The sequence below is a fragment of the Rhinoderma darwinii genome, chromosome 5 (genome assembly GCF_050947455.1).
Source record: "Rhinoderma darwinii isolate aRhiDar2 chromosome 5, aRhiDar2.hap1, whole genome shotgun sequence".
Lineage (NCBI taxonomy): Eukaryota > Metazoa > Chordata > Amphibia > Anura > Rhinodermatidae > Rhinoderma > Rhinoderma darwinii.
The window spans coordinates 43,245,363-43,389,541 of record NC_134691.1 but is presented as its reverse complement, the minus strand read 5'-3'; the positions used below and the strand labels follow the sequence as shown (position 1 = coordinate 43,389,541).

The following is a 144,179-nucleotide window of genomic DNA, read 5'->3' as shown; positions in this document are numbered from 1 at the left end:
TATAGCTGGGTTATCGTCGACTGATCCCAAAAATGTTGGGGTCATCCGCAGTCGATATAAAGTCTATATGCGCAGTCTGATTGTACCCCAATTTCTCCACAAACGAGAGGCACAGCCACTTTAAGGCTGGGTTCACACGACCTATTTTCAGGCGTAAACGAGGCGTATTATGCCTCGATTTACGCCTGAAAATAGGGCTACAATACGTCGGCAAACATCTGCCCATTCATTTGAATGGGTTTGCCGACGTACTGTGCCGACGACCTGTAATTTACGCGTCGTCATTTGACAGCTGTCAAACGACGACGCGTAAAATAACAGCCTCGTCAAAGAAGTGCAGGACACTTCTTTGGACGTAATTTGAGCCGTTTTTCATTGATTCCAATGAAGAACAGCTCAAGATTACGGGCGTCAATGACGCCTCGCAAAATGCGAGTACATGCAATTACTTCTGAAATGAGGGGGGGGGGGGGGGAGAAAAATTGTTAGCCACATAAATCAGTGAATTTACGGTAGCATATTTTTAAGTAGAACTGCTCCACAGCCATAAATGCTGATATATTCTGCCAAAGGCAACAGGATCCATTAACAGAAATCTCATTAATCCTAGTGTTCTGCATCATATATTTCTGCCTGCAAAATACTCCGTGTGAGCAGTGCCTAACAAATGTGATCATCGGCTGAAAATCTCCAGTAAACTACCAATGTAAAATGCTTTCACGTGGGCCAAGTATTCAGATCTCCATGCAACACCCCAGTGTTTTTTTCTCTTTTCTGTCCCCTCTACCCCAGAAACAGCGCTACTCTTGTCCATAGGTTGTGTCTGGTATTGCAGCTTAGTCTCATTTACTTGAATGGGGTTGAGTTGCCATACCAGACAAAACCCAAGGACAGGAGTGGTGCTGTTTCTGTAAAAAAAAAAAAAAAAAGACTGATGTGAAGGAACCAGGGTTTGAGCACCACAGGTGTCTCTTCAATAGTATTTCATGGCGAAACATTTGTATATACCTACAGCAGCCAAACTAATGCGAGCCATGTACGCTGACATGAATTGGAATTTGCTAATGCTCCATATTGAGTGAAACGGTTCTCTTGGAAAGATTGGGAAGGATTTGATTCTCCCCTGTGCTGAGATACAATCCTGTGCCACCGGTAGGGTGCCGCTGTATTGCACCATATTATTGTCCATGCATCGATTCCAAGTGAGAATACTTCTGTAATACGGTATTCAATGGAGCATTCCACTATTTTATTCTGTTGGATTTCATATGAAATTGGGGGCATAAACACTTACTGCCATGTTCATAAGACCTAACCTGCATTTTTTTAGATTGAGGATTCAACATACCACAACATTGGAGCATGTTCTTTTTTAAATGTGTGTGTGTGTGTATGTATACACCGCATTCCAAATTATTATGCAAATATTATTTTTCGCTGATTTTCCTAAATAGTCGATGCAAATGACAGTCAGTATAATCTTCAAGCCGTCAACCTTTGGAGTATAATGCAAATTTTATTGAACAAATCTCCTAATGATAACAGATTTTTATTAGAAGTAAAAAACTCAAAATCGACTGTTTCAAATTATTATGCACAACAGAGATCAAAACATTTTAAAGGTTGTAAAGAGAACTAAAATGGTCGTTTGTTGAATTTGCAGCATCAGGAGGTCATATTTACCGAAATCAAAAGCTCTTTCAATCAAAAAAAAAGGCCAAGTTACATGTTAACATAGGACCCCTTCTTTGATATCACCTTCACAATTCTTGCATCCATTGAATTTGTGAGTATTTGGACAGTTTCTGCTTGAATATCTTTGCAGGATGTCAGAATAACCTCCCAGAGCTTCTGTTTTGATGTGAACTGCCTCCCACCCTCATAGATATTTTGCTTGAGGATTCTCCAAAGATCCTCAATAGGGTTGAGATCAGGGGGACATGGGGGCCACACCATGAGTTTCTCTCCTTTTTTGCCCATAGCAGCCAATGACACAGAGGTATTCATTGCAGCATGAGATGGTGCATTGTCATGCATGAAGATAATTTTGCTACGGAAGGCACGGTTCTTCTTTTTGTACCACGGAAGAAAGTGGTCCGTCATAAAGTCTACGTACTTTGCAGAGGTCATTTTCACACCGTCACCTCCTTGCTGACATCGCAGCCTTGTTGGGACATGGTGGCCATTCACCAATCATCCACTCCTCCATCCATCTGGACCATCCAGGGTTGCACGGCACTCATCAGTAAACAACACGGTTTGAAAATTAGTCTTCATGTATTTCTGAGCCCACTGCAACCGTTTCTGCTTGTGAGCATTGCTTAGGGGTGGCCGAATAATAGCTTTATGCACACTTGCAAACCTCTGGAGGATCCTACACGTTGAGGTTCGCGGGACTCCAGAGGCTTCAAATACCTGTTTACTGCTTTGCAATGGCATTTGAGCAGTTGCTTTCCTAATCCTATTAATTTGTCTGGCAGAAACCTTCCTCATTATGCCTTTATCTGAACGAACCCGTCTGTGCTCTGAATCAGCCACAAATCTTTTCACAGTACGATGATCACGCTTAAGTTTTCTTGAAATATCCAATGTTTTCATACCCTGTCCAAGGCATTGCACTATTTCACACTTTTCGGCAGCAGAGAGATCCTTTTTCTTTCCCATAATGCTTGAAACCTGTGGCCTGCTTAATAATGTGGAACGTCCTTCTTAAGTAGTTGTCCTTTGATTGGGCACACCTGGAAAACTAATTATCACAGGTGTCTGAGAGTGATTACAATGATCCAGAGAGCCCGAAGACACAATACCATCCATGAGTTTCATTGAAAAACTAATAATTAAATGTTTATGACACTACCACAAGTCAATGTTCCCGAATTCTTACTCTAGCCCATAAAACATCAATTAGCTCACGGTAGCAGGAGGCTAGCTTTAAGTTGCTCTCACGATGGTATAGGACCCCGGTCCGCTTTCATCGCATCTTCCCGACTGTCTCACCTCTTTGTTGGAGATGCGGTTTGGACAATGGTACCCTTCTCCACACTTTCTGGTCATGCCCACTACTAACAGGATTTTGGGACGGAGTCAAGAGGGTGATCCTCAAAGTAACTGATACTACCTGTAACATGGACGCGGCCTTCTTCCTCCTCCATCACTGTGACATTCCGACTAACACATACAAACGCTCTCTGCTTCACTTTTTAGTGATGGCTGCACGGCATTGTATCCCCTTACGTTGGAAAAAATCTTCTCCGCCGACATTGTCCCTCTGGGTCTCGAAGGTCAATGACCTTATGCATATGGAGGACCTGACCTCCTCCATTCATGACGCACACGCTAGGTTCTGCCGCACGTGGGCCCCGTGGATCGTGTTTCAGGACTCTGACTTCTACACTGACATTCTTGGAAGTGTGGACACTGATGGATAACTCGTGGTGCCCTGTTCGGGGGTGGCGGGGGTCTCCTCGGTGGGAGTGCCTATTCCTTCCTCCCCTTCTTGCTCTTTTACTTCCTTCTGTACTTTTGCCTAAATATGTCTTTCTTATGCATAGTGGGGAAGTTCATGTTTATACTTTAAAGATGACATATAATGCTACCTCGTGGAAGGTTTACAGTGTAAAGTTCAAATTCATACATCTTTATTTCTGTAAGTTGTTACACCTTCCCATATGTACTTGATGTATCGTGTATTCTGTAAATATGTGGCTGTTGCCACGAAAATAAAGAATTAAAAAAAAATACAAAATGTTTATGACACTTAAATCCAATATGCATAATAATTTGGAACACGGTGTGTGTATGTATATATATATGGTAAAAACCTGACCTCTAGTGGGCAAAATAGGGTAATGCATATACAAAAATGTTGAAATGAATATTGTAAAATATAAAATGGTTAACACAACAAGTGATTACCTGCATTATGTACTTAGTTTGGTACCTTAGTATAGTTTGCTCAGTGCATACCTATATGTATGATCACATAACGCAAATGAGCCTTGTGGTTTGATGAATGTTAAAACTGGAACATCTGAAGAAGCTCTCTATAAACCATGCCAGCAGGCTTCCACCTATACACTATAGTTCCACAGCGTTGCCTGTGAGTTGCGGTAAAAATATGCTATTATCGCTATTCGTGACCCAATTTTAATATTTCCCTATAAAAAAAAGTTGCAAGCTACCTTGTTACCAGCTCAAAGAAACCCTACTACGTGACACGAGGTTGCTTGTGAACATTGAAGTTGCGGCAAGAGTCACGGTAATGTCATAGATTCTAGTATAATCTGCGGTGGTCTTGGGCGGTGAATGGTTTATAGCACATTCCCGGTGATCTAGGATGGTGCAGTAGTTAGTGTCACTGTCATTTTCTGTTATTAAAAATTCTGTGCTGATTCATTTTCTAATATTCTTTTAGGGGTCAGAGCTTTTTCCTTCACACAGACAGGGTAACATGTAGGCGTTACCTACAGGGGGGCTGTATAGCATTACCTACAGGGGGGCTGTATGGCGTTACCTACAGGGGGTGCTGTATAGCGTTACCTACAGAGGGGGCTGTATGGCGTTATCTACAGGGGGGCTGTATGAAGTTATCTACAGGGGGACTGTATAGCGTTATCTATAGGGGGGCTGTATGGCGTTATCTAGAGGGGGTCTGTATGGCGTTATCTACAGGGGGCTGTATGGCGTTATCTACAGGGGGGCTGTGTGGCGTTATCTACAGGGGGGCTGTAAAAAAGACACTATCTACAAGGGGGGGGGGGTTGTGTGACACCCAGGGGTGGGGGGGCCCCAGTCAAAAGTTTGCTATGGGGCCCAGTCTTTCCTAGTTACGCCCCTGTGCACAGATAATATCACAACGGAAGTAACAGACACAACTTTGATGCTCTATTCACATTATGCGTCTATGCTGCGTTTTTGAAATGCTGGAAAGAAAAACACAGATGAAAACGCATGCATTTTTTTAAAATACCCTTTTACAAAGACTTTCAGCTGTAATCTAGTTTTCAAATTACTAGTCATAGGCTTATAGCTGAAACAGTCTGTAAAACGCATGGGTAATAAAAAAAGCACTTGCGTTTTTCAGATGCATTTTTCTTTCCAAATATTTAAAAAACACAAGAAAATCACACAATGTGAACCCAGCCTTATTATGAAATTGAGAGTTGCAGGAGAAAAAATGGATCTTTCTAGGGGCGCTGCTGTGTGGTGGAAATGATAGGAACGAAATCCAGAGATATTGATAATAAGTTCAATTTATTTGAGTGAGTGGCTACGCGTTTCAACGATGAACAATCGTCTTCCTCAGGCCTGAGGAAGACGATTGTTCATCGTTGAAACGCGTAGCCACTCACTCAAATAAATTGAACTTATTATCAATATCTCTGGATTTTGTTCCTATCATTTCCACCACACAGCAGCGCCCCTGGAAAGATCCATTTTTTTCTCCTGCAACTCTCTGTACCTAAGCGGTCCCATCTGGTTACCGACTCGGATCTGGCAGCAGCACTGTGGTTTCTACTATACATGCCCTAAAAACTTTGTATCCAGGTGAGCACATTTCTTGCTCTATTGTCTCACCTGTACCAACTGATCTGCACAAGGTGGCGCCGTGTTTTTTCTTTTATGATTTCTTATTATGAAATTGGACTATACGTGAAATCCCCGTAACTTTGTAGACAATTTTGATACAGGCACAAAATTATTCTGTAAGTGTAAGCAAATTTATTCTGTCTTTGTTATCTATGTAGAGACTCCGCTACAAATTAATACAGGACAAAGGCCTCCAACTGGGATGTTGACGACATTTGGTGACAATACAGTTAGGAAGCAAGAAAAGAAAATGTACAATGTAAACACTGACGATCCATTATTGAGTGAAGGGACATGTTGTATGACAACGCCGTGTATTCTTTCAAATTGCTGCTAACCAGAATATGTAAACTGATATTGATGGTGAAGTCTGCCCTCTGCTGTCAGGTTTAAAAATTACATTTTAAATCGTTTTTAAAAACTCCTCACAGTTCTTTTTAAAGGGAACCTGTCACTTTACTGTAGGTAGCATAAAGTAGTGACAGACATTCTGATTTCAGCGGTCTGTCACTTATGTGCTATGTGAAGCTGGCTTTACGCTGCTAGAGAGGAGTCCAGCATTTTCGTGAGTTGCCACTTCCTCCGCCCAGCCCCCCCTGATTTACAGAATTCTCGCTATGCACAGTAGTAGGGCAAAATCTGCCAATCCGCAGCAGCTGGGCGGGGGGAGCAGCAGCAGCAGCTCATGAATACGCCGGACTCCTCTCTAGCAGCGTAAGCCGGCTTCACATTAGCACATAAGTGACAGACCGCTGTAATCAGATTGTCTGTCACTATTTTATGCTGCGATCAGTGAGCGGACAGGTCTCCTTTTAAAGGGTTATTTTTATTTTTCTGAAATAAAGAAATTATCTAATATACTTACTTTTTCAAACCTGCACGAATCACAGGTTTTCAGTCCCCGTCACCTTGGACCCAGAAGTTTGGAGCTGCCGTTCTGGCGGTGACGCGTCAACACACTACCCGGGGGTAGGAGCTCGTCCCGCCTCTCTGTGTAACGTTGACGCGGATAAAGGGGCTGGCTGCCTGGCTCAATTCATCAGCTAAGCCAGCCCGTCATAGCTGATTCGGAGACAGAGAAGGGGGCTGGCTTAGCTGATGAATTGAGCCAGGCAGTCAGCCCCTTCAGCCGCGTCAACGTTCCACAGAGAGGCGGGACGAGCTCCTTCCCCCGGGTCCTGTGTTGACGCATTACCGCCAGAACGATCGCTCCAAACTTCCGGGTCCCCGTAACGAGATCTGAAAACCTGCGATCCGTGCCGGTGTGAAAAGGAAAGTATTAGAAAAGTTCTTAATTTCAGAAAAGAAAAATAAATAGTTTTTCTTTTCATCAGACAACCCCTTTAAAGAGGAACTCTCACTTGGAATATGTCATAAAGTGATGAGACCAAAATATAAAAAAAACAAAACTATCAGGAAAATTAAAAAAATATCCTCTAATTTAGTGTTTTTTTTTTATTTTTAAGGAAGGCAGACAGCAGTGAGTATTCAAAGTCTCACCAGATTTTGGCTTTTCTGTGACACTCCCTGCTTCTGAGCTGGGAAAGTCCAATGTGCAGGGGGAAACTGAGTGTGCAGCATGTGTACAGAGAAGATCTCCACTGCTGTCCAACGCCCTGTTCACATCCCATTTTTCATGTACGTTTAGAGTGGCGTAGCTATAGGGGTCGCAGCGGTCGTAATTGCGACCGGGCCCCGAAGCCAGGGGGGCCCACGCCCCCCGCACCACACAAATAAAAAGTTACTATAGTAACTCGGGCCGCGGGCCCCTGTTACTATAGTAACTGACAGTGCTTACCTTCCTGGTTCCGGAGCGCAGCGGAGGTCCTGACGTCACAACACTATGCGCCACGCACAACATCGTGATCCTGGATAGAGACAGGACAGAACTTCTGCCGCGGCTGCAGAGGAGGGTAAGATTAATATCCCTGTCTGCTGAAGCTGATTGGCGGGGTCCGACTCCCGGGAGCCGGCCAATCAGCTGTTTTGAAGGACGTGCTTCCGGGAGTCGGACCCTGACACATCAGCTATTGATCACCTATCCTGAGGATAGGCCATCAATGTTTAGGGACTGGACAACCCCTTTAAGCCTATGATGTAGCAAGCTTAGAGGGCTCATGAGACAAGATCACAGCTTGTGTGATGCTGTCTGCTGGGCCCTGTATCTAAGCCAATCACATGGTAGGCTTAGATACATGGTCCATGTGTTATCCTGTCTGATGTTCCCTGTATATAAGCCTACCACACGGTAGCCTACCACACGGTACACTTATACTGTATAAGATTACTGTCTGCTGGACCCTGTATCTAAGCCTACCTTGTGGTAGGCTTAGATACAGGGTCCCACAGACAGTATCACACATGGGCCCTTTATCTAAGCCTAACACATGTGTTATTAATCATTTTTTGTGTGCTTTCTTACAGGTTCGGTCGTTGGACTACGTCGGATTCCAGGACTACTTCGATTACGGCTTTTTTTTATTATCAATAAAATGATTAATGAGGGTTGTGTGTTTTTTTTTTTATTTATTTCAATAAACGTGTGAAACTGTCTGCTGGGCCTTATATCTAATCCTATCATGTGTGATACTGTCTGCTGGGCCACTGTATCTAATCCTATCATGTGTGATACTGTCTGCTGAGCCAATGGATCTAATCCTATCCATAGCTATAGGGTCGTAGTGCTATAGATATGCTATGCTGTCTCCTATACACACACACATAATTTTTTTGGGGGCGGACACATATGTATTGGGGCTATTTCCCCTGACATTTTAAGTCCTTAGTGACGCCCCCGGCTGCTAGTGCTGCATTGTTGGGTCACTTAGGAGACTCAGCGATGCAGCTGAAAGCTGCGGACCGTCGGCCATGAGAAGTTTGCGGGGGGGGGGCAATAAGAACTTTTGCATTGGGGCCCATGAGCCTTTAGCTACGCCCCTGGTGTGCAGTGGCGGATCATCATTAGGGCGGTTCGGGCGGCCGCTCGGGGTCCATGGCTCCCAGGGGGCCCATGACCGCCCGAACCCCCTCATGCCCAGTGACGTCACTAGCACCGGAGGGAGCCCCCTTGCCAGGACCGCACCTGTCATGAGGCGAGGGGAGCTTCGCTCCTACTTAGCATCCGTGGTCTGTGCTGCTTTAGAAGCTCCCCCTCCAGCCCCCCTTCCCTGCTCTAAACATCTCTCCTGCTGCTGCTAGCTGTCGGGACATGGGGGAGGGGAGACTGTCGGCGGGCTCTGTGTCGGGCTGTGAGCAGGAGAAGAGCTGCAGTGAAGACTCACAAATATCCTACATAAAAGGTAAGTGCATGTGTGTTTACAATGTGTTTAATGTGCATATTCATGTGTGTTTAATGTGCATATTCATGTGTGTTTACAAGGTGTACTTTATGTGTATAATGTGCATACTCGTGTGTACTTTGTGTATAATGTGCATACTCTGTGTACTTTGTGTATAATGTGCATACTTTGTGTATAATGTGCATACTTTGGGTACTTTGTGTATAATGTGCGTACTTTGTGCATAATGTGCGTACTTTGTGCATAATGTGCGTACTTTGTGTATAATGTGCGTACTTTGTGTATAATGTGTGTACTTTGTGTATAATGTGCGTACTTTGTGCATAATGTGCGTACTTTGTGCATAATGTGCCTAATTTGTGAATAATGTGCCTACTTTGTGCATAATGTGCGTACTTTGTGTATAATGTGCGTACTTTGTGTACTGTGCGTACTTTGTGTACTGTGTGTACTGTGCGTACTTTGTGCATAATGTGCATACTTTGTGCATAATGTGCGTACCTTGTGTACTTTGTGTATAATGTGTGTACTTTGTGTATAATGTGCGTACTTTGTGCATAATGTGCGTACTTTGTGCATAATGTGTGTACTTTGTGCATAATGTGCGTACTTTGTGAATAATGTGCCTACTTTGTGCATAATGTGAGTACTTTGTGAATAATGTGCCTACTTTGTGGATAATGGGCGTACTTTATGTATTATGTGCGTACTTTGTGTACTGTGCGTACTGTGCGTACTTTGTGTACTGTGCGTACTGTGCGTACTTTGTGCATAATGTGCGTACTTTGTGCATAATGTGCGTACTTTGTGTGTCTGTGATAGAGATAGAGTGTATATATACATACATATGTATAGTGTGTGTATGTGTGTATGTATATATATATATATATATATATATATATGTATATATATATATATTTCAGTAGAAATTCCGCTACAGAAAAAAAGCACCATTTCATGTGGTTTTTACTGCAGTAAGTGGTGCGTATTTTGCTGCGTTTTTCTCACTGCTGGGAGATGGTGACGTCTCCTCTCAAAAAACGACGCAGCAATTCAGTCACTTTCCGCAGCAGGAATTGACATGATGCGACACGAGAAATACACACCGCAGGACAAAATGTCTGGTTGGAAATTTTACGCAGCGCCTGGATGAGATTTGGTAAATCTCACTCACTTTGCCACTACTGTATTCTGTGTATTTTCCGGGTGGAAAATATGCAGCAATTCCGTTAAGTGTGTACAAGCCCTAATACAGTAGCAGCAGAGTAGATTAGATGTGAACAATTCTCATCACACGCTGCGTAAATGATAAGCGGGAAATAAAAAGCACAGAAATTGACCTGCGGTGCGGTTTTTTATTCCGCAGCATGTCAATTGTATTTGCGTAAACGCTGCTCATTTGTTTCGGGTTTTCCCCATTTAACTCAATGGGGAGGTAAAACCCGCAACAAATAACAGATGTTATGTAACGCAATTTAGAAAAAATAAAAATCTTATACTTGCCCAGAATTCTGTTTCTTCATCCGGGCCGGCCTCCTCGGATGACGTTTCACCCCATGTGACCGCTGCAGCCAATCACAGGCCAATCACAGGCTGCAGCAGTCATATGGGATAAAATGTCATCCCAGGGCTGCAGCGACGCTGTGTAGCACTATATACAAGGAAGGGAGTGCTGTGTGGCACTATATACAAGGAAGGGAGTGCTGTGTGGCACTATATACAAGGGGGGAGCGCTGTGTGGCACTATATACAAGGGGGGAGCGCTGGGTGGCACTATATACAAGGGGGAGCGCTGAGTGGCACTATATACAAGGGGGGAGCGCTGTGTGGCACTATATACAAGGGGGGAGCGCTGTGTGGCACTATATACAAGGGGGAGCGCTGGGTGGCACTATATACAAGGGGGAGCGCTGTGTGGCACTATATACAAGGGGGAGCACTGTGTGGCACTATATACAAGGGGGAGCGCTGTGTGGCTCTATCTATAGGGGGCTGTGTGATGCTATCTATAGGGGGCTGTGTGACGCTCTCTACAGGGGGTTGTGTGTGTGGCGCTATCTACAGGGGTGTGTGGCTCTATCTACAGGGGGGTGTGTGTGGCTCTATCTACAGGGGTGTGTGTGTGTGTGTGTGTGTGTGTGTGTGTGTGTGTCTCTTTCTACAGGGGTGTGTGTGTGTGTGTGTGTGGCTCTATCTACAGGGGTGTGCGTGTGGCTCTTTCTACAGGTGTGTGTGTGTGTGGCTTTATCTACAGGGGGGTGTGTGTGGCTCTATCTACAGGGGTGTGTGTGTGTGTGTGTGTGTGTGGCTCTATCTACAGGTGTGTGTTTGTGTGTGTGTGTGTGTGTGTGTGTGTGTGTGTGTGTGTGTGGCTCTTTCTACAGGGGTGTGTGTGTGTGTGTGGCTTTATCTACAGGGGGGTGTGTGTGTGGCTTTATCTACAGGGGTGTGTGTGTGGCTCTATCTACAGGGGGGTGTGTGTGTGTGGCTTTATCTACAGGGGTGTGTGTGTGTGTGGCGCTGTCTACATGGGGGGTTGGCGCTGTGTCCCTGCACAGTGTGATACTGTCAGTAGGTAGGAACACATCCCTGTGAAATTGGAATCGTAACACCCATTTGTTAATGCTTGTGCAAAAAGGTAGTGTTAGCAATAGTTACAGCGCGGCAGGGTGGCGGTGGAGAAGAGGGGCCCAAGTTTGGGTAACAGCCCAGGGCCCATAGTCTTCTTAATCCGCCACTGCTGGTGTGTACGCCAGGAAGGCACCCAGCTTTTGGTTTAAGTCGGGCTGGTATACTTCGGTATATACTAGTCCTTCTCAATGAACTAGAATATCATCAAAAAGTTAATATATGTCAGGAATTCAATTCAAAAAGTGAAACTCATATATTCTATAGATTCATTACACACAGATTTGATCTATTTCCAGCATTTTTTTCTTTTAATGTTGATGATTATGGTAACAGTTAATGAAAACCCAAAATTTAGTGTCTCAGAAAATTAGAATATTAAATAAGCTCAATTTCAAAAATTATTTTTAATACCGAAATGTTGGCCTACTGAAAAGTATGTCCAGTATCTTCCCTCAATACTTGGTCGGGGCTCCTTTTGCATGAATTACTGCCTCAAATTCGGCGTGGCATGGAGGCGATCAGCCTGTGGCACTGCTGAGGTGTTATCAATGCGGCGTGGCATGGAGGCGATCAGCCTGTGGCACTGCTGAGGTGTTATGGAAGCCCAGGTTGCTTTGATAGTGGCCTTCAGCTCGTCCGCATTGTTGGGTCTGGTGTCTCTCATCTTCCTCTTGACAATACCCCATAGATTCTCTATGGGGTTTAGGTCAGGCCAGTTTGCTGGCCAATCAAGCGCAGTGATACTGTGGTTATTAAACCAGGTATTGGTACTTTTGGCAGTGTGGGCAGGTGCCACGTCCTGCTGGAAAATGAAATCAGCATCTCCATAAAGCTTGTCAGCAGAGGGAAGCATGAAGTGCTCGAAAATTTCCTGGTAGACGGCTACGTTGACTCTGGACTTTATATAACACAGTGGACCAACACTGCTGCTCAATGGTCCAAAGTCCAGTTTATAGATGAAAGTAAATTTTGCATTTAATTTGGAAATCCAGGTCCCAGAGTCTGGAGGAAGGATGGAGAGGCATCAATCTAAGTTGCTTGCGGTCCAGTGTGAAGTTTCCGCAGTCAGTGATGGTTTGGGGGCCGTGTCATCTGCTGGTCTTGGTCCACTGTGTTATATCAAGTCCAGAGTCAGCGCAGCCGTCCACCAGGAAATTTTCGAGCACTTCCTTCTTCCCTCTGCTGACAAGCTCTATGGAGATGCGGATTTCATTTTCCAGCAGGACTTGGCACCTGCCCACACTGCCAATAGTACCAATACCTGGTGTAATAACCACAGTATCACTGTGCTTCATTGGCCAGCAAACTGACCTAAACCCCATAGAGAATCTATGGGTTATTGTCAAGAGGAAGATGAGAGACACCGGACCCAACAATGCAGACGAGCTGAATGCCGCTATCAAAGCAAACTGGGCTTCCATAACACCTCAGCAGTGCCACAGGCTGATCACCTCCATGCCACGCCACACTGATAACACCTCAGCAGTGCCACAGGCTGATCACCTCCATGCCACGCCGCATTGATAACACCTCAGCAGTGCCACCGGCTGATCGCCTCCATGCCACGCATTGATGACACCTCAGCAGTGCCACAGGCTGATCGCCTCCATGCCACGCCGCATTGATGCAGTAATTCATGCAAAAGGATCTCTCACAAGTATTGAGGGCATATACTGTACATACTTTTCAGTAGACCAACATTTCAGTATTAAAAATAATTTTTGAAATTGGGCTTATATAATATTCTAATTCTCTGAGACTAAATTTGGGTTTTCATTAACTGTTATCCATATTCTTCAACATTAAAAGAAAAAATGCTGGAAATAGATCACTCTGTGTGTAATGAATCTATATAATATGAGTTTCACTTTTTGAATTTAATTACTAAAATAAATTAACTTTTTGATGATATTCTAATTCATTGAGAAGGACTAGTATATATTTTTTAGTTATGGATTAGCTTAGAAGACTATGTTCCATCCAAAAGGAAGCAGCAAAGAAAAACTATACTTCGCGGTATACTTTTTTTTAACATGTGAGCCTATGGGTGATGGATGCCACTGTATGGCATCAGTCACAGGCATACGTTAACAGTATACGTCACAAGCCTTTCAATCAGGGGCGTAACTAGGAAAGACTGGGCCCCATAGCAAACTTTTGACTGGGGCCCCCACCCCCTCTGCTGGGTATCACACAACCCCCCCCCCCCCATGTAGATAGTGCCTCCCTATAGATTCCACCACACAGCGCCCCCCTATAGATAGCACCATACACAGCCCCCTGTAGATAACGCCATACAGCCCCCCTGTAGATAACGCCATACAGCCCCCCTGTAGATAACGCCATACAGCCCCCTCTGTAGATAACGCCATACAGACCCCCTCTGTAGATAACGCCATACAGCCCCCTCTGTAGATTACGCCATACAGACCCCCCCCCCCCAAAAAAAAAACGGCCTATAGTTTGTCCTACAAAAGACATGCATTCCCTATCCACAGGATAGGGGATACATGTGTGATCGCTGGCAGCGATAAGGAGAACGGGGGACCGAAAGTCCCCCCAAGTTCTCCATGACTAACCTCGGACTTCCGGCGTCTGCGCGTCCCCCGTTCTCCTCATCGCTGGGCGTCCCAGCGATCCCACATGTATCCCCTATCCTGTGGTTAGGGGATGCATGTCTTTTGTAGGAACAACCCCTTCAGTGGCGTCGCGCTGTAGCAGCCATAGCGGCTGCTAGCGGAGCCTGCGGCCATGGGAGGGGCCGTGCCGGCGGGTGGCACTGGCCCCCTCATGCTGCAGGCCCCGTAGAAGTCGCAACGGCTGCTATAGCGGTAGTTACGCCACTGCGCATAGGTTTGTACGGTGTAAAACTACAGCTCCCAGCATGGCCGAAACAATGATAAGGATATGCTGGGAGATGCGGTTTCACAAAAAAAAATCATACCACCATCATCTCGCTGCAGATCATACAGTGACTACAATACTGATTAGAGGCAGAATAAACATTTACATTAAGTGACTCACCGGTGACGTCTCAGATTCTAGTTCTTTTCTTCTCCCTCCGGTTCAGACATCTATGATGGATTTCTCCCGGCCATGACCCATTTCTGCAGTTTTCCGTTTAGATGTCTTCAGCTTCTCACTTTTAAAACATTTCTGCACCTATAAACAAAGTTAAAATTCTCAACACCTCTAAATATAACTGTCACACACACACACACACACACACACACACGCACACACACCGTGCCCCCTGTAGATAGTGACCTACATAGAAGCCCCTGTAGATAGTGCCCACATATGGACTCCAGAGCTGCAAGGCAATAGTGCTAACCACTGAGCCACCGTGCTGCCCTACATATAGCTTCCCCTACAGTTAGTGCTCCACGTATAGCCCACCTCTGTAGATATTGTCCCACATATAGCCCACCCCTGTAGACTGTGCACTACATATAGCCACCCTGTTGCTAGTGCCCCACAGGTAACCCATCCCTGTATATAGTGTCCCACACATAGCCCACCCCTATAGAAAGTACCCTAAAAAATAGCTCCCCTATAGATAGTGCTCTACATATAGCCCACCCCTGTATAGTGTCTCACATATACTGCCCCACATATAGACCCCCCTGTAGATAGTGGCCCACATCCCCACATACAGACCTCCCCTGTAGCTAGTGCCCCACATATAGACCCCCCCTGTATATAGTGGCCCACATATAGACCCCCCTGTATATAGTGGCCCACACCCCCACATATAGACCCCCCTGTAGCTACTGCCCCACATATAGACCCCCCTGTAGCTACTGCCCCACATATAGACCCCCCTATATATAATAGCCCACATAAAGACGACCCCCCCTGTAGATAGACCCCCCCACTATAGATAATGCCATTCACATTTTTATGAGGAAAAAAATATATGAAGTTGACATACTCACATTCTCCGGTTCCCACGCTGTTCACTGGCGATGCAGACATGCTCTCTTCTGAGCATGTCTGCAGGAGCTGAATGAGCGTCCTTCAATGACGCTGATTGGCGGGGCAGAATGACTTGCCCCGCCAATCAGCACCTTCCAAGCATGAAAGCGGCGCGATGATGTCATCGCGCCGCTAGCCAATCAGTGTCATTGTAAGGCACTGGATGGTCAGGCACGGAACATGCCCGGCCATTCAGTGCTAATACATGTATTTGGCTGCCGCTAGCACCGGGGCCCCCTCCGGTGCTAGCGACACCTACAGGCATGAGAGTGCCTGTGTAAGGCTCGGTGGCGCGGGCCCTACAGTAGCGGTGCTACCCCTGTAGCAGCCATAACGGCTGCTAGCGGCGCCACCGGGCATTTGGGAGGGCGTGTCGGCTGGCGGCACGGGCCCCCTCAAGCCCCGGGCCCCGTAGCAGCCGCTACTGCTGCTACCGCGGTAGTTACGCCACTGCTTTCAATAGCTGTTCATGACTCATCCATTAAATGGGTGCCATAATAGCCTATTAAGTGCCGGCTAGTTGTTTTTGACTCTTGGCGACCGTATGGATATTGTTTCTACTTAACATCCTGTCTTTTGTTTCAGTTTTCAGTCTTTTCAGGGACATGTTCAGAATTTTTGTGACTATCAAACACCTTGTTGCTGCTCATCTTCTTCTGCTTTTCCCTTCAACTTTGCCAAGTAAAATTGTCTTTTCTAGTGAAGTTGGTATTCTCATGATGTGTCCAAAATAAGACCGCTTAACCCTTTAACCCCTTCCCTCTTTAGCCACTTTTGACCTTCCTGACCGAGCCTCATTTTTCAAATCTGACATGTGTCACTTTATGTGGTAATAACTCCGGAATGCTTTCACCTATCCAAGCGATTCTGAGATTGTTTTCTCGTGACACATTGGACTTTAAGTTACTGGCAAAATTTGCTCGATATGTTCAGTATTTAATTGTGAAAAACACCAAAATTTAGCGAAAAATTGCAAAAATTAACATTTTTCTCAATTTAAATGTATCTGCTTGTAAGACAGGCAGATATACCACACAAAATTGTTGCTAATTAACATCCCCCATATGTCTACTTTAGATTGGCATCGTTTTTTGAACATCCTTTTATTTTTCTATGACCTCACAAGGCTTAGAACTTTAGAAGCAATTTCTCACATTTTCAAGAAAATTTCAAAAGGCTATTTTTACAGGGGCCAGTTCAGTTGTGAAGTGCCTTTGAGGGCCTTATATATTAGAAACCCCCAAAAAGTCACGCCATTTTAAAAACTTCACCCCTCAAAGTATTCAAAACAACATTTAGAAAATGTCTTAACCCTTTACACATGTCACAGGAATTAAAGCAAAGTAGAGGTGAAATTTACAAATTTCATATTTTTTTGCAGAAATAAATATTTAGTACAATTTTTTTTATAACACAGAAGGTTTTACCAGAGAAATGCAACTCAATATTTGTTGCCCAGTTTCTGAAGTTTTAGGAAATATCCCACATGTGGCCGTAGCATGCTACTGGACTGAAGCACCGGCCTCACAAGCAAAGGAGCACCTAGAGGATTTTGGGGTCTTATTTTTGTTAGAATATATTTTAGGCACCATGTCAGGTTTGAAGGGCTCTTGCGGTGCCAAAACAGTCAAAATCCCCCAAAAATGACCCCATTTGGGAAACGACACACTTCAAGGAAATTATCTAGGGGTATAGTGAGCATTTTGACCGCACAGGTTTTTTACAGAAATTATTGGAAGTAGGCCGTGAAAATTGAAATCAACATTTCTTCAAAGAAAATGTAGGTTTAGCGATTTTTTTTCTCATTTCCACAAGGACTAAAGGAGAAAAAGCACCGTAAAATTTGTAAAGCAATTTCTCCCGAGTAAAACAATACCCCACATGTGGTAATAAACGGTTGTTTGGAGACACGGCAGGGCTGAGAAGGGAAAGAGCGCCATTTGGCTTTTGGAGCTCAAGTTTAGCAGGAATGGTTTGCGGAGGCCATGTCACATTTACGAAGTCCCTGAGGGGACAAAACAGTGGAAACCCCCCACAAGTGACCGCATTTTGGAAACTACACCCATTGAGGAAATTATCTAGGGGTATAGTGAGCGTTTTGACCCAACAGGTTTTTTGCATAAATTATTGGAAATAGGCCCTGAAAATGACAATCTAAATTTTTTCAAAGAAAATGTAGGTTTAGCTAATTTTTTCTCATTTCCACAAGGACTGAAGGAGAAAAAGCACCGTAAAATTTGTAAACCAATCTCTCCCGAGTAAAACAATACCCCACATGTGGTAATAAATGGCTGTTTGGACACACGGCAGGGCTTAGAAGGGAAAGAGCGCTATTTGGCTTTTGGAGCTCAAGTTTAGCAGGAATGGTTTGCGGAGGCCATGTCACATTTACGAAGTCCCTGAGGAGACAAAACAGTGGAAACCCCCCACAAGTGACCCCATTTTGGAGACTACACCCATTGAGGAAATTATCTAGGGGTATAGTGAGCGATTTGACCCCACAGGTTTTTTGCAGAAATTATTGGAAGTAGGCCCTGAAAATAAAAATCAACATTTTTTCAAAGAAAATGTAGGTTTAGCTTATTTTTACTCATTTCCACAAGGACTGAAGGAGAAAAAGCACCAAAAAATTTGTAAAGCAATTTCTCCCGAGTAAAACAATGCCCCACATGTGGTAATAAACGGCTGTTTGGAGACACGGCTTGGCTTAGAAGGGAAAGAGCGCTATTTGGCTTTTGGAGATCACATTGAGCAGGAATGGTTTGCGGCGGCCATATCATATGGTTTACAAAGCCGCTGAGGGGAAAAAACAATGAAAACGCCCAAAAAGTGACACCATTTAGGAAACTACACCTCTTGAGGAATTCATCTAGGGGCGTAGTGAGCATTTTGACCCCACAGATGTTTCATAGAATTTATTAGAATTGGGCAGTGAAAATAAAAACAATCCTTTTTCTTCAATAAGACGTAGCTTTAGCGCAAATTTTTTCATTTTCGCAACAAGTAAAGGAAAAAAAAGAACCCAACATTTGTAAAGCTATTTCTAACGAGTACGGCAATACCCCATATGTGGTCATAAACTGCTGTTTGGGCACACGGCAGGGCTCAAAAGGGAAGGACCGCCATTTGGAGTGCAGATGTTGCTGGATTGGTTTCTGGGCGCCTGTGGGCCCAAAACTGTGGAAACCCCCCAGAAGTGAACCAATTTTGGAAACTACACCTCTCAATGCATTTACCTAGGGGTGTAGTGAGCATGTTAACCCTGCAGGTGTTTTGTAGAAATTAGTGTGAACTCGATGTTGCAGAGTGAAAATGGGATTTTTTTCCATAGATATGCCAATATGTGGTGCCCAGCTTGTGCCACCATAACAAGACAGCCCTCTAATTATTATGCTGGGTTTCCTGGTTTTAGAAACACCCTACATGTGGCCCTAATCTCTTGCCTGGACAGTCGACCAGGCTCAGGAGTGAAAGCGTACCATGTAAAATTGAGGCCTAATTTGGCGATTTACAAAGTATTGGTTCACAACTGCAGAGGCTCAGATGTGAAATAATAAAAATAAACCCCTGGGAAGTGACCCCATTATGGAAACTGCACCCCTCAAGGCATTTATTAAGGGGTGTAGTGAGCATTTTCACCCCACAGGTCTTTTCCATAAATGAATGCGCTGTGGATGGTGCAAATTAAAAATTTATATTTTTCCCTAGATATGCCATTCAGTGGCAAATATGTCGTGCCCAGCTTATGCCACTGGAGACACACACCCCAAAAATTGCTAAAAGGGTTCTCCCGGGTATGACGGTGCCATATATGTGGAAGGAAACTGCTGTTTGGGGACGCTGAAGGGTTCAGATGGGAGGAAATGCCATTTGGCTTTTGGAGCGTGGATTTTGCTTGGTAGTAGTTTTGTTTGGAGTCTTACTGGTGTTTCCGTTTATAATGTAGGGCATATGTAAGCCGGGCGGAGTATATAAGGGGCATAGTCAGGTGGTATAATAATGGGGTAAAAAAAAACAATAAAATAATCCATAGATGTGTGTTACGCTGTGAAGCAATCCTTTCTGCACAGGCCGGTGTCGCACTGATATATGGCGTCCTTTATTATCCCCCTTTTGGTCCACACTACGCACCTTTGTAGTTTGGGGAATTTTGCTAGGAAGTGTTGTCCTGGTATAATACGGGCACCGTCGCTTCCAGCGGATATGTTTGGGCCCTCCCTTTCCTGGTTCCCTAATTTTAGGTCCTTGATAAATCGCCTCTTCAAACAGAAGAAATGTTCCCCTCGGGCACAACTGCATATTTTTTTATTTCCTGACTTATTAGAGCCATAACTAATTTTATTTTTCATAGACGTAGCGGTATGAGGGCTGGTTTGTTGCGGGACGAGCTGTAGTTATTATTGGTACCATTTTGGGGTACATGTGACTTTTTGATCACCTTTTATCCTATTTTTTGGGATGCCAGGTAAACAAAAAAACGCAATTCTGGCACAGCTTTTTTCGTTTTTTTTATACAGCGTTCACCATGCGTTATAAATTACATGTTAACTTTATTCTGCGGGTCAGTACGATTCCGGCGATACCTATTTTATAGGACTTTTTTATGTTTTACAACTTTTTGCACAATAAAATTACTTTTGTAAAAAGAATGTATTTTTTCTGTCGCCAAGTTGTGAGAACCATAACTTTTTAATTTTTTTGTCGACGGAGTTGTATGAGGGCTTGTTTTTTGCGGGACGAGCTATAGTTTTTATAGGTACCATTTTTGGATACGTGCGACTTTTTGATCACTTTTTATTCTAATATTTGTAGGGCAAAGTGACCAAAAAACAGAAACTCTGGTAACGTTTTTTACGTTTTTTTTTTACGCTGTTGACCGCGTGCAATAAATAATATAATATTTTGATACCTCCGGTCGTTACGGTCGTGGCGATACCAAATACATATGGTTTATTATTATTTTTCAATAATAAAGGACTTGATAAGAGTGAAAGGGGGATTGTGTTTTATTTGATTACTTGAAACTTTTACTGTTTTCAAACTTTTATTTTTTGCACTTTTTTTTACACTTTTTTATACCTTTTTTACACTTTTCTTCAAGTCCCACTAGGGGACTTGAAGGTCCAACGGTCAGATATTTTTTTTTCTAATACATTGCACTACCTATGTAGTGTAATGTATTAGATCTGTCAGTCATTCACTGACAGCAAGCCGATTAGGCTTCGCCTCCCGGCGGGGCCTAAATCGGCTTCCGTAATGGCAGAGCAGGAGACCATTGTGTCTCCTGTTGCCATAACAGCAGTCGCCAGTCCCGATTGCCTGTCAGGGCTGGCGATCTGCTAGTAACCGCTACGATGCAGCAATCGCTTTCGATTGCTGCATCGAAGGGGTTAATGGCAGGGATCGGAGCTAGCTCCGGTTCCTGCCGTTACAGGTGGATGTCAGCTGTACAGTACAGCTGACTTCCACCGCTGATGACGCCGGATCAGCTCCTGACCCGGCGCCATCTTGCCGGCAGCTACGGAAGCCGATCAGGCTCCGCCGCCGGGCGGATCTTGACCGGCTTCGGTGCTAGGCAGACCGGGAGGCCAGTATTAGGCCTCCGGTTGCCATTGCAGCCACCGGAACCCCGGCAATTTCATTACTGGGGTTCCGATGAGCTGCAAACACCTTAAGTGCAGCGATCGCGTTTGAGCGCTGCACTTAAGGGGTTAATGGCGGGGATCGAAGCTAATTTCGGTCCCCGCCGTTACAGCCGGATGTCAGCTGTAAGATACAGCTGAGATCCGGTAATGATGGCACCGGCTCAGCTTCTGAGCCGGTCCCAAACATTCGGCGTACATGTACGGCAAGATGCGGGAAGTCAATGCTTTCCATGACGTACATGTACGGCAAATGTCGGGAAGGGGTTAAAGAGGCTCTGTCACCAGATTATAAGTGCCCTATCTCCTACATAATGTGATCGGCGCTGTAATGTAGATAACAACAGTGTTTTTTATTTTGAAAAACTATCAATTTTTGGCAAGTTATGAGCAATTTTAGATTTATGCTAATTAGTTTCTTAATCAGCGTCATGCACTTCTGTTTACAACGCCCAGTTGGTCAAAAGGTAAAAACACGCCCAGTTGTCTATTAAGAAACTAATTAGCATAAATCTAAAATTGATCATAACTTGCCCAAAATTGATAGTTTTTCAAAATAAAAACCACTGTTATCTACATTACAGCGCGGATCACATTATGTAGGAGATAGGGCACTTATAATCTGGTGACAGAGCCTCTTGGACTAATTGACACGTTCAGGATGAAGCCCCATTTTTTAAATCTGACGTGTCTCTTTATGTGGTAATGACTCTGAAATGCTTTTACCTATTCAATCGCTTCTGAGATTGTTTTTTCTCGTTACACATTGGACTTTATGTTACTGGTAAAATTTGGTCGATACATTCAGTATTTAATTGTGAAAAACACAAAAATTTTGCAAAACAATTGCAAAAATTAGCACTTTTCTACATTTAAATGTAATACCAAACAATATAGTTACTAGTTTACATATCCCATATGTCTACTTTATGCTTGCATAATTTTTTGAATATCCTTTTATTTTTCTAGGATGTTACAAGGCTTAGAACTTTAGCAGCAATTTCTCACATTTTCATGAAAATTTCAAAAGGCTATTTTTATAGGGACCAGTCCTGTTGTGAAGTGGCTTTGAGGACCTTATATATCAGGGTATGTGCACATGACTTGTTTTCAGACGTAATGGAGGCGTTTTACGCCTTGAATTACACCTGAAAAGACGGCTCCAATACGTCGCCAAACATCTGCACACTGCTTGCAATGGGTCTTACGATGTTCTGTGCAAACGAGCTGTCATTTTATACGTCACTGTCAAAATACAGCGCATAAAATGACGGCTCGTCAAAAGAAGTGCAGGACACTTCTTGGGACGTTCTTGGAGCCGTTTTCTCATAGGCTCTATTGTAAACAGCTCCAAAAACGGCCGTAAAAAACGCCGCGAAAAACGCGAGTTGCTCAAAAAACTTCTGAAAATCAGGAGCTGTTTTCCCTTGAAAACAGCTCCGTATTTTGAGACGCTTTTGACTCAGCGTGTGAACATACCCTTAGAAAGTACCCATAAATCACCCCATTTTAAAAGCTGCACCACCCAAAGTATTTAAAACAGCATTCAGAAAGTTTCTTAACCTTTTAGGCGTTTCACAACAATGAAAGAAATGTAGAGGTGAAATTTACAAGTTACATTTATTTTGCAGAAATTTTTAATCCTTTTTTTTTCTGTAACACAGAAGGTTTTACCAGAGAAACACAACTCAATATTTATTGCCCAGATTCTACAGTTTTTATAAATATCCCACACGTGGCCCTAGAGTGGTAATGGACTGAAACACAGGCCTCAGAAGCAAAGGAGCATCTAGAGGATTTTGGGGCCTCCGTTTAATTACAATAAACACCTCCAAAAAGACACCATTTGGCAAACCTCACCCCTCAAGGAAATTATCTAGGGGTATAGTGGGCATTTTGACTCCACAGGTTGTTTTGCTGAACTTAGTGGAATGTGGCCGTGAAAATGAAAATCTAAATTTTTTCCAATACAAGTACAAATTTTCAATGGAGAAAAAACACACCAACATTTGAAAATCAATTTCTCCTGATTACGACAATACCCCATATGTGGTAATAAACGGCTGTTTGGACACACGGCAGGGCTCAGAAGGGAAGGAGCGTCATTTGGCTTTTGGAGCTCAAGTTTTGCTAAAATGGTTTTCGGGTGCCATATTGCATTTGCAAAGCCCCTGAGAGACCAAAACATTGGAAAACCACCAAAAGTGACCCCATTTAGGAAACTACACCGCTGAAGGAATTTATCGAGGGGTATAGAGATCCTTTTGTCCCACAGGATTTTTGCTGAATATCGTGGAATTAGGCAATTTATCATTTGCCTGGACATATGACAGGGCTCAGAAGTGAACAGCAACATGCGCATTTGAGGTCTATTTTGGTGATTTTCACAGCACTGACCCACAATTGCAGGGCTCTGAGGTCAAATAGTAAAACAAACCCCTTACGATAGTAAAAATCGTCCATAATTGCAGATCCATTTACTTCTATTGTCCACGGACTCCTCGTTTCTTTACAGGAAGCTATCCGGGCTGTAGAAGTGTACCGCAAAAGATAGGACTTGTCCTATCTTTTGCGTTTTACGAGCCGTGCTCCCATACTTTGTTTCCGATCAAGGGCCAAGAATGCGGGCGACTGTCCACGGCCATCCGTGTCCGCAATCGCAGCCCGTTATTACGGGTACAGCCATGTGCATGGGGCCTGAGAAACTACACCCCTGAAGACATTTTAAGGGATGTAGTGAGCATTTCGCCCCCACCGGTATTTTTTCATTAGTAATTAATGCGCAGCGGATGGTGCAAAGTTAAAATGGCAATTTTCCACTGATATGCCATTTTAGTTCACAATATGTTGTGCACAGTTTGTGCCACCGAAGACACACACCTCGTAAAACTGCTAAGCGGGTTCTCCCGGGTATGGCGATGCAATATATATATATGGATGTAAACTGCTGTTTGGGCACGCTGTAGGGTTCAGAAGGGAGGGAGCGCCATTTGGAGCATAGATTTTGCTTGGTAATAGTTCTGTTTGGGGTTTTACTGGTATTTCAGTTTATAATGTGGGGGCATACAGTATGTAATCTGTGCAGAGTACATCAGGGCATAATAAGAGGGTATAATAATTGGATAAATAAATAAGTGGCCGGTGTCACACTGATAAATGGCGCCCGATCTTATCCACTTTTGGAACGCCCTGCACATTTTGCATTGCCTTATGCTGAGAGCCATAACTTTTTGATTTTTTCGCCAACAGAGCTGTGTGGGGGCTTATTTGTTGCAGGTCAATCTGTAGTTTTCATTGGTACCATTTTGGGGTACATGTGATTTTTTTGATCACTTTTTATTCCATTTTATTCCATTTTTTGGCAAGCAAGGTGACCAAAAACCATCAATTCTAACAATGTTTTTATTCTTTTTTTTTTACAGTATTCAACGTGGACTATATATGACAATTTTACTTTAATTTGCGAGTCTATACGATTACGGCGATGCCATATGTATAAAGTTTTTTTATGCTTTGCAGCGTTTGCACAATAAAATCACTTTTTTTTTTGTTTCACCATATTCTGAGAGCCATAAAGGTGTACTTTTCGATCACTTTTTTTGTGTTTTGGAAGGGATGGTGACCAAAAAATAGTGATTCTGGCGTTGTTGTTTTTTTAATTGTTTTTGCGGTATTCACCGTGCTGGAAAAATAACATTATAGTTTTACAGTTTGGGTCATTACGGACGCGGTGATACCAAATATGTGTACTTTTTTTTTAATGTTTTAATTTTTTTCCTATAATAAAATACTTATAGGAAAAGAGACAGTTTTTGTTTTTTCAACTTAGAACTTTTATTTTTAGTTTCAAAGTAATTTATTGAATTACAGCACAATTCGGATATACAAAAGACAGTTTACTAATAATAAGTCAGGACTTCGCACGAGAAGTCAAATAAATGATATCCAGCAGAGAATATTATTTAAAGGAACTAAATAAAAGCAAACATTATGAACATGGTGTCCGTGGAGTAAGAAGCATGTAGGAAAAAAAAGAAAAACAATACATATGTCTGAAAACTCAGCGAGTCACATGGGCGGGTATAGAAACAGCCTTGGTGTAGACCAAAACTACAAATTCCGGATAATAGGTAAGGCAAAGACTAAGGATAGGGACCCGAGCACTCCTCCACCACACACAGAACCCATCACATTGCTAAATAATAAGAAAGGTTTGGGACTGCCATAGTTCGCAGCCATGGGGACCATGTCTTATCAAATTGTGCTACAGTATCTTGTCTAACGGCATTAAGTTTTTCGTAAAGCAAAATTCTATTCATGCGATTTTTTTACTGCTGTAATTGAAAGTGACGACTTTCTCCAATTTTGAGCAATATGTATACGAGCTGACATCATTAGGAGTTGAAGCAATTTAAAGGTAGGGTAAGAAAGACCGTCTGGTTTCACCCCTAGTAAGCAAACCTCAGGGGTTAGCTCTATGTGACTGTTCATCACTGAATTAGCAAGTGTCATAATCGATCTCCAAAAGCATTTGACTTTTTGACAAGTCCACCACGTGTGCAGATGTGTGCCGGGGTCCACACACCCTCTAAAGCAGGGGTCTCAAGCACGCGGCCCGCGACAATCCCTAAATAAGTAATGTAATTCGCACGGTGTTGAAATCCAAATTTCAGATTCACTAGTTTTTGGGTTGCATCAGATATATTGCTAAACATTATTTCCGACTTAGTGCGATTTATTTTAAGCCCTGATATGTGAACAAACTGATCTAAAAGGCTAGTTAAATTAGGTAATGAGAGTAAGTGTTTAGTAAGAGTCAGCAATAGGTCGTCAGCGAAAAGATTTAACTTATATTGTTTCCCGCCAATTTCCATTCCCGAAATATTAACATTGTTCCGTATAGCTAACGGCTCCATTGCTAACGCAAACACGGCAGGAGAGAGGGGGCACCCCTGCCGTGTTCCCCTAAATATTTTAACAGGTCTAGGATGGCGAGAACACATTTTTAGAGTAGCGGTAGGAGAAGAATAGAGGGCAGTGACCGCGGAAAGGAAGAAACCCCTGATGCCTATGGTATTCAAAGTGTGCAGGAGATAAGGCGAAGTTAGACTATCAAACGCTTTTTCTATATCAAGGGCGAGTGCTATGATGGGAGTAGTGGTTCTACTCGCGTAATGGATCACATTCAAGATTATTCGAACATTATACGCTGCCTGTCTACCTGGTATAAAACCAACTTGATCCCTATCCACTAAGCTAGGGAGCAATTTATTTAGTCGGGACGCTAAAATAGAAGTAAAAAGTTTAAAGTCTAAATTGAGCAAGGAAATGGGACGATAAGTAGCTGGATTAGTAGGGTCTTTATGAGGCTTTGGGATTGTTGTAATCTGTGCCAAAAGAAATTCTGGGCCCGGGCATTTACCAGACATGATGGTATTGAGGAATGGCAATAGATGTGGTAGCAGTTGCGGGGCAATTTTCTTATAGTATTTAGCCGAAAATCGTTCTGGTCTTGGAGCTTTCCCCAATTTAAGACATTTGATGGCATCCGACAATTCATCCTCCGTGATATCTGCATTCAGTCCCTCTCTATCTAAAACAGTTATACTAGGAAGTTGTAACTCACTGAAAAATGACACGTATTCCGATTCTGGTACAGGATCAGGAGAGGAGTACGGATTGGAGTAAAATTCCACCATTTTATCATAGATCTGCTCCGGGTTAGAAGTTTTGATTCCTGGCCTCATCTGTAAGGTGTGAATATGATTAATAGTTTGTTTTTCCCGCAATCGTTGGGCAAGCATTTTGTCAGGTTTGTTGGCCAATTTATAATACGTGGCTTGTGTCCATGATAGGGTCTTTTCTGACGTGTGTGTTAGTACCGAGTCCAACGCGGTTTTGGTATCATTCAGGGCTTCATACAAATATCAGGAAGGGTTCCTGGAATATGCAATATCCAGTTTCGCCAGTTTATATTAAAGATCTTTTTGTGCTTTGGTACGATCTTTTTTTAATCTAGAGGCCAGAGAAATAAACGAACCTTGAATTACAGGTTTGTAAGCTAACCAAACAATGTCGGATGAGATTTCCGAAGTGAAATTATCTTGAAAATAATCCTCAAGGGATTTAGTAATAGTAGTGACTATTTCCGGTCTAGTGAGAAATTATTCATTTAAACGCCATGTATTCTGCGGAGGTGACTTATTAGTATCATCAAAAACTGTTAATACCGTGTCATGGTCCGACCAAACACAAAGTATATGTCTCAAATATAACATGTCCCGTGAAGAAACAGCATTTGTAAGTATCCAATCCAGTCTATAATGATCTCTGTGAGAAGGTGAGTAATATGTGTATCCCCGAACCATGGGATTATGTTCCCTCCAGGTATCTACCAATGTAAGCGTGTTAACAATATCATGTAATGCCTGTGTTTGTGCGCGTGTGCGATTGTCCGCTGCCACTGAGGTGGAATCAATAGAAGGCATTAATGTGAAATTGAAGTCGCCACACCAGATGAGTTTAGTGTAGTCCAATAACAGGAGCCGTTCACATATGGAGAGGAAAAACGGAATAGGAGAATCATTAGGAGCATAAGAATTAACTACACATACGGTTACCCCATTAATTGTGCCCAACAATATAATGAATCGACCTTGAGGATTTATAACTGAATTTGTAACATTGATGGGGAATGGGTTCCTAAATAAAATAGATACACCCCTACACTTGGACTGGAATGTAGAGTGATAAACCCTTTGATATTTGGAATTGAAATACTTGGGGTGCGACATAGAGGTGAAATGCGTCTCTTGGAGGCATAGGATATCTGGTTTATGTGTTTCATAGTTAAGAAATGCCTTACGTCTTTTAGTAGGTGAATTAAATCCCCTGACATTATTAGTTATGTCCCTACACATGAATGCTTTGAGAGGTAAGCAGTAACATTACTTCCGCACCAAGGACACCAAAAAAAACACAAAGTGTGAACAAAACAGTATGAGTACTTATGTACATTAGTACAACAAAATCAAATTGGAAAAAAAACCAAGTTATTATGCATAGTAGCATAACGTTAGACTTTGCAACCAGGAAAGTCGGTTCGACCTCAAAGGTTTACAAAATCAGGTGGAGTAGCATTGGATCCACTCCAGGGAACAAACTATGTGTAAAAAAAAACAAAAAAAAAACGAAGAAATAAAGTGGAAATACTTGGGTTATACACATCACCTATCAAGCATAAAAAGCAAGTATCTAAGCATTAATGAAAACATTCGTATCTATTCAAATCCCTGAGTAAAGGGTACTATATGAATCAGAACGTATTGCAAGTACCTGAGATAAGGAGGGTCATACTCATAAAAGAACAATATATTACATCAGAAGACCAATATAATATAAAACAAGAAGTCAACAAATTCAGAGTATATGACATTCCAAGCAATACTTAGCCATTCCGAAAAACTTAGACGACTACGGGACTGCCAGAGTCTTAGCGTGTTGGCCGATTTGTAGTGGTTCTGCCCTCCGGCGGACCCTTCCGAGTCCATGTTCTGATCGGCCGCTGTGGAAGTGATGACGGCCCGCCCTCATCCACTGGAGGGATCCCTTCAGCACGTAGAATGGCCTCGCCTTCAGCATATGTTTTCATCAGGAAGTCCTTTGCATTGATCTGGAACGCCAAGGAGAAGGGGAATCCCCATCTATATTTTATCTGGAATTTTTGGAGTGCAAGCGTGAGAGGCCTGAACTGACGCTCCTTATCCAAAGTGGTTGGAGCTAGGTCAGCATATATGCGCACAGTAGGGTCCAAACCCGGGAGAGCAGATAGTCGTCTAGCAGCGGATAGAATCATATCTCTGGCCTCAGGGTAATGAAGCTTTAGCACCACATCTCGATGGAGATTCGGGTTCCTGGGTTTAGCAAGGGCACGATGAATTCTATTGATGCGGAAGGTCGATGCATCAGTTTGCGGCAGGAGAGCTTTAAACAGAGTGAGAGACGTTTCTTGCAGTGCTGTAACATTTTCAGGGAGACCCCCTGATTCGTAAGTTGGCTCGTCTGGACCAATTTTCAAGGTCTTTTAATTTGAGTTCCAGGTGATGTATTTGAGACTCATGATCATCGAGTCATTGGCGATCTTCTGCTACAGCATCTACCAGCTCATCCGCTTTATCCTCCACATCAGACACTCGCTGTGCCATATCCTGAAATTGTTTGGTAAATTCAGCCACCGCTTGTTGCAATTCCTCTCTGAACAAGGATTAAATTCTTGAGAATAGGTCAGAATTGGGGTCCTCTGTGGATGAGGCAGAAGGGCTCTTAGGAGCAGAGTCTTTGGTTGCTGAGTCAGAGGAACAGGCGGAGGATCCTGGATTCGGCATATTGCCCGAAACCCTCTGGGAGCGAAAGATCTCAGGATTAGTTTGGCTAGGTGTGTTAGGTACATTCATGGAGACCCGCTTGCGCCTTCTGGTCATAGCGCTCATGCAGACAAGAATATTAGGAAGTCGAGTTACATTCCAAGTAAAATCAGTATTGTTTGTTCCCTGGGTGGTGTGGAGCTCATAGGGATATCATCCCGTCCTGCAGCTCACACAAATGCACTCCCCAATGAAAGGGGTTAGTGGCCGGCAAGTCACATTAGCGGAAGAGCAGTGAGCAGAGTGAACAAAGATTCCATAAATTCCATGGAGCAGCACAATGAAGTAGATTTTATAGTGACAGGTATAAATGTAGAGATATGTCCCAAATAGCAGTAGGCTGGCAGTGGGAGGCCTCTATATCAAATTCCTCAAATTTAGGCCGCAGCTGCTGTGCGCGGACTAGGCCGCAAATTCAAAAATACTGTAGTGACCGCTGAAATGCATAGAAACAATCTCTGGGCTACTGTCGCTAGGTATAGGAGCCCCAGTAAGCAGCAGGATAGCGGTAAAAGACTCAGATCCCGCACTTTCCTTAAATCTAGGCCGCGGCTTCAGATCGCAGACTAGGCCGCAAAATGGTAAACGTTGCAGGGACTGCTGGGGTGGGTAGGGATACTCCCTGGGCCGCTGTCGCTAGGTGTAAGAGTCCCAGTAATCAGCAGTGGCGGTGGGAGGCTCCAGTTTCAGCGGCCTCCAAAAATATAGGCCGTGGCTTATGATTGTAGGGCCAATCCCTGGGGCCCCATTCGCTAGGTGTGGGAGCTCCCACTAGTAATCAGGATGGCGGCGGGAGCCTCCAGTGCCGGCGGTCGCCGAAAGTTTAGGCCGCGGCTTTAGATGGTGCAGTAGGCCGCACCGGACAGCTAGCTCACCTCCAGGAAAGCCTGGTATCCTCCGGTTCCAGATGACCCTCTGATGCCCCCGGTACAGCTCGGGAGGGGTTTGGGGTGGTGCAGCGGCAGGGATGGAGGTGAACACCCAAAGACTATGAAGACTTACAGAAATGCGGTCGGTCAGCTCTGTGCTCAGGCCACGCCAGCTAGAACTTTTATCTTTACTTACTTTTTTTTTGTCCCACTAGGAGGCTTGAATACACACACACACACACACACACACACACTGTATACCCACTACACACACGTATTGTAAAGGATCTGCCTGACACAGCTTCTGTGTCGACGCCCGTGGTTACTCACTCTGCACCTGCTCCTAAGTCTGGTCGAGTGACCCCTTCTTCCACCAATCAGCCTGGGAGGCTGAGGAGTGGGAGAGCCTATCACAGCCTAGCCAGACGGAGCTAGCTCTCGCCCTCTGTCTATTTATACCTTCACTTCCTGCTCCTCCTTTGCCTGTGATTCTTTCAGTCTGTTTCCTGGCTCTGCTGCTGCTACTTACTACTTGTCTTCTGCTTCATATTGACCCTGGCTTGACTGACTATTCTCCTGCTCTGCGTTTTGTACCTCGTCCACTCCTGGTTTGACTTGGCTCGTTCACTATTCTCCTGCTCTGCGTTTTGTACCTCGTCCACTCTTGGTTTGACTCGGCTCGTTCACTATTCTTGTTGCTCAGGGGGTTGCCACGGGCAACAGCCCCATTTCCCTTAGCTTCTGTGTACCCTTGTTTGTTTGTCTGTCGTGCACTTAGTGAGCGTAGGGACCGTCGCCCAGTTGTACGCCGTCGCTTAGGACGGGCCGTTGCAAGTAGGCAAGGACTGAGTGGCGGATAGATTAGGGCTCACCTGTCTGTCTCCCTACCCCGCCATTACATAATCACAGGCCCATATACCTTTCTACCCTGGTCCCTGTCACAACTATGGACCCCCTTGAGACCCTGGCTCAGCAAATGCAGGGCCTCTCCCTACAGGTCCAAGCCCTGGCTCAGAGCGGCAACCAGCAAGATGCTACCCTGGTAGTGCCCCCCACCTCACCTCTTGAACCCCACTTCAAGTTGCCTGACCGGTTCTCAGGGGACCGGAAGACTTTTTTCTCCTTTCGGGAGAGTTGTAGGCTCTATTTCCATCTAAAGCCCCACTCCTCAGGTTCCGAAAGCTAGCGAGTGGGTATAATTATGTCCCGGCTCCAGGACGGGCCCCAAAAATGGGCCTTCTCCTTGGCTCCCGACGCCCCTGAACTTTCCTCTGTTGACCTTTTTTTTTCTGCTCTCGGGCTCATATATGACGAGACTGACAAGACTGCCTTTGCCGAGAGTCAGCTGGTGACCTTACGTCAGGGTAAGAGACCCGTTGAGGAGTACTGTTCGGACTTTAGGAAGTGGTGTGTAGCTTCTCAGTGGAATGACCCTGCCTTGAGGTGCCAGTTTAGATTGGGTCTGTCGAACGCCCTGAAGGACCTGTTAGTTAGCTACCCCTCTTCTGACTCTCTAGATCAGGTTATGGCTTTAGCGGTACGACTTGACCGACGTCTCAGGGAACGACGACTTGAACGTTTTTGTGACTTCTCCTCTGTCTCCCCCATTATGGCTCCTGAAGTTCCGTTGCTTCGTTCTTCCACGGAAAACTCGGATGAACCAATGCAACTCGGGGCCTCCGTGTCTCACCAACAACGTAGAGACTTCCGCAGGAAGAATGGTCTCTGCTTCTACTGTGGGGAGGACAAGCATCAAGTGAACAACTGTCCTAGGCATAAGAATAAGCAGCCGGAAGAACTTCCGCGCCTAAGTGATCATCGGGGAGGTCACTTGGGCGCACAGGTATTTCCCGTAAATATGAAACCTAATAAGATCTTGCTTCCCTTTGAGGTCTCTTTTGGTGGTAGGTCAGCTACCGGCAGTGCCTTCGTGGATTCAGGGTCTTCTGCTAACATTATGTCTGTGGAATTTGCTATGTCTCTAGCTATGCCATTGATTGATTTGCCTAAACCTGTACCGGTAGTGGGTATCGACTCCCCTCCTCTTGCTAATGGTTATTTTACGCAGCATTCCCCTGTTTTTGAACTCCTTGTTGGCTCCATGCATTTGGAGCAGTGCTCTGTAATGGTTATGCAGGGATTATCGTCCGATTTGGTTTTAGGCCTTCCCTGGTTGCAGTTGCATAATCCCACGTTTAACTGGAATACTGGGGATCTTACCAAATGGGGTAATGAATGCATGACGTCATGTTTTTCTGTTAATTTTATTTCTCTCCCTGAGGAGGTGAACACTCTACCTGAGTTTATTCAGGACTTCGCTGATGTTTTTTCTAAAAAGGCCTCTGAAGCATTACCTCCTCAAAGAGAATACGATTGCGCAATCGATTTGGTACCAGGAGCTAAGCTCCCTAAGGGTAGGATATTTTATCTCTCTTGTCCCGAACGTGAAGCCATGAGAGAGTATATCCAGGAATGCCTGGCCAAGGGTTACATTCGCCCCTCTACTTCGCCGGTAGGTGCTGGCTTCTTCTTCGTAGGGAAGAAGGATGGTGGTCTTAGGCCGTGCATTGATTAACGAAACTTGAATAAGGTCACTGTAAGGAACCAGTATCCCCTTCCTTTAATTCCTGATCTCTACAATCAGGTTCAGGGGGCCCAATGGTTCTCTAAGTTTGATCTACGGGGGGCTTATAACCTTATCCGCATCAAAGAGGGGGATGAGTGGAAGACTGCGTTTAACACGCCCGAAGGTCATTTCGAATACCTTGTCATGCCCTTTGGGTTGTGTAATGCTCCCACGGTTTTCCAGAATTTCATAAATGAGATTTTAAGAGACTACCTGGGGGTATTTCTTGTAGTGTACCTTGATGACATCCTAGTGTTCTCCAAGGACTGGTCCTCCCACATTGAGCATGTCAGGAAGGTGGTCCAGGCCCTTCGGGAAAACAAACTGTTTGCTAAAACCGAAAAATGTGTGTTTGGGGTGCAGGAGATACCATTTTTGGGTCAAATCCTCACTCCTCATGAATTCCACATGAACCCTGCCAAGGTTCAGGCTGTGGTGGAATGGGTCCAACCTGCCTCCCTGAAGGCGTTACAGTGCTTCCTGGGGTTTGCTAATTATTACAGGAGATTTATTGCTAACTTCTCGGTCATCGCTAAGCCTCTTACGGATCTCACTCGCAAAGGTGCTGATCTCCTCCATTGGCCTCCAGAGGAGGTCCAGGCTTTTGAGCTCCTTAAGAAGTGCTTTATCTCGGCCCCAGTGCTGATTCAGCCTAACCAAATGGAGCCATTTATCGTGGAGGTTGACACCTCCGAGGTGGGAGTGGGTGCTGTCTTGTCGCAGGGTACCAGGTCCCTCACCCATCTCCGTCCCTGTGCCTACTTCTCCAGGAAGTTCTCACCCACTGAGAGTAACTACGACATTGGCAACCGCGAACTCTTAGCCATTAAATGGGCATTTGAGGAGTGGCGCCACTTCCTGGAGGGGGCTAGGCACCAGGTTACGGTCCTTACCGACCACAAGAATCTGGTTTTTCCTAGAATCTGCCCGGAGGCTTAACCCGAGACAAGCTCGATGGGAGTTATTTTTTACTAGATTCAACTTTTTGGTCACCTATAGGGCTGGGTCTAAAATTATTAAGGCTGATGCACTGTCGCGTAGCTTCATGGCCAGACCTCCTTTGGCGGAAGATCCTGCTTGTGTTTTGCCCCCAGGTATAATCATTTACTCTGTTGATTTTGACTTAGTCTCCTAAATTGCGGCTGATCAAGGTTCAGCTCCCGTGAACCTTCCTGAGAACAAGCTGTTTGTTCCCCTGCAATTCCGGCTAAGGGTACTCAGGGAAAATCATGACTCTGCACTATCTGGCCATCCAGGCATCCTGGGTACCAAGCACCTCATTGCCAGAGACTATTGGTGGCCTGGGTTGCTTAAAGACGTTAAGGCCTACGTCGCCGCTTGTGAAATTTGTGCTATGTCCAAGACTCCCAGGTCCCGACCAGCGGGCTTACTACGTTCTTTGCCCATTCCCCAGAGACCTTGGACCTATATCTCCATGGATTTTATCACCGATCTGCCTCCATCTCAAGGCAAGTCGGTGGTATGGGTGGTAGTGGACCGCTTCAGTAAGATGTGCCACTTTGTGCCTCTCAAGAAACTACCCAATGCTAAGACGTTAGCTACCTTGTTTATCAAACACATCCTGCGTCTCCATGGGGTTCCTGTCAATATTGTTTCTGACAGAGGGGTACAATTTGTTTCATTGTTTTGGAGAGCCTTCTGTAAAAAGTTGGAGATTGATCTGTCCTTCTCCTCGGCCTTCCATCCTGAAACTAATGGCAAAACTGAGAGGACTAATCAGTCTCTAGAACAATATTTAAGGTGTTTTATCTCTGACTGTCAATATGATTTGGTCTCCTTTATTTCCCTCGCTGAATTTTCCCTTAATAACCGGGTCAGTAACTCGTCAGGGGTCTCCCCCTTTTTCTGTAATTTTGGGTTCAATCCACGGTTCTCCTCCATTTCACCTGGTGGTTCCAACAATCCTGAGGTAGATGTCATTCCTTGGGAACTGTGCACAGTCTGGGCCCAGGTTCAGAAGAATATAGAGGTGTCCCAGAGCATACAAAAGACCCAGGCAAATAGAAGACGTTCTGCTAACCCCTTGTTTGCGGTCGGGGATCTGGTGCGGCTGTCTTCAAGAAATTTGCGCCTTAAGGTCCCGTCCAAAAAATTTGCTCCCAGGTATATAGGGCCGTAGAAGGTCATTGAAGTCCTTAACTCTGTCTCCTTCCGACTGGAGTTACCCCCGTCTTTTCGAATACACAACGTGTTTCATGCCTCCCTCCTGAAACGCTGCTCCCCGTCCTTGGCTCCCTCGAGGAAACCTCCGGTCCCTGTTCTCACCCCTGAAGGGGTAGAATTCGAGGTGGCCAAGATTGTGGACAGCAGGATGGTCCAAGGCTCTCTCGAGTACCTGGTACATTGGAGAGGATACGGGCCTGAGGAGAGGACTTGGGTACCCGCCCGGGATGTTCACGCTGCAGTATTGCTCAGGAGGTTCCATCTTCGGTTCCCCTATAAGCCAGGTCCACCTAGAAAGGGTCCAGTGGCCCCTCATAAAAGGGGGGGTACTGTAAAGGATCTGCCTGACACAGCTTCTGTGTCGACGCCCGTGGTTACTCACTCTGCACCTGCTACTAAATCTGGTCGAGTGACCCCTTCTTCCACCAATCAGCCTGGGAGGCTGAGGAGTGGGAGAGCCTATCACAGCCTAGCCAGACGGAGCTAGCTCTCGCCCTCTGTCTATTTATACCTTCACTTCCTGCTCCTCCTTTGCCTGTGATTCTTTCAGTCTGTTTCCTGGCTCTGCTGCTGCTACTTACTACTTGTCTTCTGCTTCATATTGACCCTGGCTTGACTGACTATTCTCCTGCTCTGCGTTTTGTACCTCGTCCATTCCTGGTTTGACTTGGCTCGTTCACTATTCTCCTGCTCTGCGTTTTGTATCTCGTCCACTCCTGGTTTGACTCGGCTCGTTCACTATTCTTGTTGCTCACGGTGTTGCCGTGGGCAACAGCCCCATTTCCCTTAGCTTCTGTGTACCCTTGTCTGTTTGTCTGTCATGCACTTAGTGAGCGTAGGGACCGTCGCCCAGTTGTACGCCGTCGCTTAGGACGGGCCGTTGCAAGTTGGCAGGGACTGAGTGGCGGGTAGATTAGGGCTCACCTGTCTGTCTCCCTACCCCGCCTTTACAAGTATACACACACACACATGGACACTCACCATGTCTTATTGCTGACAGGATCACAGGTTTTTGCAGGACGGGTTGTGGGCGGAGCTTCCTCCTCTGCTCCTCGGCTGTTATTTACTCCGTGTGTTTAACAGCAGAGCACAGAGTAGAGGCAGAGTACAGTGGCGCCCCCTACATGCTGGGAGGGTGCAGCGCCCTATGCGGCGCACACCCCTAAAGTTGGCCCTGGCACTACCCACATGGTGCAGTGCATTAGAGCTGTCAGTCATTCACTGACAGCAAGCCTATTAGGCTCCGCCTCTGGGCAGGGCCTAATGGGCTTCCGTAGGTGGCAGACCAGGAGGCCATAGTCAGGCCCCCAACTAGATAATGCTCAAGACCGCAGGGACGATCATGCTAATAAACTTATTGCAACACTCAGCATAAGTAAATTGCTTTTTGGCCCATTTAGGCTTCCGTATCGTCACAGACGTTTCCCTGACTGCGTGAGATGCCACACATAGGCCCAGTATACCTGGGTTGGTATCTTAGTAACAGACTAATTACAGACGACACTTTTTCAGAGACAGAGCGTAGAATGTCTCAGGTCCACGGACCACACACATTTAACATACATGACAAACAGGTTAGGCCCCATGCACACGACCGTAAAAAAATCTCCGGAATTGCGGACTGTAATACGGTCCGCAATTACGGACCTGCCTGCTTCTATTGGCCGAAGACAAATTTCCGTATTGCTACGGATAGGTGTCCGTGCCGTAGAACCGTGCCGGGAGTTATGGAGCATGTCCTACTTTTTTGTTTTTTACGGACCGTGCTACCATACTTTGTATGGGAGCACGGCCCAAAAATGCGGCTTTCGGCGGCCGGCCATGCCCGCAATCGCAGGCCTTGATTACATGCACGGCTGTGTGCCTGAGGCCTTATACTGAGCCTCACTCAGCTTCATATAAACACCTACTTCGACACCACCAGTGGCTTGAGAAGGAATCCCCAGACCAACCAAGGGACCGTTTACACCTAACCACACGATGACATAATGGTTTTTATTTTTATTTATTTATTTATTTTTATTATTAACATTATTATCATCATTCTACTCTCCCCTTTTTTCCTGTTGTATAATATTGTATTTTACTGCAGTATTTATATATTTTCACTTATCAAGTTTGTGCCAGTCACTATGGCAAATTTATCGTGGGTTTCCGATATGCTAGTAAACCCCATGGATGCAGCGCTTGCTTTTGACTGCTTCATCTAAAGGGTATGTGCACATGATGAGAGGCTTTTATGTCTGAAAAGACAGACTGTTTTCAGGAGAAAACAGCTGCGTCGGTTCAGATGTAAATGCTGCTATTATGCGAGGCGTCTTTGACGCATGTAATCTTGAGCTGCTCTTCATTGACTTCAATGAAGAACGGCTCAAATTACGTTGCAAAGAAGTGTCCTGCACTTCTTTACCGAGGCAGTCAATTTACGCGTCGTAGTTTGACAGCTGTCAAACGTCGACGCGTAAATTACAGGTCGTCTGCACAGTACGTCGGCAAACCCATTCAAATGAATGGGCAGATGTTTGCCGATTTATTGTAGCCCTATTTTCAGACGTAAAACGAGGCATAATACGCCTCGTTTACGTCTGAAAATAGGTTGTGTGAACCCAGCCAAAGGGTTAATAGGCCGGATCGTCGGCTAGCTCCGGTCTTGCCCTTTCAGCAGTGATCGCGTTAAGCTGTCACTGCTTCAAAACTGCCTGCAGACACAGTAGCTTGTTAACGCGATGACGTAATAGTACGTCACAGGGCATTAAGGGGTTAAATCTGGACAATTGTGCTTCAAGTGGATTTCAATAAAAATTCATTAAACAAAAAAGGAACAGGTTAGGCCTGATGGTTGATGATCCATCTGTATGGGTTTTTTTTCTGTTCACGGTCCTCTTCAAAATCTTCGCCCACACCAGAGTTTAAATAAGGCTATGTTTACACTGAGTTTTTTGCAGGCGGAAATTCTCCCTCAAAATTCCATTTGGAAGTTTGAGGCAGATTTTCCTCTCCCTGCACGCCGATTTTCGCTGCGTTTTTCGCCTGCGGCCGCTTTCTCTACCTCCCATTGATGTCAATGGGAGGTCAGAGGCGTTAATGCCTGAAGATAGGGCATGTCCCCTCTTTCTACCGCGAGACGGTTTTACCGCTCGCGGGAAAAAGACGCCTCCGCCTCCCATTGAAATCAATGGGAGGCATATTCGGGCCATTTTTGCCAAGTTTTGCGGCACGGTTTCCGCGTCAAAAAACTCTGTGTGAACATAGCCTAAAGGCAACAATAAATTTCCTGTCCATCCATAGAGAGTCACGAATACCATGGCCTGGACAATTCTGATCTTTGTATTTAGAAACATGTCATTACATTTGAGGATCTAGGTCTTTCTTCCTTGTCATGGTCAGTCTGTGTCTTATTTAATACCTGCTGGATCCCTTGTTAATAATGGATCCACATATACAAACGCTGATGAGTACTTCTATGTCTTCTCCATCACCTATAAAGTTATGACCCCTGTTTTCTTCATATTTAGCTGCAGGACCATCTTTTCCCTCTGTTTTTTAACTTTCCTTATAAAGGTTTTTACGTCTTCTTCATTTTCATCTAGGAATGTGGGGTCATCGGCATATCGAAGGTTGTTGATGTTTCTTCCGCCAATCTTGACTTCTCGATCATCTTCCTCCAGTCCTGCCTGTTTTATTATGTTTTCGGCATACAGGTTGAAAAAGTATGGCAATAATATGCAGCCTTGTCTAACTCCTTTGCAATCTGAAACCAGTCAGAAGAGGCTGGACGCAGCCTGCAGGGCTTAAGGGAAAGCCGACATGACCGTCCTGGTAGGGAAAGGGTTAATTAGGTGAGGGAGAGTTGGAGGGAGTTGGAGGGGGGACGGGGAGGAGTTAGGGGGGACGGGGGCCGTTACTGAGCTTCCCGCTGTTTTTCGGCATTGAGCCGGAAGCAGCGGGAGGATTAACACAGGAAAAGTAAGCTCCCCGTTGCCCGCGCTACTCAGCATGTCAGAGGCAGTAATGTTAGAGCGGCTGCGTGCCGCTGCTGTGCACCACGGTCCCGGTTGGCTAGAAGAGACCGTGGCTGCAATAACGAGGATCCCGGACGCCGTTTCGCCACGTCAGGCCCGGCGTTCGGGGTCTGTTGCAGGGGACAGGCTCCCCTCCCCCGGCCCCCTCACAAGCATGGCTATGGCGGCGGGGGGGGAGTCGGCAACAACCGCTCCTGCTCAGAGCAGGCAGAGAGCGTTGCCGGGTGTGACGGCGACTCAGGCCGGGTCGACCCGTCCCTCTCGGCGGTCCCGACCTCCAGAGCGCCTCAGTCCTGAGGCAGTCCCGCGGACACGGCGTCGCAGAGGGAGCCCGATCTTGGACGCTGCAGGCCAGGCAGCTGGGAGGACCGCCCCTTCCCAGGCCCTGCGTCCTGGCAGGAATCCCAGGCCGCGACGGGGTCCGGCGGTAAGCAGGGAGTCGCAGGCCGGGCTCCCTGTCACCCCTCCCCCATCAGATGGAAGATTTGGAGGACAAGGTACGGCCGCCCCGCCTGGTGATGTTCCGGCCAGGGGGCAGGCTTCGTCAGGATCGTCTAGACGGACGCCTAGATCTGCAGCGACGTCGAGGCAACAGGTCTGGTCGGAAGTCTGGGTCCCGGCGGTCGGGCGGCAGGTTGCCGGCCCATCGGTCAGCGCGTCTTCATCCCCGTTCCGAAGATGTCGTTGGGATGGACAGTCGTCGGCGAGAGAAGAGCTGGAGGAAGGTGAACTGGACGTGTATCGTCGAGGTCAGGATGGTCCGGCTGACGGGAACACAGCGCCTGTGCAGCCCGGTGAGTGTATAACTCCATCATTGTCTTATCCAGCGATTTTTATGTCGGGTGTCGGCGGGGGGGCTGCTAGCATTGCATCGGTGGCCGGTAGTGGCGTGGGCGGGCGCGACGGAGCGGGTCTGGCGGACTTAGTGGGTTGCTTACGGGAGCTGGTCGGGCGCCTAGATAGGGTCGCGGCGCCGGTAGTCACGGAAGTGTCCCCTGCGGTAGTTTGGGAAGGCCCCAGGGACGTGGGATCGTTACAGGCGCGGCCCGTGACGGCGGTTAGAGAGGCGGTCGCGGTGTCGGTGCAGACCGAGGCACAAAAGGATGGCGATCGGGTGCGTATTGATGACCGTGCTCGGGGGGAGGTGTACGTTTGTTTTGAAGGTCCGTTGGGGGCGCATTTAAAGCAGGAGGTGCGCGAGCGGATCTGGAAGGACGAATATGTTGAGATTTTTTCTCTCTTGCCGCTCGCTAAATTTAATTTGGATAAGAGCAAGCGGGACGAGAGTAAAAAGGACGAGGAGGAACGGCGGCGGTATAGGCTTATCCCGCAGACGTTCGTTAATTGGTCGCAGGCGTTCGCCATATTGGCTAGTGTGATAGGTGAAAAGGCGCCGGAAAATTGTTCGGCGTTGTTTTGTTATTTTGATGCCATTGGGGAGGCTCATAGGGCGTATGGGGGTCAGGCGTGGCTGCGATACGATGAGCAATTCCGTCAGCGGAAGGCGGTTCGGCCGGCGATTCGGTGGGACCAGAAGGATATTGCTCTCTGGTTACGGGTTACGGCTCCGGTTAGGCAGTCCTTTCCCGGGAGCGCCGGCCAGGGAGGCCAGTCTAGTCAGGTTGGACAAAGCGGCGGGGGAAAGGCGGGGTTTTGCTGGCAATTTAATGAAGGCCAGTGCAAGTTCGGGGCCACGGGCAAGTTCAAGCACGTGTGTTCCAAGTGTAATGGTGCATCACACGGGGCGGCAAAATGTCTGCGGAAAAAGAGGTCAGGGAACCAGCCCTCCGCGGCTGGTCAAGGGGGTGTCGCCGGTGAGGGTGGAAAAGATGGCCCCTTATCTAAATGAGTATCCGGATAGGGCGGCGGCTAAGTTGCTTTCCGAAGGGTTTCGTGTTGGTTTTGTTATTCCTCCGCCTCCTTATGAGGTTCCGGTTACGCGGAGGAATTTAAAATCGGCTTACTTGCATGCAAAAGTCGTGTCGGAAAAGTTGTTAAAAGAAGTTTCGTTGGGCCGCATGGCGGGGCCGTTTGTTGAGTCGCCTGTAAAAGATTTAGTTGTGTCCCCGTTGGGTATTGTCCCTAAACGCGAGCCCGGAAAATTTCGTTTGATTCAACATTTATCGTATCCCAAGGGTTCGTCGGTAAATGACGGGATTGATCACGAGTTGTGCTCCGTAGTCTATACCTCATTCGATAAGGCGGTGGGTTTAGTGCGGGCTGCGGGTCCAGGTGCGCTGCTAGCAAAAACTGACATCGAGGCGGCGTTCAGGTTGTTGCCTGTTCATCCAGAAAGCCAACGGCTGTTGGGTTGTTTTTGGGATGGGGCTTTTTACGTGGATCGGTGCCTTCCGATGGGGTGTTCCCTTTCTTGTGCATACTTCGAGCCGTTTAGTAGCTTCGTAGAGTGGGTAACGAGGGGAGTATCCGGGGTCGACTCGTTGATCCATTACTTAGATGATTTTTTGTGCGTTGGCCCGGGGGGTTCGCCGGTTTGCGGTAATTTGCTTCATGCACTACAGAAGGTGGCGAGGGATTTTGGGATTCCTTTGGCGTCAGAAAAAACGGAGGGCCCGGTAGTGACCATTTGTTTTTTGGGAATTGAAATAGACTCGGTGGCAATGGAGTGTCGTCTCCCTGCGGATAAGTTGGGTGCTTTGAGGCTGGAGGTACGGCGGGCTTGTAGACTGAAGAAAATGACGCTGCGGGAGCTTCAGTCGTTGCTGGGGAAGTTGAATTTCGCCTGCCGGATTATGCCGATGGGGAGGGTGTTTGGTAGGAGGTTGGCGGCGGCAACGGCGGGAGTGCGTGCGCCGCATCATTTTGTGCGACTCAAGGAGGAGCACGGAGCTGATCTTCAGGTTTGGGATGACTTCTTGGGCCAGTACAATGGTCGCTCGCTATGGATGGCCCCAGCGCAGGATACGAGTGATTTGAATATTTTTACGGATGCGGCTGGGGCGGGCGGTTTTGGAGCTTACGGGGGAGGTCCGTGGTGCGCAGGTCAATGGCCGGCTAGTTGGGTGTCCAGTGGACTCACGCGGAATCTGGCCCTGCTCGAGCTGTTTCCCATCGTGGTGGCGGCTACCATTTGGGGGGACAGGCTCAGGGATAAGAAGGTCCGTTTTTACTGCGACAACATGGGGGTGGTGCTGGCCATTAATAATATCACGGCGTCCTCTCCTCCGGTAGTTCAATTGTTGCGACATTTAGTGCTGGTGTGTTTGTCGTTGAACGCGTGGGTGGTGGCGGTGCATGTCCCGGGAGTACGGAATTGTATCGCTGATGCTCTTTCTCGCTCGCAGTGGGACCGGTTTCGGCAATTGGCACCGGGAGCGGAACGTCTCGGTTTGGCTTGTCCGGAACATCTTTGGGATCTGGTATCGGTCCCGTAGAACAACTGTTACAAAGGTCTTTGGCGCACACGACGTGGAGTGCTTATGCTGCTTGTTGGAGGCAGTGGGAGGAGTGGGTAAGAGATTTGGGTGACGTCAATACGGATAGAGACAGGTTGGAGGCACTTTTGTACTGGTTAGGGGACGCCTGGGAGGCGGGGTTTTCAGTGGCAAAGGTGAACCGGTTCATATCTGCGGTGGCGTTTGGGTTTAAGTTGCGGGGTTTTCAGGATGTATCGAAGGAATTTCTGGTGTCGCAGGCTTTGAAGGGGTTGCGCCGAGGTAGGGTGGAGGCGGATAGTAGAAGGCCTGTGTCGTTTGCTTTGCTTAGCTCGTTGGGCGGTTCATTAGCATCGGTCTGTCGTTCTGCAGACGATTTGTTTCGGTTAGCTTTTTCGTTAGCGTTCTTTGGGGCATTTAGAATAGGTGAGTTGGTGTCGCCAAGTACTAAACAGGCAGGGGGGCTGAGATCTGGGGAGGTGAGCCTATTAGCAGATCGGCTGGAGGTATGGTTGCGTCGCTCAAAAACTGACCAAGTAGGGAAGGGTAAGCTGATAGTTTTGTTCGCCCTCCCGGGGTCGGTTATGTGCCCAGTAGAGTGCATGCGGGGTTTTACGACAGAAAGGGGGTCTCCAGATTTGCCTTTGTTACGTCATGTGGACGGGTCGTTTTTGTCCAGGTTTCAGTTCGGAGCTGTATTTAAAAAATGTTTGACGGCGGTTGGTGTTGCGGCAGGCTCATATTCATCTCATTCCTTCAGGATTGGCGCAGCAACTGAAGCGGGCGCTGGGGGTTGGATGATGAGGGGGTGCGGCGTATTGGTCGTTGGGAGTCCAACAGGTTTAAGTCCTATGTTCGCCCCCATATGTTATGAGGTTTGTTGTTAACGCTTTAAAATGTTATATGGTGGTGCCTAATTGTTTTTTCCGTTTCAGATTCGCCTCCGTGTTTGGTGTGGTTGATGGGTCATTCTTACGTGCACTGGGGGGCTTTGAGGGCAGACGTCCGCCCGGATGGTCGCCAGTTGCGCATTTCGCGACAGGATGCGGTTGTGCATTGGCTGGGTTTTAGAGGTATGTCGTGGAGCAGGGTGTTGGCGGAATTTCAGACATATGCTCGGCTTGATAGGGTTCCGGAGGTTTTAGTGCTGCACGTGGGTGGGAATGACTTAGGAGTCCGCCCCTTTCGTGAGTTGGTGCGGGATATCAAACACGATATGTTGTGTTTGTGGGTTTCTTATCCCAAGTTGGTGATAGTGTGGTCGGACATAGTCCCAAGGAAACATTGGCGGTTAGCTAGATCTGTGGAGAGAGTCAATAAGGCTCGCATTAAAGTTAATCGGGCGGTGTCCCGTTTTGTGGCAAAAAGCGGGGGCATTTGTGTGCGGCACAGGGATTTGGAGTCAGGAGTGGGGAACTTCTGGAGGAGTGATGGGGTTCATCTGACCGAGGTTGGCATTGATATTTGGAGCTTGGCGATAGCAGAAGGCATAGAAAGGGCGGTGGTGGTGTGGAGGAACTCACAGGCTTAAGGTGGTCAAGGCCTGTTTCGCTGTGGCGGGGGGAGTCCTTGAGGCCAGTCAGTACAAAATGGTGGGGGGGTCGCATCGGGGGTATGCGTCCCCCAAAAAAGGTACATGGTTGAAGACTTCATCGGGTGTTATCCCTTTGAAGTGGTCTTCTGGTAGAAGGTATATCACTTGAAGGCTTCATCGGGTGTTATCCCTTTGAAGTGGACTTCTAGTGGTCGGTATATCACTTGAGGGCTTCATCGGGTGTTATCCCCTTGAAGTGGACTTCTAGTGGTTGGAGCCATCTGCAGAGGTGAACGGTGCTTCCGAGCTGGTTTACGGCTGGAGGTAATTGGTGGTTTGCAGATGGCTAATTCGGTGTGTTCTTAAAAAAGGAATATCTGAAGGGGCTTCAAGGACTTCCTCTGCTCGGGTTAATGTTAACGTTAAATTGTTATTTACGATTCTGACCCATGTTGGGTCATGTGAATTATTAGGAGGAATTCTCTGGTGGATTCCTAACTAGTTATCCGAATGTTTCGGATTTAAATTGTTTTTATAAAACTGTGAAATTAATAAACGGCTGCTGTGGCCATTTCACATCCAACCTCGGTGTCATGTGTCTTTACTAAAGTGGGGGTGGTGGGATAGTATGGTCTAAGGTTAACACACGACTCTACTTAGGCAGGTCATGCATTTCCATTTTCTTCACCTGTACCGGTGAAGAGGTACATTATAAGAAGAATCAGGGTATGTTCACACGGCCTATTTTCAGACGTAATTCGGGCGTTTTACGCCTCAAACTACGCCTGAAAAGACGGCTCCATTACGTCTGCAAACATCTTCCCATTGCTTGCAATGGGATTTACGATGTTCTGTTCAGACGAGGTGTAATTTTACACGTCACTGTCAAAAGAGGGCGCATAAAAATATGCCCACGTCAAAGAAGTTCATGTCACTTCTTGGGACGTTTTTGGAGCCGATTTTCATTGACTCCATTGAAAAACAACTCCAATAACATCCGTAAAAGACGCCGCGAAAAACGCGAGTACTTCCAAAAACGTCTGAAATTCAGGAGCTGTTTTCGCCTGAAAACAGCTCCGTAATTTCAGACGTATTTTGCTACTGCGTGTGAACATACCCTTAAACTGTTCAGGTACAGCCATTTTCCGGAGAGCATTCCATAATATGACACAGACGCACTCAAAGCCTCTATTGTAGTAAATGAAGCACATGTTGCCTTCCTTCTTGTATTTCTTGGTTCTTCATTTTGCAGTGTTCATCTGCAATGTGTCTCTGTTCTCTGCCTTTTCTTCAGTCCATTGTTAACATCATAAATCAACGTTTTTGGTAGTAGTGATATTTTTACATAGAAAATGCTTTACTTGCAAGTGTAGTAGAAAAAAAACAGATCCGACAATTAGGACATGCCGCTCATTCTGAGTAATTGAATCATTAATTGTAAGGGGCTTTTTCAAAATAATAGCAGTGCGGAGTTAAATTCTGGTGTCAATTTTGGCCCTTATTTAAGGTAGGAGGGTAGCAAGTGATGCACATGTTGGTTAGGGTATGTGCACACACACTAATTACGTCCATAATTGACGGACGTATTTCGGCCGCAAGTACCGGACCGAACACAGTGCAGGGAGCCGGGCTCCTAGCATCATACTTATGTACGATGCTAGGAGTCCCTGCCTCGCTGCAGGACAACTGTCCCGTACTGTAATCATGTTTTCAGTACGGGACAGCAGTTCCACGGAGAGGCAGGAACTCCTAGCATCGTACATAACTATGATGCTAGGAGCCCGGCTCCCTGCACTGTGTTCGGTCCGGTACTTGCGGCCGAAATACGTCCGTCAATTACGGACGTAATTAGTGTGTGTGCACATACCCTCATAGTGCATTGCCTTCTGAAATACTGGGGAAAATGGGTCGTTGCACACATTGTTCTGATGAAAAACCTACTTTGATTAATAAGTTGATTGGAGAGGGAAAACCCCATAGAGAAGTGCAGCAAATTATAGGATGCTCAGGTAAAATGATCTCAAATGCCTTGAAGTGGCAACCAAAACCTGAGAGACGCGGAAGGAAGCGGGGAACTACTGTTCAAATGGATCGAAGAATAGCCAAAATGGCAAAGGCTCAGCCAAGGATCACCTCCAGAAAGATTAAAGAAGATCTGAAGTTACTAGTGAGTCCTGCTACAATCAGAAGACTATTAAGCGAAGCCAATTTACCAGTAAGAACTCCCCGCAGAGCCCCGTTGTTGAAAAAAAAAACATGTCCTAAATAGGATAGAATTTGCCAAGGAACACATTGACTGGCCCAAAGAGAAATGGCGTAACATTTTGTGGACTGATGAAAGCAAAATTGTTCTTTTTGGGTCTAGTGGCTGCTGACAGTATGTCAGACAACCCCCGAGCACTGAATTCAAGCCACAGTATACTGTGAAGGCAGTAAAGCATGATGCTGCAAAAATCATGATGCTGCAAAAATCATGATATGGGGATGTCTCTCATACCTTGGTTTTGGGTCTATTCATCGCATACAAGGATCAGTTTGAATATATCAAAAGACTTTATGAGATTATGTTGCCCTATGCCGAAGAAGAAACCCCCTTGAAATGGGTGTTTCAACACGTCAATGACCCAAAACACACCAGTAAGCGAACAACATTTTGGTTACAGACGAACAGGACTGAGGTAATGGAGGGGCCAGCCCAATCCCGTGACCTTAATCCCATAGAGAACTTGTGGGGTGACATAAAAAACACAGGTTATGAGGTAAAACCCAAAAATGCAGAAAAACTGTGTAATGTCGTCCAATTTTCCTGGACTGGATACCTGTTCAGAGGGGCCAGAAGTTGGTGGGCTCCATGCAACACAGATATCAAGTAGTTCTCAGAAACAATGGTTATGCCACTAAATATTAGTTCAATAAAGTAAAATCTGAAAAAATGTTTATACATTAAAAAGGCTCGGTCACTAATTTAGTGATGCCCAATCTCCTAGCTAATCTAATAGGCACTGTCACACTGATAAGGATAGGGAAAATTGTGCCACTGTAGCTCCCTGAAGGAGCCGAATTCCCGTGTGGCCAGGGGCATATATGGACAGTGACATCAGGGGAAACTCCTGAAGCGGAATCCCTGTCCACAGCATTGCCCATGCTGTGACCGGGGATTCCACTCCAGGAGAACCCAATGACGTCACTGTCCATAAATGGACACAGACGACAGGAGCTTCTCCTGGAGTGGAATCCCTGGTCACAGCATGGGCAACGCTGTGGACAGGGATTCCACTTCAGGAGTTTCCCCTGATGTCACTGTCCATATATGGACAGAGACATCAAGGAGCACTCCAGGAGCCGAATCCCCGGCCACATGGGGATTCCGCTCCTTCAGGGAGCTACAGTGGAGCTATCTACAGGAAGGGGTGGTTGCTATCTACAAGCGGGCTGTTGGCTTTGTGGCACTCCCTACAGGGGGCTGTGTGGCGCTACCTACAAGGGGCTGTGTGGCGCTACCTACAGGGGGAATCTGTGATTGGTGGGCTGGTGGTCATTTTACTATGAGTGGGGGCTGATGGTCATTTTACTGTAAGTGGAGGGCTGATGGTCATTTTACTGTGAATGGCAGACTAATGGTCATTTTATTGTGAGTGGGGGGCTGATGGTCATTTTACCGTGAGTGGGGGGCTGATGGTCATTTTACCCTGAGTGGGGGGCTGATGGTCATTTTACCGTGAGTGGGGGGCTGATGGTCTTCAAGTGGTTTCCGCCTCTGACCTCCAATTGAAATTAATAGGAGGCAGAAAATACCTGCAGCGCTCGTTTAGAGCTTACTTTCCTGCGTCTTTTGCATTAGCTTCAACAACTCTATTATTCCTGATTCTATAATCAGGAAGACGGATAGAATTATTTGTCGCCAAGACCACCTCAACCGAATGGTTTGCTGTCTCCCTGGTGCCAGGGTTCGGCATGTGGTGGAACGGGTGGACAAATTGCTGGGAGGGGCTGGTGATGATCTAGCTGTCGTGGTCCATGTCGGTACCAACGACAGAATAAATGGTAGGTGGAGGAGCCTTAAGAATAATTTTAAAGAACTAGGCTACAAGCTGAAGGGAAGGACCTCCAAGGTTGTATTCTCAGGAATACTGCCTGTGCCATGCGCATCACAGGAAAGACAGCGGGAGCTTAGGGAGTTAAATGCATGGCTGAAGTCTTGGTGTAGAGGAGAAGGATTTGGGTTCCTAGAGCACTGGGCTGACTTTTCATTGGGGTACAAACTGTATTCTGCAGATGATTTGCACCTAAATGGAAGGGGGTCCGCTGTGCTGGGGGAGAGAATTCTAGCTGGGGTGGCAGAGTATTTAAACTAGGGCTGAGGAGGGAGGTCAATGTAGAAAAAAAAGGGGTAGCCAGGTTAGAGAGGGGTCAGACTATATTGGTGGGGGGAGAAACAGAATGTGGGGAGAGGACTAGACAACAAGATAAGGAGATCCTTTCGTTACAAAACATCAGTGTAAATAAAAAGGACCGATTAATGTCAAATCACATTTCTGATAATAAAAGTGAAAAACTGACAGGCAAGTTAAAGTGTATGTTCACAAATGCCAGAAGTCTAGCAAGCAAAATGGGGGAGCTGGAGGCCTTGATACTGGAAGAAAATATAGATATAGTTGGTGTTGCTGAAACATGGCTGGACTCTTCACATGACTGGGCTGTAAATCTACAGGGTTTTACACTTTTTCGTAAAGACAGGACAAATAGGAAAGGTGGTGGTGTATGTCTGTATGTGAGAAGTGATATGAAGGCGAGTGTGAAAGAGACAATAGTGGGTGAAGACTGTGAGGAGGTTGAAACCTTGTGGGTGGAACTAGAAAGGGAGGTAAACACTGAAAAAATTACTTTTGGTGTAATCTATAGACCCCCCAATATAACTGAGGAGATGGAAGGTCAGCTATATAAACAGATGGAGCGGGCTGCACAGGCGGGTACTGTAGTGATAATGGGAGATTTTAATTTCCGGGATATTAATTGGTGTCATGGTTCGGCTTCAACTGCAAAGGGGAGACATTTCCTCAACCTGTTGCAGGAAAATTTTATGGGCCAGTTTGTGGAAGACCCGACTAGAGGTGAAGCTCTGTTGGATCTGGTCATTTCTAATAATGCAGATCTTGTTGGGAATGTCAATGTTCGTGAAAACCTCGGTAACAGTGATCACAATATAGTTACATTTTACCTATACTGTAAAAAACAAACGCAGGCTGGGAGGGCAAAAACATTTAATTTTAAGAAATTTCCCCAGGATGAGGGCTGCAATTCAGGATATAGACTGGGAAGAACTAATGTCAAATAATGGAACAAATGATAAATGGGAGATTTTCAAATCTACTTTGAGTTATTGTAGTGCAAAATTTATTCCTACAGGTAATAAGTATAAACGACTCAAATTAAACCCCACATGGCTTACACCTTCTGTGAAAGGGGCAATACATGACAAAAAAAGGGCATTTAAAAAATACAAATCTGAGGGTACAGCTGTAGCCTTTGTAAAATATAAAGAGCTTAATAAAATCTGTAAAAATGTAATAAAATTAGCAAAAATACAAAATGAAAGGCAGGTGGCCAAGGATAGTAAAACAAATCCTAAAAAATTCTTCAAGCATATAAATGCAAAAAGGCCAAGGTCTGAACATGTAGGAGCCCTAGATAATGGTAATGGGGAGTTGATCACAGGGGATCAAGAGAAGGCAGAGTTACTAAATGGGTTCTTTAGCTCTGTATATACAACAGAAGAAAGAGCAGCTGATGTAGCCGGTGCCAGTGCTGTTAATATATCAGTTGATATACTGAATTGGATGAATGTAGAGATGGTCCAAGCTAAATTAAATAAAATAAATGTGCACAAGGCTCCGGGACCAGATGGGTTACACCCTAGAATTCTTAAAGAGCTTAGTTCAGTTATTTCTGTCCCCCTTTTCATAATATTCAGAGAATCTCTAGTGACTGGTATAGTGCCAAGGGACTGGCGCAGGGCAAATGTGGTGCCTATTTTCAAAAAGGGCTCTAGGTCTTCCCCGGGTAATTATAGACCAGTAAGCTTAACATCCATCGTGGGGAAAATGTTTGAGGGGCTATTGAGGGACTATATACAGGATTATGTGACAATAAATAGCATTATAAGTGACAGCCAGCACGGTTTTACTAAGGACAGAAGTTGTCAAACTAACCTAATCTGTTTTTATGAAGAGGTGAGCAGAAGTCTAGACAGAGGGGCCGCTGTGGATTAAGGGTATGTTCACACGGCCAAATTTCAGACGTATACGAGGCGTATTATGCCTCGTTTTACGTCTGAAAATATGGCTACAATACGTCGGCAAACATCTGCCCATTCATTTGAATGGGTTTGCCGACGTACTGTGCAGACGACCTGTTATTTACGAGTCGTCGTTTGACAGCTGTCAAACGACGACCCGTAAATTTACTGCCTCGGCAAAGAAGTGCAGGGCACTTCTTTGCCACGTAATTTGAGCCGTTCTTCATTGAAATCAATGAAGCACGGCTCAAGGTTTACGAGCGTCTCAGACGCCTCGTAAATTACGAGGAGGAGCTTTTACGTGTGAAACGAGGCAGCTGTTAACAGTCTGTCTTTTCACACGTAACTGCCTCTCAGCGTGTGAACATACCCTTAGTGTTTTTGGACTTTGCAAAGGCATTTGACACTGTCCCCCATAGACGCCTAATGGGTAAATTAAGGACTATAGGTTTAGAAAATATAGTTTGTAATTGGATTGAGAATTGGCTCAAGGACCGTATCCAGAGAGTTGTGGTCAATGATTCCTTCTCTGAATGGTCACCGGTTATAAGTGGTGTACCCCAGGGTTCAGTGCTGGGACCACTATTATTCAACTTATTTATTAATGATATAGAGGAAGGGATTAATAGCACGGTTTCTATTTTTGCAGATGACACCAAGCTATGTAATATAGTTCAGAGTATGGAAGATGTTCATGAATTACAGGCAGATTTAAACAAACTAAGTGTTTGGGCGTCCACTTGGCAAATGAAGTTTAATGTAGATAAATGTAAAGTTATGCATCTGGGTACCAACAACCTGCATGCATCATATGTCCTAGGGGGCGCTACACTGGCGGATTCACTTGTTGAGAAGGATCTGGGTGTACTTGTAAATCATAAACTCAATAACAGCATGCAGTGTCAATCAGCTGCTTCAAAGGCCAGCAGGATATTGTCGTGTATTAAAAGAGGCATGGACTCGCGGGACAGGGATGTAATAATGCCACTTTACAAAGCATTAGTGAGGCCTCATCTAGAATATGCAGTTCAGTTCTGGGCTCCAGTTCATAGAAAGGATGCCCTGGAGTTGGAAAAAATACAAAGAAGAGCAACGAAGCTAATAAGGGGCATGGAGAATTTAAGTTATGAGGAAAGATTGAAAGAATTAAACCTATTTAGCCTTGAAAAAAGACAACTAAGGGGGGACATGATTAACTTATATAAATATATTAATGGCACATACAAAAAATATGGTGATATCCTGTTCCTTGTAAAACCCGCTCAAAAAACAAGGGGGCACTCCCTCCGTCTGGAGAAAAAAAGGTTCAAGCTGCAGAGGCGACAAGGCTTCTTTACAGTAAGAACTGTGAATCTATGGAATAGCCACCGCAGGAGCTGGTCACAGCAGGGACAGTAGATGGCTTTAAAAAAGGGTTAGATAATTTCCTAGAACAAAAAAATATTAGCTCCTATGTGTAGAAATTTTTCCTTCCCTTTTCCCTTCCCTTGGTTGAACTTGATGGACATGTGTCTTTTTTCAGCCGTACTAACTATGTAACTATGTAACTATGTAACTCAAGAAAAAACACTAGAAAAAAAAAGTCAAACAACGCTGTCAATTCAAAATCTGCTTCGAAATTCCTGAAGGAGTTTTGAGGCAGATTTTTTTTGCCTTACAAAAAAAGTGTGTAAACATACCCTACGAATGTAGCGCTTTGTTTTTTTTTTTTAGCTGTTTTCTGCCTTTCTTGAGACAATTTTTGGTAGGGGTGCCCTGAGGAAATTTTATTTTTCCAGTGCTGCCTCATGTCCAAAAAGGTTGGGAAACTCTGTACTAGGCTACAGGATCACGCCGGCCTACGCAAGGATCTTGTCGTGAAGCAGCTCACTTTGTCAATGGGAACGGGCCTAGGTGAGAACAATTTTTCATTTTGTTTGGGGGCACTGTCTACAAGTGGGAGGTGGGGGACTGTATAGCACTGTCTAAAAGGGGGAAGAGGGGGCTGTATTGCACGATCTACAAGGAGGAGGTGGGGAATTTATGGCACTGTCTACAGGGAGGCTATATGGCAAAATCTACAGTGGGGCTCTATTCTGTGTGGGGCCACTAAGCGGACATTATACTGTGTAGGGGTACTGCAGTGGGGCATAATACTGTGGGCACAATTAGAGGACAAAACACTGTATCCTTGAAGGGGTTGTAATATATTATATTAATTATTATTATACTGTATGGGGGCACTAAATGGGCATTATAAATTTTTTTTATGGGGCATTTTTTTTTTTTTTAATGATGGGGGGGGGTGCTGAAAGATCATTTCGCCGGGGCGCCATCTATCCTAAGGCCGGCCCTGCTGACACTGTCCTATCAGCATGAAGCTTCTTCACACAGTGGTATATGTAAGAGGAGATTCTAATCTTTCATATGACATCAGGATCGCAGTTCTAGCTGTGACACAACTGGATATCGTCAGTTAAATACAGTCGGGAATGGAAGCTGTATACTATAAGATCACACTGCGGTGCTGGACAGGGAAGGGTGAGAAGCTGTGTGCTGATTGGACAGCGTCATACAGAAAACATTACACCGCCCAGAGTGAAAAGAAAGTCACCTCCCATTTGGCTATTAGAACCACATTAGCATATTGAGAGGGGGGGGGGGGGGAAGCTCCTAACTTAATAAACTTTTTTCAAAAAACAAAAACTAAATCACACTGTAGTTATCAGCATCACAGCACCTATTAGATTAGTTAGGAGATGGGGAATTGATAAATTGGTGACCGTCTCTTTAAATGTTTGAGTTTTTAAAGAAAAATCCTGGCACTATTATTTTGAACAGCCTAATTTGTGTCCCAAAATGTTTATTATTTTAAAAGTTATGAGCTTTTTTTTTAAAATAAGTAAATGAGTCATTAGACAAGTGGGAGGTAACACCTTTTCTTTACTTTCTGTAAAGGATTAACGCAAACTGGACAAATGTTATTGGCTTGGAATGGACTAATATTTCCAGTGCATTTGCATTTAGGCAAATAAGTTACTATAATGATTTTGCACTTTGTTTTTGTTTTTTAAACTCCCTATTTTTTTCATTACTTTTTTTTTTAACACTACTGCGTATCAGGCAATTCCCTTTCAATATATCTGGTTCCAGTCTGCACCGTATGATCTTAAAGGGGTTACCCCAAGATCAACATTTATCACCTACCCACAGGAGAGGTGATAAATGTCTGATCACTGGAATCCCCTCCAATCACTAGGCCGGTATCCCAAGTCCTCCTTTGCCCCTTACTGCAGTGAATAAGTGGTGGAACAATTTTACTAAATGGAGGTTATTCACAGTCATGGTGGCAGATTTATTAAGACTGGCATTTCATGCACCAGTCTTAAGCCCCATGCACACTAGTTTTCTTCCGTAATTACAGATCCATTCATTTCTATAGGCCACGGATACCTTTATGTATATTCATGGGTGTGTCTGGGCTGTAGAAATGATCTGCAAAAAATAGACCGTGTCCTATTCTTTCCTGCAATTGCAGCACGGACTTGCCAACTCTATGGGTGCTTCCGCAATTGTAGACTGCTACAGATGTGGATCTGTGTTTGCAGACCAAAACCCTTCCGGTCGTGTACATCAGGCCTAAGCACGAAGCCTGTAGGAGTAAGACATTGCTGGTTTCGATTTGTCGCATCTTCTGTAGTCACTGCAGCAGAAAGCAGTGCAGCTTTCTACATGAGCAGCAGAACAGGCTAAAAAGTTCCAAATTATTGCGCAAATATGGCATGTGCCTTAATTTGTGACTTTTTAATGTGCCATTAACCTTTTATTCACATTCCCAATTGTGGTCTTAAAATTAGGCTCAAGTTGTAATGCTCATGCCCAACATCTTTTCCCCCCATACACGTTCGATCAGCCACTAACTGCACAGAAACCGTGGTATTGGCCATCTTTTATGGAAGTTGTACGGCCAGTTTAATATTCAGATAGTAAATTTTTGTATACAACGGATCCCACGGGGTAGAATAGTGCCATCTTCCAGTCCAACAGAAGGCAAAAGGACACACTTTAGGCCTCCGTCGGCCCTAATGGAGTCCTATGTACACAGGGAACTTCTGACATACAAACTAAACGTAGGGAATAACCGTTATGTGCACCCAGCAGCTCTCGGCAACATGGTCATATCCTTGCCCACTCTACCATATTGGGAGATGCTTTATCTTTCAATATGGAAGTGGGCAGAGTTTACTTTGGGTGGTGGTGGTGGTGGGGGGGGGGGAAGAGATACGTGGTCTTAAACAGATTATTAAAAGCAAGCATGTATGTTAGTAGCGCCATTTACTTTAATTCATCTACGCCGCGCTCCTTAGCAGTAAGGCTGGATTCACACTGAGTTTTTTGCAGGAGGAAAATCTGCCTCAAAATTCTGTTTGGAATTTTGGGGCAGATTTTCCTCTGCCTGCACACCAATTGTTTTTCAGCTGCGGCCATGGAGCGCCGCGAAATACGCTTTCTCTGCCTCCCAATGCTGTCAATGGGAGGTCAGAGGCGTAAACGCCCAAAGATAGGGCATGTCCCTTTTTCCCACAAGGTGATTTTTCCGCTCACGGGGAAAAAAAAACAAAAACCCACCTCCGCCTCCCATTGAAATCAATGGGAAGCATTTTCAGCCGTTTTTTTGCGGTGCGGTTTCCGCATCAAAAAAAATTCAGTGTGAACCCAGCCAGGTCTCCATTCTCCGCATGTGCAGCCACAAACTCTGCAAGACCTTTTAGATATACCTTCATCTCCACAAAGAGTCTACGGGTAGTTAAAGCATAACTAAACATTCGATCAACTTTTATTTTCTAGCAGCATGTGTAATATAAATATGTTTTGTAATATACTTTAATTAATTTGGGCTCCTTTTTGTGTTATATGTATTTTAAATGGCCACTCTGACACTTTACTACCACATTTCATTTCTTGTATTTCCCCTGTTGCTAGAAGAAATCCATACACTGTTTGAATGTATCGGTGTACAGATTCTGCTGCCTATGAGTACAGGTGGGTGGTGGCTCCATCCTGACGTCAGATGTGCACGCCCCCATCGTGACATCAGGAAGGTCTCTCTGCCTCTATACACTACACAGTTCTCTAGCAGCAGATCGCATGGAAGACTGTGCGCACTGGTCTGTGCCTGGCTGATTCTCCCCCTTCCCTCCGGCAAAGAGTCTCAGGACACTAATCTGAGCTGCTAATTAGCATCAGATAGTACTATGACTGCTCCGTGTCCCCCCCCCCAAGCACCCTGCCGTCCTGTCTTATCTTCCCTGCACTAGCCAGGGAAAGTGAAAAGAAAAACTCTGATTGCTTTCTTCTGGAGTGTGCAGAGATATTTACATCTATATATTATGTGTTCTGCTGCACATACTGTAGCTCAGTGCTCGCTCACAGTATTGTAGTTATCACCTCAGCCTTCACTGCCCATGAAAGATAGACAAATCGTAACATCACACACAGTAAGACACGCCCCTAGCAACTGCCAGAATCAGGAAGCGTGAGAAAATAGATGTGGACGGTTTCACCCAAAAAAAAAAAAAAAAAAAAGGTACTTTGAATACATGACTCCTAGCAATTTTTTTTACTTCACATAGGGACAGAATAGCAGGTTTAAATATATTTTTTGGCCGAAAATTTGGCTACGCTTTCATTTTCGTATAAATATTTTTGATGGTCACGAATTCTGCTTTAGGGTATGTTCACACGGCAGCGTCCATAACGGCTGAAATTACGAGGTTGTTTTCAGGAGAAAACAGCACCGTAATTTCAGCCGTAATGGCATGTTGAGGTGCTTTTTGCTGCGTCCATTACCGACGTTAAATGGAGCTGGTTTTCCAGGGAGTCCATAGAAAACAGCTCCATTTATGTCTGAAGAAGTGACAGGCACTTCTTTGACGCGGGCGTCTTTTTTACGCCCCGCCTCTTGACAGCGGGGCGTAAAAAAAAAAATGACCGTGTGCACAGAACATCGTAAGACCCATTCCAATGAATGGGCAGATGTTTGCCAACGCTATCGAGGCGCATTTTCGGACGTAAAACGCCAGAATTACGTCCGTAAATAAGCAGTGTGAACATACCCTTAGACTCAACCATAAAAAAAAACAGTGAGGCCCAGACAATATTTGGACAAGCAGAAAAAAGCATTTTATTATTATCTGCACATGTAAACAGTTTATTCACAGACATTTCTTTTCTGATTTTTTTGCAGTTTGTGCAATACAACATTAATAAAACAGTCAATTCATGTCATCGATACACCGCTTAAACAGAAAAACTACAGTATATAGCACAAACTATGATAAACCAGTGTCTAGACATGCAAGGACACACAAACCATATATAGTGACTTACAATTGTTCACATTTTTGCTATGAAGCCATCTGACGGCAGAACACGATGACTACGTTCTCACCGATGGTTCAGCAACGTGGTGTAAATATGACAAGAACACGGAAGGAAATACAAATTAGGGGTCGACACCATTAGGTTCCATTGACTTCACACCCATCAAGCAGGTAACCGTGCATTAATGCCGGAGACATAGGAAAATATGCATAGTCCACAAAGCAGATTTCCCTGGTCTTACTTTATATGGATATGAACAAAGCAAATCCACTAAAATGTTACTCCGTGCACAGAGCTCAGGAAGTGTCCTGCGAGGGAGAGAAGCCGGCAAACACAAGGTCGTCTTTATATGTGAAACATCTATACAATATTTCAATGTACAAAACGGTATATACACATTAGCCCTTCCTATATTACAGGACTATAAAGTAGCTTCTCACTATGGAATTACACGGAGCACCGGCCTTGAAAATGTAGACGTCTGGAAGCCCAATGTTTGCTTCGTGGACAGAATTAATAAGCGTAGAACGACTAAGACATCAATGCACATGGCTGTTTAAAGGGGTGTGGGGGATACAGTTAGGGGAACCTAGAGATTTTAGAAATAATTATATTAATAAAAAAAAATTAAGTGAATAATTAAAGCGCTAATTCATACTTAAGCAACTTTACTATAATATAATGTTCACAAGAGGTTCTCAAAATATATACAAATATTTAATATATAAATGTAACAAAGTGTTTGACAAAAGCAAAAATAAATGACGGGAGTGCATCATGCGAGGGCATTTGCATTCACAGGTAGAGATCTGCTTCATGTTGCCAGCACACAAATTTATATTTATTTTTTTTTCATTTTTTTCTTATTTTATTTAACTTTTTTCCACCTTTATTTTTTTATTATCATAAACTAAAAAGGTTACATAGAATATCTGAAAGCTTTAATTTTAAACTTATGTAAAAAAAAAAAAATAATATATATATATAAAATAAAAAAAGTTGTTGCATCATATACAACACAAACGTATGCATATATGGAAGACCGCTAGTCTTAGCGCATGGCAAATGGTATTATTCTGCAGAGAGTAAACCTCTGGTTTCATAAATCAAACATATAAAATATACATAAAAAACATCATCCGCTGTATTAACACTTTTGGTGCAGCAGTGGAAAAAGACTAACAAGAAGTTCAAAAATAAAGGTTTATTAGTTGTAGAAGTTCCTCATATTTGGTTGATTTGTGCTACTTCTCCACACGTCAAAAGGGTCAATAAAGAAGTCATTCCCCTTTAAATGTGTGATGAGATGATCATTAAACGGCTGATCTCATCTCGGCGTTGAACCTTTTTGCAAGTTCTGTCCATCCACTGGGTCTGTGTCGAATTTTACATTTCAAAGTTTGTTTTTGACGTCTCGAAGGTAGAGTGGTATTTCCGCAGCTTTCTGCCCAAAATTCCAGCCTGGCCGGGTGTAGAAATTAAAAAAAAAAAAAAAAAAAAAAAAGGCCAGGGGCTTCCTGTTTAGCAAAGTGACAATGTACAATTAAACTGGTTGAGGAAAACCTGTTGTAACAGAGAAAATTATAAAAGTGATTATAAAGATTGGGACAGAAAACAGGACATTCATAGGACACCACCACTGCCACCCTTGGCCTCGGAATAAGTTGCCACTTATTAGGGCTACAGAGTGCTGCAACATTAAACACATATTTGACGCTCTACAGGAGCAGATCCTTGTGACCAGGTCCATATAAAGAGTATTTTCACCATTCATCACTGCACGAAGTCATGCTTTTTTTTCTGTACTGATCCCTAATTATTGCGGCTTTCCAGTTCATTCTCCTCCACAGCTGCATTCACAATTCTGAAAGCTGCTGAGCTCTTATCAACTTCCGGCCAAGTGTCCGCACAGAGGTCGCTCTGGTAAATGAACTTCTGTGAATTGCAGGCTTTCAAACCTACAACTAAATTATTTTGAGAGAAGGGGGGGGGGGGGGGGCTTTCCCAGAATGCAGTGCAGCAACCAGAAGACATTTAAAAATTACTCTGGATCAGTATCAGAAAAGCAACGTAACGTATTTGCAAATTTACTTAAACGTTTAAGAGGAAACAATCTAAAAGTTACCAATAAACTGTGAAATCTTGTTGAACAATAAGGCTACGTTCACACAGCGTAATTGCTGCGGATTTTCAATCCAGATTTATAGCAAAAACTGCAAATATTGACCTGCAGCGCAGTTTTTTTTTAATCCGCAACATGTCAATTTATATTGCGGAATGGCTGCATAATTGTGGATTTTCCCTAAGGACATTTAATAGGAAAGGTGGGAGGAAAAAAAAACAAAAAAAAAAACACATTAGCAAAAGTGATTTTTGCTGCAGAAAAAAAAAAATGCAAATTTGCAGAAGAAAAACGGCCTAAAAAAAAACGGAAGCATAACGCCTCTAAACATCTGCCCATTGACTTCAATGCAAAAAATGGGGTTCTGAACCGGCGGAGTTTTTTTTTTACGCAGCCGTTTTGAAAAACGGCCGTGTAAAAAAAACCGGCCGCAAAAAACAAGTGCAGGTCACTTCTTGCGACGTTTGTGGAGCAGTTTTCCATAGACTATTGAAAACCGCTCCAAAAACACCCACAAAAAACGCGAGTGGCTTAAAAAAAAAAGTCTGAAAATACGGAGCTGTTCAAGGGAAAACAGCTCCTGATTCAGACGTTTTTGAGTTTGCGTGTGAACATACACTTAATGGGAAAACCCTCTAAAGATGCTTGTGTTTCTGACAGCAGCAATTCAGTATAAGGGAAGACTTTACATACCTCTTCTACATAAGCGCTGAGAAGACCTCTATATACACACCCATTCTTTTGGGTGGGTGATCAAGGTTCTGGCCTGATCACTTACTGGCAGTAGACCCTCTTCTGGGGAGTACTACAAGAAATAAATACCTATTAAAATAGGGATTAACTTCACTTATCTCGAATGTTACATTATTTTCACCCCCACACCTCCAGCCGGCAAGTCCCTTATATGCAAGTCACAGAAATACTTTAATAGCAATTCCAAGACTTGCCCACAAAGTTATTCCACTGTGCACTATAGAGAAGATTGCCAAAAGTGGAAATGCTCAAAGTATCCTTTAAAATCATCCAAGAGCTGATCGACGCCATCTTGGATAAAGTGCTCAGAGTTGTGTATGGGGGTCACAAATCCGCCTCTTATGACGATATCAGAGGTTCAGGCTGCGGCTTGCTCTTAGTTTCTGGCCCTTCCCCATGTTATATACAACATTTTAAGTTATACTGGATAAGAAAAACTTGGCAGCTTTGTTCCAGAAACAGCACCAGCCCTATCTGTAGGTTGTGTCTGGTATGGCAGTTCCACTGCACTGAAATACATGGGGATGAGCTGCAACACACAACCCTTAGCGGCTTTCTTCCAAAAATAAGTTTTTTTTAAAATCTCGTTCAACTACTTAAATGCAAAGCAGAAGAGCTGCAGTGTAAGGCCTCATTCGGGCATCAGTATGATCGTATGATAGTTCGGCTCATTATTCCTGGCTCGGCCATGGTTCTAACAGTAGAATATGGATCTATGAGGCTGTTGCTTTGGATAGTTAAACCTGCAGTTGAGCCGGGATTTGCAGTCTGAATAAGGCCTTATTTTGATGCACCGTATCCCAACTTCCCGCTGATAAATCCCCAGTCAAAATTTTGGTTTAGGATTTTTCTAACAGAAGAAGTTTACCCAAAAACAAAGATCCGAACGGTTGCATCTTCCTTGACAATAGGCGTATAGAAGACAAAGTAAAAATAAGAAACGTGAAAGGAGACTTCTTAATGGACCCCGAGCCTCGATACACTCCAGACTGCCTACCTGATAACCTTGGAAGAAATTCAAAATCTCTTTGACACCAGAGTTGTAAGCCAGTCCTTGCATGCGCACCATCGTAGCTCCGTTGTGAGGGAGACTGCTGGCGGTAGCTGCGGCTGGGAAGAACCCGAGGTTGCTTGGAGAACCTGGGGGACTGTAGAATAGAGAACAGAAGACTCATTACTAAAAAAATTGCGAAGATGAAATCTCCAATAAACATTTTCTGTCCATATTCCTAGGTTTTATATTTATTTTCGTTGCCCTTCCATGTCTAGGCAATCTTTATGCCTACCTCCACAATTCGATTGTGTAAACATTAAGAGATACTTCATGGGAAAACACAAGCAGATGAACTCCAACATTCTAGGAAAAATTAAGCGCCTGGGTCATTCTGGAGACCTCGGATATTTTATGTACCCGACATGGCCCTTCTGAAGGTGTCGATATAGATCTATATCTTAGGGCAAACGAACTTCAATATCACGGAGCACCCACAAATATTCATGAACTCTTACACACCTAAGCATACAGCAACTGAAAGATGTAAATGTTATTTTGCCTCCAGACAAATTATCGAGAGATGGATTAAAAAAATAAATTAAAAAAAGTGCAGAAAAGACTGACAAAAATGTAAACATACAGATGCTGCGGAGCTGAACTTGTCATTCTGCAGAATGGAAATAGTTGAATGACAACTCAATCAAAACCGATAACTGTAGAAATAGTCTCTGCTACATCTGTATTAGCGCCCATCTCCCAAACTAGTCACCTAAGATTGCTTATTTCTGACAAAAGCAGCAAACCCAAATCTTCACATTTTTCACACCATAAACATTATGTATATACATTTAAATTCATAGGAATTTTCAGCAAATAAAAAAGCTTTTGCAAGAGATCTTGAAATCTGAGCAATTAACCGGTTCAGGACCGGGCTATTTTGATTCTTTAGGACCAGACACCGTTTAGACATTTTAACGCGTGCTGGTTAAACTCCTATATCTTATTTGTTGGGCTTACTATGTGATTTTCGTGACCTTTTGTTGTAGACTAGACAGGTTTCTTTAATCATTTTTATACACTTCCGTTTTGCTATTTCAGAGTTTGTAGGCTTATAGTTTGAAAGTAGTAAAAAAAAAATAAAAAAAAAAAAATAATGCTTTTTTTACTTTTCAGCAAATTCTTTCTGGTAATAGTGTCACCTTAAAATAGACCTTTTTTGTTATAGTCTTTGTCTACCGTAAATTGATATATTACATGTCTATTGTAGGGTAATTGGGTCACGACTAAAGTTTTCGTGCAGGGAGCTTTTTTTTTGGGGTGGGTAGATATTTATAGTGTGTTATTTAAAGAGCCTCTGTCACCAGATTATAAATTCCCTATCTCCTACAGAATGTGATTGGCGCTGTAATGTAGGTAACAGCAGGGGTTTTTATTTTGAAAAACGATAATTTTTGAGCAAGTTATGAGCAATTTTAGAATTATGCTAATTAGTTTCTCAATAGACAACTGGGCGTGTTTTTACTTTTTACCAACTGGGCGTTGTACAGAGGAGTGTATGAGGCTGACCAATCAGTGACCAATCAGTGTCATACACTTATCGTTGTTCCAGCCCATTGTTAGTGAGATTGTGCAGTGAAAGAAGCTGGGCTGGAACAATGAGAAGTGTATGTCACTGATTAGTCACCGATTGGTCAGGGTCATACACTCCTCTGCACCGCAGATGACAGCCTCAGGGGCCCCTGCTATATACCATATAAATGCTGTGGGCGGTCGGCAACCATTTAATACAGATATCTGGAACTTAATAGGAACCTTTAATGTTTCCATTGGATAAAAATCGGTGAGGTCATATGATGATCACACAGATGCACAACTTGTTACGGTTGGGGTATATTCACACGATTACCAAAAACATCTGAAGATACAGAGCCGTTTTCAAGGTAAACCAGCTCCTGATTTTCAGTCGTTTTTTAATCAAACTTGCGTTTTTCACAGCGTTTTTTTTACAGTTGTTTTTGGAGCGGTTTGTCTATTGAGTCAATGAAAACCTGCTCCAAAAACTGCTCAAGAAGCAACATGTAGTTCTTTTTCACAGGTTTTGTTTTTTTTTACGCAGCCGTTTTGAAAAACGCCCCGTCTGAACAGAACCCAGTTTTTCCCATTGAAAGAGGCAGATTTTTGGACTCTTTCTGCTTCAGAATTTTTTTTGCAGTTTTTCGGCCTAAAATAAGCCGTGTGAACATACCCTTAGGTTGGTCAGACCCGGCAGATTTGTCGCAGAAGAATAAGGTTGTTTCTGCTGCATGTGCATGGATTTCTGCAAACCCTAATTAGGTGAATGGGCAGTCGCAGAAATGTAACAAATCTGCTGCGTGTGAATATACCCTTACAGTAGTGTTATCTGTAACAAGCCAAGCACCTGTGTGACCCACCACATGAGGGCAGATTTTTATCTATTGGCAGTAAACAGTAACGTTTTCTATTGGGTTTCTATAGGTGGGACTGGAGAGACTTAATTTATTCCCCTTCTGAAGAGATCATTTGCATATTTTTCCCAGGAAGCATTGCCTGTAATTCTCCCTACACCAGCTGGACCTCCAAAATATAACCTGTACCTTCCCGGAGCTGTGTCTCACAATGAAGCAGCTTTATTTGCTGGAACTAATACCCCTTTAACTACAGAGTACACCATCAAACTTGTAGGTCTACCACTCCCCATAAGCTTAGAAAACTAACTGAAATCAATTCTCCTACATAGGTAACATTCTTCAATCGCTACAGAAGCCGCAGACCTAAGAAACAAAGCCTGACCTTGCACACAACTATTTTAACTCCAGGGCAACAATTTGGCAGGTTGAAAGATTTTTACTCCTTACAGAAGCTTTTACTGCAACAGATTTATTGCTGCTCGCTCACCCATTAACTGCCCTTGAATTGAAATCTACAATGTACCTCCCTCACACATTCACCAGGATTGCTCGGCTACTGTAGGGTAGCAGTTGTGGGTTTATGCACAGCCAGGCACAACAAAGCTGGACACTGGTTTGGAGCTGGGAAGGCACAATAGATTACAGATATCTGTAGTAACACAGAAGAGTGTGCTGTTTGAGCTCATACACAAAAGGTATCGGGCCACCTGGATAAATGCCAGTTGTTAAATCCCACAATTCGCCCATTGTTCTGGTCATTCATACCTTGGGTAGTAAGCAGTGTAGTTCATGAAGAGCTGTGCGCCAGCTGGGTAATACGCGGCAGTTGGTTGCAGGGCACGTGGATTGAGGAGTAAGGAGGGCTGGTAGATGGCTGCTGCTTCAGTAGGAATAACGGCTGTTGGCGCTGGGAACGTATATGACGGCGGAGACAAACCTAGAAAAAGTAGTAAATACATAAATGAGAAAAGAATCGGTACATAGAAGGCCTAAAACATCTTTGGTTCTGCAGATGAAGTTCATGAAATTTGAGAATTGCCCAAGCAACTTGGTTCCATATATGTGGTCTACTTAACAGAGTAAAAAATATAGGCACATTCCCAGACTCCTATGTCTGTTACCTAAAGAGGATCGGTCTCCTCTCCAGACATCTCATGGGGAATACAGATATTTCCTAAAACAGACAATACTGGAGCATTTTTTCTTAGAACGCATTGTGCTGTTCCTCTATTATTCCTCCTGAAAATGTATTAATAAATTGACAACTTGGTGTTACCATTCCCCTTGTCAATGGTGCATGTCCCTACATAGTTTGACACTTAAATTAGTACTGACTATATGCATCATCGACAAGGGGAATGGTGACACCTAGTTGTCCATTTACTCACACATTTCCGGGAGAAAGAACAGGAACAGCACAAAACCTCTCAGAAAATATTTGCTTTCTGGAGCATCTTTTTTTTAAACACAAGAGCAGTCATCTCGGACAGGTCCCTTTAGGGTAGGTGGATAGTATTCACTCATTTTGATGCAATCATCCCAAATGTGGTTAATGAGTAATATTTATGCTAATTTTTTGATTTACCACAAAAAAAAAAAAATGACGACACACCCCACAAACGTAACCTCCACTGCAACATGACTGATATGACAATTTTGGGTGGTCTCAAAACACATTCCTTACTTGGACACCTAATACCTAAAGTCAACAAGCGCAGAGTTCAGGGAAGTATACTCTGTAGTCTCATGTCCCCCGCCTGTCTGATTGGCTGTGGTTTGTCTAACAAGACGCTACTGCCCGTAAAAAGCACCATGTATTGCTGGTCACGTGAGAGTCCAGCAGACCGGGCCATCAATGTAGGCTGAATATGGAAAACAGATGCAACTATCCTTCTTAACATAATTTACTCCCATTGGGGTTGTAGTATATGGACTGACCAGCTGCCGTGGTACACAGTCACACTGCATATGGCCATCACTGTGGAAGGTGAGAACGCTCACTCCCCCCCCCCCCCTCCTCTCACCCCTGAAATGTGAGGTGGTAAAGTATGAAACCCACAGGGCAAAAACACTGGAACAGGAGTCAACTTGAAAAATATAAGTGGAGGTATCTGATTGCTAAACAAGGTCAGACTGCCAGATAAGAGCCCTCCTCGCAGCTCCGTTTACATTACAGTCCTGCATCATTTGGGATTTAGAGAAGTCTCCATATACAGCGGCAGAGAATGTAGTTGCACACGGACCCTGGAGGAAGCCCAAATGTCCCTCTGCCCCCAAAGTGACCAGTACTATAAATTGCATGTGATAGTTTGGGAGAGGCCCGATTACAGATTGATCCCTCTGTCCAGGTAGTATATACATCTACAGTACTTATTATAGTGCATTTTTGTCAGAATAAAAAAAGTTTATTAAAAAGGGAATCTATAGCCAGGACTTCACGTCGAGCATAGAACAGGTGCCCTATATTAAAAAGAAAAACCTCACGCCCGGCCCCTCCCTCTGCAAATAAGAACACCCTCTATGCACATAAAATGCCCCCCCCCCTTCTGATTAAACCGGATCACATTGCCGCACTCATGAAACATTACCTCAGTTTACGTGGAAGGCACAGTAGTTATTTACACAGTCAATGGATCTCAGGAAATTTTGCATCTAATGTAATTCCTTGATATATTTTGCACAACACTAAGATAATTTATGGAGTCCACTATTCATCAACTTAGATTTCATTGGCCGACTTGCAAATCAGCAACAATCATGAGAATCTTAGAATATATTTGACTAAAGATTCAGTAAATGCTTTCACTAGCATGGTGCACAGAAATTATATATAGAGATTTTTTTTTTTTTTTTTTTTTAAAAACCAACTTATTTTGGTGGCATGACAACTACTCGCTCCTAAGATCAGCAATAAAGACAGGCAGAAAAACGAAGTAATTTAACAAGAAAAATCATGAAGGCGGTTTCACTGCTCGGGGTGAAAGCTTCTATTCTACTAAAGTCACTTAAAGGGGAACTAAAGCCAAAAAAAAAAAGTATCGTACAATATCAAATCAATCACGCTCTCCAATTTGTAGTTCAGGTAGTATTTCGGACAATTAATCGGATGTATAATCATTAGCCAAATCATTCCAGACATAAGATGCAGTAATTTGCGGCCATTGAGGCGCTGCCACAGCGAATACAAAAACTTCCTTGAGCGAGTCAGCAATCCACAGTCTATAGACCATAGACAAGCTAGTGTCCGGCATCAACAGTCTCTTGATGACCTCCAGGGGCAGCCATAGCAAATTTGTGATTGCTGCAAATCACATCTATTTATAGCAGGAAGGACTACTAGAATATAGATTACACTGCGCACCCCCAAATCAGAGGCACATTAAAAAAGGGGTATTACAGTTTCAGAAAATAAAAGGTTGATTTTTGTGTACTAAAAGGGCTATACAATTTTATAATATAATCTAACTGCATCTGTATCTATTTATAATAGCTTTAAAAATCTCCGCTTGCAGTCATTGAATAGAAACAGTGATAACTTTACTGTAACAAGTGGAAGTATAAACCATGAGAGTGGTGTCTAATGACATTTACCAGTGTGTCCATCATATGACCAGGAGAGATTTTCATACTCTGGACATAAACAATGAATGACTGCATGCAGAGATCCTAAATACCAAAGCTACAATAATCAAAGCATCATTATCGGAGTTTCATAACGTCTTTAATAGTACGATAAGTGCCAATTGGATGAACTTCATATTCCTGAAAATGAGGGGTAATGAATCTGTGGGGACCAACACGATGGAAGCTTTATACTATGGTCACTTTTGCTTTAGTTCCCCTTTAAGAAAAAAAAAAGCAGCATCCCACCGACGTCCCCAAATCTCATTCACCACCAAGGAATTGCAGCTTCTGATTTGTTGTCCCCTCTTCGTGAATAGTACACGTACAACCGGCCAAACCCAAAATCCCCACAAAGAAGAAAGCAGTTCCAGCACCTACCAGCTCAAAGCGCAGAGAAGCGGCAAGACCCTCAGCCAAAACTTACATGGTAACTTACATGGCGGTGGGGACAAGCCATTGCGATTTAAAGTTCCCCCCATTAAGACAAAGTTCATCTCCTCTGCAGAACACTGAAACACCTCCACATATCTGTCCTTCATAGTCTTCTTGTGACACTTCTGCGCTGACAGAAAAGCTCTCTCCGCTGACTTCATCTGAATGAATGAGTCTCCTGAAGGTCGTCCCTGGAAAAAAACAAAAAACATTTAGTAAATTGCATCAACTTTTGAATAGTGACCCAATTCTTATAAAACTTTAAGAGTCCGGAGGGAGGAGGAACAGTTGCACATACCTCCGAACTTTGAAGGGTAGTAAAGTGAGACAACGGATGCTGCGTGCCTCTAATCCCCACCCATACATGCCCAGTTTATCCCACACAGCATCACGCTCCCATAGTGACTTCCACACAGTAAAACTTCCCCATATCGTCCCCCACACAGTATAATGCCCCCATAGAGTCCCCCACGCAGTAAAACGTCCCCATATGGTCCCCCACACAGTATAATCCCACCATGGTACCTAATGAAAATGAGAAAACCCTCACCTATCCCCATTCGAGTTGAGGAGAACCCTCTGCTACTTCGGGCTACGCTGTGGGTGGCTCGGTGCAGACCGGCACAATCACGTCACTGCATTGTGCCATGCCGCTTACGGCTGCTGTTAGAGTGAATGATGGAGCAGGAAGCGGACGTCTCCCTGCTCCACCACTGGTTTCAACTATATCTGCGTTCTAAAGGACCACAGGCTGGAATCCGGGATGGTTGGGAGGTATGGATGCAGCAGAGCGGTTTCTCACACTTCTGATATTTTTACATAGAACGGAGGTAGCCTAAAATCAGACACGGTTGTCTAGAAACCGCACCACTTGTTTATATGCGGTGTCTGGTGTAGTAGCTCAGGCCTATTCACTTGAATGGGAATATACTGCAATACCAGACACAGCCTATCAACAAGAGTGTTGCCACTTCTGGGAAAAACCCATCTCCCAGAATAGCCGGAAGCACGTTGGTATCTAGGACAGCATTTCACTCATCCTCACATACTTTTGTCTTTATGAATGTGGTTTTATTGCAGTCAAGACTTTTTATTCAACTAGCATGTTTTTGGGTTATAGCGCTATAAAAACTCAATAAAACCTATATTTGCCATTTATTATTGTAGCTATTCCGCAGCTACAAATACCCAACCAACAAGAAACGTGGCAGCAGCTTGCTCACTTTGAGGAGGATCTCTAAGAATTGGTGTACAATCACTCCAGAGTTTAAAGAGGCTCTGTCACCACATTATAAGTGCCCTATCTTGTACATAATGTGATCGGCGCTGTAATGTAGAGAGCAGTGGTTTTTATTTAGAAAAAAGATCATTGTTGACGGAGTTATGACCTATACTAGCTTTATGCTAATGTTTCTTAATGAACTGGGCGTGTTTTACTTTTTCACCAAGTGGGAGTTGTACAGAGGAGTGTATGACGCTGACCAATCAGTGATTAATCAGCGTCATACACTTCTCTCCATTCATTTACACAGCACATAGCGATATAGCTATATCGCTATGTGCAGCCACATAAACACACTAACATTACTGCAGTGTCCTGACAATGAATATTCATTACCTCCAGCCAAGACGTGATGTTTATTCAGAATCCTGTCACTTCTGTAGCGTCTCTGTGATATTTAAAGCAAAGCAAGCGTAATATTGCGAGATTACGATGTAACCTGTCATTTCAAACGAGATTAGGCTTGCTGTGCTGTAGTTTCGGGATTGTGTTAGCGAAGTGTCAGGATTCTGAATAGACGTCCTGGCTGGAGGTAATGTACAGTATATTCATTGTCAGGACACTGCAGTAACGTTATAGTGTGTGTATGTGGCTGCATATAGTGATAATCGCTATGTGCTGTATAAATTAATGGGAGAAGTGTATGACGCTGATTGGTCACTGATTGGTAGGCATCATACACCCCTCTGTACAACGCCCACTTGGCCAAAAAGTAAAAAACACACCCAGTTGTTCATTAAGAAACTCATTAGCATAAAGCTAAAATAGGTCATAACTCCGTCAAAAATGATAGTTTTTCAAAATAAAAAACACTGCTGTAATCTACATTACAGCGCCGATCACATCATGTACAATATATGACACCTATAATGTGGCGACAGAGCCTCTTTAAGCTCTTTAGGAAATTAGGGAACTTGAGGGTATTTGTAAGGGGACGAGAGAAGACTCAATGGTAAACCAGTAACATCTACAGCACATTCTTTCCAGGATTTACATTTGTCAGTGCTCCTTGGTATTTCGCCAGCAGGAAACACCACGATGTATTTCTGTTACAGTGTACACCTTACATAACACTGATGAAACTACAACCCAATGGCACTGCAGAAAGGTAAGTGTTAAATATGGGAGTTTGCGGAAGCAATCATTAAAGTGCTTGTCACTAAATAAATGGGAGCTGCCCCATGCTAATAGTCTGGTGTTTGCTTGGTGACCTTGGATAAGTTATATCATTACATAGTGAATGCGGCGAGTCCCTGCTCCCTGTATAGGAGTGCAGACTGCCGCCATGTGTACAATATACGCCATAATGCAGCAACGTTCATCTCCATTAATACCACACTGAAATCCTCACTTGACATTGTAACCAGAGACACGCTTATACTTCACATAAATTTGACATCCACAGGTCTAGCCTATTGTATTTTTCCTTTTATTAAAGCTTTCCGATAATCCAGACTTAGATTGTGTTAACATGTTATTTCAAAAGGACCCCTATAAAAAGTTCCATGGCCATCCAATAATGCAGAATATACGATAATCCAGCACATATCCGGTTACACGGACAGCAGAATATAATATTTACACTGCATATAGTCTATGATATAATCTGTAAATTTGCGATTAACGCAGTATTACAAGGATTGTCGCCATATCTCATTAGTCAAACTGCGTCCTCTCAGTCACGGGGACAGGCCTGGCGGAGCACTCAATGTGTGGTCACACTAGAATTGACCCCATAATGAAAAGCCCTTAATAACCAGCTTCATTATTATTTTTTTGCCTCTCTGCCTTTCAAACAGCCAGAACTTTTTTTATTCAGGAGAAATTGTATCTTTTCCTGCGCAGTTTGGGGGATACAATTAAATTAGTTATTTACGTAATTTATTTTTGCAGATTAAATATAGAAATAAATACCCCTAGCTCACATTCTACGAACACACACAAATATTCATGGTATATGTATTGACAATCAAATTCATACAATCTCCTTATATGCAGATGACATTATACTCTCCTTAGCCTCCCCAGAGGATTCTTTAGAAGCCACCTTAGATTGTATTCAGAAATTTGGGCAAGTCTCACTATACAAATTAAATACCCAGAAGTCTCAAATATTACCACTGAACATTTCTCCCTCTGTACGCCATTTCCTTAAGTATAGATATCCATTTGACTGGAGAGACAAAAGGTATCACATACCTGGGTATAACTCACAAAATCCCACAAGTCGTTATACAGATCTAATTATGAGCCCCTTTTACAAACAATCCAGGTTGAAATGGCTAGATTACATAAATTTGAAGTGTCTTGGATAGGCAGGGTTGCAGCCTTCAAAATGTTATTATTACCTAAACTGTTATACCTGTTTAGAACGGTCCCAATAGCCGTACCAAAATCTTTCTTCAAATGTATCCAACAAGCTATCCTGAAATTTATTTGGTCTTATCGCAAGCCACGTGTTGCAACACATATTTTGACCAGAGATCGAAGATCAGGGGGATTGGGTATACCAGATATTTATGCCTATTATTCTTCCACTTTGGTGGCACTTTTCAGTCCGGGATGGGCGGCCAATCTCTCAGTGCCTTAGGTTCAAATAGAAACATATGTATATCCTTCTAGCTTGAAAGCCCTCATGTTTCTCGAGTTTTGGAACATAGCCACGCCATCACACGTATCCCCATTTACTAAAGCAGCCCTAGGGTTTTGGTCCTATATACAACAACACTCCACTAATCGTACGCCTCTTACCAACTCGCAAGTTCCTTTAGAAGTGTTGGAATTGGCCATTCCTCATTTAAATTTAAACAAATGGAAGTTGGGGGGAATCACCCGAATTTCGCAGTTGTACTGTAATGATGTATTGAGCTCCTTTGAATATTTAAAGCTCACATACTCCCTTCCAAGAAGCGATTTTTATAAATATCTACAGGTCAGACACTTTATATCAACCTTAAAAAATTTCCACCCTGTCTGTAATGCAAAACTTTTTAGCTTGCTGGCCAAACCTACTAAGATACTTAAAGGGGTTTATGATACACTGTCGGGTCACACTGACTTTCGTAAAACTCATAATGTTCTATTATGGGAGCGGATGTTGGGTAAATAATTTGGGGAGGAAGCATGGAGGAAAGCATATAACCAGATCCACAGTTCGTTGCAATGTAGCTCCCATGTAGAAGCGGCTTTGAAAACCCATCTACAATGGTACTACACCCCGGATAAATTACATATAATGTTCCCAGATGTCTCAGAAACATGCTGGAGGAGATGTGGCAATAGAGGCACGCTATTACACGTATTATGGGAATGTCCAGTAATACTAAGCTATTGGAAAGAGGTATTTACTTTATTAGAGTCCTTGTTTGGAACACGGATTCCTGTATCCCCTCATTTAGCTCTACTGTTCTTACATATGGAAGACATCCCTCCGAAATATAGAATACTGTCATGTAAAATATTGGCTATGGCAAAGCTAGTTGTAACTAGGCATTGGAAGAGTGCTGATACACCCTCTCGGGCTGAATTGTTGTTACTAATCAATTCTTCTTATGCATATGAAAGAATAATTGCATATGGCAATCTTAGTTTCCCTAAATTCTCCAACGTCTGGAATTGCTGGATAACCAGCCCTCTATGCCACCAAATATAGCTCTTACACAAGCAACTAACACCATATTATTATTATCATTCTTCTTCATAAGAAACCTTTTGAAGATATACAAGCTGCTAGCGTTGTTGTTGTTTTGTTATATTGTTGTAATGTTATACTATTTTACCGACACAAAGCTGTTACGATGAATAAGATGCTGTAATTATTCTATATATATTCAACATGCTGCGACATGTATATTGTGCATCTACTCTTTCTGTGAAAATTAATAAAAATGATTGAACAGAATATAGAAATAAAGCCTTTGGCCTTGCTTATTTTTTTTATACCGGTCGCATTTTATGCTAAATAATCAGTTAGTTCTTTAGGTTATTACAGTCATGCAGATACAGGTGTAGGTTTTTGTTCTTATGTAATACATGGGCAAAAAAATATTCTCTACCAAGTAAGGCCTTTTTAGTTACACCCCCCCCCATGAAGGAATAACTTTTTAGTAACTTTATTTTATACTTCTAATGTATTAGCATACTCCTGTGTGCTATGACACAATGTGCCCTAACGGCAGGCATACTGGATAGACCGCTCTGGAGTTTTCTGGGTCATCAGGGCTGACTGCAGAGAGCTACCCTAGTCGGGGCACTGGGAAGCCAAGTGACATGATCGAAGCAGAGGGGGGGGGGGGGAATACCCATTTAATCATGCAGCAAAGGGTTTAATGTAGTCTAAATTCAGCTGTTCGTTAAATTCTTAAAACTGAAGATCTCAAGTCTTTGCTACAGCAACTCCAAAAGAGGTCACTGTAGAACCTGCACCATCGTTTCGTTTTTAGGGCCAAAATTCTGTGTGAATTTATATAATGAATATCTTTATAGTGGCTTGAGTTCTGTTTTTCTGATTCAGAGCTCCAAATCCCCTGCATAGACAGACTTAAGAAATCACATTCTGGCATCCTGCAGCCTCCACTAGAGGGAGCCCACTGCACAAAGTCTTATCATCAATTTCAACGCACAACAGTGTAGAACTCCCATTCACTTAAAGGTACTCTTTCTACTCATTGACATATTGGGAGATCTTGACTGCAGGTATAAGCTTGGACGTCCTCCCTAAAATTACTGGGTTAATGGACCCAATGTTTTACACTTCCTTTGCACTGCCAGGGAAACATATGACAATTCGTGGTGGTGGGAGAGATCTTAGCCTATAGACCCTCAAACGACAATATCTTCTGAAACATCCCCATGGCTTCTCACAAGATATGTAGAGCTGTACTTGCATTAACATTTGTCTCTTTCCAGAACAGTAAGAAATTAATTTATAAAGTTTGTAATTGAGTTTCACAAAACATACCTGGTGGTTGAGAACCATGTGTACTCCATGTGTCCGGATATCAGCAGAGAATTCACCCAAAAACTCCAAAATGTCCTCAATAGTGGCAGCATATGGAAGCCCTCGAAGACGTATACAGTCTCTGACGTTAACTGGAGGCATGAACGGCTGAGGTAGTATAGGGATGATCGGGGGTGTTGGGAGTGGGATAAGAGGTGTAGACGAGTATCTGTTGAGAACCTGCAGAGAAATAAAATGGATTTAGTGCTACATTTTTACTCATTAACTCTAAAAACGAAAGCAGATACATAGACCGCTGACACATCTGCTTGAAAATCATAGTGAAACAAGATTGCATAATATTTTATTTTTGTAGCAGTCAGTCAGGATCCTAGCTGCCTGGATCATTGTTTCAATGTATCAAATTATAGAACGTTATTTATTTATTTTTACTCTCGAAAACAATTCTTGGGTTGGGGTGGAGGGCGTAAAAGGTGTCAAACACAGCGTAATATGTTTTTTGCTGGATTAAGATGCATCCCCATTTCCAACAGTCGTACAGCACTGTGTAGGTTGGTCTATTGGGAACCAGGCATAATTCAATTTGGCTGCGGGCAGCAGATCAGGATGATATTGACAGTGTTTGGTGTCTTGTGACTGGTACCTTTCACACCAGGCAGAGCCCATGATTTAGGACAACTATAAGATGCCATAACAGGAATTAATGGGTGCACACACAAAAATAGGTTCCCGATTCTCTAATTTAGGGCTCTCAAGTTTCATGAACTTCAACCTATTCACTCCAACTTGGATCATCAAGGCCTCAGCTCACATTTTAAATACATGCTCTATTGGGTCGATATAGCACAAGTAAAGCTATATCGACCCAATAGGTTTCAAATTTTAACAATTAACACTTGACAGAATGCAATACATCAAACCGAAATGAGAGCCAACAAACCTGCTGCACCTCCGCTGCGGTGCTCCTAAACAGCTCAATATATCGCTTGCCCAGCAAGTCCTTGTGCTTCTTCAATGCATTCTGTGCATATTCCTCACAGGCAAATAACACAAATGCGTCACCTGTCGGCCTGCCGTCAGGGTAAGTAACAAACAAAATTCCTTCCTTGCCTCCAGTTACGGGGCAGTGTTGGCCAAAGAACGTCAGCACTTCTTCGGCAGTGGCGGTAAATGGCAGCCCCCTCATGCGTACAATCACCTGGTTTTCTTTAGACAAAAACTGAGCAACTTCATTGGATGTACCTAAAGAAAATGAAGATCTTTATTTAGAATCAAAGTATTTGCTATTGTTGAATGTGCGCCCAAAAACTGAACAGAAGGATTTTTTTATGCAAATATTTACCTCCAGCTATTTTTAAGAAATCTTCTCCAGTTGCTTTGTAAACCTAAGGAAGTGTGAAGAAAATAGTAAAAAATTGTGTTTTTATTTCTAGAGGAAAAAAATAAAAAATAAAAATATCCAGAAGCAAACCTCAATGTATCTATTGCCCATGTGATGCTTGTGTCTCTGCAGGGCCAAATCACGATGCTCTTCACTGACGAATCGGACCAACGCTTCGCCATTTCTTCTTCCCTGGGCATTTAGACAGAGGGCAGCTCCACCCCTGTATGTGCATTACACAAGAATTATACATTGGACACATATTGGTTACAAGGATCACCCCTGAACCGTGCAAATAGTAACCCATATCACAAGTGGATGAGAATGTGGAACAATGAGCTCAATTTGAAGACCACAGTTCACATAGTCATTAAGGGAAATAGGCAACCCTCTAAATTAAAAAAGTTCCAACCAGCAAAAATAAGTTCACAGCAAACTAAAAAAAAGTTATTACATGCAGAGATCAAGTAGATCATAGTACTGTCAACAAAATTACGCCAAAAAGAACAAGAATTTAAAACCATACTAAACAGCGACCAGAAAGTGGAAAGGGGGGGGGGGTGGAAATCGCACACACGCCGCTGAAAAACCAGTAAGGCATTTTGTTTAGCAAAGACCATAACCTGCCTTGTAACCTGCACTAATCTTACCTTATGTAACGCAGGGTGTATACAAACCACCCCTTTAAGATATGGAAATTTCCCAACTGGGAAAAACAAAAACACACAATAACTAAATCACATACACAGCATAAAAAATAAGGGAATTTAGGACAGACGTAATGGGGGACGTTAAGAGGGGAGAAACGTACTTTGCGATATTTAAGCCCTTAAAGAAACGGGCAATGTCCTGGTCCGATGACTGCCATGGTAAACCTCTGGCTCTGATAATGGCGTTATCATCAATCATCTCCAGTTTGCTGCTGCAAAAAATAAAAAATAAAGCGTTAATTTATTTTCGAAACAAGAGCGGGACTTAAATTTCAAAAGAGTGAGAGAAAAACTTGCCTTGTTGCCCATTGCAACCAGTCACAGCGCAACCTTCAATTCTCCGTAGAAGTTTATGAAGCTGTTGCTATGGGCTACAAGGCCAGTTTTACTCTTAGATTAAGGCCCTATGGGTTTAAATTCAGAAGCAGAAGTTTACTCCAGGCAACCGTGCATCACTAAAAAAGGAGATTTTTTTAAATCCGAGTAGTGAGATTAGGAACTGCCATAATATAATCCCAAATGAATGCTACCTAAAAGATGATTATTAGTTTCACTACAGTATAAAATGTTTTGGGGAAAAAAAAAAAAAAAAGGTCGATGGAATAAATAAAAAATGATACGAATAATATAAAAAAAATTAAAAAATCAGGACGACTTACCAAGTACCAGACTCAAATTTGTAGTTAACTCTTTCAGGGTCTGAAAACTTGTGAACTAAAATGTATAAAAAAAATAAAATATTATGAGTTCCAGAAATATCAGTTCTTGCATATGTAACCAAGAAACTTGGTAGAATTTAGAATGCATGACCATGGACAGCCCAATGACTTCAATAAGAACCATGTAATGCTGGATTTCTCCTGTGGTGGCGCCGCAGGGAAATTAAACACGTGCTATCCAGATCAATTGCTGGGGGTCCGAACAATTAATCTGATTGAAAGAGGAACTCTAACAGAAATTGTACAAAGCAGACTACCTCAATTTCTATACAATTTTTCAAAATATTTTAGGTTCTAGGGGGAAATAAAAATAAAAAGGCTTAACAGCTAGAGTTCCCCTAAATGTGGGCATCTGACATTTTGAGCAAATAGCCGATAACTCTGGAGCATATATTAGCAGGTGTAATACAGACATGGTATCTTTATATCTCCTAGAGCCCTTGTCCTGCTGCCACTTGTGAACATACCCCAATAGTTCTGCATAAAGGTAACGTAGACCGTTACTTACTGTACGGTGTGGATATCAGCGTCACTATGATGTCTCCCATTGTGTCCACTTCTGATGCTCCATGAGGCACCTGCAGGTCTTGTTTTTCAAGACCCAAGTCTGAAGATATTGTTAAGGAGAACACGGGGGCAATTGCAGCAATAACTTATTGTGTGATCAGTGATGGGTTAAATTAAGCGGATGGAAGGCAGAATTAACAATTTGCAGCAAAAGTGTAAATAGGGCATAAAAAATAAATGCAACCAAACAAAGTTCAAAAATAGAGGCATCACAGCACAGTTACTATATAGAGGTGATTATATAGACCCAGAGCAGTAACTTGAAGCTTTGAGGCCCCAAACCTACCATGTGCCATTTAGAAGTCTTATTTGGCAGAGGGGCCCCTCAGGCACAACTTTAACCACCATGAATTACTTCTGCATGTAGTGTGCAAATTGGTAAGGCTCTTCACACCAGCATTATGGCTTATGTATTATAGAGCTGTGCCAGATAATTTCTCGAACTGACCAATGACTGATTCCGTTGACATATAATGGGGTCTGTCAGTGTTCCAGTATTTTTGACAAAAACAGGGCAGCAGATTTCGCTATTCTTGCGGTCAAAAAAACTGGCAGAACACTAGGGAAAATCCAGATGGGTTGTGTAAACTAGAGTTGCCATGCAAACCTAATTCCACAAATGTAGAAAAGCTTGCTTTTGGCATTTGACACACGTGTTGATAAATAGTTGAGTGGTTTTACATAGGACTGCAGGTAAACCTACTACATGATCTTAAAAGTGGTTTTCCAAATTATTTAAAAAAATTTGCCAATGTACGAAGGATGCAAACAAAAAACAAAGCCCATTGTGTGCCTCACAGACCCGTGTCATTCCAGCACCGCCGCTGTGTATTAACATAGCTGCAACGATGATGTGCTTTTATACCCACATGATCGCTGCAGCCCATCACTTGTCTCAGCGGCCCAGGATGGCGGAGGCCAGTGCTTCCCTGCAGCGATCATGTGGGTATACGAGCAAGTAATCGCTGCAGCTATGTCAATACGCAGCGGCGGCGCTGGAACGATGGGGATTAATAACTCGGAAAAAAAACTTTAAATACAGGCATAGATGACGGATTTGTATCTGCTACCTGTATCATCCGGCAGAATAGAGAGATCAGAGGGATCACCGCACCAGGTCCAGGACACTTCGAGGTCAAGTGCTCGCTGTACATGGATGATGCGATTGTCTTCTGCGCTGACCAGAGTTAGGTGACTGCACTCGTCCAGACCTGCGAGGAGTTCGGACGCACTTCAGGGGCAAAAGTCAACTGCAGGAAGTCAGAAGATATGCTCTTCGGAAAATGGTACCTGCCTTCTGCCCCCTTCCCATCAAGCCAGACTTCATCAAAATTCTGGGAGTCTGGTTCAGGAAGGCAGGTGCAGCCCTAAAGTCGTGGGAACAACCCTTGGCCAAAGTCAACCAAAGGATCGGACTGTGGAGCCTTAGACAACTCACTATTGATGGCAAGGCACTGGTCCAGCGTAACAAAGTCTTGCCTGTGCTACAATACACTGCATCGGCATGGCCCCCTCTTGCCACTGTCTCCAGGGCCATTACCAGTACTGTGTTTCGCTTCATCTGGGGTTCGAAAATGGACAGAGTAAAGCGGACTGTTATGTACAAGGAGCCCCGCAAACTGAGGAAGGGTATACCCAACATCCCCACTCTGCTGCGGATCGCTTTTGTATGCGACTGTGTTCGTAGGACTCTAAAGGACAGCAAACAGCTCTGTGGGCAAGGCCAAGTCCCGCTACTTCCTCCTTCCCCCTCTGGCGAGGTTTTGGCTGGGACAAGTGGGACAGCTTCTTCCCTTACAACTGGCACGCTCCCGGGTTCTATGGAGAGGTTTGTCTGGTTTGTGAGGGGGCATCAACTGGAGGGTCTTAAGCCAGACTTGTGGAAACCAAAGACGATCCACAAGCACATCAGCGCAAAGGACCTGCCAGTCTGTTCCAGAGCTTCATGCCGACACGTTAGAGAGGGTTTGGACTAACGGGTCATCTGGCAGGTTGACCAACGGGCACAAGGACATTTTCTGGCAGTGCCCCTTTGCACAGTGTCTGTTGAAAGCCTTGGAACACGAACTCAAGGACTCCGTTCCCAGGAACCGACTGTCGTACCGCTCAGTACTTTATGGACTATTTCCGGAGATTAACACGGATGGAGCAATCCAGGAGGCCTGAGACACACACACACACACACACGTCTTTCAATAAAGCTTCGGGCCTGTGATTCTACGCCCCCCCCCCCCTCCCTATCCCCTCTTTCCCTCCCCATCACTTGTCTGTAATGCATTCACTAAATCAAACAATTAAAGCAAGAATGTTAGTGTAGCATGTGGTGTGATGTATAGCATAGGTTTGCCTGTATTGTGTGTAACACTGTCATGTTAAAGGAACAGTGTCACCACAAATTTTTTTTTCATGTCAGTTTAATGTTAGTGTTTTATTAAAAACGTTTTTATTTATTTGTGTGTTTGTGTGTTACTTTTTTCAATTTTTTCACTTTTTCTTCCCTATGGGGGCTGCCATTTTTTTTTCCATTTCTGTATGTGTCGATTAACGACACATACAGACATGGAATACGGAAGCCACAGTCCCATAGGGACTGCGAACGGGTCCCGTCCCATCCACTTCTGTGTACGCAGTCTGTGTGGGAACTGCGCATGCGCCGCTCCCACACAGTCCAATTTGAAATGTGCGCCGTCCGGCGCCATTTTCCTGTGGACCGGAAGTCGCGGCCGGACAGTAATATTACTACTTCCGGTCGCGGCTTCCGGACTTGTGCACTTGGACCAGCGGCAGCAGACGGAGCGGACGGGCCGGAGGGAGCCGCGGCGGCAGGAGCAGGTAAGAGATTTCTATGTATGTTTGTGTGTGTTTACTACTGTATGTAAACCTACTACACTGTGTTAGCTCAAAAAATGGCGACACACAGTGTAGGAGGTTAGACCGTTCAATCCCCTCGTTTATCCCGGCACTAGCCAGGATAAAGGAGGGGGGGATTCTCAGAGCTCACTAGAGCGAGTGCTTTTTTCCCAATTTTGCAGCAAAAAGCAATGTGGTTGCTTTACCACATGCAATGCTGCAATTTTGGGAATAGCTCCATCTAGTGACCAGCAATGGGAAATATTATAAATTAGAATCTAATTTATAATATTTCCTGACTCGTGAAAAAAATAAAAAAAATTTGAACAATGTTTAATCACCTACACACTAAATGTTTAATTAAAAAATAAAAACAAAAAAAAAAAAACATGTTTTGCTGGCAACACATCCCCTTTAAGTTTGGCGACTTATTTATTATTTACTGCTTCATGGCTTGCGCTGCATCGCAGTAATGTTTGTATGATGACGATTGCCAATAAAGCATTTTTCAATCAAAAAACATGTATATCAGCATCTAAAGCGCAACATTCATAGAACGGCAATTATGATGCGTAACCTACCAGGAATGGAAGTTATAATTTTTTTTTTTTTTATTAGTTCTTCAGTATTTGTCCTACTTTAAATTTAGTTTGTTATTCTCAATCAGGAAGGTAAGGAGAAGATCTGGAGGGGTGAAGCGCCCAGGACATGTTCTCTGCAGCACTCATTAGCATGTACAGAGACCAAGCCCTTCCTATTATTACTACCACTAAATAGCTGGTCGCTGCTTGTACAAGTCAAACGCATCAATTGGAGTTTTCAGGACATTTATTGTGCAATGATGCAGACAGACAGGTTTGTTTTCCCCTGCTTTCATCATCAGGCAGCTTAGATGTTAATCTTGGCTGGGAGACATGCACCTTCACATGTAATAGTCACTGACTGCTCCCTTCAGCATGTAGGTGTATCGTTGGCAAAAGTATCACCCAAACAGGAGTGCCACGTTTTTTCAAAAGGATCCCCCACTACAGTATAAAGGTGGGCACACATGAAATAATGATTGGCCGACAGCCATTTCTACGAACTTCGCTTGGCCAAGCGTGCAGGTTTAATAATTCACTGCAGGAAACCTGCTGAAATCCCACATGCCAATCCCTTTTTACCACCACCCCCCTCCAACATTTGCCATCACTGGAGAGTTGGGAGGCCCCTACACATAGAAGTTTTCACTTCTGTTTGGGTCCAGCATAAGACAGTTGCTCCTTCTGTCAGTCAACTTGTAGCTTTCCAGCTGTTGCAAAACCACTACTCCGCATGCACTGGCAGCATGTGGCAAATCAATCAGAACTTCTAGATCTGTACCAAAGAAGGGCCAGATCGGGTCTAACCCCCCCCCCCCCTTACATGAGGCCATCCATAACGGGATCGAGCCACTGATGGACAGCACTCAAATGCAAATAACTTCCCCTCCAGCGATCCAGAAGGTCTTCGTTAGACACCACGTGTGCAATACATAACAATGAAGGCCATCAGTACGAGTATTCATACATCCCGGTAGTCAAAGCATCCTTCTAACACCCCATGTGTATGGCCACCTACTGCAGCTTCCCAAGACAGGGAGGTAGTGTGTGGCACTTCACACCTAGGATATTACATCTATTAGTGGTGTTCACCATTTTCTGTAGACGTTCTGATGATCATCAATCATGGTCCTCACCATCCATTCCCAAGATCAAATTGCTGAAAAACATTGCATAGTGCGAATACATACATACTATGAGAACCCCTAGGATTTACACAGACGTAAAAAGAGATTTTAATCCAGTCCATGAACTATTTGATATTTACTCAAGATCAGGTTATTAATTTTATATTCCCATACATGCAAAGATTTTGTTACGATTAGAAACCCTCCAAGTTAAAATTTAATAATTCAGATTATAGAAAAGTTCCGGCAATTACCCAATGACATCACATAGGACATCACAACACAATGAGCTAACCGTGAACAGCAAAGGAGAAACATTGAGCAGATCAGATACATTTCTGGACTGCCGGAAGCTGAACTTAGTTTATTGCCTCCCTCAAGGCACCAAAGATTCGACACATAAGATGGCAATATTATATATGGCAGGCTCGGAAACACATTTTGCATTGGGCCCAGGAGCTTGAAGCTAAACCTCTGGTCTCCCTCTAAAACTATAGTGCAGGTGACATAAGCAGGACGTGGCATGCAAGATCATGCAGAATCAACGCACAGTCATAGCCCATAAGTATATTGCTAAAAAAAAAATAAATAAAAAATTTGACCAAAATGCTTTAGCCACCAACGAAAGGCAAATTTGTCATAACTAAGCTGCACAAGATTTCAGGACACTGCTGCTTCTGCAGACACCTGCCTAAGGAGCCTAAAAGAGGAATATCAAAAGTGACACCAAAGGACAGAAAAAAAAAAAAGTTTGCACATCTGCTGACACCATAAAAAAAACAATTGGGTGGATCACAGGGATCCAATTACGCACTTAAACATTTTTCTCTTCAGGGAAAGGCGGTTGCAAGCTAGGCGGAGTGACTCACAGGAACAGCCAAGAAAACTGCACTCACCCTGCCACAAGGCATCCATAAACAAACCAAACTGGCTCAGCAGGCCTGACATATAGCACCTGTCATGTAGCTTACTGTGCTGTCCCTACCCAAATGTCTAAAATGTTAACCCATTAGACAAAACAAGATCACCTGTGGAGGCTCAAGACCATGTTCAGCCGCTATCACATAAAATACATTAGACTGCAGGTTTTTTATTTTAGTGAGTGTTACGGGCCTTGTAACTTCAAATCCATTTAGACTTTAAAGCTGCCCCTGATTGGTCAGAAATTAAAATGGCTGACTGACAAACTGAAACCATATGTTTCCATCGCCATTGATTTCAATCGATGGATCCAGTGCTAATGGTAGCGCAGTCGACTACACTATGGATTCCGTCAAAACAAGGGAACCCTTGCACAATGGAGACAAACGTTTGGGTCAGTCAGGGTCCCATTCCGACGGAAAGCTCAGACGGAACGGGACCCCGGCGCAAATTTGAACGAAGCCTTAAAATGGTTTCAGTCATGTCAATTACTAGGGGCTTGACGCATCAGGTTGCAAATTACTATTTCCTTACAATGACATATGACTTTAAAAAATAGTGACTAATTCTTTACACAGGTGGATGTACAAAGTCACATTCCGGACAGAGGCCTCCAGCCTGATCTCCGTAATACGGGATGGTCCTTTAGTAATTAGGACTGAACGCAACATCAGCATTAACACTACCGACGGTGACGCCTGCAGCTGCCAATGTGATTTGCCATTCACAACAAATATTCAGATGTTCAGAATTTTTTCACCTCCCGCGCGCACACACAATATACATCCAATATACTTTAGGCAATTAAAAAAGATATAGCATCTAGAACCTCTACACTACTTTAAAAAGGCAAACATTTCAGAGACCAATGACAAAGCAGTAATGATTATTTTTAAGAAAAAAAAAAAGTGAGCCCTTATAAGCAAAAGGCACCACATTCCCACACACCGGATACGCGGAATCTCAAGAAAAAAAAAACCCGCAGGAAAGGGGGGTGGGGTGTCACAAAAATCTGCACCAAATAGTGCGGTCTTCCTACTCATATTACAGAGTTTTTTCCCGCAGCGGTTTTACCTGCGGATCTAGTGTTAAACATTGGTTATAGCAAAGTATGTGCACCTGTGGACTTCCAGCTGTTTTTTTACAGAGTTTCTGCTGTAGAAACCGCACCTAAACAAATGTTGCAGAATTGATGCTGCCTATTGAAGTCTATGGGCCAAACACGCAGCATCTCCACACATGTCCCGTGGAATAAATTGACATACTGCAGAATTGAAAGTTGCACCTCAAAACACTTTCTGCACGACTCGTGTTATTTTGCCGCAGCGTGTGCATGAGACTTTCTAAATCTCACTTTTCTGCTGCTGCAAATGCTGTGTAATTTCTGCACAGAATTTAGTTGCGGAAGTTCCGCAGCGTTTACACTACGTAGGAACCTGGCCCAAGGGTTCAGTCACACGAGGTGGATTTGCTTTGGGTTTCCACAGCTAAGAAATAAGCCTGTGAGAAAAATATTTTGCAACAGATAAGAACTTTTTTCCCCACAGGCTAAGGCCTAATTCACACGAACGTGCAATACATCCGTGTGACGGCCGTTGTAACAACGGTCGTCACACTGACCTGTATAATTCAATGGGGCCGTTCACACGGCCGTTGTTTCAATGGAGAGAGTGAAGTGTCCGTGTTCTTGCATCACTCCATAGTCTAAAAAAAAAAAAAAAACAGACTATGGAGGTCTATAGAAGAAAAGCACAGCTACATGCATAACAGATTAAAAAAACCAAAAACAAAAACAGACTTGCTGCTATTTCGAAGAAATTGAGACAAAAATGTAAAAAATAAAAAACTTGCATTTTTTGGACGCAAATATCGCCAGGAAAAAAAAAATCTGTCTCTTAGAACCACTGTGTGTGAAGGGACCTTTACAATGACTTTTATTTGGAGTTTTTAAATTTGAAAAAGAAAAACCTCAATGAATGGAAAATCAAAACAGGAAAACAAAATGATCAAGCGTTCAGGGTTTAACCCCTTCCCTCTTTAGCCACTTTTGACCTTCCTGACAGAGCCTCATTTTTCAAATCTGACATGTTTCACTTTATGTGGTAATAACGTTGAAATGCTTTCACCTATCTGGGCGATTCTGAGATTGTTTTCTCGTGACACATTGGACTTTAAGATAGTGGTAAAATTTGGTCGATACATTCAGTATTTAATTGTGAAAAACACGAAAATATAGTGAAAAATTGCAAAAATTAGCATTTTTCTCAATTTAAATGTATCTGCTTGTAAGACAGGCAGTTATACCACACAAAATTGTTGCTAATTAACATCCCCCATATGTCTACTTTAGATTGGCATCGTTTTTTGAACATCCTTTTATTTTTCTATGACCTCACAAGGCTTAGAACTTTAGCAGCAATTTCTCACATTTTCAAGAAAATTTCAAAAGGCTATTTTTACAGGGGCCAGTTCAGTTGTGAAGTGGTTTTGAGGGCCTTATATATTAGAAACCCCCAAAAAGTCACCCCATTTTAAAAACTTCACCCCTCAAAGGATTCAAAACAGCATTTAGAAAATGTCTTAACCCTTTACACATTTCACAGGAATTAAAGCAAAGTAGAGGTGAAATTTACAAATTTCATATTTTTTTGCAGAAATAAATTTTTAATACAATTTTTTTTATAACACAGAAGGTTTTACCAGAGAAATGCAACTCAATATTTGTTGCCCAGTTTCTGCAGTTTTAGGAAATATCCCACATGTGGCCGTAGCGTGCTACTGGACTGAAGCACCGGCCTCAGAAGCAAAGGAGCACCTAGTGGATTTTGGGGCCTTATTTTTGTTAGAATATATTTTAGGCACCATGTCAGGTTTGAAGGGCTCTTGCGGTGCCAAAACAGTGAAAATCCCCCAAAAGTGACCCCATCTGGGAAACTAGACACCTCAAGGAAATTATCTAGGGCTAGCATTTTGACCGCACAGGTTTTTTACAGAAATTATTGGAAGTAGGCCGTGAAAATTAAAATCAACATTTCTTCAAAGAAAATGTAGGTTTAGCGATTTTTTTTTTCATTTCCACAAGGACTAAAGGAGAAAAAGCATCGCAAAATTTATAAAGCAATTTCTCCAGAGTAAAACACTACCCCACATGTGGTAATAAATGGATATTTGGACACACGGCAGGGCTTAGAAGGGAAAGAGCGCCGTTTGGCTTTTGGAGCTCAAATTTAGCAGGAATGGTTTGAGAGGCGATGTCACATTTACAAAGCCCCTGAGGGGACAAAACAGTGGAAACCCCCCACAAGTGACCCCATTTCAGAAACTACACCCATTGAGGAAATTATCTAGGGGTATAGTGAGCGTTTTGACCCCACAAGTTTTTTGCATAAATTATTGGAAGTAGGCTGTGAAAATGATAATCTAAATTTTTTCAAAGAAAATGTAGGTTTAGCTAATTTTTTCTCATTTCCAGAAGGACTGAAGGAGAAAAAGCACCACAAAATTTGTAAAGCAATTTCTCCCGAGTAAAACAATACCCCACATGTGGTAATAAACGGTTGTTTGGACACACGGCAGGGCTTAGAAGGGAAACCGCACTATTTGGCTTTTTGAGATCACATTTAGCAGGAATGGTTTGCGGAGGCCAGGTCACATTTGCAAAGCCCCTGAGGGGACAAAACAATGAAAACGCCCAAAAAGGGACTCCATTTAGGAAACTACACCTCTTGAGGAATTCATCTAGGGGTGTAGTAAGCATTTTGACCCCACAGACGTTTCATAGAATTTATTAGAATTAGGCAGTGAAAACAGTCCTTTTTCTTCAATAAGATGTAGCTTTAGCGCAAATTTTTTCATTTTCTCAACAAATAAAGGAAAAAAAAGAACCCAAAATTTGTAAAGCAATTTCTCCCGAGTACGGCAATACCCCATATGTGGTCATAAACTGCTGTTTGGGCAAACGGCAGGGCTCAGAAGGAAAGGACCGCAATTTGGAGTGCAGATGTTGCTGGATTGGTTTCTGGGCGCCTGTGGGCCCAAAACAGTGGAAACCCCCCAGAAGTGACCCCATTTTGGAAACGACACCCCTCAATGCATTTACCAAGGGGTGTAGTAAGCATTTTAACCCTGCAGGTGTTTTGTAGAAATTAGTGTTCACTCGATGTTGCAGAGTGAAAATGGGATTTTCTTCCATAGATATGCCAATATGTGGTGCCCGGCTTGTGCCACCATAACAAGACAGCCCTCTAATTATTATGCGGTGTTTCCCGGTTTTAGAAACACCCTACATGTGGCCCTAATCTTTTGCCTGGACATATGACAGGGCTCAGGAGTGAAGAGTACCATGCGGAGTGGAGGCCTAATTTGGCGATTTACAAAGTATTGGTTCACAACTGCAGAGGCTCAGATGTGAAATAATAAAAAGAAACCGCTGAGAAGTGACCCCATTATGGAAACTGCACCCCTCAAGGCATTTATTAAGAGGTGTAGTGAGGATTTTCACCCAACAGGTCTTTTCCATAAATGATTGCGCTGCAGATGGTGCAAATTAAAAATTTATATTTTTCCCTAGATATGCCATTCAGTGGCAAATATGTCATGCCAAGCTTATGACACTGGAGAGACACACCCCAAAAATTGTTAAAAGGGTTCTCCCGGGTATGACGATGCCATATATGTTGAAGGAAACTGCTGTTTGGGCACGCTGTAGGGTTCAGAGCCGAGGGAGCACCATTTGGCTTTTGGAGAGCGGATTTTGCTTGGTACTAAATTTGTTTGAGTATTGCTGGTGTTTTATAATGTGGGGGTACATGTAAGCGGGGCGGAGTATATAAGGGGCATAGTCAGGTGGTATGAAAAAAAATTAATAATCCATAGATGTGTGTTACGCTGTGAAGCAATCCTTTCTGCACAGGCCGGTGTCGCACTGATAAATGGTGTCATTTCTTATCCCCCTTTTGGTCCACACTCTGCACCTTTGTAGTTTGGGGAATTTTGCTGGGAAAGTGTTGTCCTGGTATAATACGGGCACCGTCGCTTCCAGCAGATATGTTTGGGCCCTCCCTTTCCTGGTTCCCTAATTTTAGGTCCTTGATAAATCGCCTCTTCAAACAGAAGAAATGTTCCCCTCGGGCACAACTGCATATTTTTTTATTTCCTGACTTATTGGAGCCATAACTAATTTTATTTTTCATAGACGTAGCGGTATGAGGGCTGGTTTGTTGCGGGATGAGCTGTAGTTATTATTGGTACCATTTTGCGGTACATGTGACTTTTTGATCACCTTTTATCCTATTTTTTGGGATGCCAGGTAAACAAAAAAATGCAATTCTGGCACAGCTTTTTTCGTTTTTTTTATACAGCGTTCACCATGCGTTATAAACTACATGTTACCTTTATTCTGTGGGTCAGTACGATTCTGGCGATACCTAATTTATAGCATTTTTTTATGTTTTACAACTTTTTTCACAATAAAATTACTTTTGTAAAAAGAATGTATTTTTTTTCTGTTGCAAAGTTGTGAGAACCATAACGTTTTAATTTTTTTGTCGACGGAGGTGTATGAGGGCTTGTTTTTTGCGGGACGAGCTATAGTTTTTATAGGTACCATTTTTGGATACGTGCGACTTTTTGATCACTTTATTCTAATATTTGTAGGGCAAAGTGACTAAAAAACAGAAACTCTGGTAACGTTTTTTACGTTTTTTTTTACGCTGTTCACCGCGTGCAATAAATAATACAATATTTTGATACCTCAGGTCGTTACGGTCGTGGCGATACCAAATACATATGGTTTATTATTATTTTTCAATAATAAAGGACTTGATAAGAGTGAAAGGGGGATTGTGTTTTATTTGATTACTTGAAACTTTTATTGTTTTCAAACTTTTATTTTTTGCACTTTTTTTTACACTTTTTTTACACTTTTCTTCAAGTCCCACTAGGGGACTTGAAGGTCCAACGGTCAGATTTTTTTTTTTCTAATACATTGCACTACCTATGTAGTGCAATGTATTAGATCTGTCAGTCATTCACTGACAGCAAGCCGATTAGGCTTCGCCTCCCGGCGGGGCCTAATAGGCTTCCGTAATGGCAGAGCAGGAGACCATTGTGTCTCCTGTTGCCATAACAGCAGTCGCCAGTCCCGATTGCCTGTCAGGGCTGGCGATCTGCTAGTAACCGCTACGATGCAGCAATCGCTTTCGATTGCTGCATCGAAGGGGTTAATGGCAGGGATCGGAGCTAGCTCCGGTTCCTGCCGTTACAGGTGGATGTCAGCTGTACATTACAGCTGACATCCACCACTGATGACGCCGGATCAGCTCCTGACCCGGCGCCATCTTGCCGGCAGCTACGGAGGCCGATCAGGCTCCGCCGCCGGGCGGATCTTGACCGGCTTCGGTGCTAGGCAGACCGGGAGGCCAGTATTAGGCCTCCGGTTGCCATTGCAGCCACCGGAACCCCGGCAATTTCATTGCTGGGGCTCCGATGAGCTGCAAACACCTTAAGTGCAGCGATCGCGTTTGAGCGCTGCACTTAAGGGGTTAATGGCGGGGATCGAAGCTAATTTCGGTCCCCGCCGTTACAGTCGGATGTCAGCTGTAAGATACAGCTGAGATCCGGTGATGATGGCACCGACTCAGTTTCTGAGCCGGTGCCAAACATTTGACATACATGTACGGCATTTTGCGGGAAGTCAATGCTTTCCATGACGTACATGTACGTCAAATGTCGGGAAGGGGTTAAGGATGGAAGACAAAAATGGAAAAACGAGATGATATCTTAGGAGTAGAGAAGCGACGTAGGGACTGCTGCACATTTTATTTGAGGAAGTCACCCGGAACACTTCTCAGCAGAACACGCACTGTGCAAACAGAGAACCAACACATCCGGGACGTGTGAACACGAAGCAAGTTAAACGGAAAGACACTACAAGTTATTTACATAAACTCTTAGAATCATAGGTAAAAGCAGATTCATTCACAAGCTTCTACTAGGACAAAAACACTACAAAAAGGCAACGAGCAAAATTAAAGTGAACACTCAAGCTGGATTTCAGGGTCATGTTCACCTAAACAAGGGGGTGCACAAACTTAGTGGTCTGGGAGATCTATTGGTTTCGCTTGAAGGGGCCATAATAATAAATGTACCCTAATTTGTAAATTTTTAAGTCCATATCACTGGAATGGGAATGGCCTCAAACACTTACCGGTCCTTTAGATAGATTAATTTTACATTTTATCTAATGGACCATTCCAGTGATGTAATATAATTGGGAAACCTATACTTTCTATACAGTGATCTTCATATTGCAATGTCAAATCCGCTGCTTCAAAGGCCAGCAAGATATTGTCGTGTATTAAAAGAGGCATGGCCTCGCGGGACAGGGATGTAATATTACCACTTTACAAAGCATTAGTGAGGCCTCATCTAGAATATGCAGTTCAGTTCTGGGCTCCAGTTCATAGAAAGGATGAAAAATACAAAGAAGAGCAACGAAGCTAATAAGGGGCATGGAGAATCTAAGTTATGAGGAAAGATTAAAAGAATTAAACCTATTTAGCCTAGAAAAAAAGACGACTAAGGGGGGGACATGATTAATTTATATAAATATATGAATGACACATACAAAAATATGGTAAAATCCTGTTCCATGTAAAACCCCCTAAAAAAACAAAAACAAAGGGGGCACTCACTCCGTCTGGAGAAAAAAAAAAGGTTCAATCTGTAGAGGCGACAAGCCTTCTTTACTGTGAATCTATGGAATAGCCACCGCAGGAGCCGTCACAGCAGGGACAGTAGATGGCTTTAATAAAGGGTTAGATAATTTCCTAGAACAAAAAAATATTAGCTCCTATGTGTAGAAATGTTTACCTCTCCTTTCCCATCCCTTGGTTGAACTTGATGGACATGTGTCTTTTCAACCGTACTATGTAACTATATAGTTATTAAGACTAGCACATCACCAGCATGAACAAGCATCATACGATGTACCACCATATCCTCCAAGATGGTGCAGGCTACTGAACACGGTCATGTTTTACCTGCAACTGGTCACCTCCACTTCTCTTTATAATCATGTCAGACAGATCCTGAAAGTATTTTTCCCCATCCGTCCACAGGTGAGATGTAAAGAAGTTACAGAATGGGGGGGGGGGGAGCAATAAACAAGGTGTCGAACTGCTGTAAAAACCATTGCATGCTACCAGTGTGATAGAAGGCAACAGACATCACCAGGTACACCGCCTAAATATTAGTGTCCCTACTACATCAAGCCCGTTTGCCCACCATCCCTGTCCTGCGTCCCCATACACTACAATAAGGCCCGTTGTACATAACGTTTGCGTTCTGCTCTCCCTTAGAGTATGTTCACAGTTTTTTCAGGTGTATTTCTGAGGGCAAACACCTTGAAGTACGCCTGGAACACTAGCGAAATGCCTACAAACAGCTTCCCATTGAATTCAATGGGAAATACACTGCGCTGTTCATATGAGGTATATTTTTACGCTGCTTAGGCTTTGTTCACGTGTTCTAGGGCTCCCTTCCGACGTAGCTGTCGGAATGGATCCCTGACAGACACAAACCATAGGTTTCAGTTTCCATCGCCATTAATTTTAATGGTGACTGATCCGGTGCCAATGGTTTCCGTTTGTCTCCGTTGTGCAAGGGTTCTGCAGTTTTGATGGAATCAATAGCGCAGTCAACTACAGCTTTCATTGGACATTTTTGTGGACAGAAAAACAAAAAACAAAAAAAAAAAAAACAAATGGAAGGACTTCCCTATTTTGAAGCAGGACACATGCAAACACCAACACCTCTAGCACAAATTGCCTGGTTGTAATTTCTGGTATAACAGTATATGACTAATGACTACACCAATGTCCCATATAAAATATTAGTACATGAAAGAAAAGGCCGATTGTCTATAGAGGTGTGAAAAACTGATCAGCTCCAGGGTAAATAGGTCCTGCAGTGACAACCTCTGCCAAAAGATAATAATTCACTAGGAGGCATAGTAAATATCATCATAAGGTGTGGATTTTTCTTGCACATTCTAAAAATCCATTTGAGATTATTACCAGCAGCTCAAAGTTGCTTCTTGCTTGGGGTGAAATATCTTCTAATTCCTTACCATGAACTTTTACATCCTCCTACAGCAGATAAAAGATCTTCCACTTGGAGTAGGGGAGCCACATCTGTTTACACTACATTATCACTACTGGATTATATGAATTATATGCTGGCCATACACCTAAAATAGAAGTCTTCCCCCAACCTCCACAAACAGGTTTACCCCAATATAGAGGAGGGAGAGGCCAGTCTCCGCTACACTTCTGAAAAAAACTTATTTCCTGGCCTAAAAAAAAAAAAAGGAAGATCCAGCATTATGGCTTCTTGCCCCTCATTTTTCTTCGGGAATTGGCGAGAACCCAACAATGCACACCAGTGTCCGCGGTTAACTAGATGTTAAGATCTGAGGGTCCTTTTACACCGGCCAATACAGGGCGTAAAAATGAGCGCCAATCAAGGAGACCGCTCGTTTGGCACTCGTTTTCAGCTTTCACAAGGAGCTATGATCAGGAATGTATGGGGATGATCGATCATTACTCAGATCGCTCATCCTCGAGAGATTGTTACAACGATCACTCGTCCCCATGCATTTCCATCATGTCAGGAAGAGGTGCTGCCGACAATGTTTTGTGCTGTATAAACGATACGATCAGCCAATGAATGTGTTTGCTCGTTAATCGCTGCCCTGCTCACATGAACGCTTGTTTGCTCGATCATTGGCCTATGTAAAAGGGCCTCAAGTCTAAGAAGCTTTACCAAAGATAAAACAAAATTGGGAAGTGAAAACAAAAAAAACATTTAGAATATTTCAAAACCATGTAATTCAAAGACTACTCATCCAGCACAAGTCTATTCATTCTTTCATTGAGACCCTTGATATCTTCTAGGATTTCCAATTTGCCATACACACCATATGGAGATTATTCCCAACAACTAAAATACCAAGTCCACTCCACAAGAAATACCTCAGCTATTGTACAGAAAGAGGATCACAACACTCCAATAAGATGGATATTCGAGCTCTAGTAGGAAACCATGAATTATGGACTGTCCCTGCGCCATACACAAACCCAACACTAGTCCAGAGCAGGTGTCTGGTCACCATAGGGTCCTTTGACTAATACAGAGGTTGTCATGCCATAAGGAGGACAGAACAGAAGGATCTAAAAACCAGTTGGTAAGGGAACATTGGTGTCCGTGTACCACTTTATTATTTCACTTGGCAAGTTAACAACAACTTGGAGAGTTACAAGTAAAGGAATATTGTGTGAAGTCTTGACTGATCTTTAGAACAGGCTATGAAGAAACCTCCTGGTAGCAGCAGATCAATGCCAAAAACTGGTATGTCAAAAATAATTTTCTTTTGAGACCGGCCTTTTTAAACATGACATTTCAAGCTAAAAAAAATAAAAATAAAAAATTCACCAGAGAGGACAACATCCATAACCCAGAGGTCTGAACTTACACACAAGTTACATTTATTTGGTACAAACCATGGTATTGTATACCCCAGAGGCATAGAGAAGGGGTGGTCCTCCCAGGTTGATCTTCTCCCCTTTGCATTTGGGTGGAGAGAACCTGTGCCAGACTCCCGCCCCCCCCCCCCTCCAGAGGAATTACATTGATTGCAAACAGAGTGGGAAATAGTCCCTAGGGTCATGGAAAGAGGCAGTAAATGGCAGGCCCTTTTATTAGGATGGAGGATGACTAAATTGGGGGGGCCCAAATTTGTCTAGGCTATGGGAGCCCTCTCTTCTATGTAGGTCATTGGCATAAGTGTTAGCTTTAGTGCAATCTTTAGGGAACGGTCACGTATACAATTCAGAAAATTTATTTTAAAAAAAAACCACAACAACAAATCTAAAATAAAAATAAAAAACTCCAATAGTGACCAGTTTAATCCCCCGCCACTGCCCCATTGGCCACAGTCGGTCTTTGTGGACTTCCCTGCATCGATTATGTGCTGTTCTTGCATGTGACCGCTGCAGCAATTTACTGGCTATCGGCGGTCTAGTGCAGTACATGTTAGAAACACTGCCGAGGCCAAGGATTGGCTGCAGCGACCACGTGCAACAGGACATCGCTGCAGGGAAGTCAACAAATACCGACGGGGGACTAAGAGCGGCGGCGCGGGGGTGGGGGTAAAGTAAAGACCATGCTCCGTTCTATCACATTTTTAGCTCTTCGGAAAAAAAAATTCAATTCTGGACAAGCCATTTAACTTCAGTAACATTACCTTGGTAATGGTCATTTACACAATTCACTGATATATTTGTGTAGGCTCGCCAGGGTGAACAATTTCATGGACATATAAAAACACAAAGGAGAAGAAAAATAAATAAATAAACCATACCTGTGCAGGACAAAGAACACGGATATAGCACATGACAAGAATCAATAGAGGAGTGTCCGGGTAAAACTCCTATTACAGGCGGAGAACACTGCAGCAACACTTTCCAGATTATAAGAGCAAATAGAATATTTGATAAAATATTTTTGCTACCTTTGATAGAAATGACCAGGTCATTTGTAGAAATTCAATTGTGGGACGGATATGCAGGAGGGGAAAACCTCTGGCTCAGACCTTCCATGTTGTGGAAGAAGGTAACACGGCGGTCTTCGTTAAATTTACTATTTATAGTCGAAGAAGCTGAGACTTGTTTGTTTGTTATTTCTGATGCATTTGTACTGTAATTCATTAAGATTCTACACTGACTTGTTGATAATGTATGAATGTTGTTTTTTTTCCTTTTAGTGGATTATATAGTGCAAATGTCTTTTTTTTGTTATATTGAAAACTTAAAAACCGAATTAGAAAAAAAAAAAAGTTATTACTATCGTTATTTAATTATTTTCTATACTTTCTATTTCTTTTTCACGTTTGGTTAAACTTTTTATTCAGTATACTACAATACTACTAAAGATAATAATCCGAAAAAAAATCTGTTACAGAAACATACATATGTTAAAGTAAAAGAAAAAAAAGGCTTTTTTTCAGTTCCTACTTTATGTAATCCATTTATTAATACTATTAAATGAAATTACAAAAAAAAAATAAAAAAAAAAAATAAGAAATTGAAATTACCAGGTCACCAAATGTTACTTGCAGATTCGGAATAAATGTTAAAAAAAAAAAAAAAAAAGTTTTGACCTGAGATGACGGCTGGAAGGGCAATGGTGCGAAACACATACCAGGGCACAGACTGCCATATGCAATTCCATACAGTGCAAGGACGCTATACATATTATAAACATTTGTTTAGCAAGAAGGCTCTATCTGCAGACATTACATTATTCTGGAATTATTAAGATATGCCATCCGCTATGCACTGGACTTTTAACATATTGCTGTTCTCTTACATGGCAGATGAGCTTTTAAAATAGTTGTCTCACCAGTCAACCCTTTTAATCTGAGACCCCAAGGGCATAGCTGATATTTTGGGAAAGATTTATCCGTTGCTGTGCAAAAGTAGTATTGCAGGATGGCCACACAAGACAGCTCGAGTCTGCCGGAGTGCCCCCTGCTATGACATCCATATGCCCTAATAAGGCCACCTAAATGGGGTTGTCTATCCTGAGACTTTATGGCATGTTCACAGGATAGATGCAGATGCAGGTCCCACCTTGGTCTCAGTCTGACGAGGGGGTCGCTGTGCTACGATGTTTCAGTAATTTCCGTTCACTTCTATGGGAGTTACGGAACCACGTAGCTTGGCTGTTTTCGTACTCCCGACCCACTCGTCAGACAGTGGCTGAAGTGCAGAGCAAATAGGATGGGTTTTGGGGGGCTCCGTTCTACAGATGGGTGCGGGTTCCAGGTGAGACATTTATATCCGCAGGATATGTGAAATGTCCATCCAAGATTGGAAAACCCCTTTAAGCAACCAGAACCCTGGGGCGACTGCAACCTCTGCAGCAACTGGGTGTGAAGTCAATTCCCCACTCATTGCCTGGTCATCCATTCCATATGATCAACCTTTGTCCATTTTTTAAAAATTTTTTTTAAATAAAAGATAAAAAAGGATACAACTTGCAATCGCTGTGACATCAAGTTCACTTGTTTCACCAAATCCTGGGCAGCATTTCATAAATTCTTTCCTCAAGTCAAAGAAGGAGTAAAAACACTCAGGAAGAAGTACATTCTGTTAGGAATAAATAGCAGGGGAAAAAAAACAAAAGAATATAAACTTTCAGAAAATGTACAAAATTTTGTGACATTTGATGTATTTCATCTTACAATCCTTACGCCAATAGGTTTCATTGAGGTATCATGTATGGCCATATTAAATGAACATTAAAAGCTAAAGTTGATCTAATCTCCAATTGTTGGATGTAATCTGGTTCCCAGTTATCGGCCATTTCCGATTGAGAAGATTCGGACTCTAGGACTCTTCGATAGGATTACGGACAGGAAGCCCAAAAAAAAAAAAACTGTCTGCCCCATGATTACCTTGAACTTTTATTAGATGTTAGATTTCATCTTGGTGGTGCTTACCAGTGCATGCGTGACAAATGACAGATCTATGATGCGGTTCGTTCCGCTCATCAGACCTGCAGGATTTGTGATTGTAACACAGATGCAAAAATCTATTCACACAAGGGTTGTCTGCCTCGTGAGCTAAAGCGCTTAGTAGACCACTACAGCAAAACTATTTTCTATGCATTTTCTGGCGGTGAGGAAAACTGCATGTGGTTTTGCTGCAGTTTGACCGTGCTGTGAACTACTGCTACATGTGAATACAGTCTTATGTAGAAATACAACATGGCACTGAGGAGCAGGTAGAAGGTCCCCAACTTAGGTTTCAAAACTCTGCAAAATCAGTGTGCGAAGTTTTGAAAAACTTTTTGAATACGGCTGCTCACACAACCGTCATGGCTTCTGTTGGAACCACGACAGGTGTTTAAAGGATACATTTTTCAAACCGATCCCATTACATTTTGACAGATCACCCGGACATAATAAAAATCTATCAGGTTTCTGCTGGGTTTCCAGTGTTATTACCGGCAACAATACGGAAAGCCTGACTAAACAAAACCCTGAAAAAGAGCCCAATGACAACATTCATAACTACAATCCTACAACTGGTTGGAACGTCACAGTCAAACAGAAAATCCTTGTGCACACATTGTGTAACAATAAACCATCTTTGTCCAACTGAACGTGGCTTATGTTTACACAAACAAGGTAAGAATACTTTATAGTGAACTGTACACACCGGACATGGAGGATCTCATGGAAAAAGGGCAGACAAACAATTTCCAAACTTTAATGGGAGGAAAAAAATAAAATCTGTAATCTTAGTGATTGCTACAGGAAATCATCCACTTTTTTGGCTACTTTAGTTTTTATACAGGAGACCTGAAGTGTTCCGATTCAGCCGTGTAAGGAGCCCTTGCTCAGGCGCACATACCTACATACATACCTGTAAGGCACCATAGTAAGGAGCAATGGGAACTCGTTAACTGCTGAATAGCAATGCTTCTAGATGAGAGTACCTCTGCAATATCGCATGCTTTTGGTCTGTCCAATTCATACACCGATCCATATGACATCCAAGGAATATGGGTGTCCAGACAGAGCCATAGACTGCTATAAGTGGCTTATTAAATGTGTTGTCCCTGATTTTAAAAAAAATCACCTGCATGCTGGGGACCCCACTGATCCCGAGAATGGGGGTTTTAAAACCCCAGACCCCCCCTCACTGCCCATTATTGAAAGGAGAATCTGTCAAATCTGCGGTTGCCGTTCCATTCAAAGTCTAATAATGGCTCAAATAAGAGAGCATTGTGTACTTGGCTGTTTCTGTAGTTCACATCAATTGTGAATGGAGAGGCAGAACGCACCCTCGACCACCCCTCCATTCAACATCCTGCTCGCTGCGGTCAAGCAGTGAGAGGGAACAAGGGGTTCGCAACCCCGTTCTCATGTTCGGTGAGGGTCCCAGTGGTGGGGCCACCAGCAAGCATGCAATTATCACTGATCCGGTGTATAGGTGATCGTATTAAAGGGGTTGTCCCAGAATCAAAAAAGTACAACTCTGAGGTTGTTTAGAGTCATGACACCCGTGTGCACAAGGACTAATGCATGCACAAGAGTTATGCCAATACAAGAGCGGACTCTATAGTGATTTGAGTGCAAGCCACTATTTTACATGGAACTCGTGGCCTGAAATAAAACTATATTAATGGCTTCACATAGCTGGCTTTTGATGAAAAACCAATATAAGAATTGTTTTGAAAAAACGAAAGTGCATCTGTCTATACAGATATTGGGTTGGAATAGCATCGATTTATAGCTCATGCCAAACACTTTAAATACTAGAGATGGGCCGTGTACCATAACATATAGTTAGATAATTACAAGAGTCTTAGATGTTCATCTTTAGTCTTCATACTAGCAACTTCTGGGATATTTTTAACATTCATTTGGTCTGTCATATGGCATACAGTGCTCCTGAATCTTTACATGTAGTTTCCCTAAATATAGTGGTTTGTGTTCTGAACTGCTTTTGCTTTCAGTTTCTAAAATAGGAAGTAGCTATCTGGCAACTACCATCGTCAGCCGTTTTAGCTCTTATGGGGACAATTCTCTGTCAACCAGAAGGTCCTGTAACACCTCCTCATCCAGCTTACACAGCCAATCACAGCAAGAAAACCTTGGGAAACTCATCAATTGCTGGTTAACAGTCACGGATATTGATAAAACAGGCAGAGAAAAATGTCAAGTCTACTATCCGTTACTCAGAGGCCAATTCATAAAGGTGACAACTAATATGGCTGCACTGGCTGTAAACATGTCCGCCACAACAAAAACAGAAAAATTCCATTATCTCTAAACAAAATAATTTCAAAACTTGGGCTGCTGCTCCAACTTCTGATAAATGACTATTTCTACATTTTCAGTGGAAAGCCCATTTAAAAGGGCGATACGCAGTAACAGCAATATATTATGATTAGTGTCAACACGAAGTAGTCTTGCCATAGAAATGACACTCACAAGATGTTTTTGTTTTGCACATCACTCTCTCAAGACATTAAGCCTTAATGGTTAAAATCCCGCAATTCAGCTTTTTCCAACATGATTTTTCACATCAGAGCTGCTGGCATTAATGACATATTTCTGGTCTCGCCTCACCACCTTTGATTTAAGCAAATCATATATCTAAGTATCATTCACTTCAATAGCCACCCACTTGTCTCCAGCCACAATTTGCTTCAGAACTTAATCTGCCTAACTGCAACACCTAGATTGATTTAAGTTTGAGTCACATTTTATTCCACCACACCCTTAAGAGATTCTCATAAAAACGCTACCACTTCTACAACTTACATTATGCACACAAAAAAAAAAAAAAAGCACAATTTAAAATCAATGAGCTCAAAAAACCTAGGAAAAGTAAAAAAGAAAACATCCTAAGGGTATGTTCACACAGAGTTTTTCGACGAGTTTGACACTGAAACCGCACCGCAAAACAGGCCGTAAATGCCTCCCATTGATTTCAATAGGAGGCGGTTTTCTCCCGCGAGCCGGTTTTACATGCCCTATCTTCGCGCGATTACGCCTCTGACATCAATGGGAGGCAGAGAAAGCGTATTTCGTGGCGTTTTATGCCGGCAGTGCTCAATGGCCGCAGGCGAAAAATCGGTATGCAGGCAGAGGAAAATCTGAACAGAATTTTGAGGTAGATTTTCCACCTGCAAAAAAAACTCAGTGTGAACCCAGCCTAAGGCTTCGTTCACATCTGCGTCCGGGCTCCGTTCAGACCATTCGTCTGAGCTTTCCATTTGAACGGAGCCCTGACTGACAAACGGAAACCATGGGTTTCCGCTTCCATCACGATTGATTTTAATAGTGACTGATCTGGTGCCAATGGCTTCAGTTTGTCTCCGTTGTGCAAGGGTGCCGTCATTTCGACAAAATCAATAGCGTAGTCAACTGCACTATTCATTCCGTGAAAACGACCGAGACAAATGGAAACCATTGGCACCGGATCCATCACCATTGAAACCTATGGTTTCCGTTTGTTTCAGTCAGGGCTCCGTTCCAACGGAAAGCAAACGTCGGAACAGATCCCGGACGCAGACGTGAGCGAAGCCTGACGTACAGACACTGAAAATTCCTGAAACAAAAACAGTTTCCACCTGGCCCTCTCCATGTTTGACTAGAGCATTGAGATGGCAGGTCTTGCAAAAACCTGACAAAAAAAAAAAGGTATTGGTGAATAAAATGTGATGAGAAAGTGTCTTCAGCTTGCCTGGTCTCCATTGACTACTGGCGAGGGGGGGGGGGGGGGGTCGCTACAGTAACCAGCTTCCCAGCCACAGCTCTGCCCTAAGCTTGATTCACAGACTAGTGTCGGAAGGAAGGGGAAACAAAAATTGTATATCTTCTATAAGACTCCGTAATTGCGGATAAAATACTGACAATATCCATCGGCTACGGAGAACTTCCCGTATGTTTAAGGGTGTGTGCTTGGGCCCCAGAAATGAGCTACAAAAAAATAGGACATGTTCTATTTCATATTTACGGATAGTGCGCCTATACTCATTACTGTGAGCATGGACCGCAAATGCAGGTGACACGCAGCGGCCAGTCTGTGCAGGATTTACTGACCGCAAATATCGCACGGACGTGTGCACGGGGCCTTAGGTAACAATAATACATTGAAACCCTCTAATATCTTCAAATCCCTTTCATCAAAACATTCTAAAGTTTAATTTAGACTTTCATCTTGTAGCAATATTCCACCTGGAGAGAAAATGCATTAGTAGTTTATGTCTTTATGTCCAGTTTATGACATTTGCAATCAGGGTATTAAGTAACGCTAACCAAGAGAAGCAGACAGAGACCTAGTTTAGACTAGATGCACTTGTTTCCAGCGAGTCTGACCTACTGGACAAAACGCGACAACGATCCCACCTACTGCAACCACGGGAGTGTAAACTAGAACGAGAGGGAAACATTTTTCACCAGTTGTACGTGAGTTCGGTACCATCTAGTCAAAAGTTTGTAGGAGGTTTCTTTAATATTAAAGTGTGGACATTCGCCCACGTGCTGCCAAGTAACACTATCAGGGACCAGACCAACTTCCGTTTCCCATGCATCTCCATAGGGTAGAGAACCGGTAGGGCTCAGGTTCTTAAACTGGGAGAAATCCACCCTTTATTTTTATAGGGGCTAATCTGCAGATATTCGCATATGTGGAATTGAGCGTCTGGGGGGGGGGGGGGGGGGGGGATTTTAAATAATTTTTAAATGAAGCAATGTATCTGCATATATCTAAAGTGTTCCCTTAAAAGGGATATTCAGTTCATTTATCAACCCCTAAAAATAAAAAAAATAAAGGCTTTAGTTGCCCATTTCGACTGAAGATGCAAGTTGGTAGTAATCCAGACTCCATCCCCTTTAATTGAGATAATGAAAAGACTAGAAGGTGGGTTTCAAGGCAAGCCATGCTCCATCAATCCTCTCAGTTGCCATTTGAGGGGTATTCTAGCATCTGTCTCAAATTGGAGATTACGCACCGTGTGTAAAGCATCAGAAAGCAGAATATTTGTAGACATTTTTACTATCGAACAAGGAAACCTCTGCGCCTGGTAATCTGAATAATCAAAATAGATTTGTTAGAGAATCTCCCTCGGCATCACGCTTGCATCATCATCTACAGATAAAGAACAAACCTTTGTTTAAGTCGCGTTTTCAGGGCGTTGAGCTTATTCTAACACTACGCCAAGCAGAGAAACCAGTCATGCTTGTCAAACTCAGGGACCATCTCACTTTCTGATGCACCTGCACAGCCAGACTCAAGGACACAGAACGATGGCTTACGTCTCCACGTCTACTTTTCTGATCACTCCTAATATTCTCCAGTTATGCTACGATGGGATAATTACCAGGCTGGCAAAAAGAGGGGAGAGGCCGGTGTGTAACTATAGGGAGGATGGGGGCCCACAAGTAACAGTGGGACATGGACCCTGGGGGTCTAAGAGTCTAAAGGCCCCTCGATGCATAAGACATCAGTATTTTAAAATGGCATGTGGTAGATTGGGGGCCCCCCATTACAAACTTATTAATTTGTAGGTCCTGGACCCCATTATAATCTCCGAGTTGAGGGTTGGGTGATAGAATCAAGATTGCCCATATCAATAGTACCAGTTTAAATATAGGAGAGTAGAAATTCTGTAGGATATATACTTCGAGAGTGTAATTTAGTGCAACAAATTCAGACAGACTGGTTCTTTCCATAGCAATAAAATGTCTTGTGCCGTTTTGCAGCGGAATATTCAACAAAATAGGAATGTTGCGCAAATTCAAAGAGCGTGAATATTTCAAAACATCAGTTACATGTATTGTACTTAAATAGTGGATTTCGCACCAAAAATTTGCCCCATCTGAACAGCTACATAGTAGGGCAAATATATAATTACTGCTAAAGAGACAGGTCCTGCACTACGAACAAGTGTCAAGTTTGAGCAATGTAAGTAATATATTTTTGAAAGGGTCAATACTCAGTGCCAGATGATCTCTCTATACAGATGTAGCAATCTTTAATTTGACTCGTTAAATACACCGACAAGAAACTTTAGCCAAACTAGCATATTTCAAAAAAAGCTCAAATGGAATAAAAGTCAGTCACCAACAGTATTCCCTATAAGGTGCGCACCTTTCAAAGTTCGCCCACTCACCAGAGTTTAAAGTCCGCACACTGCCACAGGCAGACGGATGTAGCAGCGTCTCTAGCACCGGAGGGGGCTCCGGTGCTAGCGACAGCCACATTCACTTGTATGTGCGTGGACGCACATACAAATGAATACTATAGGTTGCAGGCCACGTTAGGCCTGTAGCCGATAAGGCGCTGGGAGTCACGCAGGCCGGCGTGATGACTTCACATCACGCCGGTTTGCGCATGCAGTGGAACGCTCCGTCTGTCGTGGGAACTGGGCAAGGTAAATAAAAAAAAATAAAAGATTGTAAGGAGCTGTGGGGAGGGGGGCTGTGTAGCGCTATATACAGGGTGAGGGGGGGGGGGCAATTACTGCATGGCGATATCTACAGGGGGTCTGCGTGGCGCTATCTATAAGGACAGTGGTGTAATGAGGATTCTTTCATTGATGCCTATAATTGGTGTTTATAACTATTTTATTGGTGGAATTGTAATGTTCTAGTATTTAAAAAAAAAAAAAATTTAAATAAGTTTTCCTCTCTTATTTTGTCATCAGAACACCCACCATTGATGGAGACTTTCCCTGCTCCCTAATGGCTCCGCTCAGGAGCTGCCAAGACTTAGAGGGAACATTGGTCACCAATAAATGTAAAATTATACACCAACTGTAAACAAAGATCATCCAACATCTCCCTGTCCACGGGGACTCAGCCTCCGTAATAAAGTATAATTAGAGTTTCTATTCTAAGCATTTCATGTAGTCAAACACAATAGATGCCGAATTTATCCAGTACACCAATTCTCCAATTAACTAAAAGGGGGGGGGGGGGTGTCGACAAATAAGGCTACGTGCTTAATAATTGTCAGACCCTGGAGAGTTTCAAGTTCCAGTCATTAGATCTTTAAAGACTGAGGAGTAAAAGCCCATCTGGGTAGTACAAATCCCGTTTACCTGGATCTTAACAAAAATTCCACATTTGAACCTTCTATCAGGTTTTAGGATATCCAGGCCCCACAGAACCCTATAGCGATGTCAATTCGTTTCACTTGAACCAGTGTCCAGGTCACCCGGCCGTAATACGTACACTAAAATTAGGCTGCATTACGTACATGTAAATGAGGCCTTTGTCTATAAAGTTATATGACGATATTATAAATGGCACATGGTAGGTGGCGGGCTCTTGCAGACTTTGTATTGGGGCCCAGGAGCTTTTAGTTATACCTCTGTGCATAAACTATTGCTTTGCAGAAAATTCACTGTTTTTAATTGGCTCATGCCGCTCTATAAAGCCAAGAACTTTACTCTATGTTGCTCCTGGCGTTAAGATTCCGATTAATCCCACCGTTATTTTCTCTTACCTCAGCATACTATAGTAGAGGATGTCTGCAGCAGACAACAACATACGTAAAAGAGTGACACAAATTTATAAAAATACACATAGAAAAACAGTGCACATTACCTTTTTGGAGGCCTCCGGGTGTAACACTTGTCTGATGTGAAGTTGTCCATCAGTGCACAAGCAGAAGGAAGTCCCAACACCAATATTTATCTCGTTTCCTACTGACTGGTTGAACTGTAACACAAGGAGACCATGTTAAATACAATAATTAGGAGGTACATTACGAGAACGTTATATTCTGCCAACAGCAGGTACCTACAGTTTATAGTTTACACATAGTACCACAAGGTGTACAGCATACTCTAGACTTCGGGCACTTCTAAACTGGTGACAGAGCCGCTATCTCCTACATAATCTGATCGGCGCTGTAATGTAAAGTGTATTTTATTTTGAAAAACAATCAATTTTGAGCAAGTTATGCATGATTTTAGATTTATGCAAATTGCTTTCTTAGACAACTGGGCATGTTTTTACTTTACCAAATGGGCGTTGTACAGAGGAGTGTATGACGCTGACCAGTGTCATACACTTCTCTCCATTTTTAGCAGTACTCGCAACATCGCGAGATCACGCTGTGCGGTCATTAACAGAAGCTTTACAGAAGTGTCAGAAGTGTGAATAGACATCGTGTCTTGGCTGGAGGTGATGTCTATTCACTCTGAAGAAACTTAGGTAAAGTTAATGGGGGTGTATGTGACAGCACAGCATGATCTCGCGAGATCATGTGGTGTTGCGAGTACTGCTAAAAAAGAACGGGAGAGAAGAAGTGTATGACGCAGATTGGTCACTGATTGGTCAGCGTAATACACTTCTCTGTACAACGCCCAGTTGGTAAAAAAGTAAAAACACGCCCAGTTGTCTATTAAGAAAGTAATTAGCATAAATCTAAAATTGTTCATAACTTGCTCAAAATTGATAGTTTTTCAAAATAAAAATAAAAAACACTTATCTACATTACAGCGCCGATCAGATTATGTAGATCAGGAATTTATAATCTGGTGATGGCGCCTCTTTAATGGCAGCAAATAGTGATGTTCAGACAAAGTGCACCATATGTCCAAAAAAACTTTCTACATAAAAATTTAAAACACAATAACAAATAACCCAGTAAACTGACAGCACCTAGAATCATACACCTAGAGCCTTTAACCACATTTAGATGGCACAATTTATCACGATATATACGTATCTAACAAGAATCTACCTGCGTCACTGGTTATTGGCTTGTTCGTATTCAGTAGGGTCATTTAAATACTGGTGTAAGGATTGGTTACCAAAACGAATGAAGTGTATGATGGGTATTGTGATAGTTTATTTACAGTGGAGGTTTAATTTCAGGCAATTTACAGCCACAATTTTGCGATAGTCGTTGCAAAAATAAAGTAAACAGCGCGTGTGAATACACCCTTAATGATCTCAATCATTCCGAAACATGCATATGATTGAGAGGTTTATAAGGCCATTTTAGCGATCTATAGAAGGCCGGTTCCAGACAACCGTAACGTGGCTGAATTTGTGTCCATTTTATGGCTGCAACACCGGGCCACTTACGTTTTTCTGGATTTAATTCAGATGACCATAGTGTTCTATGTTGATCCAAGTTTGTTCCAGTAGAATCAGTGATGGGGGTCCGATTACAAGACACCAATATGCAGCCGTAATTATGGCCATCTGAAACGGACCTCAGACTGCAAACTAATCTTATAAATCATGATATCTATACGCAGACTCAAGCAGCATTCTCAGCCATCCTAAGCTTCTCACACACTTCACATAGGTGACGGACAGCTATTTATTTTGAATCCCCCATATACATGCACGCTCAGACGAGTGTATACGCGTTTCCAATTGGGAGAGGGGAATAAACTGCTGCCAGACACCTCTGGCAGCAGCTTGTCTCCCGAGGGAACAAGGGTTCGGCATGTTGAACTCAACATACCCGATCTTTCTATTCCACGAGATCTGCCATCGGAGGAAAGTCAGTACACCGCCATGCACATTAGTTGGCTGGTACACAGAAATCAGTGGGTTCGGACATTGTAAACAGATAAGAGCTCCATAATGAGGGAACACTGCTCGTCAGAGGAATGCTTAACAAGAGTGTTTAGGGTCTGTTTTAGAACAGTATTGTGCACATATCGTAACACAGAAAAACTACAAATCTGTTCAAAAAGATAAAGTTACACAAAAACGAAAACAAAAATCAACCTTAGTGTCCGCTAAACTTGGTGGAAATATTAAACAGCAGTTATCTACTTGTGTGGAAAATGTACATAATAGATACAGAAATTATTAATTAAAATCTACATCACACATGCACGGTTTGCTCTTTTAATATCAAAACCATCTTGTATTTACACAGGCTCAGTACAAGAGTAAGGGTATGTTCACACGTAAACGCAAATTACGTCTGAAATTACAGAGCTGTTTTCAGGAGAAAACTCCTGAATTTCAGACGTTTTTGCATGTACTTGCGTTTTTCGCGGCATCTTTTACGGACGTAATTGGAGCTGTTTTTCATTGGAGTCATTGAAAAACGGCTCCAAAAACGTCCCAAGAAGTGTCCTGCACTTCTTGGACACAGGCGTAATTTTACACACCGTCTTGACAGCGACGTGTAAAATTACACCTCGTTTGAACAGAACATCGTAAGACCCACTGCAAGCAATGGGCACATGTTTGCAGACGTATTGGAGCCGTCTTTTCAGGCGTAATTCGAGGCGTAAAACGCCTGAAAATAGGTCATGTGCACATACCCATAGAAGTAAAACAGCTAGTAGCTGAATGCAAATGGGGACTGCAACTAAAGTTCTAGCAATATAAAATCTTTTTTGGGTTATATTCTCCATCATTTTAGTAGTTATCTTGAGTAGGAACAGAATTACCAGATAAAGTGCAAGATCAATGTATTCAGGATACGGCTATGAATATGCACACTGTAGGATTTATTCAATGAACTACTATGAGATACATTTAAGCTAGGATTACAGGGCATTTACCACCATGGTGCCCTAAATGCATCTTAGACACCTATACCACGCATTTGGATGCCACTGACGCGTTTGGTCGAGTGACCACTTAGGCTGGCCATACACAGATGTATGTCAGCCAAACCCACAGATATTTGATGGAACCGGCTGATCTAACACGGTGACATCCCGACAGCAGCTGTCAGGGTGAGGGAAGGGTCGGGCATGTCAAAATTCTTTTTTTGCAAATAGACAAGCCGCGGCCAGGAGTCTCGCAACAGCGTCCTCGCTTCTCCGTTGCAGGAACATGCATGTGTTTGAGTCGGGAGCAAAAGCCGGCGGCCGAAAGCCATCTCAAGTGTATAGCCAGGTTTAGACAAAGCATGTTGGAGCATCGAACACTTAAACGAGCAATACACTAAAATCATGCCCACTCCCCCCTGAGGAGTCCAGGCTCACCAAAATCTATTTTTTCCTATGCTCTATAACACCATCAGTATCACAAAGTATCACATACTTCGCGTTGGGAAAAGACTAGCAATTTATACCCCTTGCAGAGTTGGATTCAATTCATATATTTTATAGCGAAATTAATAGGTCTCCTGAGGGGGGAGAAGAAGAAGACAGCAGTTACCAGCTAACTCATTAGTAAGGGCAGCTGGCAGGTCACGTTATAAACTTTATTAGGGAACAAACACAGGATGGATATGCTGCGTAAAAGTACACAGCATATTCATCCCAGGAGCCGAAGAGAATTCCACCGGAAAAAACTCCAAATTGCAGTTTTTTGGGGCCGGGTTGTCGGCTGCAGAAATAGGAAAAAAAAACAAAACACGTTTTTACCATCCATGCAACGTCATGGCGACGCATCCCTCTGAGCGTAGCCCGGCCTCCTGGAATGTCGTTGCAGTCCATGTGATCGCTGCAGCCTTTGATTGGCTGCAGCAGTTACACAGGAAGACATCTCAGGAGCCTGCGCTGTGCTCAGAACAGGGGATCGTGTCACTAGGACTATGGGCAGGGGTAAGTATAAGCTTTATTATTAATTGGAATTTTTGCAGCACAATCACAGTATTTCCACCACATCTTTTTTGTGGGTTTTACCTTCCCTCTGAATTCAATGGTGGAAAACCCGCAACAGAAGAGCAGAACATCCCAGGTCAATTAATCTATTTCTCAGCGGATTCTTTGTGCGGTGTGCGGACGAGATTTGTTCAAATCCCACCCGAACTGCTGCTACTGTAATACGCGGTTGAAAATCTACAGGTGTTTATGCCCAGTGTGTTCCTACCACTTACAGATCCTGCACAGAACATACCTGGTTCCAACTCTGCTGCACACCCCTCAGTCTCTCCTCCTGGCTTTCACGCATACGGGGCACTAGGCTCTATGTACCATAATTGGTGGTCCCATCAAACAGCTCCTTTTGGACTTCCATCTTTTCCCATATAGCTGAGATATTGAATACTCTTTTCATAAACACCCTTCGGTCTGCCTCTTGGGTGACAAACCCAAACTTGAAAACTTGCCAAATCTAAAAACTCACCCAATTTATACTGCTTGCAGCCTGAATTGTTATAGCCTTCAAATAAAAATCCCTGATTTGTCTTATCAAAAGCTAAATCTAGAGTCCATAGAACTAGCACTTATAAAAGAAAATCATAAGAACCGACTGTTTACCAAGGATGTCAAATCTGGTGGATCAGGTCGTCTTCCTCCCGCCTACATTATTATGTACTTGAGATTAAAGCCACATTTGTTTCTTCCTCATATTACCTTGTATAATGTCACAGCCGTATTGGAGAATACTGTACTTTGGTTGTAGGTTTCCGGATTGTTCTGATTGGCAATATGCCCTTCCAGAAGATATTTCAATACGCGTATTTTTCATTCTTGCAAATCCAAATACCATTTCAAATTAAATGCACACAAGGCATATTACGTGCGGATTTGCCTCGCGCATTTTCGTGCAGTAACTCTGCGGCGTAATACAGTACCAGAAAAGTACAGAACAAGAAATCTCATCTACACATTGAAGAATTTTTCCGCACGTATATTAACCTGCGGCGTGTACTTTAAAATCTGCGTATTTCCGCTTGCTAATTGAATCGGACTAGTTTATATATTTAAAAAAAAAAAAAAAAAAAAGGATTTTACATTCAGATTTTCTGCACCAAATTCCGCAACGCGTGCATGTAGCCTAGGTGAGAGTCAGGAAACCAACAGTGTGCATTTTGGACAACCATATTTCACATTGCATTGCTGTCACTACAATTTTATACTCCATGTCCCATAATGCAATGTATTACCCACTAGAAGCACTGAAAAGGCACTTCTAGAACGGAGTGCAGTTCCATACACGGAGCGCTCATGCAGCAAATGCCACAAAATACAACTAAACAAAAAAAATACCCAGAATTCTGTTTCTTAATCCAGGCAGGCCTCCTGGGATGACATTTCATCCCATGTGACCACTGGATTTTACATTCCGATTTTACATTGCAAATGCCACAAACAAAACAAAAAAAATCCTCTGCCTCCAATTGATATAAAAAGGCAATATCAGCTATCTTTTGGCACAGATTCCAACACAGTTTCGGTGTCAAAACCAGAGCCCAAATACTCAGTGTGAACTGACCCCAAGTCCTTGGCACAAGGTCTTATCCAGGATCTGTATCCCAATCGGCATGTGTGAATTCTGCCTTCAGCTGGTTTCCCATAGGCATAATAAGTGCGTTTTTGTGCCTGTATTGCATCCGCAAAACCCAGGCTGACTGATTTGCTTTCTCAAAGGGAAATGACGGGTTAATCTGGAGTCTGCCATTACTAAAAGACTAAGCCACATGGCACTGGTGTCTACCATTAGGCATCACATATATTTGTGATTTTTGATAATTTTTCAAAACAATGAAAACCAATATGAAATAGTCACTTTGCTGCTCTAACAGCTTCTCCTCTCCTGGAAAATCTTTGCTCTAGATTTTGCAATATGTCCAGGAAGGATTCAGGTCTACTCACCCACAAGAGTTTCAAGCTGGATTAACACGGGTGAGTAGCAGCATTTTTTTGAGGAGTTTTAGTGCGGCCAGATGTTACATTAAAGTCTATAGCAAAAGAAAATGCGCTACATATAACCGCGATATGGTTTGTGCCACTTGTTTCTTTACGGCAAGTGGCTTTTTTTTTTTTTTTCTGTTAAACAATTTTCATAGGCTCCTCTGCAGGACTTATGCACTCATTTTTTTTTATAATATATATATATATATATATATATATATATATATATAAAAAAAGAAACCTTATGCGAATGGCAGTAAATTAAATAAACCACCAAAAGCCATAAAGAAAAAGCCATAAGGCCTTGCTGGCTCTCAGTCAATCTCCCAATTCATGCCACGTTTTGGTTTTTTTCTTTTAGGGTGGAGGCAAGTACTTCCAATAGAAAATTTCCACCAGAACATGAAGAGCTCCCCCAGATTATTAATTCTCCTCCACCAAATTTAAGATTTGGTACTATGCTCTCTTTAAAATAGTGTTTTACGCCATCCCAGCCAACACTTGACATGGTGATCTCAGGCTTATGTGCAGCTGCCTGTCCTTGGAAACCTCATCTATGAACCTCTTGACTAAAAAAAAAAAAAAAAAAAAAAAAAAAAAAAGTCCTTGAGCTGCCATTGTAAATGGAGCTCCGTAGTAAATATTGTTACTGCCACTTTGTATAGACTTCAGTTTCACAGCTCCAAGATGTCTTGGTTTGACGGGCCAGTTCTAGCCGGGATAAAACGTAACAAACAGACTCGGTGGAGCGAGGACATTCTATAATCATCTCCGCTTAGTACTACCCATTCTCACGTCGTCCATCTATGGAGATTGCATGGCTGTGTGCCTGATGTTCTCTAGTAGCGTAAATACTGTGAAAATCCGCAGCATAACAGAGCGGATGAACAAATCACATCCACACGCTGCGTAAATTCGGTGCAGACAAAAAACGCTCAGAAATTGACCTATAGAACGTTGTTTTTTAATCTGCAGCATGTCAATTGTATTTGTGTAATCGCTGCTTATTTGTTGCAGGTTTTCCCCATTGAATTCAATAGGGAGGTAAAACCAACAATTAGATGTTGCATTTCAGTGCGGAAAAGAAGATTCTGCCGCAAAAAAATACAACTAAATTTAAAAAAAAATACTTACCCAGAATTCTGTGTTTCTTCATCCAGGCAGGCCTCCTGGGAGGACATTTCATCCCATATGACCACTGCAGTCAATCACAGGCTGCAGCGGTCACATGGGATGAACCGTCATCCCAGGAGGCCTGCCTGGATGATGAAGAAACACAGAATTCTGGGTAAGTATTTTTCTTAATTTAATTGTATTTTTTGCGGAAGACTATATGAACTCTTTGCCATGTTTGATACTCCAGACCACCTACACGCAGGAATTTCATTTCTGGAGTTTTTTCATGTTTAGACAAATGGTGGCCTGGGATGGAACGTTACCAATGGGCAATTGGCTACAAGTCAACAGGTCTGGTCAAGTGACAAGGTTTTGCTTAAAAAATTAGGGTATGTGCACACACACACAAAACGGTCTGCAAATACAGGAGCTGTTTTCAAGGGAAAACCACTCCTGATTTTCAGAAGTTTTTTAATCAAAGTCGCGTTTTTAGAACTGTTTTCCTAGAGTATGAAAAACGGCCGTGTAAAAAACCTCCCGTTAGAACAGAACGCCGTTTTTCCCATTGAAATCAATGGGCAGATGTTTGGAGGCGTTCTGCTTCTGATTTTTCAGCCGTTTTTCGGGATGTTTACAGCCCGAAAAATGGCTGAAAACACTACGTGTGCACATACACTAACTGTACTTTCAAACTATTGATAAGTCAGAGCGATATATCAAAAGTTTGGATCGGTGGTGGTCTGGGTGCGGAGACCCCCACCGTTGCTGAAACTAAGGTGAAAAAGCAATCCGCTGAGGGCTCTGCACCTTCAGCTGTGAATGGCGCTCTGTTAGGGTATGTGCAAACGCTTACTAAAAAAAAGTCTGAAAATACAGAGCTGTTTTGTAGGGAAAACAGCTCTGTATTTTCAGACTTAAGCCACTCGCGTTTTTTTACGGCTGTTCTTGGAGCGTTTTTTCTATAGCATCAATGAAAAATGGCTCCAAAAACGTGTCAAAGTAGTGACATGCACTTCTTTTTCGGGGCCATTTTTTTTACGTGGCCGTTTTTCAAAACGGCCCGTCGGAACAGAACGCCATTTTTCCCATTGAAAATCAGAAGGCCTGAAAAATGGCCGAAGATAAGCCGTGCGAACATACACTAAGCCTGAACACATCTCTTATAGATATTCTATGTAAGCCGTCTTCAGCCTGACAGGGAGCGCTGATCACAGCAGAAGGTGCAGGGCGCTCAGCTGATCGCTTTTTCACCTTCGGTTCAGCAACGCTGGGGGTTTTAGCACTTGAACCCCCACCGATCCAAACTTTGAATAGGTCTATGAAATACCAAAAGTTTGATGATAGTGCAATCACTCTTTACATCCCGGCAGCCACTTGCTGTAGAAAATGAGATTTGACCATGATGCCAAAATATTCTCTTCAGGGAGAACAAACAAGTGCGTTTACATTTTTTATTGTATCACTATTGCCAGTGTGTGTCACATATACACTATTGTGTGATTTCTTAGGCATGGGTAACAACTCCAATTTTTAAAGGAAATCACAATCAATGAGGTAATTAAAATCAAAAAGTCTCCTCATTTTTCAGCATATAACCCTACTAACAGTTAACATTAGAAGTCCGGAATACAATGAGCTGGGTAGAGTTACATGTTGGGTGCCAAGCAGATGTTCAGCGCAATGTACACTGTACCAAACAAAACAACGAGCACGTGCCCAAAGCCCTTTGCCATGACTGCCATGTCACCCTCAATATAAAAGATATTACACGACAAACTCATCTGATCACGAGGTTCTCTTTATGCTCCGCAGTATCATTCACAATGAGCTTCCGCTGCATTTTCATTTGATGAGGTTTGATACAAGGCAACTAGAACAAAAAGCCAGCGCCAAAACGTAAAAGTATGAATACAGCCCAAATAATATTCTTTACTTTTTTTAAAACATTGAGTAACTTATTAAAAGTGTTATAAAATGTGGTTCCAAAGCCAAGTCTTCCTTTCCAAGGTCATCACACACAACCCCTATAAAATCAGAGAGCCGCAGTCCGGCTCCTGAGACCACCAACAAACATTCAGCCGACAATGCAACATAATATACGGTGGCCTACGCAATACATGGTTGGCTCAAGTCCACCAAAGAGACTCTGCCCGTCATTGGCTCTCTGATCTGACTTGGGAAGGGTCCCAAGCAGCGTACTCCACTCTATATCTATACGTCCTAATCTATAGAGCTTCTATGGAAGAGCTTCGTCATACGGCATCCAATACATGAAATCAGAGGCATACAGGTGGTGACGTATAGACCCATAGAAGACTACGGATGCCATATTACAGCTCCATACAAAGGTTGCATGGAACCATAATCCATTTGTGTGGATGAGCCCTAAAGGGATCTGATCCATGTTTATGGCAAGATCTATACAGTCCTTACTCCGGTGCGACCATACAAATGTGTGAATGCAGCATGGGTTACTAGCCTTGGGAATAATTTTTATTATGTGTCTAAAAGATTATAAACACACAGAAGAACTATATCAGAAAATCCATAATTACAAAGCCATGTACTGCCATATATTCTAGGGAGTGTTGAAAGAGCAACTCCCACACACAAACTTTACAAGAAACGCAAACTTTTTGTTTTAAATATATTGAAGATGGTGTTAAGGCGAGACGTTGGAGAGAAGAATATATCATGTGACTCCCATCGCTCTAACAGTGGCCTGGGGTGTAGGCATGTTGGGAGTTGCAGTTTCAAAACACCTGGAGAGCCGTAATTTACAGACCAGCAGCCCAAAGCTGGTCAGAAACGTAGCAGCGAATTTAATTAAAGGAGTTAATCCAGTCAAACTGCTCAGTGGTCTGATCTTAGACCACCAGTGAGTTCCCCCAAAAAAACAGGCTCTATAGAACATTAATACCTTTAGGCACTGCTCATAGATTTTAGGGTGTTTTTTAGTGCGGCCAGATCTTACACGAAGGTCTATATTAAAATATCAGATGCACTACATACAACTGTTTTGGTTTGCGGAGTTTGAGGTAATTTTGTGGTCAGACACGTTTTGTTTTTTACCCAAACGCAACTAGCTCTGGTTGGGGCGTTTTTCCTAGAGGTTATTTTATAGGACATCAAAAACGCCACAAAAAACACGAAATGCATGTACAAGATGACACTACAAAAAAAAAAAACGTTACATTTTAACACATGTGGTTTTTGCAAGAGAAACTAGTAATAAAAGGGTTTCAATTGTAAAAACCGCAGCTAAATCGTGCACGTTTTTTAGCACGCTGCCCAAAAAAAAAGACTCAACTAAATGCACCCTTAGAACATTGTATTCAATTCTTAGCAGAAAATCTGAGCAGCGCCAAAGATTATGAATACAATATATATATATTTATATTAGATGTGCCAGAGATCTCCACCACGATTCTGGATATATATTCACAGCCCTAATTCTTAGAATATAATGTATATCTGTCTCAATTCGGACAGCGCCATATTCAACATTTCCATATTATAGAAAAACGTACAATAGCAATGATATCCCTTAGGCCTTATTCACACGAGCGCATTTCCCATCCACGTTACAACGGACGTCACGCAGACCTAAGCAATTCAATGGGTCCATTCAGCCATGCAATGTTTTTTCGCGCAGCGTGTCCGCTGCATGTCCTATTGAATTTTTTGAGCATCACACACTTCTTGAAGTCAATGGGTGCGTGAAAATCAGACAGCACACGGACGCACATCCGTGTGCGGTCCGTGATTCATGCAACAGTTGCTAAAGGAATAATAAAAAAAAAAAACCTTCAGTATTTTTTGCGGATGTAAAAACGCATGACTTACGTGCGCAAAAAACTCAGACGCGCACCATAAACGGATGCCACAAGGAACTGCAACGCAGGAAAAACGCTGTGATTTTTACACGTGCAAAACAGACACATTTGTGTGAATAAGGCCTTAAACAACGCCAAGTAGAAGACAAAATAAAAAACATTTATCTTCCTAAGGCCCTGATTACACACGGTTTTGATGCAGTTTTTGCCTCAGTTTTTTTCAGGCAAACCCAGAAGCGGACACAAAGGAAAGGAGAGGCATCAGTTTTTTATTTATACCTTTCCTTCTCTTTGAACTCACTACTGGCTTAGGGTAAAAAAAACAAACAAGAACTGCATCAAAACCATGTGTGTGATTTTGGCCTAAAGGTGTCAAATGGTGACCGAGAATAATGCGTCCCACCTCCAGGAAGGCACCACCCGGATCTCTGCCCTTGTGTGATTACAAGTTACCAGCAGACGGATTATGGGCGGATAACGCCACAGCTGTAGTTGAGCAAACCCAAGCCACCTGTTCAGTTAATGACTTTGTGGGTGTAAATGACTCGCAGAAAAAAAAAACTGGTAAATCGTGTGTGAAGAACACGGGGATAACGTCGAGCGCTTCCTGAGGTAAAAACCGTGCAGCTGGAGGCAGCCATTGTGTCAGCAAAACGGCAAACATCCAGATCATAGTCGTCTACATGTTAAGCGGTGAATGGGTTAATTACAGCACATGAGCAGAAGCGAGCCCTGAAAACCGCCATGTTCATAACTGCACTATCATAACCTACGAGATTACAGGCGAGAAGTTACTTTCAGCAAAGAAAGCGTTAACGTAAGCACACACGAGATTACTGACAAGGAAGTCCTGACAACCGCCGTGATCACCAGCAAATGGTAGACACTGCGGGGGTTAACGCTGTCAAACCGGAGCACTGCTGAACGCGGACGCTTCTGTCAGCAGGCGTTATGGCGTATTTCTTAAAAGGTCACCAAATATGGCACATACGTTAAAACAAAGTGATTTATTAATATTAGAAAGGGGTGGAGGACAGCGGTGACGTCTACGAAAAACTGAACAAAATCTTGACCGGTTAACTAGACGCAGCGATGGCGACAGCGTGTAGAGAATTGTAGCGCGGACAAAAGCCGCAATATATTATATGGAGCAGCAGATTACTTTACTGAATCACACGTAGGATTTTTCAATTTCTCCCCCTTTTTCATAACGTCAGCGCTGCCATTACGTGAACTAAAATATGGAGCAATGCTATAAAAAAAAATTACAGCCGTCCCCCCCCCCTATATAACATTTTATTTGCTAGAAACATGACCCCCTGCGTCACATGACCTGACACCATGACAGGCCTTTCCTGCTATTTGCATATGTCAGGGGCGCACCACCGCCTCAGGCAGAACCCTTCCCTGACTGACGGGGGGGGGGGGGGGTAGTTTTTAGCAAATATATAATTCATCCATTTTAAAGAGGGGGGAGGGGCCACTTTTCACCTTTAGGCATCAAATTGGGCTAAAGAAAAAAGTAGAGCCCCCCCCACGTGCGCCATTTTTTCCGAGTCCATATTAAAGGCATCACACTGATTACCAAACCTAAACCCACCCTGAGAAAAAAAAGAAAGTTTAAAAAAAATTGCGCAATTCATTCATAAATCTGGTGCAGGCTTCTCTTTCAAGCTATTTTATGGAGGATTACACATGAATACAGGTGGCAAGCACAGAGCTAGGAAAGAGTTAATAAAAGCACATTTCCTACGAGGGAAGCCCCGAGCAGTGCCATGCTGACTGTCTCCTGAGGCAGCTGCAGGTGTGGAGGGACAGGGGGCGCCTCACCTGCTGCAGGGCTTCTTCTAGCTGCGGGGCCAGGTACAGGCTCTCGGCCTCGATCTTTGTGGCTTCAGTGCATTCCTCTGTCAAGTCCAGGTGGTCAGGTTGGACCTTAACGTCGTGCAGCTCCCCCACCTGCAACAGAAAAGCAGCACAGAGGCGCTTCAGCAAGTGCACACCCCACCATTTCCCAGTGTGATGCGTGCAATGGTGGTGTCCGGGGCCCAGGTGCAGCTCTCAGTCTGTGATAAAGACTCCATTTTGCTACTTTGTTATTATGGGACGCTCTCAGGTGTCCTGGTTACTCCCCCCACCATCCCAGGTACGAGACTAGGGGGCTCCTGGGGGTCCTTAAAGCGACCACTCACCTTCTGGTTGGCCAAATCTATCACTTTCCATAACAGCTGGATGACTTCTTTCTCATCAGAGCCCAATTTAGCACAATTTGCCCCCGCAGTGCTAGTGAACAGAATCACCAGGTAATCCGGGGAAGCCGCAGTCATGATGATTAACAAGTGGCAAAACAATTATATACAAAAATAAAAAACATAAACTTTCACCTTCCCCCAGGAAAAAGTGAAAGAAAAGCCCCCCAAATACAGCACCACCCTACACCTTGAATCACCTCCACCTATAGATATGGAAGAGGACACCCTGGGGACCTGCACTCACTCTGCAGGAGGATCCAGGTTGGGGGGGAGGGGAGGGAGAGGCCGGTTTTGCCTCTTTTTTGTTTTGCACTCCTGTAAAAGAACCAATACAATGCAGGCTGCGCCCCTAGCAGGCGCCTTGCAGTGGCTGGTGACTTGTCATTGGGATGGGTCGGACCCTCCCCCTTCCCACGTGGTCTCCAGGTAAGAGATACCTGGCCAGGTCGCCTCGGCTCTTTTCGTACATTCTCGGCTGCGGTCTCTCTGGTTCCCCCTACAGGCGCTGAGGAGAATGATTCTACTACCAATCTGTATGGAACACGTAGATTGACATTGTCAGAGTGCAGGGATCAGGGACTTACATTATTCTTTCTAGGACAAGGTCACATAGAACAATGTGCTGGTGTCTGGTGATGACTATACAAGTCACTATGCAGGTGATGATCCCCAAACCAAAGTGGTCAATCAATACCGGTTAACGTAAAGCTGGTCGCAGACGTAATGATTATCATTAACCTCCATTTATTACTGACTGTTGTGGTTTTTTGTCTATTGACTTCAGAAGGAAGAAGCGTCATATTGAAAAACTCATAAAACGTAAGTAAATAAATTGCAAGTGAGGAGCACTTATCACTGTGACGTAGCTGACCCCCTGGCACTGTCCTAATGCCTGGATGGTAAGTCTTCCCTGGTGGCACCAAAGGTTTCTGGTAGACACTCTCACATCAGCAATAACATATCTGATAGCTGACGGCTGAAATTGTTATTTCATGGCTATGGTCGCCTAAAACGTCCCATCTAAAAAAAACTTTCTATAGGCAGCTCTGCCGGCAGTGGCGTAGCGACCGCGGTCGCCAGGGGCGAAACCGCAACCATGTCCAGAGGGGAAGTGGGACCTCCGGCTGCCGCATCAAGCCAAGGCATAAAAGGTCTGTGCCGCGGCACATACAAGGTTCTGACGCGGGGCTGCGTTATATATAACCGCCTGGAGATTGCCGGACGTCAGGATCTTGTATGCGCAGCAGAACAGTCTGATGTGGCAGCCTGAGGAGATCTGGGTTGGACCTCTGGTAGTCAAGATAAGTGAGTTTTTTGTTTTTTTGATCTGATTTTTGGGGGTGCCCGATTTTTTGGGTGCATGGTGCCGGCACACTCTTGGTACGATCCTGACGGCTGGGAATCATCTGGAGCCCCTATTGATCAGCTGATATAGCTGGAGGAAGCTGCAGGAGAATGTATTTAAATAAATAGGTGACCATTTAATATATGGTGGCGCCAAGTTCTGAAGAGCACGAGTTGCTCTTTGCAGCAGTTCTCCGCTCCAGATGATGGAAAGGGCTCCCAAGTGGGGACCCCACTCTTTGATGTCCATGTGCCCTAATATGTCATTTGGACAGTATTTTACTCAACATTCAATCCTGGGTGTGTATTCGCTTCATACTGCTGTCCTGCTCAGTCTACAGTCTCTGGGATGAAGTAGGTTAGACTGACCCCTCTCTTCGCTGGCGTTGGGTGTGGGCAGTTCTCCACGCATTGTAGTCTGTGGTGCCTGACACCATTGTCATTCTCGCTTTCACTGGGATCATTAAGAGCTTATTCAGATGAGCGGTGCAGCTGCCTGTGAAGGCGTCATCTCCCACAGTCTTCCTGATAGAAGATAATGCTAATCGTATGGCTAGTCCCCATTAAATGATTATTATAAAATTACACCTCGTGGGAACAGAATATCGTAAAACCCATTGAAAGTAATGGGCAGATGTTTGTAGGCGTAATGGAGACGTTTTTTCAGGCGTAATTCGAGGCGTAAAACGCCCGAATTACATCTGAAAACAGTGCATGTAAACATACCCTAAGGGTATGTTCACACGAGGGCGTCCGTAACGGCTGAAATTATGGGGATGTTTCAGCCTGAAAACATCCCCGTAATTTCAGCCGTAACGGCATGTGCAGGCGCTTGAACGCCGCGTCCATTACGGAAGTAATTGGCGCTGCTATTCATTGGAGTCAATGAATAACGGCTCCAATTACGGCCAAAGAAGTGACAGGTCACTTCTTTGACGCGGGCGTCTATTTACGCGCCGTCTTTTGACAGCGGCGCGTAAATATACGCCTCGTGTGAACAGACAAACGTCTGCCCATTGCTTTCAATGGGCAGATGTTTGTCAACGCTATTGAGGCGCTATTTTCGGACGTAATTCGGGGCAAGAACGCCCGAATTACGTCCGTAATTAGTGCGTGTGAACATACCCTTATAGTGATCATATTAATTGTCACTCAGCTTTAACAAGAAAAGATGCAACTAAAGGCTGGCTTATCAGAGACAACCCATTGCATATTGAAGCCGTCTGATCGCCGCGGGACCAGCTCCTGGCACCCTTGGCAAACAGCTGATTTTGCAGGAGAAAATATAGTATTACATGTCGGCCATTCAGATGATAGCTGGAATCCGCCAGAGCAAGAGCCACTCTTAGGCCCCATGCACACGACCGTATTTTTTCCCTCCCGTAAATACTAGCCGTAAATACGGGTCCTTTGTCACACGTGTTTAACCCGTATTTACGGACCCGTGCCAGTAAATATGGGTCTGTTGTCATCCGAATTCTACCCGTATTTATGGACCCGTAAAAAAAGGGGGGGCTGGAAATGGGTCACATGATCGCTCAGACGCCATTTTCTCTGCTTCTCTTTATTCAAAAATTGAAATCGCCTAGCAACGCTCCCATAATTACGGGTGCACACATGTAGCCACCCGTAATTACGGGAGACCCATAGACTTCTACGGCCTGAAATAGGACATGTTATATATTTTTCAACGGTCTGGGCACCTTCCTGTACGCAAACGGGAAGGTACCCGTGGCCAATAGAAGTCTATGGGCCCGTAATTACGGCCCGTAATTACGGGCGTTTCTACGGTCGTGTGCATGGGGCCTTACACAGTGGCTCTCAGTTCTGGGTTATAAAGGGGCATCTCAAGTGGAGGACCCCCCTCTATGACGTCCATTTGGACGGGTTGTGTTTATGACACCCCTTAAAATAGCGTTCGACCAAATACTCGTCCAGCTGACAGCTACTCCTTCTGACTCCACCATAAACATTTTTTCAGCAGGTAGAGGAAAATAAGCCGCTACCAGACACCTGTGGCAGCAGTTTATCCCCCGCGGGAGCAAGGGATCGGAACATGCCAGATCCTTCTTTCCTCCAACATCTGAGGTCGGGGGAGAGTCAGGAGACCCCTATACACTTGATAGTTTGCAGGATCCTGCTGATGCGTCCTATATAAAGTGTGTGGCCATCTTAAAAAATTGCTAAATAAAATGGTTAACAATTTGGGTATGTTCACACGACTTATTTCCGGACGTAATTCGGGCGTTTTACGCCTCGATTTACGTCCAAAAATGCGCCTCGATAGCGTTTGCAAACATCTGCCCATTCATTAGAATGGGTCTTACGATGTTCTGTGCACACGGTCATTTTTTTTACGCCCCGCTGTCAAAAGACGGGGCGTAAAAAATACGCCCGCGTTAAAAAGAAGTGCCTGTCACTTCTTCAGACATAAATGGAGCCGTTTTCCATGGACTCCATGGAAAACTAGCTCCATTTAACGTCCGTAATGGACGCAGCAAAAAGCGCCTCAACATGCCATTACGGCTGAAATTATGGTGCTGTTTTCTCCTCGAAACAGCCCCGTAATTTCAGCCGTTACGGACGCTGCCGTGTGAACATACCCTTTGACTGAAAAAATTTCAGAGACTTTTACTAACTGATGATTTTTTTTATTTTTTTTTATTTAGGGGGCGATCTACAGTAAAAGTGTTATATGATGAACTACAAATTGTGTGTTTCACTGAATTTCTAGGTAAACCTCATGCAAAGTTTTCATAGCAACAAACTAATTATCTGTCAGTGAAGTCTGTTTGAGATGAGGTGAACAAAGATTCTCCCCTTCAAAGTAAGGGTATGTTCACACGGCCTATTTACGGACGTAAATCGGGCGTTTTTGCCCCGAATTACGTCCGAAAATAGCGCCTCAATAGCGCTGACAAACATCTGCCCATTGAAAGCAATGGGCAGACGTTTGCCTGTTCACACGAGGCGTAATTTACGCGCCGCTGTCAAATGACGGCGCGTAAATAGACGCCCGCGTCAAAGAAGTGACCTGTCACTTCTTTGGCCGTAATTGGAGCCGTTATTCATTGACTCCAATGAATAGCAGCGCCAATTACGTCCGTAATTGACGCGGCGTTCAAGCGCCTGCACATGCCGTTACGGCTGAAATTACGGGGATGTTTTCTGGCTGAAACATCCCCGTAATTTCAGCCGTTACGGACGCCCTCGTGTGAACATACCCTAAGGGTATGTGCACACAAACTAATTACGTCCGTAATTGACGGACGTATTTCGGCCGCAAGTCCCGGACCGAACACAGTGCAGGGAGCCGGGTTCCTAGCATCATAGTTATGTACGACGCTAGGAGTCCCTGCCTCTCTGCAGGACAACTGTCCTGTACTGTAATCATGTTTTCAGTACAGGACAGAAGTTCCACGGAGTAGCAGGGACTCCTAGCATCGTACATAAGTATGATGCTAGGAGCCCGGCTCCCTGCACTGTGTTCGGTCCGGTACTTGCGGCCGAAATACGTCCGTCAATTACGGACGTAATTAGTGTGTGTGCACATACCCTTAGAAGTCATTGTGTTGATTGTCTTGACCTGTGAATAGCTTGTTGGCATAGGGCTGCTTGTATATACTGCTCTATTCACACTGTGTATGTTGTTGTGTTTACTATTTAGTCTTCCTTTGAAACGCCATTGGTTTCAATTAATGCTAATTTTTTCCCAACAGCCATTATAATACAGTACTGATCACTGATAGATGAAGCAGTGCCAACATTGTCCAAACCTGTGCTCACATAAAGTCCTAATACCCTAAAGGGCTCATTAAGACGAGCGCAATATTTGTCCGTGTGCTGTCCGTTGAAATAACTGACAGAACACGGACCCATTCATTCCAATGGGGCTTTTCAGACATAAGTGAGTTTTCACGCAGCAAGTGTCCGTTGCGTAAAACTCGCTGCATGTCCTATATTGGTGCGTTTTTGCACACCATGTCGTCCATTGAAATGTATGGGTGCGTGAAAAACACGGACAGCACACAGACAACATCCATGTCCTGTCCGTGTTTCACGCATCTGTTACAACGAAATGCAGAGAAATTAAGGAAAAAAAAAAGTGCTTGCACATACGTGAAAAACGCATGCCATACGCAACGCACACTGATGGCACACGATCATGAACTGCTGGAAATATGCTGCGTTATTTGCGCGTGCAAATCAGACACGCTCGTGTGAATGTAGCCTAAGGCTACGTGTCCGTTTGGCATCTGCAAAAAAATGGAGCGTTTTTTATTGCATTGCCGTTCCGTGTGCCATCAGTGTTTGTTCCGTGTGCCATCAGTGTTTGTTCCGTGTGCCATCATTTTTTTATGTCAGTGTTGGTGGACATTTTTTTTTTCTCAGCCTTTCTTTAGCAACTGGTGCATGAATCATAACCAGCATCCGAAAAACGCACCAGAATCGGACATGCCGTGAGTTTCACACAACGGACACACGCTGTGTAAAAAAATGAATAGCCCCATTGAGTTCCATAAGTCCATGTTCTGTCCGTTGTTTTCACTGACAGCACATGGACGTATACAACGTTCGTGTGAATCTGGCCTAAGGTTGAGGTTACACGTAGCGTAAATACTGCAGATTTTCGTCAACAAATTTTTTTGACGAAAATCCACAACATAATACAGTAGCAGCAAGGTGGATGAGATTTGAAGAAGTTTCAAGTAAAAGTGCCATTAGGATACCCAAACACATAGCGGATTTATTGCAGATTCTTCACAGCATTTCCAACATTGAGAAGGGTGAAATCCGTAGTGCACATCCACAACAGAATGAGCATGCTGTGTATTTGAAAATCCACAGAATTCTCTGATTTCTATACGGAAATCCGGGCAGAAAATCTGCAACGAATCCGTTACATGGGCAGGGGGCCTTATGCTTTTCCTTACTTTGGGATTCACTCTTGGCCTTGGCTCAAAAAATTGCATCAAGAACTGCACCACAGATGTATGATTCCAGCCAAATATTGTCATGACAGCCTAAAGATGGATGAGGATTGCCCGATGGCTCCATCAGATGTGGTTGCATTGAAACCAGCTGACATTCCCACCGCGTGGCTGCAGCGTCTGGCGTCGCCTACACGTTTCGTCCTGTACGGACTTTATAGAGGCTCTGTCACCACATTATAAGTGCCCTATCTCCTATATAAGGAGATGGGCGCTGTAATGTAGATGTAATGAACAGTCACGTGTTCCCAGGAATTCCCTTTGTTTTTTCTTCTTTGATGACGCGCCGACACAAACTCACGTGACCAAGAACTGTCTCCCATCTCGCTGTGCCGGCACATCATCAAAGAATGTGACCTTTAGGGGGCTGGCACTGTGAAGATATAGAGGAAGCAAGCCAGACCCTTCTTATCAGCATGCCTGCACATACACAATTAAACAGGAGAGGTGGACGGGGAGACAGGGGAGAAGGGGAAAGAAGTCCCGCCTTATACCCGGAAGTTTGTTAGCAGCGCTAGAATTACATAGGGGAGCAATGCTAAAGTTAGTGTTTTTGCTGTCAAATCTCATGTAGCCATATTTTCCCGTATTTCCGTTTTCAATTTTCATTCCCTGCCTTCCAAGAAACACAACTTTTTTTTTATTTTTCCGTCAATGGAGTGGTGTGAAGGCTTATTTTTTGCAGGAGTAATTGTAGTTTTTACTGGTAGCATTTTTTGGTACAACTTTTTGATACATTTTTATTCCTTTTATTCCACCATATAAGTTAAATAATGTTATATTGTAATATCATTTTTCAAAATAAAAACCACTGCTGTTATCTACATTACAGCGCCGATCACATTATGTAGGAGATAGGGCATTTATAATGTGGTGACAGAGCCTCTTTAAGTTAAAAATCATTCTAGTCTTGTTAGTTTATTTTTTTGTAGGGGCCCGGAGGGTCGCTTTAACAGGAAAAAAAGGAAGGCAGACCTGGGGGCCAACGGGCTGTCGGAGGGGGCGGCCCCTCTTTGTAGCGGCTTAGATGCCGCGGTCGCAATTCACTGCGGCATCTTTGTGATTAAACGGCCAGGAGTAGAGCGATATCTGTTCCTGGCCTTTAGTACAAGGTGTCAGCTGTAATACACAGCTGACACCCGCAGCGTATGGAGCGAGCTCAGCGCGTGAACCTGCTCCATACTTCAATCCCCCGCACCATGATGTACCGGCACGTCCTGGTGTTTCAAGGGGTTAATGTATACACCCGCATTTATGTGTGTTTATAACCCCTTTTATGAATTTAATGTAAAAGTCAACATAGTCTGTTTCTGCAGTAAGAGCAGGGCTGAGACTCATGGGTCATCTTGCAAAAGTTTTTCTTTGGTCCCCCCACCCTCAACCACCACCAGTTACATCAAAACCAAATCCTCACTGTTCACATTTTAATTCTTCAAGTACATTATTGTAATAATAGCAACAACATTTAAAAGTAAGAAACAATTTTATTTTTAACAAAAATTTCACGGCATTAGAATAAGATAAAACTGAAAAGGCCCAGTTAGGGTATGTTCACACGCCCTATTTACGGACGTAACTTTGGCGTTTTATGCCTCGAATTACGCCCGAAAATACGGCTCCAAAGCGTCGGCAAACATCTGCCCATTCATTTGAATGGGTTTTCCGATGTACTGTGCAGACAGGCTTTATTTTTACGCGCCGCTGTCAAAAGACGGCGCGTAAAAAAGACACCCGCGTAAAAGAAGTGTATGTCACTTCTTGAGACGTAATGGAGCAGTTTTCCATTGCCTCCATAGAAAAACAGCTCCAATTACGTCCGTAATGGACGCTGCGAAAAACGCCTGCACATGCCATTACATCTGAAATTCAGGAGCTGTTTTCGCCTGAAAAAAGCTCCGTAATTTCAGGCGTATCGGATGTGTACGTGTGAACATACCTTACAGGAAGGACATATAGTGGTAGACCCAGTAACAGGAGCATTCTGCATTTTTTTCTTATAGACTCTTATATTCATTGCTTTGTTATTATTGATACATATGTGTAGTAATGGACGTCCCAGCTGGTACAAAAATGGCAACAGTATATGTGTTTAAGATAACAAAACGATACATGTAAAATGCCATCCATTTACATATATCAATATTTATATAAATATATATGTGTATGCATGTATATCATGAAGTGATGGCATATCCTAGCAATATGCCATTACTGAATATGATAGAAATAACCATTTAATGTATAAGGCTGGAGCTAAACATTGATTGTAACTTCCATAGGACTACATTTAGTTGCATGTACATTCAAGCAACGATTGTGGTGAAGCAAGGTTGTGCACAAATCGCACAAAAGATTCTTGAGCAAGTTGATATTGGAGCTGTAGCTTTACAGGGGTAGCCTCACAATGACAATCCCTGTCCATATGTCCTGTCAAGGCTTCAGGACATCATAAAGCCAGAATGTAAGGGCATCTTCCGCTCTGGTGGACCCAGCATGTCCATGTATTACATGCAGGGCTGGCTTTAGGTTGGAGGGCGCCCTGTGCGGGACTCTCTACTGTTGCACTCCACAAACCAAAAATGAAAGACATATATAGACATGCACATACTGGAACATATATACTGGAACATATATAATGCACATACATAAAGGCAGATATTTAGACAAACAGGCAAATAAATATATATATATATATATATATATATATATATATATATATATATATATATATATATATACAAAAAGACAAAAGAGCAAGTAACAGCACCAGGACTTCAGCGTTGGGGAGATGTTGGTTTATTCACCACCAGGTGGAAGAGTGAGCAACGTTTCGGTTCACACCTGAACCTTTCTCAAGCTAATTCAAACAGTGTGCAGTACCACATATATATAGGAGGATACACAAAGTATACAGTACACAGTGCAATTATATAATATGCATAAAAAAGTAAATCCATGTATGGAATATATTCATATAATTAGTAAAAACATATATTAAAGTGACCAGTGCATTGATTTCAGTACAACATCTCTCAATATAAAAAACAGACATGTATATAGCACAGGTAATACTATAATTACCCTATCTAATGATATCATATCCTAATGAAGGGGCGGAGCAGAGGAATCATATCGAAAATTAGTAAAGTACAAGAAGATTTTAAACTTGTAATTGAGAAACTTACATTATCAGCTCTCGGTGAAGCATGGAGCAAGCAATGGCGTCCCACAATCAGTAATGCGCATGCGCAAGATGGCGGACTGGCGGAAGTGCGTCACATGGAACGCATCCCCGGAACGCAGTGCAGCCGCGCATGCGCAGATATCTAATATCGTCACAGCGCATATTATCGCAGGACAGAGTAATAATCAACTGCAGGATTTATCCGGCAATGTGTATTTTTTTTTTTAAACTCATTTTATTGAAAGTACACAGTGCACAAGGTATGATAAACATAACATTTTGGGTGACATGCAAGAAACCCATTATTCCAATGTAACATAACCATACAAACAACAACATCGATCTCTGTTACACAATGAGAAAAAGAAATGGTACAACCTTTTCCGGTCTATTATTGAGAATAACCAATACATTTATAGGAACAAAAGCAATGCAAATATATACCACTCTGTTATAAATACTTGTACAATCCAGGACTGATCTCGTCCAACCTACTATTGAACCTTCCCCCCCCCCCCCCAGTTGGGGCCCGCTACCCCGTCCCTACTTACTCACTTAAACCCCAAGGCTGTTTAGGGAAGACCTGAGGTCCCCTACATTAAATGATGCAAGAGGCGATGAGCACCAACTACCCCACACTTCCAGAAATTTATACGGACATCCCCTATGTTTGTATACTAAATTAGCGTAGGGTATTACTGAGTTGAGCAGTGATTTCCATTGTGGAACCGTTGGGAAAAGATCTCCCATCCAACGAAGTGCAATAGCCTTTCTGGCCATGAACAGGGTCTCCCGTAAAAATATACCTTCATAATGTGACCAGGAATTTGGTGGGAGCAGACCCAACAAACATAGTCCAGGCTCACAGGGGACTCGTTTACCTGTTACTGATGAGAGAAAGTCTGTGACCTCTCTCCAGAATTTAGATATTACCGGACAGTGCCATACCATATGGTCAAAGTCTGCCCGATCATGCTGGCACCTTTTACAGCTAGCCGAGGAAGATCTGCCCATATGCAATAGCCTGGTAGGAGTTATATAACATCTATGGATGATGTAAAGCTGCGTCATTTTATTATTAGCCGCTGGTGAAACCGCGAGGTGTGAAGACATTGCATCAAGCCAATCCCCCTCAGTCAGGTTCGGAATCAGCCCCTTCCATCTGAGTTCCACCGCACATCCCGCATGTGCTAACCTTTGAGACAGCAGGAACGTGTAAACTACTGATATCAGGCCCCGCGGGCCTTGTGTTCGAAGCACCCCTATAAGGGGTAGGGAAGAAATCAAAGTCTGAGCGTGTCTGAATTGGGCCCTAAGAGCGTGATGCAGCTGTACACATCTAAATGTATCCCTCTCTGGCACCTGGAATGTATCTTGTATCTCCCTGGCTGATAACGCGTGTCCATCTCCAGTACTCAAATGCTTCATTTGTGTCACCTCTAAACCCTCCCAGAATGCATGATCCTGAAATCCCAAAAAGTGAGGTAATCCATGGTTGGACCACAACGGCAACTCTGCTACCGTATCTTTAAATTTCAACAGTGATTTTGCATGAGCCCATACCTGCTTCGCCAGTTTAATCAACGGTAACGTATGCTTAGGGCTAAAATCATGTGGTTCTAGAACGGGCCATAAGTTAGATACTCTGAGAAAATGTGCTAAATGATGTTCGGCATTGGGCAATGGATCATCCAACATCCACAGCCTAATATATCTAAGTTGACCTGCCAAGTAGTATAAAAACACATCCGGTAGGGCCGCTCCCCCCCCCCTCTGTTTGGGCCTCTGCAGAGTGTCTATTCTGAGCTTGTGTCTATTCTTTCCCCAGATAAATGGAGTAAATAAAGAGTTGACCAAATTAAAGAACTTTTTAGGAACCATTGTGTCCGCGTGCTCCAAGACATATAGCAGTTTAGGTAGCACTACCATTTTAATTAGGTTAATTCTACCCGCCACTGATAAGGGGAGTGACTTCCAGACTGCAAATTTATCTTTCAAATAAGAAAGTAGAGGGTACACATTAATATCGTATGAGTGTGAACTATCCCTAGATATCCAAACTCCCAGATATTTAAAACTATGCACCACTTGTAGACCCTGAAAATGTGAGCCCCACCCACAATTGTTAGAATGGAGAGGCATGAGAAAGGACTTACTCCAGTTAACATGCAGGCCCGAAAAACTGCTAAACACCTCCATCAATCTCATAGCCCTGGGTAGTGAGGCATTCGGGTTGGCCAGGAACAGCAGCATATCGTCAGCATACAATCCTATGCGGTCTTCCCGTGGTCCGATACGGATTCCCTGAAGGGCCCTATCTTTTCGAATCCCTATAGCCAGGGGCTCTATGGCAAGTGCGAACAATAATGGGGACAATGGGCACCCCTGTCTCGTACCCCTATGAAGTAAAAAGGATGGGGACAAAATCCCATTAACCACTACCGAGGCTCGAGGCTCTTTATATATGGTCGTAATCCATTTGATAAAGTTGGTTCCAAACCCAAATTTCCTGAGGACCTCACAGAGGTATGTCCACTCAACAGAGTCAAATGCCTTGCCAGCATCCAAGGATGCCAGCGCCCAATCCTGCTGCTCCCACCACCCCATCTGAGTAACCACCTGAGCTCTGCGAATACTATCCGAAGTGGATTTCCCTGGTATAAAACCGGTCTGATCAGAGTGTATGACATCATTGATGACCCGCGCTAGTCTATTGGCCAATAATTTAGTCAGTATCTTATAGTCTATGTTAAGCAGTGATATGGGACGGTAAGAACCACAATCCTCTGGGTTCTTGCCTGGTTTCAGAATAACTACTATGGTAGCTTCTTTCATAGAATCCGCCAGGTCCCCCGCCAATAAGCACGCCTCAAATAGAGAAAGAAGTTGGGCTGACATAACCTCAATATATTGAACATATACTTCCAGAGGAATCCCATCCGGGCCCGAGGCCTTCCCTTTAGTCATATCCAATATACACTCAGAAATCTCCTCTACTGTGAAGGGGGACTCCAGTAACTCACAACCCTCCTCTGACAACTGTGGAAACTGCATGTCATCCAAATATTTCTCCAAGTCTTCCATTGAGTGCCCAGCCCTAGACGTATATAAGTCCCTATAGAAGTCTGCAAATTGAGCCACTATCTCCTGGGAGGTATGAACCAAAACATTCTGAGCGTTTCGAATGTTCAACACTGGAGGAGACAAGGTATTCTGTCTCACCACATGAGCCAAGAGTTTGCCGGATTGGTTACCCAATTCAAAAAAGGATTGGCCAGTGAAGAAGATTCTACGTTCCGCCTTCTCCTGTAGTACTAGAAGATAATCTCTCCCCACCGAGAGCCAAGCCTCCCTGTTTTGTGGGGAGGGATCACCCACAAACGCGGCCTCCAATTCTCCACATTTTCCCGCCAAATCCCTTTCCCTTTGGGCCGAGGAGCGCTTAACAAAAGATATTGATGATTTCAGGCAGCCTCTCAAATACGCTTTCAGCGTATCCCATCGTAATAACCCATTCTGCTCCTGCCTATGTGCTTCGAGAAAGACATCTAGCTGATCTGGGATTCTATCGTTCGATTTGATTAATTGGAGCCAAAACGGATGAATTTTAAGGGCCCCCCTCCTACCAACCTCCGGTAATGACATTTGCAGAAGAATCGGACTGTGATCAGAAATTGCTCTGGGAAGATGTTCAATGCTCACCATAGAGTTATATACCGAGGGCGTGCCAAAAATATAATCTATACGAGACAATGCATCAAATTGTGGTGTGTGACAAGTGAATTCGCGAAGTCCCATATGACTAACTCTCCACAGATCTACCCAGCCTATCTCCTCCATTAATGAGGCTAATGGGGAGACCCCTTGTCGTACGTCCCCCTCTCCACTACACAGGAACCGATCAATAGCCTGATCCATTATAAGGTTCAGGTCTCCTAGGAGGATCACTCTGGCTTCTTGATATGCGGAAGCAAAAGAAACCGCCTCCCTAAGTAGTGCCAGAGACCCTGGCGGTGGGTTATATATCCCCATTATGACATAAGATGTGGAGTTAATGTTGGCGTGCACAAATACGTATCTCCCCTCAGGATCAATTCTGGTATGCATCACTTCCCACCTAAGGGTTCTATGAATTAATAGAGATACCCCTCTAGAGGCAGACGTTCTAACAGAGTGTCTACTCCACTGAATCCAGGGCTTACATAAAAGCTGGCAATGTGTATTTTAATGTAGATATCATACCACCAATGTATATGTATAGTTTTATGTCTATATATAATTCTAAGACTCAATATGGAGTCTAGAAAAAGAGGGGGGCCACGGACTGTAACATAGGAAGGAGAAGTAGCTGTGTCACAGTAGGACGAACAGCCATATATCCTAAACCAAAGGTTAAAGTGGTGTATCACACCCGTCTATGTATTTACATAGAACCTTGTTGATATGAATAATGGAACAAGACATATATAAAGGTGGGGGAGACATATATAAGGTCAAAATGCCATATAAATTTTATTCCAAATCTTTCACAGAGAGCATAAATTATACAAATGTGTAAATAATGAGTAATCAATAAAACATAACTAGCCGAAAAAAACGTAGCCTCTGCTCCCATGTTGTACATCCCTTCATATGGATCAGTATCTGAAATAGAAAAGAAAATTGTCAGTGAAAAGATAGATATACATAAGAAAAAAATTTTTTTAAATTACGATTCAAATCTAAAGTTACGTGAATTTTTTTAAAAAAAATAGAATACTGGATAAATTATCCTAAGTATACTAAAGAACAGACTACCTATACTCAGAAGACTGCAGCAGACTCATGGACAATCAAATGTGTGGAAAATATGTGTAATCCACATTAAGCCCCTTTGGGGCCATAGTTTCAAGAGTGAATATCCACTCAAGTTCTTTTCTTTTGAGTGCTAATACTCTATCACCTCCTCGTCTATGTTGGGGAACAGAATCAATAATTTTAAAACGCATTTGGGATACATTATGTTTACAATCTAAAAAGTGTCTAGATACTGGTAGATCTCTTCTCTTGGTCTTAATATTCGATTTATGATTCCTCATTCTGAGAGTTACTTCAGTTGTGGTCTCCCCCACATAATATAAACCGCAAGGGCAACTAAGTAAATAGATTGCAAAAGTAGTTTTACAAGTATTAGACATAGGTTGGTAAAGGCAGATATTGGATCAAAAATTAAAATGACACAAAGCACTCTAGCCCCTTCAAAACGTGGATGTTTTCCCTGTTTGGGATGTAACATGTGTAACCATATGATCAAAGGAGATAGTTTTTGTCATCCACAAACTGGAAAAATGTTCAAAATTCAGGGTTTCTATACTTGTAAAAAATTTTTCTTATGTATATCTATCTTTTCACTGACAATTTTATTTTCTATTTCAGATACTGATCCATATGAAGGGATGTACAACATGGGAGCAGAGGCTACGTTTTTTTCGGCTAGTTATGTTTTATTGATTACTCATTATTTACACATTTGTATAATTTATGCTCTCTGTGAAAGATTTGGAATAAAATTTATATGGCATTTTGACCTTATATATGTCTCCCCCACCTTTATATATGTCTTGTTCCATTATTCATATCAACAAGGTTCTATGTAAATACATAGACGGGTGTGATACACCACTTTAACCTTTGGTTTAGGATATATGGCTGTTCGTCCTACTGTGACACAGCCACTTCTCCTTCCTATGTTACAGTCCGTGGCCCCCCTCTTTTTCTAGACTCCATATACATTGGTGGTATGATATCTACATTAAAATACACATTGCCGGATAAATCCTGCAGTTGATTATTACTCTGTCCTGCGATAATATGCGCTGTGACGATATTAGATATCTGCGCATGCGCGGCTGCACTGCGTTCCGGGGATGCGTTCCATGTGACGCACTTCCGCCAGTCCGCCATCTTGCGCATTACTGATTGTGGGACGCCATTGCTTGCTCCATGCTTCACCGAGAGCTGATAATGTAAGTTTCTCAATTACAAGTTTAAAATCTTCTTGTACTTTACTAATTTTCGATATGATTCCTCTGCTCCGTCCCTTCATTAGGATATGATATCATTAGATAGGGTAATTATAGTATTACCTGTGCTATATACATGTCTGTTTTTTATATTGAGAGATGTTGTACTGAAATCAATGCACTGGTCACTTTAATATATGTTTTTACTAATTATATGTATATATTCTATATATGGATTTACTTTTTTATGCATATTATATAATTGCACTGTGTACTGTATACTTTGTGTATCCTCCTATATATATGTGGTACTGCACACTGTTTGAATTAGCTTGAGAAAGGTTCAGGTGTGAACCGAAACGTTGCTCACTCTTCCACCTGGTGGTGAATAAACCAACATCTCCCCAACGCTGAAGTCCTGGTGCTGTTACTTGCTCTTTTGTCTTTTGGTATTCTAACCCAAGGAATTGATTCGTCCTTCCACTGGTAACGTGCACATGGCCTGATGTTCAGTTTTGCATTGAGTGTTTTCCTCTACTTTATATATATATATATATACATACACACATTCTGGAATATATACATACATAAAGGTAAATATATAGACATACAGACACGTATACACATACAGGCACATGATTACACAAAAAGGAACGTATACCAATACATAAAAGGCACATATATAGACATACAGGCACATATATACAAGCACAAAGACACATTCACATACAAACCCATATATACCCACACAGGCACATATATACACAGTGCAGATAATGTAGTAGATGTTACCTGCAGTCCTATGTAACACCACAGATAACAGTGATAATTCTCTGAGTACAGATAATGTAGTAGATGTTACTTGCAGTCCTATGTAACACCACAGATAACAAGCACAGTGATAACTCTCTGAGTACAGATTGTAGTAGATTTTACCTGCAGTCCTATGTAACACCACAGATAACACAGTGATAATGTAATGATGGGGGTAGGGAAACAGACAAGTGAGCCCTAAGCTACCCGCCACTCAGTCCCTGCCAACTTGCAACGACCCGCCCTAGGCGACGGGGTACAACTGGGTCGACGGTCCCTACGCTCAGTAAGTGCACGACAGACAAACAGACAAGGGTACACAAAGCTAAGGGAAATTGGGCAGTTGCCCACGGCAACACCGTGAGCAACAAGAGTGGTGAACGAGCCGAGTCAAACCAGGAGTGTACGAGGTACCAAACGCAGAGCAGGAGAGTAATGAACAAGCCGAGTCAAACCAGGAGTGTACGAGGTACCAAACGCAGAGCAGGAGAGTAGTCAGTAAGCCAGAGTCAGTATGAAGCAGGGTCAAATAGTTCAGAAGCTGCAGCAGGGCCAGGAAACCAAACGAGAAGAATCACAAGCAAGGAGGATCAGGAAAGGCAGGTATAAATAGACAGAGGGCGGGAGCTAGCTCCGTCTGGCCAGGCTGTGATAGGCTCTCCCACTCCTAAGCCTGCCATCCTGAGTGGTGGAAGATGGAGTCAGTCTCACAGACATAGAAGCAGGTGCAGACTGATTACCTATGGGCGTTGACACAGAAGCTGTGCCTGGCAGATCCTTTACAGTACCCCCCCTTTTATGAGGGGCCACCGGACCCTTTCTAGGTGGACCTGGTTTATTGGGGAAACGAAGGTGTAACCTCCTGACCAATACCCCAGCGTGAACATCCCGGGCGGGTACCCAAGTCCTCTCCTCAGGCCCGTATCCTCTCCAATGGACCAAGTACCGGAGGGAGCCTTGGACCATCTTGCTGTCCACAATCTTGGCCACCTCGAATTCCACCCCCTCAGGGGTGAGAATGGGGACAGGAGGTTTCCTCGAGGGAGCCAAGGATGTGGAGCAACGTTTAAGGAGGGAGGCATGAAACACGTCGTGTACTCGAAAAGATGGGGGCAACTCCAGTTGGAAGGAGACAGGATTGAGGACTTCAATGACCTTGTACGGCCCTATAAACCGGGGAGCAAACTTGTTGGACGGGACTTTAAGGCGCAAATTTTTAGACGATAGCCACACCAGATCCCCGACCACAAACAAGGGGTTAGCAGAACGTCTTCTATCTGCCTGAGTCTTTTGTATGCTCAGGGACGCCTCTAGGTTCTTCTGAACCTGGGCCCAGACTGTGCACAGTTCCCGATGAACGACCTCTACCTCGGGATTGTTGGAACTACCAGGTGAAACGGAGGAGAACCGTGGATTAAACCCAAAATTACAGAAAAAGGGGGAGACCCATGACGAGTTACTGACCCGGTTATTAAGGGAAAATTCGGCGAGGGGAATGAATGAGACCCAATCATATTGACAGTCAGAGATAAAACACCTTAAATATTGTTCTAGAGACTGATTAGTCCTCTCAGTTTGGCCATTAGTTTCAGGATGGAAGGCAGAGGAGAAGGACAGATCAATCTCCAACTTTTTACAGAAGGCTCTCCAAAACAATGAAACAAATTGTACCCCTCTGTCAGAAACAATATTGACAGGAACCCCATGGAGATGCAGGATGTGTTTGACAAACAAGGTAGCTAACGTCTTAGCATTGGGTAGTTTCTTGAGGGGCACAAAGTGGCACATCTTACTGAAGCGGTCTACTACAACCCACACCACCGACTTGCCTTGAGATGGAGGAAAATTGGTGATAAAATCCATGGAGATATGGATCCAAGGTCTCTGGGGAATGGGCAAAGAACATAGTAAGCCCGCTGGTCGGGACCTGGGAGTCTTGGACCCAGCACAAACTTCACAAGCGGCGACGTAGGTCTTAACGTCTTTAAGCAACCCAGGCCACCAGTAGTTTCTGGCAATGAGGTGCTTGGTACCCAGGATGCCTGGATGGCCAGATAGTGCAGAGTCATGATTTTGCCTAAGTACCCTTAGCCGGAATTGCAGGGGAACAAACAGCTTGTTCTCAGGAAGGTTCCCGGGAGCTGAACCTTGATCAGCCGCAATTTCGGAGACTAAATCAGAATCAATAGAGGAAATAATTATACCTGGAGGCAAAACACAAGCAGGATCTTCCTCCGAAGGAGGGCTGGCCATGAAGCTACGCGACAGTGCATCAGCCTTAATATTTTTAGACCCAGCCCTATAGGTGAACAAAAAGTTGAATCTGGTAAAAAATAACGCCCATCGAGCTTGTCTCGGGTTTAGCCTCCGGGCAGATTCTAGGAAAATCAGATTCTTGTGGTCGGTAAGGACCGTTACCTGGTGCCTAGCCCCCTCCAGGAAGTGGCGCCACTCTTCAAATGCCCATTTAATGGCTAAGAGTTCGCGGTTGCCAATATCATAGTTACTCTCAGTGGGCGAAAACTTCCTGGAGAAGTAGGCACAGGGACGGAGATGGGTGAGGGACCTGGTAACCTGGGACAAGACAGCACCCACTCCCACCTCGGAGGCGTCAACCTCCACAATGAATGGCTCCATTTGGTTGGGCTGAACCAGCACTGGGGCCGAGATAAAGCACTTCTTAAGGACCTCAAAAGCCTGGACAGCCTCAGGAGGCCAGTGGAGGAGATCAGCACCTTTGCGAGTGAGATCCGTAAGAAGCTTAGCGATGACCGAGAAGTTAGCAATAAATCTCCTGTAATAATTAGCGAACCCCAGGAAGCACTGTAACACCTTCAGGGAGGCAGGTTGGACCCATTCCGCCACAGCCTTGACCTTGGCGGGGTCCATGCGGAATTCATGAGGAGTGAGGATTTGGCCCAAAAATGGTATCTCCTGCACCCCAAACACACATTTTTCGGTCTTAGCAAACAGTTTGTTTTCCCGAAGGGCCTGGAGCACCTTCCTGACATGCTCAATGTGGGAGGACAAGTCGTTGGAAAACACAAGTATGTCATCAAGGTACACGACAAGAAATACCCCCAAGTAGTCTCTTAAAATCTAATTTATGAAATTCTGGAAGATCGCGGGAGCATTACACAACCCAAAGGGCATGACGAGGTATTCGAAATGACCTTCGGGCGTATTAAACGCAGTCTTCCACTCATCCCCCTCTTTGATGCGGAAAAGGTTATAATCCCCCCGTAGATCAAACTTAGAGAACCATTGGGCCCCCTGAACCTGATTGAAGAGATCAGGAATCAAAGGAAGGGGGTACTGGTTCCTTACAGTGACCTTATTCAAGTTCCGGTAGTCAATGCACGGCCTAAGACCACCATCCTTCTTCCCTACGAAGAAAAAGCCAGCACCTACCGGAGGTGTAGAGGGGCGAATGTAACCCTTGGCCAGGCATTCCTGGATATACTCTCTCATGGCTTCACGTTCGGGACAAGAGAGATTAAATATCCTGCCCTTAGGGAGCTTAGCTCCTGGTACCAAATCGATTGCGCAATCGTATTCTCTATGAGGAGGTAACACTTCGGAGGCCTCTTTAGAGAAAACATCAGCGAAGTCCTGAACAAACTCAGGTAGAGTGTTCACCTCCTCATGGAGAGAAATACAATTAACAGAAAAACATGACGTCATGCATTCATTACCTCATTTGGTAAGATCCCCAGTATTCCAGTTAAACGTGGGATTATGCAACTGCAACCAGGGAAGGCTAAAACCAAATCGGACGATAATCCCTGCATCACCAGTACAGAGCACTGCTCCAAATGCATGGAGCCAACAAGGAGTTCAAAAACAGGGGTATGCTGCGTAAAATAACCATTAGCAAGAGGAGTGGAGTCGATACCCACTACTGGGACAGGTTTAGGCAAATCAATCAATGGCATAGCTAGAGACATAGCAAATTCCACAGACATAATATTAGCAGAAGACCCTGAATCCACGAAGGCACTGCCGGTAGCAGACCTACCACCAAAGTAGACCTGAAAGGGAAGCAAGACTTTATTAGGTTTCATATATACGGGAAATACCTGTGCGCCCAAGTGACCTCCCCGATGATCACTTAGGCGCGGAAGTTTTCCGGCTGCTTATTCTTACGCCTAGGACAGTTGTTCACTTGATGTTTGTCATCCCCACAGTAGAAGCAGAGACCATTCTTCCTGCGGAACTCTCTACGTTGTTGGGGGGACACGGAGGCCCCAAGTTGCATAGGTACATCCGAGTCTTCCGTGGAAGAACGAAGCAACGGAACCTCGGGAGGCATCATGGGGGAGTCAGAGGAGAAGGCACAAAAACGTTCAAATCGTCGTTCCCTGGGACGTCGGTCAAGTCGTACCGCTAAAGCCATAACCTGATCAAGGGAGTCAGAAGAGGGATAGCTAACTAGCAGGTCTTTCAGGGCGTTCGACGGACCCAATCTAAACTGGCACCTTAAGGCAGGGTCATTCCACTGAGAAGCTACACACCACTTCCTAAAGTCCGAACAGTACTCCTCAACGGGTCTCTTACCCTGACGTAAGGTCACCAGCTGACTCTCGGCAAAGGCAGTCTTGTCAGTCTCGTCATATATGAGCCCGAGAGCCGAAAAGAAAAGATCAACGAAGGAAAGTTCAGGGGCGTCAGGAGCCAAGGAGAAGGCCCATTCTTGGGGCCCGTCCTGGAGCAGGGACATAATTATAACCACCCGCTGGCTCTCAGAACCTGAGGAGTGGGGCTTTAAGCAAAAATAGAGCCTACAACTCTCCTGAAAGGAGAAAAAAGTCTTCTGGTCCCCTGAGAACCGGTCAGGCAACTTGAGGTGGGGTTCAAGAGGTGAGGTGGGGAGCACTACCAGGGTAGCATCATGCTGGTTGTCCCTCTGAGCCAGGGCTTGGACCTGTAGGGAGAGGCCCTGCATTTGCTGAGCCAGGGTCTCAAGGGGGTCCATAGTTGTGTCAGGGACCAGGGTAGACTAGGTATATGGGCCCGTGATTATGTAATGACGGGGTAGGGAGACAGACAGGTGATCCCTAATCTACCCCCCACTCAATCCCGGCCTACTTGCAACCACCCGTCCTAGGCGATGAGGTACAACTGGGCGACGGTCCCTAAGCTCAGTAAGTGCATGACAGACAAACATACAAGGGTACACAGAAGCTAGGGAAAAGGGGCAGTTGCCCACGGAGACACCGTGAGCAACGAGAGTAGTGAACGAGCTGAGTCAAACCAGGAGTGTACGAGGTACAAAACGCAGAGCAGAAGAGTGGTCAGTAAAGCCAAGGTCAATAACAAGCAGAGGATCAGTAGTTCAAGCAGCAGCAGAGCCAGGAAACAAGCAGAGCAGAATCACAGGCAAAGGAGGAACAGGAAAGGCAGGTATAAATAGACAGTGGGCGGGAGTTAGCTCCGTCTGGCCAGGCTGTGATAGGCTCTCCCACTCCTAAGCCTGCCATCCTGAGTGGTGGAAGATGGAGTCAGTCTCACAGACATAGGAGCAGGTGCAGACTGATTACCCACGGGCGTCGACACAGAAGCTGTGTCTGGCAGATCCTTTACAGGTGTTTCCCCTTAAAGGGCAGCATAGTATATAGGGGGCAGCACAGATATCTTTATTTTATTTGTTCTACTTTAATACTGAATACACACTTACAAAGAGACATATATAAACATGCAGACACATATATAGACACACAGGCACATATATACACACAGAGACATATATACACAGACACACAGGCAGATATACAGACACATACTGGAACATATACACATAGAAACACAGAAACTTATAAACACAGACACATATACATACATAGGCACTAACCATTTCTCCTTGCCAATAGGCTCACAGGTTTCTTGCAGGGCAGGCTGTAGGCAGCGCTTCCTCCTCTTCTTTTCCTCGGCTCTTGTTTACTCTGTGTGTGTGTAACTAAAAGCAGAGGACAGAGTAAAGGCAGAGCCCAGTGGCGCCCCCTACATGCTAGGGAAATGTATAGCCCGGTGTGGCTACCCCAGGTTAGAGAAGCCGGTCGTGCAGCAATGCTGGCCTTTTGAAAAACGGGCTTAATAGCACTTTTAAGAGATTTACATTATTTTTCGATTTTTTTGTTTGCAATGTGCGTTACCATCAAGGACTAAAGGTTTTAGGCGAGGCCATATAATTAGAGAGATTAGGATCTAATGGAGATTTGTGATTTTGACACTCATTCTCATCAAACAAACGTTGGTATAAAAACGCAATATCTTCTAAAACTCTTTGTGCTTATCTCCCATTATGCTAATGGTAGATCTGTCCATACAGGAGACAGAGTTTAACCCAAGACAAGTGAATTAGGAGCTGTAGTGTGGCACCACTAGCCAAAATCCATAGTAACATAAGTCACACATAGGGTATGTTCACACGCAAACTCAAAAACTTCTGAAAATACAGAGCTATTTTCAATTGAAAACAGCCCGGATTTTCAGACATATTTTTAGCCACTCGCGACTTTCGCGTAGTTTTTTACGGCCGTCTTTGGAGCTGTTTTCAATAGAGTCTATGAAAAACGGCTCCAAAAACGTCCGAAGAAGGGACCTGCACTTCTTTTTTGCAGCCGTTTTTCAAAACGACAGAGTAAAAAAATGGCCCATCGGAACAGAACGCCGTTTTTCCCATTGAAATCAATGAACAGATGTTTGGAGGCGTTCTGCTTCCGATTTTTCAGCCACTTTTTGGGCGTTTACGGCCCGAAAAACGTCAGAAAATAGGCCGTGTGAACATACCCATAGAGTGCAAAACAATTAAATACATGGATTTGTAGCCAAGGTGCTGGTATTCGTGGTGTGCAAATCATCTGCAGATGGGAGCAGCTGCCGTGTGGTGGTGTTCTCTGCTGAAAACAGACTAAACACAGACAAAACTTGTGGGTTCAACTCTTATACTTTGGAAAAATAGGAAAGATCATGCTTGACTCCCCCAGAAATAAGCACTCACAGGCACAAGTACATGGAAACCATTGAGTTGGTTCAGGTGAGGCTGGCCACAGCTTTATTGAATTTTTAGGTTAGGGCCCTTTTACATGCAGAATTGTTGTCTAAAATTTGGTAAAGTTGGCAATCAATGGCTAGTGTAAACATGTGCAAAATTACTAATTTAATCAAATCATTTATGATGACCTAAAAATGATCGTTTGTCAACGGTACATCCTCTCATGTAAACGGGCATCCTCTAGTTGGCAGATGAGACAGGAGGTGTCTAAATGTTGGCATAGGCATGGTGAATGGTCAAAGGAGCAAAGACAAGTAATCTCAAAAGCAATGGAAATTCCCCAAAAACCATACGATTATTGTAACATATAAATGCATGTAATGTTAACGATTCGCTTTATCGTCGATTGTCAGTGGCTTTTAAAAATGTATCTTCTCGTGTAAAAGGAGAACAGGATCCTGGCCTCAACATGTGTAAATATTAAAATGTTTATAGAGATGCCATCAATATGCCAAGTCCCTGCTCATCAGTGGGCATCTGGTTATTTGCAATAACATTTACAAGCCAGAAACACATTAAACATAAAAGAACAATATAACAAAAAATACAACTTATGTCTTCTAAATATTCATGAAACTTGCAAAATAGTAACAATTGTGCTATCCACTGAGGCCAAACTCTCCGGCTTCTGCAAGTCAAGGTAATTTGGACCAATTTTCCCCTTCTGGACAAACTTCTAAATGAGGACCCCATGTAGATCAGCGGATCGCTGCAAGTTGAGTAGCTAAAACCCTCGACGATCAGCTGTTATCCCTGGTGGAAGCTTTGGGCTACAACCCCCTCTATGATGTCCATATACGCGTACAGCAGGGGTCTCAAGCACGCGGCCCGCGGGCCGCATGCGGCCCCTGGGGCTGTCATCTGCGGCCCGCGGGACACAGAGCCACTAGTATCGGCTCTGCTCCAAGACTCTGGAATTCCCTGACATCGCTGTCCACATATGAACAGCGATGTCTGGGGCTTCCCCAGAGCCGGAGTCCTGGGCAGAGCGCTAGTACAGGCTCTGCTCCGGGACTCTGTGGAATTCCCTGACATCGCTGCCCATATATGGACAGTGTATCAGGGTCTTGCCCAGAGCGGAGCAGAGCGCTGGTGTCGGCTCTGCTCCTGGACTCTGTGGAATTCCCTGACATCGCTGTCCACATATGAACAGCGATGTCTGGGGCTTCCCCAGAGCCGGAGTCCCGAGCAGATTGCTGGTGTCGGCTCTGCTCCGGGACTCTGTGGAATTCCCTGACATCGCTGCCCATATATGGACAGTGTGTCAGGGTCTGCCCAGAGCGGAGCAGAGCGCTGGTGTCGGCTCTGCTCCTGGACTCTGTGGAATTCCCTGACATCGCTGTCCACATATGAACAGCGATGTCTGGGGCTTCCCCAGAGCCGGAGTCCCGAGCAGAGCGCTGGTGTCGGCTCTGCTCCGGGACTCTGTGGAATTCCCTGACATCGCTGCCCATATATGGACAGTGTGTCAGGTCAGGGTCTTGCCCAGAGCGGAGCAGAGCGCTGGTGTCGGCTCTGCTCCTGGACTCTGTGGAATTCCCTGACATCGCTGCCCATATATGAACAGTGTGTCGGGGTCTTCCCCAGAGCGGAGTCCCGGGCAGAGCGCTATTATCGGCTCTGCTTCGGGACTCTGGGGAAGCCTCTGACATCGCTGTCCATACATCGACAATGATGTCAGGGGCTTCCCCAGAGCAGGAGTCCCAGTGATGTCAGGAGCACAGCTGGAGTCCCAGGAAGAGCCTACTAGCGCTCTGCCTGGGACTCCAGCTCTGGGCAAGCCCTTGACATCACTGGGGCAGCCTCTACAGAGGGCACTGGGGCAGCCTCTACAGAGGGCACTTTGGCAGCTTCTACAGAGGGCACTTTGGCAGCCTCTACAGAGGGCACTGTGGCAGCCTCTACAGAGGGCACTGTGGCAGCCTCTACAGAGGGCACTGTGGCGTTATCTACAAGTGGGTGTGTGACAGTATCTGAAGAGGACACTGGCATTATCTATGGGTGTGTTGCATTATCTACAGAGGGCACTGTGGCCTTATCTACAGAGGGCACTGTGGCCTTATCTACAGAGGGCACTGTGGCCTTATCTACAGAGGGCACTGTGGCCTTATCTACAGAGGGCACTGTGGCCTTATCTACAGAGGGCACTGTGGCCTTATCTACAGAGGGCACTGTGGCCTTATCTACAGAGGGCACTGTCGCCTTATCTACAGAGGGCACTGTCGCCTTATCTACAGAGGGCACTGTGGCCTTATCTAGGGGTGTGTTGCATTATCCACGGAGGGCACTGCGGCAGCATCCACAGAGGGCACTGCGGCACTATCTAAAAAGGGGCTGCCCAATCTTGACATGTGTGCTAACTGAGCCGCCGGACTGCATTTAGCGACACTTAAACTGGAAAGCTGGATTGTTGAAATAAGCACGTGGAGAAATATCTCAAATTTTAAACCTAGCGCTATTATTATAGTAATGTAGTATTATTATTATAGTAATATAGTGTTATAGTAGTTCAAATAACTAATTGATTAACAATAATTTTGTATTGTATCAAATTTGAAAGTAATGTGGCCCGTCAACTTCCCATTTTTTCTATATGCGGCCCACTTACCCGGCCGAGTTTGAGACCCCTGGCGTACAGTATGTGTATCAGAGCTGTTTCTTGTAAGGATCCCAGCACCTATGTGTCCATCACATGACCATGGACAGAATTTTATCCACTGGACATAAACAATGAAGGTTCCTACTGAATAACAACAAGCAGAGATCTTGAAAACCGCAAAGAATTTATACAGAAAGTATCTTGGAAAATGCTATAACTTTTAATTATACGCAAAATAACATTCATTTGCTGAAACCGGACAAACCCTTTCAGCTGGCCAGACATATAGAATAGAGTTTATAGGGGCAGCCCAACAGTCCCTCAATGACAAATAAGGAGATCTTTTTTTTACCCTTAAAGAGGCTCTGTCACCAGATTTTGCAACCCCTATCTGCTATTGCAGCAGATCGGCGCTGCAATGTAGATTACAGTAACGTTTTTATTTTTAAAAAACGAGCATTTTTGGCCAAGTTATGACCATTTTTGTATTTATGCAAATGAGGCTTGCAAAAGTACAACTGGGCGTGTTGAAAAGTAAAAGTACAACTGGGCGTGTATTATGTGCGTACATCGGGGCGTGTTTACTACTTTTATTAGCTGGGCTTTCTGACGAGAAGTATCATCCACTTCTCTTCAGAACGCCCAGCTTCTGGCAGTGCATACACAGCCGTGTTCTCGAGAGATCACGCTGTGTCGTCACTCACAGGTCCTGCATCGTGTCAGACGAGCGAGGACACATCGGCACCAGAGGCTACAGATGATTCTGCAGCAGCATCGGCGTTTGCAGGTAAATCGATGTAGCTACTTACCTGCAAACGCTGATGCTGCTGCAGAATCAACTGTAGCCTCTGGTGCCGACACGATGCAGGACCTGTGAGTGACGTCACAGATCTGCACTGCCAGAAGCTGGGCGTTCTGAAGAGAAGTGGATGATACTTCTCGTCAGAAAGCCCAGCTAGTAAAAGTAGTAAACACGCCCCGATGTACGCACATAATACACGCCGTTGTACTTTTACTTTTCAACACGCCCAGTTGTACTTTTGCAAGCCTCATTTGCATAAATACAAAAATGGTCATAACTTGGCCAAAAATGCTCGTTTTTTAAAAATAAAAACGTTACTGTAATCTACATTGCAGCGCCGATCTGCTGCAATAGCAGATAGGGGTTGCAAAATCTGGTGACAGAGCCTCTTTAAAGGGGCTCTGTCACCACATTATAAGTGGCCTATCTTGTACATGATGTGATCGGCGCTGTAATGTAGATTACAGCAGTGTTTTTTTATATAGAAAAACTATCATTTTTGACGGAGTTATGACCTATATTAGCTTTATGCTAATGAGTTTCTTAATGGACAACTGGGCGTGTTTTACTTTTTGGCCAAGTGGGCGTTGTGGAGGGAAGTATATGACGCTGACCAATCAGCGTCATACACTTCTGCCCATTTATTTACACAGCACATAGCGATATAGCTATATCGCTATGTGCAGCCACATAAACACACTATAACGTTACTCAAGACTCCAACG

At 43.7% G+C, this 144,179-nt stretch overlaps 1 protein-coding gene across 3 annotated transcripts; it reads right to left on the bottom strand.

Moving 5' to 3' along the window:
- Positions 1–57,699: 57,699 nt before the first annotated feature.
- On the bottom strand, positions 57,700–117,120 carry ESRP1 (epithelial splicing regulatory protein 1). Of its 3 annotated transcripts, none has more exons than XM_075825922.1 (16): positions 116,606–117,120; positions 116,244–116,372; positions 103,496–103,609; positions 95,399–95,513; positions 76,765–76,863; positions 76,197–76,251; positions 75,639–75,749; positions 74,918–75,050; positions 74,789–74,831; positions 74,387–74,688; positions 73,447–73,665; positions 67,197–67,395; positions 63,914–64,085; positions 60,723–60,873; positions 59,666–59,777; positions 57,700–58,413 (listed from the first exon to the last, which is right to left on the bottom strand). In XM_075825922.1, exons 1-15 carry the CDS (start codon positions 116,738–116,740, stop codon positions 59,694–59,696), a joined length of 2,061 nt encoding a protein of 686 aa, XP_075682037.1. In that variant the 5' UTR covers positions 116,741–117,120; the 3' UTR covers positions 57,700–58,413; positions 59,666–59,693. The 3 variants fall into 3 exon arrangements, with proteins under 3 accessions (XP_075682037.1, XP_075682038.1, XP_075682039.1); XM_075825923.1 differs by having other exon boundaries at positions 57,700–58,367; XM_075825924.1 differs by having other exon boundaries at positions 67,209–67,395.
- Positions 117,121–144,179: the final 27,059 nt, after the last annotated feature.

Excerpts from the sequence above, each read along its gene's own strand:
- ESRP1 (XM_075825922.1), bottom strand. The coding sequence starts at position 116,740 with ATGACTGCGGCTTCCCCGGATTACCTGGTGATTCTGTTCACTAGCACT. Across the intron at positions 75,750-76,196 it reads AAATTTGAGTCTGGTACTTG|CAGCAAACTGGAGATGATTG; the intron begins GTAAGTCGTCCT and ends TATTTTTTGCAG. Across the intron at positions 73,666-74,386 it reads CCGCAGCGGAGGTGCAGCAG|GTTCTCAACAGATACTCGTC; the intron begins GTTTGTTGGCTC and ends ATTTCTCTGCAG.